Raw genomic sequence first — 103,272 nt, forward strand, 5'->3', positions numbered from 1 at the left:
TAATATAGAAAACAGTATTATGTGATAATGTATATAAACCTGATATTTGTCACATTGCCCAGAAAGTTTGTTTTGTTTGTTTGTTTGTTTTTTAAATTTCGCACAAATCTACTCGAGGGCTATCTGTGGTAGCCGTCCCTAATTTAGCAGTGTAAGACTAGAGGGAAGGCAGCTAGTCATCACCACCCACCGCCAACTCTTGGGCTACTCTTTTACCAACGAATAGTGGGATTGACTGTAACATTATAACGCCCCCACGGCTGGGAGGGCGAGCATGTTTGGCGCGACTCGCCCAGAAAGTGTCAAAGTGTTTAAGGCCACGTAGAAAAAAATAAAAACCTGATTCACCACATGATATCGAAATTAAGTCGAGAAAGTTAAACACGATGTATTGTATGATCTTTAGTTATTACAGATAAAACTTCTGTATGAGTGTACAAAAAACTTTTATTGCAATGAAAGACAACTGTAATAACCTATCGCTATATATTTACAATACACTTAAAATAGGTAGTTCACTGTATGCTTGTGATTTTTATGCACTATTGTGAAATATATTTGCTCATTATAGACGTATGATTTTCTACGTGAGTTGTGATCTATTTTTAAATATATTATTTTAAATATTGTTTTTGATAATGTATCATATCGCTGTAAATCTTTAAATACTTTTTATGATGATTTAATTAACTAATGAATTAGTGTTCAGCGTTATTTTTAGAACGAATTAATTATAAATGATTTAATGAATTAGTATTAAGCGTTTAAGCAAGGATGATTTGATTAACTAATGATTAATTATTAACATGAGAAAACATGTATTGTATGAGTCATGGCTGCCTATCTTGGTAGCCTAGAAATACTTTATCTACATCACTACTATATAATCATCAATTAATGCCACCTGTCATGGCGGTCTCTAGTAAGGCGCTTTTAGCGATTCGTCCTCTGGCGGCAGAACATGAAACATTTTGTCTTTATCTTTGATGACATAATCTTTCATCCTCCCTAAGGCAGCCAGTCAATATGAGGAGGCCTCCTTTGGACGAGGTTGTTCCACCATTAGAACTTTTATGTATAAAATATTGTATAATACCTAATTCAGTATTTTACTGGCTAAGATGTTTATAGTATAGTTTTTATAACAAATATTTTAGTATGCTTGTTATGTCTGTGACTTTATATTGCTGTTTTAAGGTATATTCTACAATGTTAGACTGTAAATGTGTTGGATTTATAAAATGTGAAAAAATTATCACCTGATTTGCAATTAAAGGGATTTTTTTAAAGTTACAACTGACAACTCTTTTTATGTTATAAACTATTTCATATCTTAAAAATATATTTAACATTTTAGTAAAGTAGTAAGTTTAAATGTTACAGTGTACCTAAAGTAAACTTTGGAAAGGTACAGAAGATTCTTTAAATTTTAGTGGAACAAATTAGCTTAAAAAATGAAACATTAAATTATTTTACATTAATTAGGGATTTAAATATACATTATTTTTAGGACAAATAGATGTTATACAATATATTAATTATTTAATTAATGAGCACTAAGTGTTTTTCTTACAAAATTACAGAAAATGCAAAATGTATGTCATGCAAATGATATATATATATATATATATATATAAGTAAATATCATAGACATTGCATTAAAAATATATTAATTCGACTTTAGAAAAGCACAAAAAATACGCCCAGTAAGGCCATTCACTTATTGTAACATCATTGCTCACAGAAGCACTGTCAGTTTTTGTAAAACATATGTCAGTAAAACTATCAAGTAACTGTCAACATATGTGAAAATGAAATATTTCATCAAGAACTCATTTACTATTAAACACTATGAAAATCATAGTTATACGGATGGCGGAATAGCATAAAAATAAAGCCAAACCTGTGAAATAGTAAGATTGGATATTAATTTATTGCGTGATATTTAGAATTGATATAACAAAAATTCGTCCTTTTCAGTAGAGATACGTCCCCCAGTGACACAGCGGTATATCTGCGGAATGACATCGCTAAAAATCGTGTTTCGATACCCGTTGTGTAGCTTTGTGCTTAATTTCAAACATTGAAACAACACAGATGTATATGAGAGTAAAATAAAATATCATAAAATAGGGGAATACGTTCTTTAATGGCATCATCCACCTATAGAAACACTACCTTTCGTAACACAATATTTCTATAGAAAGAACGTCCACCTATGTAAAACGCACACATCATATAAGCAAAAACTATACTTAATAAGATTAAAACAGTAAAACGACAACTATAATCTTGACGTCAAGTAAATTAAATTATTCATTTTAAGACTGGTTGTTACTATAAAGTTGATTTTGATCAACATGACATCAATATAACATGCTCATCATACCAATGCGCCCTATAGTGCCATTTCGTGACATATCAACATGTTCTCTGTTGAGTAATACTCAAACTATGATATCACGTATATCATACAACACTCTCTCTGACAATAAATATCAAAATGTTCACCTAAACTATGCGAGGGCAACTAGTGAAGCGAACTAAAACTACTAGAGCAACACTGTCCTCTATAACTTCATTTTCAAGCAAATACATTGTACATATTTTTAACTCTACTTTGTGCCTGACTCACAATTTATAAGGTTGCTGTGCTACAGGAGTAGTGCTTGTTAATACTATCTTGTGTTTCAATTTGCTTACACAGATATTAAAATTGTCTTCTCTTACAAATGTATAAGTGCATTTTCCTAATGTGCTCACTAGATCCAAATGACCTATCACCTCTCACTCCGTTTGAATGTAAGTTATACAGTTAAAAAGAGATGTACACCTGTTATGTAATCACACATTCAAGAACTTTTCTTGCAGGAAAATGAAATGATTAGTGACTAATACATTTCAAATCCATCATACCCTAATAATTTGCACATGGTGGAAAACTAAATAAGAAAAGAAAATAATTATGCCCCTATATATTCTTCTCTGCAGCAAAAATGAAATGAAGAATAACACTTAAAGAAGTTCACGCAAGTTCATGTTTAGTGATTTTTTTTAATTGAAAAATGTTATTTACTCTTATCTTTTCAGTTGTTCATAACAACAAACGTCTTGGTTTGTTGGGTTTGAGGGTGGCAGGCTCAAATCCCCGTCACACCAAATATGCTCGCCCTTTCAGCCGTGGGGGCGTTATAATGGTACGGTCAATCCAACTATTCATTGGTAGAAGAGTAGCCCACGAGTTGGCGTTGGGAGGTGATGGCTAGTTGCCTTCCCTCTAGTCTTACACTGCTAAATTAGGGACGGCTAGTGCAGATAGCCCCTGTGTAGCTTTGCCCGAAATTCAAAAACAAGAAACACACAAACTACAGTAGATATATTTGTGAAGATACATATTTTAAAAAAAAATAGTTTTATTACAATCTCCAAATGGACATATCCAAAATATCTCTTGATATCCTGTGTTTGGGGTATGATCAAATCAAATTATGTACTTTCCGGATTGACTTTAGACTCTAATCTTCAATCTGCATAATTGAAAATACTCATTCACAATTACGCAAAACAATGCACATACCAGGTTTACCTTTATGATATACAAACAAATGTTTGAAATTTCATTTATTATTCACACACAATAATAAATATTTTCAGTCGAAGGAAGTAATCACAGCCATATTAAAATGTCTTATTACTACACTAATTTTTTTTTTCTATTCATAAGTTGCATTATTAAGTTTAATTTTGCTACATTCATATTATAAAATACTCGTCAATGAGCACACAACTACACACTTATTTATACGTGTAATTCATCACACCACAAGATTTGTCCAGCCAGACCAAATGACTTCTGCACTGTTGGAACACACCCATCATAGCGGTTGATGCAAACTCTTTCAGCAAACTATTATAGACCTTAAACCACTTAACATACTCTTGTGGACACTATGATATATACAGTCATGTGAAAAAATTAGGACACCCTATGAAAGCCTGTGTATTTTTGTAACATTTTTGGGTATATGGCTATTTAATCTCAATTTTAACAATACTGAGAGATTATAGAAATGTAACTAAACAATTAAAACTGAAGAAAAGACTTTTCAAGATCTTCTGTAAATGTAATTCTACAAAAATGCATATTCTAACTGAGGAAAAAGTTAGGACACCCCCACATTTATTCCCACTTAAAATGGCTCAACTGACACACAGGTGTATCATACCAGGTGCACATGATTAGAAGATCGTTACTCAGCATTTTGAATGAGGCTTGCCCTGTTTAAACTTCAGACATTTAGTTTGGTGTGCTCCTGACCGTTGAAGTGAGAGTGAGCATCATGGTGAGAGCAAAAGAGCTGTCTGAGGCCTTCAGAAAGAAAATTGTTGCAGCTTATGTGTCTGGTAAGGGATTTAAAAAGATCCCAAAAGATTTTGAAATCAGCCATTCCACTGTCCGGAAAATAGTCAACAAGTGGAGGGCTTTCAAAACAACTGCCAACATGCCCAGGTCTGGTCGTCTAAGCAAGTTCACCCCGAGAGCAGACTGCAAGATGCTAAAAGAGATCTACAAACATCCTAACATGTCATCACAGGACCTACAGTAGGCTCTGGCTACTGTTGATGTGACAGTGCATGCCTCTACAATCAGAAAGAGACTGCACAAGGTTAACTTGCATAGGAGGTGTGCAAGGAGGAAACCTTTGCTCTCTAAGAGAAACATCAAGGCCAGACTAAAGTTTGCCAGAGAAAATGTAAACAAAGACCAGGACTTCTGGATTAACGTTCTTTGGACAGATGAGTCCAAAATTGAATTATTTGGACACCAGAACCAAGGACATGTTTGGCGTAAACCAAATACAGCATTCCAGGAAAAGAACCTCATACCAACTGTGAAGCATGGAGGTGGAAGTGTCATGGGTTGGGGCTGCTTTGCTGCAGCAGGACCTGGATAGCTTACAATCATAGAATCCAACATGAATTCTACTGTGTATCAGAGAGTGCTTGAGGATCATATGAGACCATCTGTATGAAAATTAAAGCTGAAGCAGAACTGGACCCTGCAACACGACAATGACCCAAAACATACCAGTAAATTTACCAAGGACTGGCTGAAAACTAAGAAATGGAGAGTCCTGGAATGGCCGAGTCAAAGCCCAGATCTTAATCTCATTGAGATTTTGTGGGGTGACTTGAAATGAGCTGTACATGCAAGAAACCCCTCAAACATCTTCCAGCTGAAAGAATTCTGCACTGAGGAGTGGGGCAAACTTTCTTCAGACCGATGTCAGAGACTGGTAGATGGCTACAAGAAGCGTCTCACTGCAGTTATTTTAGCCAAAGGTGGTAACACTAGCTATTAGGGGGTAGGGTGTTCTAACTTTTTCCTCAGTCAGAATATGCATTTTTGTAGAATTACATTTACAGAAGATCTTGAAATGTATTTTCTTCAGTTTTAATTGTTTGGTTATATTCCTATAATCTCTCGGTATTGTTGAAATTGAGATTAAATATCTATATATCCAAAATATGTTACACAAATACACAGGCTTTAATAGGGTGTCCTAACTTTTTCACATGACTGTACACTTTATATCAGGAATTCTCAACCAAGGGTGTTGGTATTCCCTGGGGACACAAATTTATTTTAGTGCCCACGCCTATTTCTCTATAGTTTTCTTTTTTGCATATGATGCATCTTCTCAAAATTTATACGGAATTCTTGAAAGAGTAAAAATCAACAATACTTGTTTGACAGAAGTATGCGAGACTCTCGTGATTTGTATAAAAGTAACGCGCCAAGTAGTAATGTTATTTGACAGCTACAGTCGGTGTGCTATAAGCCAAGGAAGCTATAATTATGATTAGCGTCTGTTAATCGGAAAATATAAAATTTTACCAGGAACGTTACAGATTTCCAAAATTATAAACAAAACCTTTCAACTTCGAACGTTAGAATTTATATGACTACATAAAATATCTTTTTTCGGTAAAAAGTGAACTTCTAACTGGTGTGAGGTTTGTCAAGAAAGACATTGTTCGTTCAAGCGAGATGCAATAATATCAACACAGAATTAATTTGCTCGTTGTGGACTTGGATTATGAATAAAATAATTAGTTTTAAGCCGGATATAAGAATCAGTATTGTCTGTGAGTTTGTAAAACTGTTGTATATAAACCATCATTTGTAAAAGCTATTGGTAATAACCATAATTATATATTCATGTGTTATTGGCATATTTAAATATATTTAGGTGAAAAATAAATTGTGTGTATCAGTCTTGTTGGCAAATAACATAAATTGCAGACATATTAACATTTAATTAACTACTAAGCTTAAATTAAAAATCCGGTTTTTGAAGTAGTAGTATGTAACATAATAAATCAGAGACTCATCCGAACTAAAGTTATAATACATAACATAATAAATTGGAGACTAAGCCGGAATATGAATTAAAGACAAAATTTCTTCTAAATTAAAATTCAAATCTTAATTCAATTTATATTTATCAGTGTCAATAAGATTTGATCATGGCTAATAACCAAAGTTTTCTTGAAACTAGACAAAACATAACAAAACTGAATTAATTGGATTTGCCAAAATTTTAGAATTAGAGGTTAAAAATCAGTAAGAAAAACTGATTTTGTTTGTTTTGGAATTTCGCACAAAGCTACTCGAGGGCTATCTGTGCTAGCCGTCCCTAATTTAGCAGTGTAAGACTAGAGGGAATACAGCTAGTCATCACCACCCACCGCCAACTCTTGGGCTACTCTTTTACCAACGAATAGTGGGATTGACCGTCACATTATAACGCCCCAACCGCTGGGAGGGCGAGCATGTTCGGCACGACTCGGGCGCGACCCCGCGACCCTCAGATTACGAAGCGCACGCCTTAACGCGCAGAAAAACTGAACTAAAAAGCGTATTGTTTCCACTAGTCAATCAGAGTTGAGTGATAAAAGTAACTTAGAAATCCAGCTAAAACTTAAACAAGATCGTATCGAGGCCAAAAGGGAGAAAGAGCAATCCCGTTTTGTAGTGGAGAGGTAAAGTAAACGTCTCGAGGCCGAACAAGCTCATATTGAGCCCGAAAGGAAATTAAGCTGAAAGAAATGGAAATTTAACTCCGATCGATCAAGGCAAAATTGCAACTTTGAACTCATTTGATATATAAATGTACCACCCTTTAACGGAAATGAAGTTGATAAATATTTTTAACATTTTGAAAAACTTTTACAAATAATGGAATGGCCTACTGAAAAATAGTCATATTTGTTTCGATGTATTCTAATTAGTAAAGCTCAAGAAGATAATGTTGCCCTTTTTCTAGAAGATTGTACAGACTACAAGGTTAAAACAGTTCTTCTCAAGTCATACGAATTAATATCAGAGGCTTATCCCTAAAGTATCGAGGTTATTACAAGCTAGATGGCCAAACATATGGAGTTCACTGACAAAAAAAAAAGGTTTATTTGATTAATGGTTTAATTCAATGCATACTGGCAACAGTTTCGATAAATTAAGACAATTATGTCTAATTGAAGAATTTAAACATTAAACAAGTACGTATTTGAATGAAAAGAAAGTTGAAGCACTAGAGGAAGCATTTTTTTTTCTTTCTGATGATTATACTTTAACATATAAAATCACTTTTCATAAAAATAACTTCTTGCCATCTCAGTAAAAACTAATATCTTTCCAATCCTCTAAAATTGATAATTATTTTAAAAATCCGGCTTTTTTCGTTCGAAATCATATTACAGACGGGATAAAATTTCGCCACAGCATGTCTGCCATTTTTGTAAAAAGTCTGGTCATGTTATGCCCAGTTATTAGAGTTTAAAACAAAGAAAAAAAAGGAGGCAACACCAAGTGCGTTTGTGTCCACATACAAACGTAGTTTCATCAGATCACCTGATGTTGTTTTTTGGCCGCTAATAAAAAGGCTGGTGTAGTTAGGGAGGAGTTTGGTCCTTTGGTGTCTGTTAGTTCTGTGTCTTGAACAAACGGCATTGCTAATCTCATACCCATAAGTATTTTACGTGATACTGGGGTGCCTCAGTTATTGTTGTTAGAGATGTATTACTTTTACATTCGAGTTCTGCCGCTGGTGAGTCTCGTATTGCATAGGGTATTGAGGGTGGCTTTGTTAATGTTCCTCTTCATAACATGTACACTGCTGGCCAAAATCTTAAGGCCAATGAACATAAAAAAAAATATGCATTTTGTGTTGTTGTACTCAACCACTTATTTGAGTAGAGCTTCGATAGATGAAAATAAGAAAAGGGAAAATAAAAATAAAAACCTGTTTTAGCATTTAATAGAGAAAATGTGAACACTATGAAATTAGCCTAAATATTAGCTGGTCAAAAGTTTAAGACCATGAAACGCAGCGTTAATCGTTAAACACGTAACGAAATTTAGTCATTTGTGTTTTCAAGCATTAGCGTTACCAACCTCTCCCACTGATATCTCTTGTGTTACATTGGGTAAAAACATTGACAGAGTTTGAACGTGGCAGAATTATTGAGCTGCAAAAGCAAGGCCTCTCTCAACGTGCCATCGCTGGTGAGATTGGGCGTAGTAAAACTAAGGGATACGGAACGAGAATTTCAAGTGGTCGACCCAAGAAAACTTCGCCAGCGTTGAGCAGGAGGATTTGACTGATTGTCCGACAAGACACCAGTCGATCTTCGAACCAGATTAAGGCCCTTACGGACACAGAATGCAGCTCAAGAACAAGACACGAAACAGCTCGGTTAAACTTTGCTGAGAAGCACCAAACATGGGACGTAGAAAAGTGGACGAAGATTTTGTTCTCGGATGAGAAAATATTTAACCTGGATGGTTTAGATAGCTTCCAACATTACTGGCACGATAAGAATGTCCCAACGGAGACATTTTCTACACCACACAGTGGAGGAGGTTCCATCATTATCTGGGGTGCTTTTCCCTTTCATGGAACAATGGAGCTTCAGGTTATACAGGGGCGTCAAACAGCAGCTGACTACATTGGCATGTTGGAGAGAGCATCCTTATTGACAGAAGGCCCTCGCTTGTGTGGAAATGACTGGCTCTTTCAGCAGGACAACGCTGCAATCCACAATGCCCACAGGACAAATGACTTTTTCATGGTGAATAACGTAATTCTTTTGGACCATCCAGCGTGTTCGCCCAAACCGAACCCCATTGAAAATGTTTGAGGGTGGATAGCAAGGGAAGTCTATAGAAATGGACGTCAATTCCAAACAGTGCATAATCTTTGTAAAGCCATCTTCACCACTTGGAATAACATTCTAACACCAGCCTTTTGCAAACGCTTATATCGACCATGTCAAAGCGAATGGTTGAAGTTATTCGCAATGACGGCCGTGCAACTCACTACTGAGATCTCTTGTTGGGTATTTCCTACTCTGTTTAGGACTTCTTTTTGGTATGGTGTTAAACTTTTGACCAACTAGTATTTAGGCTAATTTCATAGTGTTCACATTTTCCCTATTAAATGCTAAAAATGTTTTTTTTTTATTTTCCCTTTTCTTATTTTCATCTTTCGAAGCTCTACTTAAATAGGTGGTTGAGTCTAACAACGCAAAATGCATATTTTCCCTTTTTGTTCATTGGCTTTAAGATTTTGGCCAGCAGTGTATTTAACATCAGATCTAGTTTCTGGACTAGTTGTGATTGGAGTGGACCTACTCTGCCAGTTAAGGGTGTATCATTATTGTTGGGAAACGAATTGATTGGGAGATAAATTGTTACCTAATCCAAAATGGGTAGCGAGCTGATCACTGTTTCACCTAAGGATGATGTTCTTGTTGAGGAGAATCCGGAAATGTTTTCTTTGTCTGTTGTGACTAGAGCTCAGACTAAGAAATTAAGCCACAAAGACATGATAGACATTATAGATTTGTCACAGACATTTTTGGGTTCAACATGAATCTTGTGATTGATTGTCCTACTGACTATATCAACCACGAATTTTATTTCTCTTTCTCATATTAAAATCCACCCAACTATGAAAATAATGTGCCATCTACCACAGTGTTTGTGCAAGTTGTTAATTTCTTCTCCAAAATGGTAGCCGGGTTCAACTTCGATTCCTACATATATATGTAAAAACGGCTGGTATAGATTGAGAAAAAATTTTTATGTAGAGAAGCGAACAACGTTTCGACCTTTTTCGGTCATTGTCAGGTTCACAAAGAAAGAAAGAAAGAGGTAACTGACCGATAGCTCACCACATGTTTGAAGGGGTTGTGTAATTGAGTGTAGGAATGTAGAGGGCGTGCTTAGAAGTTTGATTACTACATTTTTGGAGTTAAAACAGCGGTATTCACCACCTGCTGTTAGTTTTCCTACATCTGCTGAACCATCAATCAAAACTTACAGCTATGTATACCTTACTTCTTGCTAAGGTATGAACAGTTAATTAAATTTATTCAATGTTCCACAGAAAAAGCAAGCACCTTGTTCTTCTAGAATAACATCCAGATGAAGGAATCAGTAACATAGGTTGTACCATGTAGACCATGGGAGGACCACGATACTCTTGCTCATTCTTTGGATTTTATTGTTGTTTATTGTAAAGCTTGATGTGTGGTGGCTAATTAATTCTGAGCTGGACTTCAACGTGGTTTGACGTGGATATCTGGGTAGGATGGTCTATTTGAAATGAAATCACTAAAGCTGCTGTTACAGGTCCTTTCTCTCTTTTGTCACAGGTTCAAAGTTGCTACTTTATACTGTAATACAAATTAAACGCTCTTTGTAAGGTTAAGGAGGTCCAAACATTGGTGATGTTAAATCATTTCACTTGGAAGTACTTTCACCAACTCGTGTGCGAGAATATCTTCACAAAAATGCTAGTGAGTCTCGTGATAGTCGAGTCTTTTCCAGCCACTTAAGAAGAACAATGACCTATTTTTCAATGTGTTTATGAGAGTACGTCATGGAAGTATATAAATCATAACCAAAGCAGTTTTATGAAGGTGTATCCGAAATTTGGATACAGATATTTCTGCTTATTCAACCCGTTCAAGAACGATTTTGGTTTTGGGTTTGTTGTTTTAACCCTAGAACTCCAAGATGCTTACAACAAGTAAAGATGTAGGTAAAAAAGAAATTAGATAGCTATATAGCAATACTGTGTGTTGTATGTCCATGTAACGACTACTTCCCAGGATATGAATTAATTTTTATCAAAATTGGTATAGAGGTTGATTAAGCCCATCTCTGGTTTTTTTATTTTGTATTTTAAGGTTTTTAAAGGTGGTATTACCACTGTTTCATCCATGTTGCTGGATCTTCACCATTTTTTGACATGAAAATTTGTTGGGACCATATAGAGTTAGATGCAAACTTGTGGTTTTACATTTTTTTATGTTTTGCAATTTCTATAGGTGTTTTTGTGTTTTATACAGTTACATATAAGGGAAGCAACTTTTCTCGTCCGAGGATAGGCTTTCATTAATCATGAATTTACATAGCTTCCATCCAGGAGAAAGGCACTTCAACCAGATCATAGGCTAAAATTTCAAATGTCATTCATCTTAAATCTCCCCGTATTGTATTATCCAACAGATACACATACACAAATTTTCAATCAAATTGGTGAAAGTTTAAGATTCTCGCTAGAAATTGAACATTTTACAAGAAAGATGGTTTTAAACCTTATTTATCACAGTTTTCATAATTTTGTTTGTTTTTCAGACAAATCAGTAACAAACGGGGATAAATAACGTTCACAGTCAAGGCTGCATATATAAGATAGAACATTCTGGTCTAAAAAGGGGGTTACAAACGAAACACATATACAATATACTCGCATTATTTCTTTGGTAATATAGAACCTTAGTTATCTAATTGAACTCAATCTTCGTCAAGCAAGTGATTGGAAAAACTTTCTGATGCATTTGAAACGTTTGTTCATGTGGTATAGTGGAAGACAATTTGATCTGTTAATAGTAAGGGCTAAGCCCGTGTGATGTTATTTTATTGCTTAGTACCTAATTAATAGATATTAAGAATGTTCATTTAAATGGATTTCATCATTCTCATTCGTGCCAACACCAAACAAGGAGACTTACTGGTAATTTGATGAATAATGTACTATATATTTAATCACAGTTACCCGAATAAACTAAAAAAGTTAGTATAAAATATTGACTTTTTTATGGGAATTTGTTGCTGATGTTTCTAAAATTTATAAATTGTATTTACTTTTAGCTACAACAGTTTAATTGTATATTTAGTGATTTTGTTACATTTTGAAGGGTAATAATATCTCTTTGTTAGCCATAGAGTGAATAAATAGATCACAAGTCAGACGAAGTTCAAAAATTAACCCAAGAATATATTTTGATGAGTAATTCTGTAAAGCCCTGTATTGTCTTTCTTTTGTTACAGTTACTGATATGGAAGTTCTATGTAAGTTCCTATTTCGTTATAGGGAGAGAAACAAACAATTAACTCTTAATAGACTATTTCTGCTGTTCTTCAAAACTAAAATAAAATAATTCCATTTCAAAGATCCGACAATGCCGAAAGGAAACTAAGAAAGATATTTGAACAGTATTCCACTCCCAAGAAAAATAGAACTGCCTCCTGGGAAAGTAGCATAATGAAGTAGAACTTTCCAAATCCAATCTTGAAGATCTCTCTGATGTCACCAAATTAGATACCGAAAGAAAACAAGGAATTATTCATCGAGCAGAGAGAAGACCCTTCGTGCTACTATCAACGTATCACATCTGTCTCAGTGATATCTATCTGTCGTCCACATTGTCTACAGACTCTAATATTACAGTTTTATTTATCTACATCGACATATGGACCTTCTCCTTCTAAGCACAAAAATAAATTAATATCTGGTATGATAGACACTTGACTGTGTCAATGTAAACAATCACAATGCAGAATTTGTCATTGCAGTGACTACAAAATCTCGGATTGAAATTCGACACAGTGTTGCAACCACAAGAAAATAACCGCTTTTTCGATATTCAGCTCATGTTTCACTGAGACAGGAAGCTACTTCCTGACATAATAGTAGGACAAAAAATTAACTGCATCACATTTGTTTTTCTAGAGGAGGATAAATAAATTTCCTCGATGTTTTTTCGTTCCTCATGGAATGAAGAAAGCACACACTCATTTCTGCTTTAAAATGTTGGGTGATTGATGTTTGTGAAACCAGTTTTAAGACTTGACATAATAATATCAAACACTGGGCTCATGTATGGAGCTTGCACTCTAACCAAAAGACTGTCGGCTACTCTCTGATGTGGATAGCATGCTATCATCATGTGTAAATAGTATTCTTGGGCATTCTAACAGAATAGATGTCCCCATATTTAAACAGTTAATGGTGTTTTGGCCATCTAACAACAAGGAAAACTTCAGTGCAGCAGGAATGGAACTTTATGAAGAAAAACATGAGTAATATTCATCAGGAGAGCATAAAGTTTCTCTCCCACACTCTTCAAAATAGCAGCTTCCTGAGATATGATTGCACGGAGTTTCTTCATCTTTATCTAATTTTCACTGGGGAATGTTTGTCTAGAAAGTACAGGAGCCCTTCATCAGGCTCACTGGATGCCAAAGGCCATCTATACCTTGAAATGTTTTTCTTCTCAGAAAGCAAATGAAATTTACTCCTCATGAAATCATTTGTCGAAATATATTTGCCTCTTTGTTGCCCTCAGCAGATATTGGCATGAAGCACATTTGGCAGAGAGATCTCCTAAAAATGACTTGGCTTTTCTAACAGTCATGCAGATAGCAGGGATATTATCTGTACATTTTGTTTGAAGTAGTTTCATCTTGGGAAATTTTCGAGCATCTCCAGCACAAATCCAATAAAAACACATGAAAATCAATTAAATAAAATATTACTACAAATGAAAAACCAACATAATTTCAGAAAACATTTATTCTTACCTACAAAAGACCGACTCATGAACACCAAAACTATACGGCCCCCCCTAACTTCACAAACCCGATTGTTTTCTACGATCCATAATGTCAACCTATGAATAATTTAACTACAACCTCGGTAAATATCTAGCGTGGGCATTTTCAAAATATTTAACATCAGCCGGTTCCTTTTTGAAAGACTGTTTTTTTAAATATATTCTTAATCAACTAAATCATAAAGTCTTAATGGTCAGTTTGATGTAATCTTCCTCTTCACAAAAGTTCCAACAACTGGAGCCTGCAAGATAGCTTTAGAACTTTATATCCAAGACTCCAACTCATTGATACATATCCCCAGCAACCAGTTAGCAACCCTTATAGAATTCATTACCACCAAAACTAACTTTATGTTCAATAACCAAAACTACCTACAAATAAATGGCCTAAGTATGGGGAATCCCTTGTAACCAGTTCTGTTCAATATTTTTATAACACAGATTGAATCTCAAGCGATCAATTCAGCCTTACACCCACCACTGTACTGATACAAGTATGTTGATGATACAATTGTTGGATTCACATCTACAGAACACACACTTAGCTTTTTCACGTTAACTCGATACACCTCAACATTAAGTTCACCTGCGAACAGGAAAAACTAACCAAATAGCATTTCTTAACCTCAAGATCACTAGAACTGAAACACAATTCAAAATAGATATCCACAAAAAATCACCCATACTGGATTATTTATTCCCTGGGACTGAGCACATGAAACAAAACAAAAACTCAACATATTAAGAAACCAAATAAACACAGCCACAAAACTATGTTCACCAGATAAAATTTAACGATGAAATCAACAAAATAAAACAACACTTCATTAACATTAACAAATTTCCTAAAAACACCGTGGAAAAACTATACACACATACCTAGACCAACAACAAACGAACAACAATAAATCCCAAGATACAACAAACTCTCTCTCTCTCTCTCTGATATTTGGGTATATACAATTTTTATATCCAGGAAGGTCAGGTACACCGAGACCTATTCCTCCTTCCATTGCATTGTTGGAACTGACTGAATTTTATGGATTAATATTAACATTAGACTGGTCCTTTTCAGGAAATGTCCATTTATATATTTTTTTCTTTTTTTTGTTTATGCTTATTACGTAGGTGGCTGTTGTACTTTAGCATATTTTATTAATTAATATTATTTAAATTTGATTTTATCAGATATACAAATTTAAAGGGGAAAGGTGTTGGAAGCAATAGCACTCTGGATATTGATGTGTAACACTGTGAATCTATCCATGTTTAATAGAGTTAATTATGTAAATTAACATATGTGGTAGGTATTTTTCGATGTTTTTCATAATTATTTTAATGATTATATCTGTTAGGTTGTTTTCATTATCAGGATTTGTGTATTCTGTGAATATTTCAGAAAAGGTGGAAGTAATGGCATTGGTTAGTGTGTTTTCAAAATTCATAGGAGTGGTTTTGTGTTTGTTTTAGGTAAATCTTCATTACTTGTTGATGATTTTTCCCGCATGAATGATGTTTTCTTGACTACTGCAGCATTTGAGTTTGTTTGTGTTTTGTGGTATTTGAGTAGTAGTTGATTTTGATTGTTCTTGGATTTTGTTTGTTTGTGTTTTGTTCATGTTTGATTTTTTAAGTTGATATAAGTGTGCCTTAATAGATTTGTATTTTTGGCATTCTTTGTAATTAGCCGTGTGTTCTTCCCCATAATTACAGCATTTAGGTTTGGGGTTTAGTTTGGTGCACTGTGATATGTGGTGATTTTTTCAACAGCCTACACATGGTATGTTGCTGCTACATGTCCAAACCTTTGGCATTAGTAGCACTGTGTTACAACCACTGATGGTGTTTTGGTTTCCTCTAGTGTGCATTTATGATACCATAATGTGATACCATTATTTATTAGCTGGGTTATTTCTTGGGTATTTTTCGTAACTACTTTAATTAGATTAGTTGGTTTTTTGGTTATGTTAGAAATTATTCGTTCAAGTGAAACGTGTTTAATGTTTAGTTCAGTTAGTTCATCCTTTATATCTTCTATGTCAATAGTTTGGTTATCCTCCTGATTACAAAAGATTTGGGTGTTGGTCTAGCTCCAGGTAAGTGTACAATTATGTTCCCTGTTTTAAAAGCGTCTGAAAGCCATTCTTTCAGTAAACTATTAAAGTCAGCGGGTTCCTGTCCTTTAATGAGGACCCCGCCGCGAGACAGACGCTTAATGTTCGTTATGTTAATTTTAGGTTTACACCTGAATATTTCTCTTGCTAGTTGTGGTTGGTTGCAGTTTCCTGGTATGCCTTGCATGATTATGGCGTTTTTTGGTAATTTTGATATATTTTTGTGTGTGTTTCTTAGTGTTTGTTTTTCTTGTTTTTTCTGACTTCTAGTCTTCACTAGTGTGAAGCCTTCGTCGTCAGAATTTGTTTCGTTTGGTTCCGAATTAATGTTAGTTTTAATATCCAGAGTGGGGTTTTCATCATTTTCATTACTAGTTGTTACTTCTTCATTGTCTAACAATGTAGCCTCAGCTTTATTGTCGACAGCAGTAGATTTTACTTTTTCTTCAATTATTTCATATATTTTGTTCTTTTTTTCTCTTAGCTTTAATTGAGAAATATCCACTGGGGAGGCTATAGTTTTTAGTTCTTCTTTAGCCAGTTCAACTAAAGTTTTTAAATTTATATTTTCATCTAGAGTTATGCCACATGCATTAACCTTACTTTTTGTTGAACATTGCCCTTCATTTTCAATTTTCGGAGCCGCTTTTTCAATTTTCGAAGCCTACAACAAACTACAAAACATTTATTTTTGTTTTGAATTTCGTGCAAGGCTACTCCAGGGCTATTGCACTAGCTGTCCCTAATTTAGCAGTGTAAGACTAGAGGGTAGGGAGCCAGTCATCACCACCCACCGTCAACTCTTGGGTTACTCTTTTACCAACGAATAATGGGATTGACCGTAACATTATAACGCCCCAACGGCTGTCTTACACTGCTAAACTGAGACGGCTAGAGCAGATAGCCCTCGCGTAGCTTTGCGCGAAATTAAAAACAAAACAAAACACAAAACATTCAAGCGGATTTCTCGTCATCTAGAATAGTGCTTTGCTTTTCGATTCAAAAATAATTTAAGATAACGCTTTATCTTTCAGGTGGTTGATAAGTCCTTTACAGATATTGGCTAAAAGGTATGAGGGATTTCTCTTACCAGCAATTCCATGTTTTTTAATGTGCTATTTGAGGAATGGATCAAATTCTCTCAGCAACTCTAATGCTCTTAAGTAATTGCCAATAAGCCCTATATTTTCATTAATTCCATGGTATGCCAAGCCTCCTATTGCCAAGAACTTCATAACAGCAACATATTTTTTAGAAAAATTTGGCAGTAAAGTGGCTCTTTGTTAAACTTTTTTAATAACGGTGAGTCTACTTGACCAACCTACTTTTCACTACTGCAGTAAATAAGCATATACTTTCGATTTTAAGGGTCATTTTCACGTTCAGAAATTCGACTGTCTACATGCATCCAATCTTCACAACCCATTATTGAAGAAGTTGAATTTGCAGTATCCCCGCCATCTTCAGTAAAAGCCATTTTATTTGTTTCCTTGTTATAAGCCTGTGCGTTTGGTATAACGACCTCTCAACGAATGAAATGCAGCTTTGGCTTTGCCTTCATTGCCTCGACCTTATATTTTTTGCTATCTTAGGAATGATAATGAGATAGAAACAGGTAAGTTTGAAAATAGGAGAAAAAATAGTCGGAACACATAAATTCAATGATACTGATGTTAGGTATCTTTGTTTATACAGAATTTGAAACAGAATGAAGACTGCCACAGATCTCAACAATTTGGTAAACAACAATGTACCAAATGATAGAAAATGTCCAAATCTACAGTATTAAGATAATTCAACGAGAATGAAATATTTGGTCGTGTAGCAATTCAAAACTTTTCCATTAATCTCAAAATATTGTCAATAGACTGAAACTTGCTTATAACGTATAAAAACTTGACTGGTGACGATGGGAAAAAGAGCGTTATGTACAGATGAGTCCAAGTTTAAAATATTTGGTTTAAAGCGTAGGTTGTAAGTCTAGCTGAAGAAAAATACTTTATGAAGGATATGAGATGCATTATGATAGTTTGAGATGTTTTTCTGCTGAGGCGACAAGAGATATTTGCCAAATATATGGTATAATGAACCAGCGCAAGTACCATCAGATACTGATCCATTGTGGAATACCCAGTGATTTGCATATTATTGGTAAATAATTCTACTACCAAGAAGATAATAACCCCAAACATTCATTCAACCTAGGCAGAAATTACTTATCTATGAAAGAAGCTACTGAAGACATTCAGATGATATAATGGTCCCCACATAGCCCCGATCTCAACCCAATTAGGCAGATACGGGATTTGACAGGCAAAACTTGACAAATCAAAAGTTACTTCCAAATAAACTTTACAGGAATGTATAAGACACATTTGGAGTGAAATCCCAATGGACACAATTACTGAAAGACTGTCTGCAGTTATTAAGGCAAAAGGGGACTCCAAGTATTATTAATTATTTACTTAAGTATTTCTACTCTGTTTCTGTTGTATTAAATGTGAAAATTAATAACATTTTAATGTTTTACTTTTTATTGTTCTTTGTACAGAGCCTAAACTTTTGACTTTGTCCTAACACTTTTGGTAAGTATTTTATATACACACGTATTTCCATTTTCGTATAATTTTAACGCTGTTTTAATCTTCCCTGAGTGGAGAGAAAAAGGATATCCCTGAACACCCTAGTTTGGGGACATTTCTTTCCACTTAAAAACTAAAATTGTGTCACGATTTTTTCGTTATTTTTTTCGAATTTTCACCACAAAATTACCTGTACACGAAGCAGTTAAGTGGACCAGTTAACAGGGAATTATAATATTCTCAACAAACAAATTCACCATGATGCTTGTTTATTTTTTTTTAATTTCGCGCAAAGCTACTCGAGGGCTATCTGCGCTAGTCGTCCGTAATTTAGTAGTGTAAGACTAGAGAAAAGGCAGCTAGTCATCACCACCCACCGTCAACTCTTGGGCTACTCTTTTACCAACGAATAGTGGGATTGACCGTAACATTATAACGTCCCCACGGCTAAAAGGGTGACCATATTTGGCGCGACGGGGATGCGAACCCGCAACCCTCAGATTACGAGTCGCACAACTTGAACCCACTTGGCCATGCCAGGTCTTCATCATGATGTAATGGTCATTTAAAAGCAGAATATGACAAATTTTTTTCTGGGCTTTTTATATGGTTTATAATTCTAGAAATCAGAATCATGATTCTAGTATGAAGAAATATCATTTCTAACCCAAAAAGAACGTGAAATCAGTTCATGGATTTGTTTCAGCAGAAGCACTTTTTGCTATTGTCGACCGTGTTGCTTTTAATATTACATCGTGTTTATAATGATCGACACCTTCAGTAGATGAAGACGAAGTAACATTCTCATTGTTATCTTTTCCACTGGGTATAAAACTTGTTGAGCTCACAGATACGAATGATGATGGTAGGACTGATTATACAGTATTTTCTTCTTCTTTCAACGCTTCTTTTTGTTTTACAGCACCACTTTCATAGAACCACTTATTCTAACACGTCATTGGGGTAATCCAGAAATTGTGATAATTAATAAAAGAAAATTTTACAAGCAAAATGGAATATGGAACAAACTATTACAGAATAGTGGAGAAAATGTCGAATGTGCAGCTGCTAACTATTACTACGTAAGTCAAATAAAAAAAACATACAAAAAATATGCGATTTCAGCCATAGATAAGATGAAGTTTTATTGAGTATACTAAACAAGAATAATAGTTACTTTAAAAATAGCAAACAATAGAAGTCTTCAGAATGATAACTTTCATCTCAGCGTAAATATAAAATGCAGAAATTAATCGTCCTCATGATAATTTGGCTTGGACAGCAAAAACAAACAATTTAGCACACCATTTGCATTAATTATATTTTTGATAGCGGTCCCTCAAAGGTTCAAAATCCTGAGCTAGAGCCCATTCATCCCGTGCCTTAAGATTCCACTGATCATTAAAAATGTAGAAGGTGCATTGTATTATTCAACTAGTAAGAAAACATTGCCTCAATACATTTCCTGCAGTAAAGGCCGTCTTTTGTTTCTTTGTTTTGGTAACTAGTTTGCTGTTCTTGGATGTGAAAAAACCACCCATTGAGCTTAATACCTTGCAATATCCCGTCCGAAATAGATTTGAATTTCATGATTTGTTTTATTCATTGCTTTAGTGATAACATCCTTATTCTTTAGATCCACAAAAGTTCTTCAAGATAATAATCCCACAAGATACAATGAAACGATTAATTCTACTATGCTTCAACCACTAGGTGAAAGTTTATTTTTAATAAGTTTGGGTAGTACAATTACTGGAAATGCAGCATATAATGTTGTTATTATGACACTGCACAGGAATTTCCTGGTCACCAACTTCGAGGGCCCAGCATGGCCAGGTGGTTAAGGTACTTGACTCGTAATCCGAGGGTCCAGGGTTCGAGTCTCAGTAACACTAAACATGCTTGCCCCTTTCAACCGTGGGCGTTATAATGTTACAGTCAATCCCACTACTCGTTGGTAAAAGTAGCCCAAGAATTGGCGGTGATGACTAGCTGCCTTCCCCTAGTTTTACACTGCTAAATTAGGGATGGCTAGCGCAGATAGCCCTTGTGTAGCTTTGCGTGAAATTTAAAATAAACCAAACCACAAACTTTGAAAGTGTTTGAATCAATTCCAACGTCAAATACTTTTTTTCTTGATGAAACATGTTCCCAATAAGAACTATTTGTTGCAAATTACTGACACACTACCTGGTGTAGAGAAACTTCCCATAACGAAGGTGATTTCCAACTTCGCTCTTACTAGAATTTTTATGTTCACTTGCTATTTCCAATAATTTACTTTCTTTCTTTCTGATGGCAATTTACTACCAATTATTACCATACTGCAGTTGTAAAACTGGAATCAATCAATATGTTGCTGGGCTTCCTGTCAACAAATCTATAAACATGTGGAATGGTTTCTTTAAATAATGAGCTTCAGGTACACATTATTTTCAATCGTATTCCACACTATAAGTCACATAATTTATATGGTGTCTGGTTAGTCTTTCAGTATGTTCTGCAAGATTGGCTAAGTTTCATCCTTCTTCTTTCTCTACTCTAAAATTTTACTTTGAGATCTTGCTTATGATTTGTAACTCTGAACCCGCTTGACAAGGCAGCCACAATGACTAACAGAAGTTATTTTAGTTGAAAGGCTAGTACATTTAAAATTGGCAGCAAGATGAATAGCTTCTACTCACCCTTCCACTTACTTAAATTGGAAATGATTTCGAACTGAGCCTAATACACACCTTTCATGTTATTTTTCTTTGTAATCTGTTGATTTTTTCCCGTTGGGTGATGTTGTTGAACTAGTCTATTAAATTCTGGTACTCTGTAAGATTATAATATAGCTGGAATACTTTACGAAATATCTGTAATAGGTATTACAAGTGACAGATGTACATCGGCTAGGTTACATTATTCCATATTTCATCGTTAATTGTGTCTAAGATTGAAATGTTTGAGCAGGGGTGATGTGTTTGGTTGGTTTGATCCTTGCATTTACAAATTCATTTTCCAGACATTTTATACAGTCATTTATGCTCTTTTTATAACTCCTTGAATTTGCTATCATAACCTTTCTGCACATATTCATAAAGCTCGATATCTTTAAAAAAGAAACAATGGTTATAATATAGATTTGTTAAATGTGCAATTGTCTTTGCTTTCCTCAAGACTGTACTTTCAAGTTTACACCCTGTACGGACTTTTTCAAGTTTCAATTCTATAAAAATCTGTATTAAAATTCTCGTTTTTCTTTTAACCCTTCTCTTAAATTCTCACGTCTTATCTCTGGATATCTTAATACTCTGTAATTCTGTTTCTGGTGTTCTGTAATATTCTCTTTCTTCTTAGATGATCTTTTAATGTAATACATCTGCTTATTTTTCGTTCCGTATCTTATCACCTCTATCTAATTTTCTTACTTATCTTAAAATTTATTCTAGATAATATTTTATTTTTTTCAAGATATGTGTGCGTGTTTTCTTATAGCAAAGCTACATCTGGCTATCTTGCCGAATCCACCAAGGGGAATCGAACCCCTTATTTTAGCGTTGTAAATTCGCAAACTTACTGCTGTGCCAGTGGGGAATTATTTTATCAAAATAATCCGGTTTTTGACTATACAGTTGTATCACGTTTTATCATTGTGCAGGTTCGTTTTTTAACTGTTTAGTAAAAATAATGTAAAGTCCAGTCTACTTAATGAAAAGTAAAGCATTTAATTTATTCAAACAAAACCTACAACTTACACAATTTCATGAACTGAAGATAACTGAGCGATAAACCTAAATCTCGAATCAAAATTGACAGTCACTTGAAAAATTTCATCTCCTATCCATGAAGCAAGTTCAAAACTAGTTGATTAACATTCATTAATTATACCAATGTCAAACTGGCTGATATTGGTGTTTTTTTAGTTTATTTTACCAAATCTTGCAATCATTTCAGATATCAAATTCAATTTAGACACTCAGGAAATTTATAGATATTATATGGGATTATTGTGTTATGCCTAATTTTTCTCCAGCAAACACTAAAAAAACATGTAAAATTCAAAATTAAAAACAATTTACAATAATAAAGAGTGGAAGTACTTATACATAAAGCTGTTATTTCCAAAATATACTTTCACACTTTAAGTTTTCTATAGGAAATCTTAAATTATCACACTAGGAACTCAATTATTTTGGAATTTCAACCCAACTGTTTATAGGGACTTAATCAGTTATATATATATATATATATAAAAATATAAATTTTTGTTGATAATGCAAGCAATACAATGTCAGTATCATATCTTTGAGTTAATCAGTTGCTTGCATCATAACTACCATCTATATCCAAATGCCCAAAGCTCAATTTCACAAAAAATGATAATTTCATTAAAAAATTCATACCTATTAACAGCAAAAATACAAAAATTAATAATAATGATTTGAGGTTGAAAAAGATAACACAATGGTTTCATCACCAAAATTAAAGGATAACAAGCATCAGTATCATATCTTTGAGTTAATCAGTTGCTTGCATCATAACTAACATCTATATCCAAATGCCCAAAGCTCAATTTCACAAAAAATGATAGATTTCATTAAAAAATCCATACCTATTAACAGCAAAAATACAAAAATTAATAATAATGATTTGAGGTTGAAAAAGATAACACAATGGTTTCATCACCAAAATTAAAGGATAACAAGCATCATTGATCACTCAATATTAACACAGTCAATATCTCCTAACACTATAATCCAGAAAGTTATGAAGTACAGACAAATTGATTTAAGCTTAATTCTATCAGTGAAGTACAGAAGTTTCAGTTATGAATAAGTTAATGTCAGCACTTATGAGCAATCAGCAAAAATCAAGTTGTCAAGTGTAAAAAGTAGATTTGATGTTGAAAAGTAGAAAGAAAAAGAAAGAGGCTCCTTATGTTTGGTTCTTCTCCTTAATGAATACAGAGTTTTAAGCATCATGGTGGTGATACTGCAGATATAAAATATTGCTTCAAGCATGATATTCAGAATCACTCTTCATTTGTTTTTAATGTCAATGAACAACTTAAAACATTTCATAAATATTATACATAGGTGCAGTTAGCATGATGTTTGTAAAACGTCTTATGCCTATTTTCTATGAAACTTAGTAAAACAGTACATACAGTTTGATGCTCACATAAGTGCATTTACTGATCATTGTGCCATAGAAGCGAGAAGAATAAATAACCAAGAAAAATGTTTGGAAAAACAGGATTCTGACATTCTTAAAAAGGTGGAAATTTGTTTAAAAAAAGCAAATAGGCTATGCTATCTCTATGGGGATAGCCTACAGTAATGATAAAAGCATGCAGGACTTTCATCACTGAAACTGTCGATTCTTTGCAGAGTGAATTACAACAATAATTACATAATGTTGATTTCTGTTTTCTGATGATTAACAGAACTAATGCTGAAAAAGATATTATGATACTATATATACCTGAATAATAAGTGCCACCTCGGCCTGTTCAAGTACACTACATAATCCATATACTTGGAAGTTGCTCTAAATGACATCACACAGAAAAGTAGCAGCTGAAATCTATTAACCTGTTCTACAAAAAACTTCATGAAAGCAGAAAATACTGGATCATTTCTTATACATAGTAGAGGTAAAAAAAGATGAAATGTATAAAACATTTTTTCAATTGTTTTTTCCAAGTTTCAGTAATAAGACCAAGCATAACTGAGCATATGAAAAGCTATTCTCAAAGCAAAAAGAAACATGATAAAAACAAAGCAATGGTGTGTGTTCTCTTTTAAGAACACTCAGAAATAGTTTATTAGATGCTGCTATTTCAAGATATTTTAAGAGCAATCAGTACTGTCTCCTTACTGTTTCAATAAAATGATATAAGTATGATCAGCATACCAAAATGTGCACAGATTGTGGTACTTTCCATGCAAGATGAAGAATACACCATGGAAACTGAGCTCTGGTATACATGTAAGGAATGACAATTAAAGGAGCACTCACTGAACAATGTGAAAACTACAACATATCTGACAGGTAATAAAAGCAAATTGTTGCTATCTATCAAGGACACCTTGAATAAATGCTTTAGAGGTTATAAAACTACTATAATTTTGAAAGAACAAACATGTTTGACTAAAGTACTGGCCTAACCAACATATTCATCCTTGTGGTACAGAGTAAGTTCAACATCTGTTAATTTCAGTACCATTTTATACACAACAGCAGCCTAGGTAAATTGAAAGGAATGAAGATATACATCAGACAAACTGTTGGTATTAGTCATGTGTTATAGTGTAAAAGAGTAAAAATTAAAAATCCTTGTTTGCCATGTTTAAACTGGTTATTTCTTCTACACTGAAAAGCTCATATAACTTAGCAGCAATGAATCTGTCACGTTACAATTTCTACAAAAATTTCAACATCTTACATAAAAATGATTTTAGAAATGCAAATCAGCAAGTCATACAATAGCCACAATCAAATTAAAGTCACTATGGAACAAAATATATAAGAACTATACAATGACATTATTTACTGCTTAGTAGATAATGTCATACCACTAAACATTGATTGCTTCTGAGTAAGATACATAACAGCCCTCTTCAGCACAAAATATTAATTCATTCATACCCTGAAGATGCATTCAGATCAAGGACTAAGAATTTTCGAGAGGGATATCCTCTGTACTGAATGGCATTGTAAAAACAAATATGAATATGGATCATCTTGAAGTACCAACATCAATAAGAAAGAAACCTGCAACAAGTTGTACTCTCGTCATGGTAAGCAATGTACAGCATCTTGTAACACATGAGAATCCATAAACTCAAAAGTCAGCAGAAAAAGCATCCATGTGCCACAGGCAAAAGTATGCATCACAGTAAAAAAATACCTCCATTTCAAAAAGCAGTAAAGTCAGGTGTATGTGCACAAGCTGTTTCCATAACATATACACTCAACTGCTCTTTACCTCAAGCATCTGTAGAATTAAAAGTTCTTTTTCATACCAGAAATGATTGTAAAGGTTCATTCTGCTAAATCCTTTCTCTCAACACATGCTGTCAACCTGGGATTCACTGTAGCAAAACAAAGAGGCATGTTACATTCTCTAAGGTATCATAACAGTATGTAAATTATTTAATCATAATTTCTTGTACATACAACAAATGTTTTGTATTTGGAATTTCACAGAAAAAAAGTAAAATCAGATAAATATTAAACTACAAAAGTGGATTGATTGCAAGTATGACCTCAGTTATATTTATTTAAAAGTTTTGACAGTTTGTCAAGTTTTTGAGATACATACAAAACTATTACAGAAAATAAAATTAGTTAGCTCTTTCAAATTAGTTGATTAATTTATTACACAATACAAAAGCAAAAATAAAACTCAATATTTATACTTTGTAATACCTACATTTAAACAAACAGTTCTGACATAAGTTTCAATGTGTATCACAACTAGAACTGGACAATTGTTGGAATTTGGTAATCAATTAGAATGCATTAATTGATTATTTTTACATGAGACTTTGGTAGTTAGAATAACTAAAAATTGTAATAACCAGAAACACTAATTTTGAATATATGATTATTTTTCTTGAATTGTGACACAGATTATCCTTAAAAAGTTTAAAGTATTGGAAATAATAATGAGAAGTCATAATAGCAATATTTCAATTACTTGGATAGTTGGAATAATCAAAAATAGATATAATTGGAAACAGTCATTTTAATTAGTAGGTTATTTTTGTGACATCAATAGATTTAATTATAAGTTCAATTAATCAATTACTTCATGTGATACTAATTGATCTAATGGATTAATTGCTTAACTTTAATAACAAACAATGTCACACAGTGGCACCAATTAACTTTTTCTTTCAATGATGTTTTCAAAGCAGTCTATCACTCTCTTTATTTCTTTACTGAAAGAACTTAAGGAAAAATTATGTTCAATTACTACAAAATATTCACTTTTTTTTCTTCTGAAAACCTGATGATTTTAACAATATTAAGAATGCTTAAACCAAATACCACTAAAAAATTATAGTAATTAACTGATGTGTTCAAATTATTTTTTTTTAGACAAAAGACGATCAACATACTCCAACTATGAAAGATAAAGTATTGAAGAAATAATATTAATGATCATTACAATTACAAATCTCATTATATTATACAAACAACTAAAACTAAAATTTACATTATTTGAGGTTTTCTTATAAGTTCTTGATGTATCAAAGAAAAAAAAAACTAGTTCTAAAATTTCATATTAGATACTCATTTTCTAATGCCAAACTATAATTACACTACTCAAAGTTATTAAGCAACAAAGAAATATATTTCAATTGCATTTCTAATATAAATACATGTACAGAAACATTTCAAAGTAACCTAATATCCATTTTCAAATAAGCTACAAACTTTACCAGTCATATTTTTTGCTTTTGTTAATAAGTATATTTATAAACAATTTTAACCCATGAATATGGAATTTGCATTTCTCACTAATAGCCACTTTTATTTTTAAACTACAAAAAATAGTGATACTTATCACTTTAAAAATTGATACTGGAGTGTAAAATATGCAGAGAAATGTTTTCTGTTGCTTTTGGAAATACAATAATTAATCATTTTTTTTATTTAGCTAGCTTTAACGTAGTTTTAGCATAATCATAAGGGAAAGAGTTACTGAGATTGCTTTACTTCTTTGTTTTCTAAAGTAGATAATGTTTATTTTGTCTGTGGGGGTATTACAGTATCACATAGCAGTAATGTTTTGTGGTTTGGCAATTGTGGCATCTTTTTTGGCCAAATTGATAGTGTGTGTATGTTTATATAATTAATACTGTGAGAGAACAAGGGTCACAAACTGATTGTTTTACGATAAGGACTGTGTTTATTGTATTTAAGTAATTCATTCTTATTATTTCTTAGATACAAGGAAACTTGGTCAAACTTTCAAACAAACATCACTCCATAAGTTTTGTTGTAATATCTGCTACTTTTAGAAGATCTATCTGATATTCATTGAAAAATTATTTCACCTGACATTCTTACAAGTGGAAAGAAAGGAGAAATTTTGGTGCTATTGAATTACTGGTAGTCACAAAAGTAATGAGAATCCTGCTAAACCTTGCAATCTCTCAAGCCCTCCAAGTTAATATGACCAGAAAATATCAATTACGTTGTAAACAAGACATTAGGGGAAAGTAGACATCTGATGGAGTCTAGGAAATGTTTCCATAGAACAAAATGGTTAATTCTGATCTCCTACAATGATATAAAATTAGCTGCCTCAAAAACTATATATCAATTTGAAAACTGGATTACAAAACAAAAAAAAATTGTTCATTATTGTTTATTTACATATGAATCCTTCCATGCTTTTATCTCCAAAACCATACCAATTCACTACCAGCATAAACACATGTTCCACACTACAATCATTATCATTTGCTCAGTCTCTTGTAGAATTATCTTCATTAGAACACAGCAGTCTTTCATCTGTTAGCATAAACTCCCAAAATGACCAGCAATGCACTTTACGGTATGAAGAAAATAGTTATTTCCTTCTTCTTTAACTCAAATTTAACCATCCTCTATCTCACTGCAACAATGACTTTGTCACACCAATATCTATTAACAACCAAGCAACAAATCCCTCAGTTACAGCACAAAAAACCAAATCAAAAATTTAGAAAACTCACTAAGAAATGCAAAAACATTATTAGCATACCAAGACAAGACACTCGTGCATAACACAAAAAAACTGAAACACACCTCAATCTCACATTAAAGCACTACTAACAACAGGAGCACATTAGAATTTCTGAAAGAAAAGTCAATAAATCATCGAAAACACCTCCTTAGAACTAATGAATATCACTAAAACCTTCTGTCAAAATTCTATTGATATTCTAGATAAAGACTTTTCCCAATATTATCACTTTTACAATCCTTCACTGGAAGAAAGAGGATTACAAAATTTACAAAGAAAATTGACACATTCCTCCTCAAAAAGAATAACAAAATTTAGTTTCTTCCCAATAACATCGATTCAAAAAGTGCTTCTGAAAACACATTTTTGTCATAAAAACTATTATATTGTTAAGCTGTCTACCAAAATCAGTTAAAATCCCCTTATTTCACAAATAACAACCTAAAGAAACATTTAAAAAAAACTTCATACTATTATAATATGCATAAGCTTTCTCCAAATAACAATAACCTTATAAAATGTACAGATAACAATGAACACTTCCAACATATCTATAACACTGTTAATATTTCAAACCTAACTCTTTCTGAAGCAGTACTGTCTCCTTAGTAAAGATCTTAACTTCTGCCCAAATAACAGCTACGTCAATACGCCTGAGCTTCTCTTTGACCTAGAAAACTCAAACTTCAAGAATTTTTTTTCAACAAACCCCACCCAACTGAAAATGAACATACAAACTTAAAAGAAAAGTCTTTATGGACACCTCCAACAAACAGAGAACCATATTTACAGTCATATTAAAGTGATAGAAAATGACAAGCAACAAACCTTAAAATCTTCCATGTTGTGTCATAATATTAACCAAAATGAAATAACTGCTCTAAACAATCTTAAATAAAACACCAATATCATAATAAAGCCAACAAATGAGAGTAGGGCTATTGTTATTCTTAACAAAAATGACTCTATTGCTGACACTACCTGGCAGATAGAGGACTCTAATTTCTACAAAAAACTCTCCCATAATCTAAAAACTTGGTTTATTAAGACCACAACTGATAAACTTGTTTGTTTGTTTGTGAATTTCGCACAAAGCTACTCGAGGGCTATCTGTGCTAGCCGTCCCTAATTTAGCAGTGTAAGACTAGAGGGAAGGCAGCTAGTCATCACCACCCACCGTCAACTCTTGGGCTACTCTTTTACCAACGAATAGTGGGATTGATCGTGACATGTTAACAACCCCACGGCTGAAAGGGCGAGCATGTTTACTGTGACGGTAATTCAAACCCGCAACCCTCAGATGACGAGTCGTACACCTTAACACACTTCTGATAAACTTAAAGAACTCTGAAACAAGAAAAGGTATGTATAATATACTTTCCTTATTTTTTACCATAAAGATCATATTCCACACTTTCTTGAATATCTTAACTTACAACACCCATCTAAAGGAGAGTGAGTACTATTTGAAAAGAGAAGATACTGGAAAGCTAAGTTCTGATAATATTGTGGATTTCTGAATGTTATTTGGTTTCATTATTTTTATCTTTAGAAAATTAGAGTTGAATAGCAAAGGAACAAACTATATTTAGTAAGATTGGGGCCTAAAATTGTTGTACAAGTTTTTAATTTACAGTTACGACAGAAAGTGTTCGTACCCATGCATGGTGAGTAGTGTTTTCCTTATAACTTAAAAAGTATCATGATTAGGATAATGAAAGTATAGTATATTATAAATGTTATACTAACACACATCTACATACATTTTTATGTAAATTGAACGACACTGTTTATAAACAAATAACCAAACATAGGAAGGGCAGAAAGTCTTCGTGCATCTACTTTAATGGTCAGATGTGTAGCCTTTCAGGTGAATTACTTGGTGCAATCTCTCCTCATAGCCTTCCATGATCGTTTGACAGTACTTGAATGGTATTTTCTTCTATTATTCTTTACAGAAAACCTCCAACTCTTGCAAGTTTTTCGGATAATGCTGATGAACCCTGGTCTTCAACTCATGCCACACGTTTTCAATTGGGTTGAGATCAGGTGACTGCGATGGCCACTCCAGAACGCTTATATGGTTCCTCTGCAACCAGGATTACACATATTTCTATGTGTGCTTAGGGTCATTGTCGTGCGAGAAGATCCAACAACACCCAAGCTGCAAGTGCCTAATATATCAACATATTTTTCTTTTTTCATGATTCCGTTGACGCAATGAAGGCTGCCTACACCAGAAGAGCTGTAGGAACCCCATAGCATGATTGAGCCGCTGCCGTGTTTAACTGTAGGGACCATGTTCTCTGGAAGATTTTGTTTCCCCTTCTTACGAAAAATATAGTGAACATCTTTGTAGCCAAAAAGCTCGATTTTAGTCTCGTCTGACCAAAGAATACTCTTCCAATAGGTAAAGGGTTTATCTACATGCTTTTTTGCATACCTCAGTCATGCTTCTAAATGATCAGGCTTTAAATATGGAGTTCTACGAGGACGGCATGCTTTGAACCCAGAAGAAAACTTTATGTAGAGGTGTGTTAGTATAATATTTATAATATACTATACGTCTATTAACCTAATCGTGATAAGTTTTAAGTTATGAGCAAAAAACTACTTGGGAAGCAGGGGTATGAACACTTTCTGTCGTAACTGTAGATCTAAGTAGTGTAATGTGTACTATAATGTTAGATTAGGCTTAATATTCATAATGGTTCTTTAGGCTTAGTTATAATTCTATTTTAGTAACCTATTTTCTCATAACAGTGTGGATTTTTGATTTTGGTTTAATTATTTTTATCTTTAGAAATTAAAGTTGCATAAAAAAGGAAATAGATTTGGTAAGATTGGGGACTAAATAAGTATGAGCTTACAATTTAAATTGTAGTAGTGTACTATATAGTATAATGTCAGATAAGGCTTAGTAAATGTAATGATTCTTTAGGCTCAGTTGTAATTCAACCAACAGTGAGACCATAAGACAAATTAAATGCATTGTTTTATTTAACAAATGCAGTCTAAAAACTAGTTAATTATCAAAAGTAGACTAAACAGTGTTAACAAAAGAGACTATGGGTACTTAGCCATATTATTGAGTGTTTATCTTAATTCTACAAATAATACAAAGTCTAGTTTGGGGGGTCAAGCATTTGCAAACTATTTGGTGTGATAGGTGCAACAAATAGGTTTTTTATGGGAACTCTAGACTACTATGCACTTTTAAGGAAGCTTGTAGTGAGGTGTTCAGGTTATATGTAGTGTAACAGATTTACCATTACATGTTTGTTGTAGTACCTAAATTTATTTCTGTTTTTTTTTTTTTTTATGTAATGTACATTGCATATGTCTATTGCACAAATCCCACATGTTCTCTAAACTAGTAGAGAATTCTTGAAAGTAAGAAGCAACAATATTTATAAAAATGTGTTAGATCATTGTTGCCAAGTAAACGTTCAAGAAACTCCTATGATATTTACAAAAAAGCAGTTTGCTGAAAAATAGAAAAGAATATTACTTGACAGCTACAGTCTGTGTGCTATAGGCCTAGGAAGCTACAATTGTAATTAACACTATTTATTGTAAACAACAGAATTTGACCAGGAATGTTTTTGATTTTGAACCTTACAAAGCATTCAACTTCAGTGAATTACTTGGAATATTAGAATTTCTATGATATGTTAAATAACCTCATTGGTAAGTGGTGTGAGGCAATATCAACTCAGGATTAACTTGCTTGTCATTTACTTAGATTGTTGATAAATTATTCAATTCTAGACTAGATATAAGACTTAGTTTTGCCTGTAAGTTTGTAAAACTGTTATACATAAACCATCATTTGTAATAATTTTTAGTAATTACTGTTATTATAAACTGTATTGATTTTATGTTTGTATATTAAAATACATTTGTGTTAAAATGAAATCTTGTTGGCAAATAAATTTAATATATATTAACATTTAATTAACTACAAAGCTCAAATTCAAAGTTCTGGTTATTTTAAACAGTAAAACAAAGTATGTAACATAATAAATCAGAGACTCATTCAAAATAAATAATATGTAACAGCAGAGTGTACAGGTTGGAGGGAACTCTGAAGGAGCCAACTGCATCAACAGGTTTCAGAAATGTTTCCTGTAAGGAAAGACACTCAGGATATGGAATCAATCAAGGCCTTAATGTCATCCAGGTTAGAATGAAAACCTTGACAGTTTCATTGTATCAATATGGCCATTTTTAGTTAGGTGGAGTACCATTCAGTTTATGATCGTGTCATTTTTTTATTATCAGAAGGAGGTCTTTGACTTACATGAATTCTACCCTGGATCAAGTGGGCAGGTCTCTCTCAGTGGATGTAGATTCCAGCGACTGAGGATGAGAAAGAATAATCATTCGACATCTAGGAACTGAAGAAGATATATTTTGGAATTTGAATGATAATGTGATCAATTCCTAACAATTTAGTGTAGAACATCTTGCCTGTGAAATAAAACTTGGTATCAACATTATTCATGTTTTTCTTCATTTCAAAAATTTATGTTGTGATCTGCATAAATGAGCAGCTTTTCAAACACAGCATGGGAAACAGCCTCAATCAATGGGAGACAGACAGTTCACAATATATAAAAGATAGAGCGGTGGAAAAACTTATTGCATCACCCAATTTTTTCATCCATTTTTTTCAAATCACTGGCTAAAGATGAACTGATATTCATTCAGGAGAAATAAATATTATACCATGTTCCCCCTATTCAGTACATAACTGTTAATAACCCATCACAATACCATTTATTTCTTAAATTCCTTATAAGATCTAATGCACGTAGATGAAAATGTGTTTCATGAATGGTGCAATACTGTCTAAGTATTATATTAGCAGCTCTCTATTTTGTCTTCGTACTGTATTAGCCATTTCATGGTCATAAATAGAGGTTCTTACTGAGAGTCAGTTTGAAAGTCTGTTTGCTACAAGAGTTGTAAGTTTATTCTATGGAAAAAAACAAACAGTCATTGTTTCTTTGAGCTGTGAGGGGAAAAGTAAATTGCTAAGTACAGGGATATAGAAAGACTCAGCTGCAAGAAAACCAAAAGTGAAGTGGTAGGTAAAAAAACTTCCATAACAGCTGATGATCATTTTCCAAAATGGAGGAGCCTGCTGCTGCACGCACCATCAAGTCTTGCCTTTATTCAACCAGTCTCCCAGCAAGATAGCCAAAATGAAACCACCTCCTCACTAATAAGATAAGACAGATGATGCTCAATTAGGCCAAAGAGCATGTTAACTAAACTGAAGCAGAGTTCTTTTTTTCAGACAAATCCAAGTCCAACATGCACAAGTCTGATGGAGAGCACTTTGTATAACGCAAGTTTTGATAAGAGTTCCATCCAGCATGTTTTTGTTCTATGCTACAGGGCTAAGGTTGATAACATTCATGCATTCTATGCAATAGAAGTGAAATAAAGAAGAAAGTTCACTACCTGTAAGAAAAATACATCTAAGTTTCATATTATTACATCAGGTGCAGTCTTCAAAGGGAGAGGATTAAGACACTGCTGGCCAGGCAACAGTCCATACCTCAAGCCTTTCAAAAACTGATGAAAGGTAATGGGTAACAAAGTGCAAGAGAAGAGACATAGAAACACCTTGAAATTGCAGGAAGTAGGAAGTCTTAATGCAAATATACTATCATAAACTCACAGCAGTCCACATTCAATCCACTGTGTACACTATGCCATAGAGATTTCACGCAGTTACGAAGGTCAGAGATTCTGTGACCACTTTTTGTCAATTACTTTAGTATTACTGTTTTTAAAGCTATGTTTCTTTACTCAAAGAATATTTTGTGTATTTCCAATATTCATTGATATCTGTTATAACATGTTTGCCACAGTTGCTTTATTAACAAAAATGGTTTGTACAATGATAACTAAAATATGAGTCAGATGACACCACACAATGTCCCTAACCATTTTACTCTATTTCTGACACTTCCTCAATACACAATTTTATAAAAAGTACAAGAGCCAAGAAAAGTGCAAAACGAAAATAGAATATGCAATAATGTTTTTTCCATCACTGTAATTCTGATATCCTTATACATAAAAGCAGGGACACTGCAGGAATTCCTAACAGCTGTGTGTGTGTGTGTGTGTGTATTTTTTACTGCTCAACAGTTTCACATTAAGCTTGCCACATTATACAATCTACCTTAAAATAACAGAAAATAATAAATATTTTCAAGCATTCAAAACACAAATTCTTACTTAGTATAATGAATACTATATACTAAAAGGTCTGTTAAAGATTACAATGTATCTGAAAGGATACATTTCTTCAGACATTTTGTACACTGGTTTCATGGAATTACTAAGTTCTTCACACTTAGCCATCAACTGGTACATGGCCTGTTAAATACATATATAATAAATAATTATGTCTTAAAACTGCTTTCTAATCTGTTAGAATTAAATTAAAAACTCTTATCAGAATTATCAGTTTACTAAGCAGCACAACAATGTGCTTCACTTGACAAGATTCAGATAACATACTTTTATACCAAAATGGATTGTTCATGAGTTTAAGTGAAACAACCTACCTGCTTAGATCAAATGTACAAAATAAATTAGTCTTAGTATATTTGAAGCTGCTGTTATCAAATCAATTAGTGATCAACTAATCAACTCTACAATGAAATAAAAATAACTGAACTCAAATAAACATATCAGCTCTACTTAAAATTCAAAAATATTAGTTGCAAACACTACTGTTCAATTGTGTTAGCCAGTTATTTGTAATTCAGAACAATATTTGCAAACACATGTACTTCAACTGCAGCAAAAGTTACTATTCATCTCTTATTTACTCAAAATTAACTTGATTCATTCATATAAAAGAATCACACTTTCATTAAAATTATGTTCATAGACAGTAAAGATTTCAATGAAAAAGTTAACTGTTTACTGTGTCATTAATGTCAGGCCCTAGCCAAGCATAAAAAGCAGCACATGGAGAAAGAGAACAATAAAATATAACAGAAAACAATGATTTACATTGCAGCAGAACTATAACTTCAATTGGCACCAAATATTATTCAGGGAGGTTCATGCATTCCTTTTTACTCCTTCTCATCGAGTCATATGTGTTAATGTGCTTATATGAATTAGTTATGATGAAAAGGTACAATGTTGGTTATTTTTTTGCTCAATGCTTGCCTTGCATCTTATCTTGTATTTGTTGTCTTCTCTACTCTGTTTAGATAGAAATAGACATGATAAATAGGTTGGCCTGGAATATTTTCTTATACATTAATGAACAAACCTACTATAAATTTGTCATTTTTATTCCTCCTTGGTTTTTGCATTTGGACCTATCAAATATGGTTTAATCAACTGAGAATAATTTGGGATGTGTCAAGAACTTTTTACACTTTTAAAATGCATACATTTCATAGCTTCAGTGACAGCTAAATAATAGGTGTCAGTAGGAATGGCCAACAAAGTTATTGAAGGGAGTTTTCCAGTTTCCTCTTTCATTATAAGGGGTGTACAAAATGTCTATGTACTTTCAATCATTAGTGGTATATTTAGGACAAAAACAGAAACATTATATATGAACTGTTAATTTTCATAAACCTATGCTCTTGTGTCATATGGGTATATCTGCTAGCATGTCTAATCATGTACATTTCCCCTCAAATATGATGATATAGTTGTTGAGGCATTTTATTTACAATGAGATCAGTGCAACACTAAATTTAATCTTTTATATTAACAATAGCTTTTATTAAAGAAACAATAAATTCTGAAATATATCAAGCACTAAACAGTGAACTGCAAATATTTATCAGATTTGAACTAAGACAATTAACAATTTCTCTGATTCAATTCCGTTCAACAGTTATTGAGTTAAATATAAGACATTTCTTTTGCATTATTGCAGCCTGTGATTTTTTTAATATTCTAATGACTTTGAAGATTACATACTACACAACATATTACTAGACTTTTCAACAATTATAATAAAATTAAGTGACAGTTTAAACACACAAGTCATAATGCATAAATACTGATGACTGATATTTTAACATAATTAAGCACATTACCAGCTTTTCTAACCAACAGCTTGTAGTTATTGTTTTTGAGCCATAAGTTTTGAGTACTTTCTCAAGATATTTCAAAGCAATCTTTAGATATAGTGCAATAATTTACTTTCACACATACGAACAGAAAAAATAATTTTTGATGTGGCAATTTTTATCAATGCTCACTGAATTAATGCAACAGACATGAAAGCACAGGTAAGTGAAATTGGAAAGGGTACAAGAAATCTATCCACATAAAAATAAACATGTAGATCTCAACTTAAAAATAGTGAAAATGGTGCACTGTATGAATATTTTTTCATTAAATTTAACTTCAAATTTTAAGATATTTTGTTTTTGTAATAATTTAAATATATGAATTATTTTTGGACACTCAAATACAAATTCCCTCTCTTTCAAAGCCTGAAACCTAAAAAATAAATTTTATGGGTGGTTGCACCAGTCAACAAAATATAGTGTCTGAGAATAAATGTCATTTTATTAGTTATTGGTGGTAGCACAGAAGTTAAAAAAGAAACAAGAAAAACTTGTGCACTTGTTGAACATTCTCTTACATGAAAATAGTGAATTTTAATTTAGATCTTAAGCAACTATTCAACACAAGAGTAATTTAAGATTAAACAGAGAGTAGTTTGCATCTACATTAACAATACACATATTCAATCACATTGTTCTTGGCCATTCCTAAGACCTGTGACCAAACAAATCAACAGTTCTTTCTCTCTCTTGTTGAGATTCAGTAGGTGTCATGATTCCTAAATGCAGATAGTGTTCTAGGAGGGTAAAGTTATAGAACTTTCATATGATGCTTACAGCATGCAAAGCATACATTTTTAGCATTCCAATGGAAAAGCTATTTTTATTATTTGTACCATATCAATAAAGCAAAATAAAGAATAACTCAAGTAATGCAAAAAAACAATGTTACCAAATAATGGGTTACCACTGTACATCAAATCATGTGAAGAAAGTAAGACAAACTGTTCCTGAAAGAAACTGGAAAACAGGGTGTCCAATACAGCTAAAGTAGAAAGGTCCCAATGAAATAAAAAAAATGACAATTTATGCAAATTTAGATCTACAATAACAATAAAAGAACTGTGTTAACAAGTATAATCAAAACAAATAGTTCAATACAGCTCCAACTGCAGAAAAATGTAGTCATGTTATGCAGCATATGACATACAAATTGATACACTGGGCAGCACTTTTGTCTAGTTAAATGACCACAAAAGTCTATGTAATATGTTACTACCACACCAGTGATAGATTTCTTTTTAAGAGCAGAACTACACAGTAGGCTATTTTTGCTTTGCTGAACTATGGGTATAAAAACCTGATTATTAGCATTATAAGACTTCAGACTTTCCACTCAACCACCTGGGTGGGAGGGTGCAGGAACAAGGCATGTCAAAGGTTTTTTTCCAAGGGTTGGTTGGTTTGGTGTTTTATAGGGTAAAGCAACTAGGTTACCTGCACCAAATATCTGGTAAAAAGTTAAAATTAAAGAAAAAGGATTAAAATCCATAAAAGAAAATTAAGGTAAAACAAACAAAGTTTAATTTTTAAAGTAAAAACATAAATAGCATTAAATCCCATTTTTATATCTAGTCTACAGCAGTAAGAGAAAAATGATAGTAATACAAGTTGTAAAGGGCTTTTTGTAGCATAATTTTAATTATCATGGCTCACCAGGATGACTAACAGATAAGTTCAAAAATAAGCATCAGTCACCTGAAGTTGGCCTTACCAGTCCCAGTTTTGAGTTATTTGGCATCACAGCCATTTTATAATTTCAAATCAAACTAGATGTACTTTGATTCTTTAAAGGGAATCACATTAAAAAAGGTCTAACATAAATTTAAAAAATTTAAATAGCATTAAAAAGAATAATGGCCATTAAAAAACTAAAAACATTTCTAAGGTGGACAGTATCACCATTGCCAATAACACTGTCTAACATTATGAATAAAACTTTGGACAAAACATGTTTAAAATGGTGCCATTGTTGAGAGTCCTAACTATGGCAAGACAATAGAATGTGGCTTAATGTGACCTGAGTGTTACACAGACAACACACTGGTGCATCAGTCTTAGATAAACTACAACAATGAGTTAAAAAACTGGGATCAATGCTTAGTCTAGTAAGAAAAACTTCCTCTTTCTGATCCTCAGGGAAGCAAGATGATCAAAGTTCAATAGAGGGTCTTATTTGGACAAGCTTATTTTCATGTTGCTCACTCCAAGTTGACTGCCAATATAGGATCGTAGTCCATGTATGGAACAGGCACAGCAGTGATAGTGCCAGACAAACAGATTTAGCTGCAGTTTCGGTGAGCTTGTACCTGTAAATACCAACATGGCATGGTGTTTAGAAAAACTAGATGTTAAAGAGAAATGGGCCAGTCAATATTGGTAAGAACGAATGTAAAGAGATTCCAGGGCCAGTATAGAACTAAGCAAGTTAGTATAAATAGAGCAATTTGAGTACAACTTAGCTTCTATGTGATCCAGAGCAAGAGAAATGGCATACAATTCAGCAGTGAACACAGAAGCTGTAGAGGGGATTTTGCATGCAACCACTGAACCACAACAAACCATGGCAGAGCCCACACAATCTCCTGATTTCAAATGATCTGTCACATTTGGGGACTGTAATAAGCCATGGTGGGATAGGCTGCCCAGTGGATACAGCAATGTTATCCAAGGACAGATCTAATTCATCCAACTGCTCCTGGATACAAAGGCAAAGACAAGCAATGACAGATAATCTGTTCTGAAAAAGCATGGCCCACCAACAAAAGAAAACACAACCCCAGGTGGGATGCTTTGGTGAGGCACGAAGTTTCAAAGCATACAATAAAAACAGTTGGAAATAGTGGAGGTGCAAATGAGGTTCATGAGACTCTGTATATAACCTCTGAACTGGAGAAGTGCAGAATGCCCTAGTGCACAGCCAAAGTCCTTGATGATGAATAAAGTCCAGCATCTTTAAGGCTGAGGGTCTGGCAGAGCCATAGACCAGTGATCCATAGTTGAGTTTTGATCAAATAAGAGCACGATATATTTTCAGCATAGAACATCGATCCGCTCCCTTAGTGGTGGAAAAGAGGATATAGAGGATGTTCAGTGCTTTTGCACATTTGATCCATAACTTCTTGATGTGGGGTATTAAGGTCAGCTTACGGTCAAAGACAAGTATCAAAAACTTTGTCTCAGGGACCACACGTAACACAACTTCACCAATACGGAGTTCAGGATAAGGGTGAATACCCTTTTGGCAGCAAAAGTGCATGCAAATGGTTTTTGAGAGAGAGAAGTTAAAACTGTTTGCTGTGGTCCACTTCAGTAAATGATTGAGGGCAGTCTGTAGCTGCCACTCAATGTATCTCATGTTAGATGACTGACATGAGATGTGAAAGTCATCAACATAGAGCCTGTTTACAACAGTTAGAGGGAGTCATTCAGTGATGGCATTAATCTTTATACTGAAAAGTGTGACACTCAAAACACAGCCCTGAGGAACTCAAACTCAATAAGTCGTTGAGAATTGTAAGGATGGCAAGAAAGTAAAACGTGGCTGATAGTGATTTGAGTGTTACACAAACTACACATTGATGCATCAGTTCCAGATAAAAGAAAATGATGAGTTAAAAAACTGTGACCGATGCGTAGCCTAGTGAGAACAACTTCCTCCTTCCGAACTTTACGGAAGCTAGATGGCCAAAGTCCAATTTTGGGTTTGATTTGAAAACGTTTGTTGTCACGTTGCTCACTCCAGGTGGACTGCCAGCTGGCACGGAGCCGAGCCTTGAAGACAACACCATAGTCCATGTACGGGCAGGTTTCAGAAATGTTTCTTGTAAGGAAAGACATACAAGATGGTAGGAAGCAATCAATGCTTTGATGTCATTCAGATTAGAACATAAACCTTAACAGTTCCATGGTATCAAAGTGGCCATTTTTATTTGTGTGTATGCAAATTGAGTGGAGAACCCTTCTGTTTAAAACCATATCTTTTTACTTTATTTTCTTTATTCCTGAGAGGTTTTTCAACCTCCATGGATCCTGCCCTGAGTAGACTGGGCTGGTCTGTTGTTGTTGGAAGAGGATTCCAGCAACTGAGAACATGAATGAATGATTGTTCTACATCTTGGGATGGGAAAAGAAGATGTACCTGAGGAAATGCTTGTACCCAGAGCCAAAGGAAGTGGATCTTGGGATTTATTAGAATGTACGTTAGGAACAGAAATGGTTAGCATTGACTCATCACCTTTTTTAACCATGGAGATCAAAACACTTTTCATATGGTTTGAGAACAATTCTTTTGGAGGCACAGAGATGTCTGCACTCCCACTGTAGTAGTGGAATGAAGTGCAGCAGCATACATTCGAGATGAAGTGGTGTCCAGCAACTTTCGAGCCTCAGGGTCAGTAGTGTTGTGAATCATCTTCAAATGCTGCACCTCTTTTTGCTCCCATTTAGGGCTAGAAAAAAAGTAGGATGGGTGAGAGCCATTGCAACTGATGCAATGAGGGTTCGTTTCACACTCAAATGCATCATGGTTCTTGCCACCGCAATGAGCACACATAAAGGAACCATGACATGACGTGTTTGAGTAACCAAACCACTGACACTGGAAACATCTTAAGAGGGTTTGGAATGTATGATCATACCTTACAATTAAGATAACCTGCCTCGATGGTGGCAGGTGGACTGGTGATTTTAACGTTAGAATGAGGACATTGGTCAGCATCATAATTCCATCTTTGCAGCTTGGTTGGAGAAACCAGCGAGAATCTCTGACTTGAGGATATTTTTCTTTGAAAGGATGCTCTTTAAATTATGCAAATAACTTCCCTCTCTTAGAAGCTCATCAACTTGATGATATTTACAAAATTCTGACTATTTCTGAAATCATAATGATGTGTATTTCCCACAATATCGGAGGGACACTTAAAATATTTGTATAATAACTCTGCATGTTGTAATGTAGCACAGTAAAGTAAAGAGGAAACTCCTTTACACCATAGGTATTTCCTCTTACAAACCAATTTTATACAATATGTACACCATAAACCATAGATCCTGCAAGTGTTCAAAATCTGTTTCATCTAAATGTGATTCATTCTTGATATATTCAGTTTTGTATTGTCCTTAAATAGCTTTAACACCATAAACCATAGATCCTGCAAGTGTTCAAAATCTGTTTCATCTAAATGTGATTCATTCTTGATATATTCAGTTTTGTATTGTCCTTAAATAGCTTTAATGATGTGTATTTCCCACAATATCGGAGGGACACTTAAAATATTTGTATAATAACTCTGCATGTTGTACGTAGCACAGTAAAGTAAAGAGGAAACTCCTTTACACCATAGGTATTTCCCTCTTACAAACCAATTTTATACAATATGTACACCATAAACCATAGATCCTGCAAGTGTTCAAAATCTGTTTCATCTAAATGTGATTCATTCTTGATATATTCAGTTTTGTATTGTCCTTAAATAGCTTTAACTTTAACAAGAATCATACCACAAGTGAAACATTTTTCATGTGACTGGGTGTGTTTTTCACAGCACCTGTATCAATAAACTCTAGGGGTGTTCAAGCATCCACAGTATTCCTAAAGTTGGCCCCTACAAATCAGACTAATGATACTACCATGAGTTGCAGACCTGTGTCTGCTGGTATCTTTACAAGTGTACTGAAAGCCAGCTATTACAAAAAAAGGGTCTGCAGAACTTTAGATTTAGAAAGGCAATCTCACTTTCCAAAGCATTTAATGATGCAATCATAATGTAATGTGATTTTACGTTAAAAATAAAAGAACATTTTTCAACTTAAAAAGTTCTATATTCATTTGCATGACCTCTAAAGCACAAAATCATTAGAATGAAAAATATGAAATATAAGTCAAGAATACATTTTGTTCTAGAATGACTGTAGATTGTAAGGGAGAAAATTACAATTATTTATTGTAACAGTTTCAGACATCTGCATTTTTCATTACTTTCATTTAATTTTAGTGATTTAATTATTTGAACCATGTTTAACTGATATAGGAAAACAATAAATTACATACTGAAAATAAGGTAAAACTTTAGGTAAACAAACCATAAAATTACCCAATATGACAACAGTACACTGTAGCTTATTTAATTTTTTGCACTCAAGTTTTCTTTCCTAACCTAATAAGCTTATAATTTTTACATTTAAATTTGTTTTGTTAATGAATACATAAATAAAAAATACACAAACACCAAGACATTTAACATTTACTTCAGCTTTAAGGATTTTTATAACTGGGTGCCTGATTTTGTAAGTTATTTCTGTCAAACGTTCATCCAAATGACAGTTCACATACTTTTCAAATATGTATTTTAGAACACAAAAATGCATAAGACACTAAACTAAAATATCCTAAACATGCTATAATTCAACTAGCTTTCTAACTAAGCTATAAATAGATTCAATGCACTGAATTCAACCCATACAAATCCAGAATCTACTTGCAAAATAGTGTCTTGAATCAGGAAAAACAGACATTTATCATATCACATAGTTCAAAAATGGCCTTGCTGGATATACAAGACTGATTAATGTAAGCATTATTACTTAATCTATAAGGTGATTTAATATTTAATAATTATTAACTTTTCATAACAAAATATTTAAAAGTAATTATTTTAAAGGCAACAGTTATGATGGGTTTGGTGTGTAACTCTGTACAAAAAGCACATTTTGCTTGCATTTACACTGTTGTCTAGGCTTTACCAATATTGTTGATGTCACACTATTTGAATCTTCTGTGGTTTTTTGTTACATTAAATGAGTATTTTTATATTGTAGCATTGCTTACTCATTTAGTTTATAGAAAGTTCAAAGCCTCAGCAACCATATATGTGGCTCGTGAGTACAAGTTAAGAAGCAGAGAAGTCAAGTGAGAGATAATTAGATCTAGGCTGGGTGATTTGGCAGTTTAGCCATGTTGAGTGATTTATAAAGAAGTGAAGGTAAAAAGTTCAGTCAAAAAATGTTAGAAAACATGAAATTATAAGAGATAAGAAGAAGAATTTTCCTGGTCAAATGGTGTTTGAAAGTTATTAAACCTGTTTGTGTGAACCTTGATGAAAAGGAGACAATTATTTAAAGTTCAGATACAACTGTGATAGCCCACAAAGTAACAAAGTGAAATAAATCCCAATTTTACAAAAGAGACAGTAGAGAAAAATAATTCATCTTGTTAACTGGATTCTAAAAAGTAATTGAATCAGCCTGTGTGGATACTTGACAAAAATAATGATTTAGTTTCAGACACAACTGTGATATCCTATAGTGGAAGAAAGTTCTGTACAAAGGTTTGACTTGTTTTGAATAAAACATTTTAAAACAAGTGGACTGTGTTCTGTCCATTTATTGTTCAAATTCATCAACAAGTCACAAAAATCTACTGTAAAAAAAAAAAAAAAATCCCTTATCTCATACACTTATACATAAAATCTTGACAGGCCTATTGGCTATGAATACAAACCATGAAAACCATAGAAAAGTCTGAATAGTTGAAAAGAGCTTTTGTGGTGAGAGTGATAAATTCACTGATATCTCAGAAGATAAAGATGATGAGAAGTTCTTTGAAACCTATAAAAGGTAACAAGAAAATCTATAAATGAAAAGTAAGAGTGCAGATGTGTCATGAAACACACACAGTTATCAAATTACTATTCAAGCAATAATGTTTACATCTACACATGGCTCACGCCCATACAATAACAACTCTCCTAACTGAGCCATCCATTTCTATAATCACTGTTTGTCTCTCTCATATATTCATTTCATGACTTTGGCTGTAATGACAAGTTATAACCTCTCTCTCTCTCTTCATGTGAATGACCTATGAGTTAACTGTTTCAAACTCTGTACTACGATCTTGAGAGAAAATGATTGAGTTCCCTGAACAGTAGTTGCCTGGCTATAGCCCTATCTCATGTAGTAATACTGCCCAAACTGTAAGGTGTTTGGTTTAACTGCTCCTGTTGCTATTCTCATGATGCATTCAACACTTTCAGTAACTTGGTAATTACTTTGTTGTTAAAGCACAAAAGTGGGTGCTACACTCCATTCTGCTCATTACTTTACTCTCAAACTGATAAGCTTCTTTTGCTGTACTTTCTTGGAATGCAGAATACCTGAGAAAGGTAAGACACTTCATTCTCTCAGAATGTCAAATAAGTGTACACATTTTCATTCTGGAGCCCATCACAACAATCACAAAAGTGATAGAGTTCTTATTTGTATCTCGTCTTTCATCCGTCAACATAAGGAGACAGGTAGTTGTGTAAGATCTGACTGTCTACAAACAGCAGGCTCTACCTGGTTTGATGGATATTTTGGTATCTATAGATCACTTTTGCAAGTTTCGTACAGATCTTCCACTACTTTCATGGGTATTTGTGAAATGCTTGATACAATCATATTGCCATAATATATGGTGTTACTCCAGGGTTTTCCAATACATTGACCAGTTCAACTTTGTAAATACAGAAAAAGGACAGAACTAAGTGAAGATTCTTGCAGCAAGCCAGAACTGATTTCAAAATTTTCATATCTCCACTTGCCAAATATTAAATAACAGTACATTATGTCAAACCTTGTAATAATGCCCAATTTAACTTGACTAGCATATAACTTAAAAGTATTTCTGTGCTCACATTCTTCTGCTGGTTTTTTTTCTGATCATCCAATTTATAAGTGTAGACTCTGTTCCATCTTTTACTACTCTCTCTCAGATCTGAAATACTTAAAATACAGTTTAGAAACAACTTTTCATAATGATCTTTTTTTACAGTATTAAGATTAACCCCAATATTCAAAACTGAATTCTTAATACCATAAATGCATTATAAATGAGGTACTTCTGCATTAATAATGATGTTTAGAATATATGTTTATACGTCAGTGCATAATTCGGGTAAAATGGTAATATTCATATTTCTGAAAACAGATCCTTTCTTAACATTCATTTGTTGTGAACCTCTTAGACATTCTCATTCCAACTTTGGTAGATAGACAATCTCTCATTTAAATTGCAAATAAATCTTTCTTCCTGTTACCTTTTTGCTTAGCTTGAGAAGTACATTATGCATTGTTATTAGTCTATATCCATTTAGTGAGAAATTGTTTTTGATGAGTTTGAACAACGATGAAACTGAGCAGTCTCTCAGGAGCTTTTATACTTTCCTATACATCACTGATAAATTATTTTTTCAAACATTCCTTTTTCTTACATGGAAAGAACCATTATTTTAGAGTATCTCACACTATCTGAGCCTGGTACAAAACTTCTCTTTGTTACTTGAAGAATTCCCTCCTATGGCCTGTCGCTTATTACCATGGCTCAGCTTTTTGTTGAACTCCATTATTTACTTCCTCCTATGTCCATTTTTTTTCATTAAGTGGATGGGACTGCCTAAATAGATGAACATGCTCCTTAGTGCTCTCAATGTTGTTATACTACTTCAATAATAAAGGAATTGTGTGGGCAAAGAAGTTACAACATGCAAAATATCAAACATAGCAATAATTAAAAACACACCAGGTTAAAATAATTTTATAGGTTAACACCATGAGTGACAGTAGGAAGAAGTATTTGCTCCACACCCCTACATTTCTCAAAAACTACACATATGATAATGTTAACATTGTAGTTAAACGTGTTTAGTAATTTTTACTAAAATTGTAAATTTGTGTTTAAACATACATAACATGTTATTTTAATCCTTTGACTTGCATTGTAAAAGCTAATCCCCTACATACTCAAATATTTCTTATATAGTTAACATTTTATTTATTTTTTATTACTTTTTTTAAGACATCTTGAAAGTTTGTTGGCAATTTTAGGTTTGTTTCAAAGTGTTAAATTAATTATGTCAAAAAAAATTACTTTAAAACAGTGATTGTTTCCAAGTAAGAATCGAATTAGGCAAGTAATATGATAATTATAGTTTGTATTTTTCAAGATGAGAAATTACACAATGTTGCAAAAACATTTGCCACTTTGTTGCATAAAATTGGAATCTCATTAGAAAGAAATGGTTCTATTTATATAAGACAATTGTTAAACATTTTTTGGTCAAGTATAAGAGAGTAAAAATTTTCAAAAAATGACTGGAAAATACAAGATACACTTAAACAAAAAAAAATGATGATTAAATTCACGTAAAAACTTGGAACAACTGCCCACAAAGTATGCATCTTATGCTTTACCAAAGTAATGCCAAATATTTGCAACAAAGTACCTGCCATAATGCATCAAATACCTTCTCAATAGTCTTCAGCTCTATGGAATGTTCACGCAGTCACACTAGCTTGGAAACACTGCACAAACAACCTTTGCAAAGCTTGGAATAAGGGTTTCAGAGAACTGGTTGGCTACAAGTATCGATCAGTTTTGAAGGCTACAGAAAGTTTAATAAAAAATGAGCCAGTAGCATCAACCCTATTCTTGATGCCGAGAAACCCACTTGAAATAAAATTGTATCTTAGAATGGCTGATATGGGTATTAACACTTTTATTGATAAGCAGAGAACAACATTTTGACCTTCTTAGATCATCTTCAGGTTAACAAAGACAAAGTTCGCAACTGACCGTTGCCAGGCATGTCTTCAAGATGAGAATATAAACAGGTATGGGATTGTAGGGAGCATTGCAGTTGGATGTTAATTTATTAATTAGTATAAGAATAAAGGTGTTCCTTTATACTGAGTTAATTTTGGTTTTAGTTGTTGTATAAGTAGGGTTTCTTTGATTTTGCATTTGTTCATATGTTTCCCTACTTTGTATCTTGGCGTTTTTTTATATATGTTGTGTTTATTGAATTTGCAGTGTTCAAAAACGTGTGAAGGTGTTTGTGTTCTTTGAATCTAGTTTCCATTTTCTGCTTGTTTCTCCAATACAAAACTTGTGGTGGCAGTTGTTGCACTGTATTTTACAAATTATTTTGGCTTTGTGTTTGTCAGGGTAGTTTTTACATAGTATGGAAATTGAAGTCATAGGTCACAATATAAAACCTAAACCACACTTTTTTCTTGAATCAGTGAGACAAAAAAATATACAGCAACCATCACTAAAGATTCTCCCTTCTTGTCACTTGGGAGAATTTCATCCCCAATAAAACTCTGATAAACATTTCTTTCTGGCATACATTTCTGGATAATTTACCTCAAATTGTTTATATGTGATCATTATTGTTCAGTAGTATATATTTTGGACCATTAATATCATTACAAAAAGGCCTTTGGTGAGTGGCTATCAACAGCAAAAAGCATAAGTACAGATGAGTAAGTAGTGAATTTAATTTATTATGAATATTTGTCATTCACACTTAAACAATTTTAATGCAAACATTAAAAATTTATTAGGATAAGAACATTGAGATATTTAGTACCATAACATGCTACTTCATATGACATTTCTAATTCATTACTGTTAAACTTTCTATATGCTGCTTTGTTCATAAAAAGATATCCAGCTGTGCTAAATGGTTTTTAGTATATCATGAAATAATCTAAATGTAACTGCAAACAATAAAACTAAATGTACCCATATTTGAAATGTACAGGGTGTTTGAAAAGTCACTGTGCACTTATATATTTATTAACAGACAAAACTGCACAGTGACTTTCCGAACACCTTGTACTAGCTTTGGCTATAAAGTTGAATAGTGCATAACTGTGTCTGTTGCAATATGGTCAGTTAAAAACAAACAAAATTTAATTTAAATATTTTATACTTAACTTATTTTATCCTACTTTTCTGATATTTCTATAGTACATACTAGGGTATAGTAAATTAACTGAAAAAAGTATTTATTTAGGAGATTCTAGATGTTATGCAAATGAAATGAAAACTATACTTTGAAAAAGAGAAAGACATGCATTAATTTTAGCATGAAAACCACCTTTTAGTCAGACTGACTCTGTAAAGACTTCATAAATTCTCAAACAAATCTTTATTGAAACACTTCAGAGATATGGTATTTTTCTGTTCCATATATTAATAATTTTCAATAAATGCCAAACACATTTCACGAAAATACATTAAATTCGGAATTACAGTACACGTTAATTCAAATAACTTCATAAAATCTGCACTGATGCAAAGCACAAACACCATTCAAACAGGGTTAATAAGTCACATGTTAAACCCACTTCCAATAACAATAACAGTCAATGCTTATAGAGGTGTTCTGACATTTAAACATAGTTTGAGTGAGTTATATTTGGAAAAGACAAAAGACCTTAATTTCAAATAAAATCTAAAAATGTGTACATGGAAATGCTTTCATGTACTTATCACTATGCTGGTATTAGAAACAGAAATAAACTAGTTTTCTGTTGAATGATGAATAAGCTCTGCAGTTCCAGTTATAAAAGTATTATAACTGCAACACTCATTCTCACTATTCAGTCATATCAATCATGAAAAGTGGTAGGTGCTGCTGACTAGTTCTCTCCCTCCTATCAATAGTTCTACATAAGGGATGGTGACATTTGAACCTCAGGAGTATCTGACCTGCTTATGTGTCAAATAAGGTACCATTTAGGCTGGGAAACCCAAATACAGTGTGTTTAGTAAGCTTCTTATTAAAAACTGAAATATTATCTCTGCCTCTTTGGTTAAAGAATATAATATTTGGCATACCATTAGTATAATAAAACTACAAACATTAACAGTTATGTAGCAAGTTCTTCTGTTAGATTATATACAGTTTTATTATAAATTTTAACTATATGTATAAAAGTTTGTAAAAACAATAACAAAATTTACATCTACATTTCTCAGAGCTTTCTTCAAGAGGAATTTATGATGCAATACAGATTCATTCTTTTGGGAAAGTAAATAAATTTTGTTTCTTATGCATATTTAGTAATCTCCTTTTAGGTATTGCTTGATTAGTATTTTGACTTCTGTATATTTTTATGTTCAACTTTTCTTCTTGATAAATTCCCATACATTGAAATATACTAAAAACTGATTCTCAAAGTCATTTTCCAACATGTTCAACTTCAAGGCCTTGCAAATTATTATGATGGTAAAGGTAAGGAATTTTATTATGAATGTGAGGGTCTTCTATTTGAACAGTCTTTCTGAGCTGAAGAACACTTTAATTTGGGCATTTTCAAAACTAAAATGTGCTGCACATAAAACATGCAGGTTATTAGAGAATTGTAGTCAATGTTTCCAACTTGGCAAAATTTAGTGATGGTACATCAATGTTTCTTTAACAACTAAGAAAATGTAATGGGAAATTTCAGCCAGTGATTATGATTTCTGTTTGCCAGTAATACCTAGCATGGTACATACATATCTAATGTTATTTTATTACTCATCACAAACTCTACCAACCTCCCCTTAAATCTACTGTATCATTTCACCTATTATATATACAGCTATATGGTTGGAAAAACTTTAAAAGCAAAGCTGCTTATCATGGCACAAAACACCATCATTTCATGCAAGTTGCAAGTCAATCATTACCTCAACATTTGAGTATCAACACAATACATGCACAACTTTTCATCTTTATATTGTAGATTTATGTAGTGCATAAACAACATAGACTGAAAAAGACAGATTACATGAACAATGCTTTGACCATGTACTCATTTTAATTTGGTTAAAGAAAATGGTCAAGATAAGAAACAGTGGTATTTCATATCAAATAACAATAACTACTGTTAGGCACATAAAAGAATACAGTAGGCTTATGTTGAATATTCTTAGAATTAAGAATATACAAAACTTAAACATGTTTCTAGGCTAAGCATAGTATGATCTTATCTCCAGATAGATTTTGGCAGAATTTTACAAACCTTTGTATTGGAATCCACAGCATCACACGTTTTGCAAACTGCCTTTTCATAGTTTTCCATACAGTCTACCGTTAAAGAGGATATCTGCAGACAATAAAAACATAAATAATATCACACTTTAAATTAATTGGAAAACCACATAAAACATTACTCAAAAGTTTAACTGATCATAACTGTTTTGTGACCCAAACATTTTACAATTTCTTTTCAAACCATACATACAACAAACATATCCATTCCCATACTTATAGATTTAGTTATGGTTACTACTGTTAACACAATAGCTCAATATTAATCTTTTATTCCAAACTGGATTTCAAACTTCCTAAATTCCAAAAAAAAATTAATTTTAAAATACACAGAGTTCTGTATTACTTAGAGAAGAATACATTCCCTTGTATAACTTTGGGATGTGCTCTCTGATAATATGGTGATGGTTTAATATAACTAGTGTTTGTGAGTTACTTTGTTTTTGTTAAGAATATTGGCCCTATCAGTTTGCATGTCAAAGGTTAACAATTTCCAACATTGAAAATATATTTCAAATAAATACATCTTTTAGTGTATTATTTTTTTAAATTTGTGTTGCCCTCTACATGCACAACTTTTTGTTTGTCACTAGTTCTGAGCTCCCACATAAACTCATATGTTTCTATATGACACTGCCTTGCAGTAGAATGCAACAACCATCCACTTATAGGAATGTGACATACTTTTCTAGTGCTGCTACATTAATTGTTTGGGTTAGTCAAAAATGACATGTTCTGAAAGTGTGGAAGAGGTAAGTATGTATCAGAAATACATTTTCAGTGTTGGAAAATGTTAACTTCCAATATGACATCTTACCTACACTTGCACATTAGGTACATCCCAAACTAAAATGGTGGAAGCAAAAATTACCTAGATGAACTTCTTTCACAAAGAACCCAAAGGGAATGCATGGGCAGTGATATCCTATAACATGGAAAAGTATACAGACACACCTAAGGGAGACTGCATTCCTTTTGTATCAGGGTATACTCATCACCCATACTGAATTGTGTCATCAAGTCAAGTAGAAAATGAGTACAATCCAAAATTTGACTGTGGAAGGTGGATACATCAAAATGTAGTGATGTGGTTAGGACATGTCAGATTGGTCAACTCCAGTCTAAAACCAGGCACCATTGGATATATTTTATACTGTCCACAGTAAGAGGAGGAGCTCTACCAACAACATAAATGACAATTTATGTTCACAGTTCCTGAACCTAATCAACACCAGATAACATAAGAACTGACATCCAAGCAGTGTTAACACATGAGGAAAGCCAGCCTGAGGTGAGACTATACTTGGTGGATCATCTCATGTCAAAAATCAGGTAGCACTGGGAATTGTTTATCTTTTCTACAGTAGGATGAAGGTTTACACCATTTCAACTAATAGAAAACAATCATATTTTGTACTGAGTGAATTAGTCATGCACAGGAGGAAGCTTCTCCGAAATCCACTACCGAAGTAACTAGGAAAAGATAACTGGTAAGGGCTTCTATGCTCCACTAGAAGGAGGAAGGAAATGAAAGAGAATTGGGAAGCCCAGAGGGATGCAACACTAAGACAGTGAAAGGGGTGACTATGAAATCCTACTTTAAAAAGCATACCACTCCCAATTCATTCAAATTGGAATGGAAGGAAGGACAGTTACCCAGAGACTACTTTTCTTATCATAGACAAGTATGAATGATCTGATTCAGACCTTATTTTGCAACTAATATGCTGTGAGGATAGCTCTATCAGTCTTCTGGAACACCCCACCTTACCTATGAGCACTATCAGATCCAAATGGCATAACTTATACACAAGTATACCCTAGCAGGCACCTCATGCCATCTAGTGAAATACTATGATAATGCTATTGGAAAAGCAAGACAGAAAAGAAAAACTTGTCCAATCAGAAACAATAAGATGTATGTAGATTGGCAACAAGAGAAAATGTGCAACCCGAAGAAGATAATGCGAGATGAAATTATGCAGGGTTATATACATGCCAACCTGCATGACCTCCTCCAATGGACAATGAGAATGAGCAGCCAAGAGAGAAATGTGTTGGATTTGGGAAGTTACATGGAAAAAATCTATATGAACCTATATCTAATACAGCATAGGCTAAATACTTAAGCTACCATAGCCTTTCAGTGAGAGTAATGGAAGAAGTATTGTGGTTAGATGAGGAATTTGAAAGAAAAAATAGACAACATCAACCTCAAAAAAGAGCAGTGCAAATCAAATAATGTCAAACTACCAGTAAGGGACAGAGAGAATGATTAGGACCAAAACAAGTATAACAGTAAGAATGGATGAACGGAAAATAAGAGTGAATGTGCCATCCCCTTCACACACCACAAACATTGTAGGTGGAGCAGTATGATCCAGATAAAGAAGAATATTATAGAACAGTTGAAAGAATATGAAAAGCAGCAACTAAATCCACAATGGATTTTTAACAGTCACAAGTAAAGCATAGCAAGAAATAGGTTTAAAATGAAAGGTTATACAAGGAACAATAGGTAAAAGTGTCAAAGGGAGAAAAGGTAAGAGAAAGAAGAACAACATTCAGGTCTCAATCAGGAAGGGCAGCAGGGTAACAAGGAAGAAGTTAGCAAAAAGGAAATAAAAAAGAAAAAAATAGGAAATAAGAATATACGAAGATAACAGGAAATTTGAAAATATCAGAAAATGCTGCCCTGTAGCCTGTAATAGCCAATAGCAATAAACCTTGGATGAATAATGGTAAAAAAAATTCAGAAAAATGGAAGGATGTGAAAGGGAGAAAGTATGATACAGAGATCATTACAGAATATGTGCCATTTTTGTTGGATGACAAGAAGAGAGTGAAAGAAGAACAGAACAAGAAAGAAGGAAGTCTTCCAGATGGAAGAGAGATTAGTGGCACTGAAGGAATAGGGAGCATGCCAGAGGTAGAAGACAATGATGAGAAGATTGGAAAAGATTCAAGAGAGGAAGCCACAACTGTGCTGACCAATATAGAACTACTAGGAAAACTTATCACAGTGTCTTGAATGAGGGAAAGCATAAGAATAAAAGACTAATAAGCAGTTAAACACAGAGAAAGAAAATGGTACAGTACTGACTTAATGCATCAACTATAGCTAAAGCTGATGGATGAAGAACAACAAATCAAAAAAGAAAATGGTGTTGAGATAGGTAGTAAATAATGTACCTATAAACGAAGTGCCCAGACAAGAGCACAGCCACTTGAACACTAGAAGACTGAACAATCATTCTGTAAGAAATATCTTGTTGGACCCAGCGAGACCATTTGTGACAAGATTCAGGACACCCAGAATATGACTAGCTACTAGACATACAGTAAAGAACAGGCTTTGAGTGTGGAAAAAATAGAGAGTGAAACTGATTGCCCCCCTAGCAATTGATATACAGGAAAACTATAAAGTTATAATAAAATCATACAATGCTCGATGTACCATTAAAATTTCTATAAACTTGGTATGAAGGACTGATTCACCATAGACCCGTTAACCTAAAATCTTTTCAAAATGAAGAAAACACTCCTGAACTAACAAGAGCATACCTGTAAATACGTGGAGATACAGACAAGAGATGGTGCAGGTTTTGTTGAGCCATCAGGAGATGTCAATGAACAAGAAAGGAGAAAGGTGAGTGATGGAAGACAAGGGATCCTAAGCAAAGTTCCACTAATCATTCAGAATTCATTGAAGATAATACATATGAGCAGGAACCTAGGAGACAAGGGATTCAAAAGAAGCAGAAGTACTCTAAAGAGAAAGAAACTCCCACACAATGAGAGGAGAGGATATAGGATGGAAAGTTAATTACTCCATGTCCCTCAAATGAAGACAAGGCTGAATTTTGCTAAGATGTGATTTTAAAAATACACCCAAATGAATAAAATACTGAGGATGGGTGAGATGCGACTTTTCCATCTTGATCATCTAGCTCAGACACACTGAATTCTGCTGGAGAAGGAAAGTATAGTCATAGGAGGCTTGTTGGGACAGAGTCAAATCAAGCCAGTTATTTATATAATGGAGAAATGTCAGTCTCAAGAGATGAATATGTCAAGCAAAAGCTTTGACTACCTGGCAAACTTAGCAGGCCAAAAGGGAGAGTGCAGAAATGAGGTGTCAAAAATCTATACTGGATGCCAATCCCATATTTTCTTGGGAACTATAAACAGATATGAATAAAATCTCAAAGAAAAATGAAAAATAAATTCAACAACACTAATACGTCCAACACTGTCCCAGACAGATGCTGACAACAAACAATAACCCTTAGAGAAAAGAAAGATGTGGAAGTGGGACATAAAGGAGAAGGAAAGAAAAAATTGACAAGTGAAGCCCTCTGACAGTACTTAAAGGTTAATTGGTTGGTTTTGCATTTTATGGCACAAAGCAACTAGGCTACCTGTGCCAAACATCTGATAAAAAGTTAAAATTAAAATAATTACAATTCATAAAAAGGAATCAAGGTAAAACAAAATAAAGTTTCATTTTTGAATTAAAACATAAATAGCATTAAATCAAATTTCTATATATCTAGCTTACAGCAGTAAGAGAGAAATTACAGTAATACAAGTTGTAATGGACTTTATGTAGCATAATTGTAATTATCATAACTCGCCAGGAAGACTAACAGGTAAGTCCAAAAACCACCATTGCTCACTTGAAGTTGGCCTTTCCAGTCCTGGTTTTGAGGTATTGACATACAGCCATTTTCTAATTTCATACCAAACTAGTTGTACTTTAATTCTTAAAAAGGCAGCATATAAAAAACTGTCTAATTTATAAATTATAAATTTAAATTGGATTAAAAAGGATAATGGCCTTTAAAAAAACTAAAAAAACATTTGTAAGGTGGACAATGTCTAACGTTATGGATAAACCTTGGGACAAAACATGTTTAAAATGGTGCCATTGTTGAGTCATAACAATGATAAGACAGTGAAATTGGCTTATTGTGACTAAAATGTCACACAGACAACACAGTGATGCATCAGTCCCAGATAAAAGAAAGCAATGAGTTAAAAAACTGTGACCAATGTGTAGGCCAGTTAGTACAACTTCCTCCTTCCAATCCTTGTGGAAGGAAAACGGCCAAAGTCCAACAGAGAATTTTATTTGGAAAAGCTTTATAGATAAGTACATGTGGCTTCATTCTTATTTAAAGGTGTTATATTCATGATCTTATTACACTAAAATGTTCTCTTTATAATGAACTATTTATATATTTTAGAAATTGGTAAACCAGGTAACCACCACTTGATCATACAGTCAACAAAACTATTTTTTTTTTAATTCCAATATTACAAATGTATCAGTTCATTATACACATAAACAGTATTTTATGGTAAAATAACTATTCATCACACTACTGATTAACAAAGGTGTAAAACAATTCAAATACACATGCTCTCTTCAACTCTGAAATACCTTATACATTAAAATCTTGACCAACAGACTTAAACAGAAGGCATATTTCCACAGTGAACTATTACAACAAAATCCTGTATGTTAACTAAATCTATCATACACTATGAAGGGTGCCACTGAGATTTTCCAACATATTGTCTAGACAGGAAGCTACTTTCTGTGCCTGAATTTCCAGATCTGCAAGGGCTCCAGGATCTAGCAGGGGAACTTGAGGGGTCAAAGCCTGCCGATACAAACTTGGAGTTGATGATCTGGACCCTGAAAAAGATGGCATATCTAAAGAGAACAATATATATAGTAAGCTCAGGTTAATTCAGAAGCATTGCTAGGCACTGGCACATAGGGCTTGTACCTGAAACCTACAATTGGTATCTTGAATAATCCAACAGCCATGAATGATATCATCATGAAACACCAAAAATTACAATTTTTATATACTGAAAATATATTTTCAATAGGTACTGCTATAGCCATTCTTGTTCAGTGCTGCCCTCTATGTACAAAATATTTTTTCATGCCACACACCTGTGACTTACACCCACAAAGCCCCACATTTATTATGGTTCAACTACATTTTGCATATAAATTATGATGAAACACATCCTCCTGATGCATGCATTTCCCTCTATTCAATTCTACTGAATTATCACTTCAAGTATAAGCAGTAAAGAAATCACAGGTTTTCAGTGAAGAGGACAGTTGGGAAGCATGAAAGGAGGTAAGTACCTTTCATAATTATATTTTCTGTACAGGAAAATCATAACTTCCAATACAATGCATTACCTCTACTCATATATAAAGCTACTTCACCCAGTGTAAAAAAGAGGTGTCACAGACACTTGCAAAAAATGGAGAAGCACAACAAAAAGGAACAGAAAATGATGAATTGGAATCCACATCATATATCATAATCTCAAACCCACTGAAGAAAATTTAGATAAATCATATACAGACACTAATGTAGGAAAAAGCAAAAATGGATATGCTCCAAGGTGTAGAGTGGTTAGGACATGATGAATCATAAACAACAAGTCAAGTAGACCAAACCAAGCAGTATTAGGAATATAAACATCAATCCATGATAGGAGGAGGGTCCTCAACTTTACTAGAATGGAAGTATATATGGTGCAAACTGATCTATGAAATGAACACGTGTATCCATCTACAACTACCCAGACATACATGAACTTGACATCTAAATCATGATAGAAACAGATGTGCCTCTGTGGGATGTCACATCATATTCAAAATCAATCCAAAAGGCACCCCCCACCACATCACAGCAACCTCAGTCCATAAAAACTCCTTGAGATGGAGCACCAGAGGAAGAACTACTACCTACTTCAGCATTATACCCTTTGTTTTGTATGATCACGAGGCAAATTGAGTGAAGAATAGGAGAAACACAAGCAACTCGTGTGAAAACTTATGCTAATTGGTCCTGCTCTAAATCTAACACCAGTCCGAATCACTGGGAGCTGACATCCATGTGATGATAAGACAAGCAATCCAAGTCAAAGAGCTGAATTGCAGTATCACAGCTCAACTAAAAAAGCAACATAATTTTCTTGCACAGTATCATATAGCACTGGAGTACAATATGAACTTCTGGATACCAATGCACAGAAGTAGACTGCTCCTACAAGTCATATGAAACTACACCCTCCAGATAGTCATAGAGATCAGACAATAACAACCCTCAGAGCCAACCTTACAAAGATGGAACATATTTATTAGTTGACTTGCACATCATCATCTAGGACAGGACCATATAGCATTGGATAGCACTGTGAAGTTATGGGTACCATCACATCTCATCATTATTTTCAACAGTGACTGTTCTTTTAGCATGAAGTCTTCTAAGGCTTTGCCTCAGAAGATTTCCAAGGTACTCAAAAGCTTAAAGCTACTCTTTACAACACTCTTGATGTCTCAGATATTGTAATATGTAAAGTGAAATTCTTTAAAAAAAAAAAAAAGGCCTCTGAAGAACTTATGGTCCTTCAGGGCAGTGGTTGTTCTAAAATTCCAATGCCTAGAATAAAAAGTGAAACAGAAAAGGTGTGCCCAATGCCAAGAAAGCCCACATTCACTGATTAAATACTGTAAAGTCTACCTGACTACCTGACCAGTGCCTGATTCTTGAAAGATTTAACAGCGCGAGAGAAATTTTTCCAACATTGTAACACGGGAATAAAGGAGAGTTCTGCAATGATCTACATGATTTAGAATTGCCATGGGATTTTCATACAAAAAGGTGCATAGCTTTTTAGATGAAATCTGCTAAAGAAAAGTTTTTGGCTTGTGGCAAGTTTGGGTTGATCTCCATTATCACAGAAGAAAGAAGGAGTGACTGATTTGAATATTGTAGGGATAAGTGAGGGGCAATTATGATTCATTGAACGTTCTTGTGGGTAGCAGTGGTGTATGATAGACAGGACAGAAACAGGCATTGGGAGAAATCAGAGGTGAGAGGTCAATAAAGTCAAGTGTAATCTACAGTCTGTTGGTAATTATGAGATGTGAGTGGAACTTTCAGGGTGCCTTTTTTCCTTTGGTAAGGCTTTATCTGTGTGGACTGAGCAACAAAGTGTAAGCTGTAGTAAAAGTTGATAAATCTTTGGTTTTTCATGTTTCAGTTTGGTTTGAGGTTGGGATTATCTAGGTAGGTGGAATTGACTTGCTGGTGGGGAAGGATTAATCATGGCTGCTTATTGTTTTTGAAAGCAGGTAGAGGCTGGCTAGGGTGGGAAAGGGAATTGTTTTTGGTGTGGTTTTCTGCTTTGAAGTAGAAAAGGTGGTATAGGACTATTATCGAGAATATTATTAGTAAATTTTTTGGATGATGTGATAATTTTAACGAGCTGAGTCAGTGATCCTGTGGTTCTTTAACATATTCTGGACAGCATGGAGATTGCAAGTGGATTGCCTATATAAATGATACATGCAACCTCAACCTCTGGATAGTCACAGAAACTAAACATAACATCAATCTTCAAAGCTCACCACCCAGAGAGAGTGCATTTAGTTTTGTGTATGTGCAACCTCATCCCTTCAGACACGACTATACAGCATTGGGGCACATCATTAAACACTGCATGGACGTGAACTGCAGCTTTACATGGTATACAACCACACCCTCAAGACAGTCACAGAAGTTGAATGCAACATCAACCCTTGGAGCCCACCATACAGAGATGGAGGACCAGTGTCATCTACACCAGCAGAACACCACTGCCCTACTCTGTACTTTCACTGAATAGGTGTTGTATATTTAGTTATTAGCAGTTGACCACATTCAAGAGAAAAACTTCATGGTCCACCACCTCAGCAGCTCAGAAATGGAAAGTGGCAAAACCTCCCATATTCCACAAGAACAAGGGGGATAAAATGTGTCAAAGAGCCCAGAGGAAATCCAAGACAAAAACAATGCAACAGATGTTGCAAGAAAAACCCATTTTGAAAAGCAGCATACCCAAACTTTATCCAATCAAAGGAATGGCAGCTATCCCCTTCTGCTTTACCCACATATGTTCATGGATTTGTTAGGTTTAAAAGAGGCATAATAATGAAGTAAACATATCACAAGAGAAAACCTACCAGCAATAATGTAGAACAGCCCATCTCAACAGTGTGTATTAATGGCTATGTAAATACTGTATTTTATGATGGCATCATGGCTGCACAGTGCATATTTGTTATGCATTAAGTAAACCTGGACAGAAAACACACATCACACAGTTATTACATGATGACAAAGAAAGGGATATGCCTCTGAAAGAAATTAAAATGTACATAAAAATGATAATTTACCCAATCATAATGTGAAGTATGGACAGTTCAAAAATGATGCCCTGATGAGGAAGAAAAGCTATCCAATGCAAATAGCAGGAGAGAACTGTATGAGTAGTAGTTACATGCCTGCTTGAAGTTTTCCCAATGGACAACAGAAGCAAAATACTAGAAAAATGGTAAGATGCCTGATCTGATGTGATGCAACCTGGAATAGATTTTAGGGAAAAAAAAGAGACAAGGAGGAATAAGCCAAACCCAATTGCTTAGCAAACAAGAAAGGCCACATACAGAGGGTGCCAGGAAATGAAAAGGCCGAAACAAAAACCATGGAAGGAAACAATGTAAGCAACATAACAAAAAGTACATAAGAACCATAGAAGCCTATCCAGACCTGATACAAAATAAAGGTGAAAGATAGAAATAAGGGAAATCAGCAAGAAGAAAGAATTACCTTCACAAGTTGCCCAAGTATTGGGAATGAAAAATTGAGCTTGATGAAGCAGAATAAGTGGAATGGTATGGAGTGCATGAGATGTTGATGGCAAGTATATCAGATCAATGACACTCACAGGTTACTGCCAGTAAAAAGCAGGTCACAAAGGAAAGTAAGATAAAGGTTCAAACAGAGGTAGAGTAAGGCAGTGAAGTACTTGATACCACTCAACAAGGAAATCTACAAATCTAGAAAGAACACAAGAAAAAGTAGGTGAACACAAAATGGTACCAGGAAAAACAGAAGATACAGCAGATAAAACTACTTGATATCCAGTTATGGACAAGATCAAAGTTCAATGACTGAACATCCAAGTGAATAAATCTGTAACAAGAGGAATGAATGGTGAGTCAAGAAGGGGCAAAAACTGCTACTCAAAGGCCAATAACTTTATGCTGATAAAGTGCCATTAAAGAAGAGTGAAAGCAATGAACTAAAATAAAAGAAATACAATCTCTTTGCCAAGACACTGATAAATACCAGCTGTGAAGACAGAAGGTGGAAAGGATGGGATGAAATACCAGTGACAGAGGTTGACATAGAAGAGATGGAGTGAGAGAAAGAGGCAACTGTCACAGTAGGAAATACTTTAGGAAATCAAGGTTGTGCTGGCCTGTAAGGAGCATTCAGAAGAATCTGACATGGAGTGGCATTGATGATCTATATCACCCACAAGAAAAAAGATAGATGGGAGAATAAATGTACAGATAAATGTAACCAATCCTAGCTGAATGCATCAACAAGAGGAATGGTAATGGTAGAATCCAAGAGATCCCAAGCAAGATTTCATTGGTTGTGCAGTCTTCTTAAAAGACCACACAGGTACTTGGCCTGAGGAGATAAATGATTCTGAAGAAGGACAGATCACCAAAAGCGATAAAATCTTGCAAACGGTAAGAAAGAGAGTAACAAGGGGCTAGAAAACTGAAAGTTCCATCAAATGGAGTCAATGAGAAGATTAAGCTTGGCTGAGGTGGAAGTTGAAAAAGACCCCTCAAGTGAAAAGATATTGGGTAGAGGACTTCTCCAAAATGATAATCAAACCCACTAGAGCAACTTCATGCATAAAAAGAACAAGTGTGACGTGAAGACTCCATTTCTGAGTACACATAACCAGTACATAACCTTGTAGGACAAACTAAAGATAGCATTTGCACCTTAAAGAAATATAAAATATGCAGACAGTAATTCAAAGTGTCTACTTCGATCACCCATAAAGAAATAGAGAAACCACACCTTAGTGTAAGAAAAGAACTCCATTGTGAAACAGTGAAGTTGAATTAGGCAGGACATATTGATCACAGAGAATTGCAAAGACCAAGGGTGAGACAAAAGGGTTGAATGTTGCTTTACAGACTCCACATATAATTCCAAAGTTTCAGGAATATACTCAGAATTGGATAATTGGAGAAAAAAAGCCATCTGCAAGTCCTAAAGATAAGTGGAAAGTAAATGAACATGGAACAGAACTGCATCCCTCTAAAAGATCGTAACAGCAAAAAAAAAAAAAGTTTGAAGAGACAGAGCTAAGGAAGACAATAGTACTAGCACAGACATAAAGAGGGAGAAGGCTTCCCAAAACAATCCCTTAGATCATTGATGGAGTGCTTTAGAAAAAAACGTGCATGGTGTACAAGCACTGATGGAGAGTCTTAAAAGTAAGACAGAGGTGGAAAAACTGTGTCTGGGATAAATAGAGAGGATTGTCAAGATCAAAATTATATGATCTTTTAACTTTATATCATAATACTGAAGAGAAAAATGCACAATCAAGGCAAAGTCAAAACATGTCATGACCATAGAACTACTTAACAAGAGGTGATAATTTGAGAAAATCAAATAGAGGTAGTCACATCTATTAGAAGGGTGAGTTGCACTTCTCTTTGAAGGTTGTAGCATGATGTGGGGTGCATGGGAGTGCAAGGCTTGCGGCATGTGAAAAAATATTTGAATGCAGAGGACAGCATTGAATGAGAATAGCTATATAATTCAGGAAAGGTAACATACCATATTGGAAATTCTCTTGCCTATGAGCCCAAGCTCCAAGACTTTTAGACATCTAGCAATGCCTCTGTGTTACTTCATTTGAACATTTTGTGAAATATAATTTAACTGAGCTAAATGCACTTGATTAATTATATTGTGCTTTTGAAAATAAAATGGGAAGCTAATGCATATTTATGAAAATGAAACTTTGATAATCTTCTCAACATTTCTAAAGATGTATTATTTATATTTGTATGTAAAAAAATTGATAAACAATTTGAATTTCTAAAATCATAAATGCCATTTATATCAGCATAATATTATCTACAGACCTGAGCTAAATTCTTGATCAAGCTGACTGTTTTACATTTATGTGTATAATATCAGTAATAATTTAAAATTAATATTGTACTGGGGATTTTCAACTTCCTGTAATCATCCAGGTAACATGAATAATGAAGCATAAGTAAAGGTCTATGATTTCTATTACTGGTTCAGCTAATGATTCAATCACAAGCAACAAAGTTATAAAACCCACAAGCATTAAGTAGTCACTTAAAAAACTACAAAACATGTTTTAGCATTATTTTGTTTAATGTAGTCATTTAAATTAACACTGATTAAAGCCACATACAGTTATACTAAAAAAAAATTAAATGTGTAATTTCAATTATTATCATCCCTTCCATGATATAGTATTGATGTTTTTACATATTAACCAGAGCTCTTTTCACCAGATTAATCATTACATACCATAAGATTTGATGCAGCATAAACAGCTGGTATAAATATCATTACAACTAAGATCATACATTTATGATATTAAAAGATCTCATTAGCGATGATGTACAAGAAAGTGTGTAATGAAATGCTAATACTTACTGCAAACTCAAACAGTACAAGTAAATACTAACCTCATTTTAATCACTATTGCTCTTATTTCAGATTCTGACTTACTCTTGTGGAGCATAGTCATCTTCTGCTTGAAAGATACAAGAAGCTAGTCTCATTAGTAAACAGTGAGATTGAACCAAACACATTCAATCTCAATTTATTTTTGGTTGAAACTGACTTATTCATATTCTGCATACTAACTTTCTATTCCTCCTTTACTGCAGCCTCAAATAAGATACCAATGGATCAGATTTACCTGAGAATACCAGACTATGTTGAAATTAAATTTTGGTATGATGATAAGGGATTGTTTTTGAAGATTTCAAGTAAAATGGTCTTCTGTTTTCAGCTTTTACTTTCTTTGCACCAAAGAATCTGAACTTTATTGCATAACAGTAAAAACTGTTTTTCAAGATTACAAGTACTTGTAATGTTATGGTCAATTCCACTATTTGTTGGTAAAAAAGTTGTTCAACAGTTGGCAGTGGGTGGTGATGACTAGCTGCCTTCCTCTAGTCTTACACTGCTAAATTAGGGGCAGCTAGTGCACATAGTGCTCATGTAGCTTTGCACGAAATTCACAAACAAACTGTCACTCAGTAAACATAAAAGATCACCACATAAGGGACACTTAGTATTGTAATTTGTACCATTTTGATGAAAATAAAATGTGCACATGCAATTAGTCATCAGAAGAATTATTTACTTTGTAGGCTACAACACATCATAATATATGGACTTGTAAGCAAAAACTTAGTTTTAATCACTCTTGAAACAGAATACTTTTTGGAACCCTGTGGAATACATTCACATATTTAAGTCTAATTTCAATGATCCATAAATAATTCAAAAGTGGTAACCATTAGTGACCTAGTCTGTTGATCACTAGCTCCCATAAACTACAGTTAAGAAAACGAGAAAACTGCTATATCAGAAGCATAGGAGACCTTGACTAACATACAATATTCTTTACCTAAAGCCAGGCTGAGAATGTGGACATAACTTTTATAATCTAAAGTAGAAGGTGTTCATTCAGGATTTTTAACTATATCACATTTTCAGACCTTTGTTTTATTTCAGTTGGTTTTTTTATGTCTCTTTACACTATAACACCCCCATGACTGAAAGAGTAAACATATTTGATGTGATGGGGATTTGAACCTATGACCCTCAGATTACAAGTTGAGTACCCTAACCATCTGGCCAGACAAACAATCAACAAACAAGTGATAAAAACAGATAAACCCTCCAGGAGGCCTTTGGCCACCTTTTGGGGAAACTAAAAGCATGTTACCAAGCAGTAAAAACAAATCCTATATCACTGGATGGAATTGCTAATGGCCAGAGGAGGGCTCAAAGTGTCTCTGCACAATGAAGACCATCAAGGGAAGTGACAAATTTTATTATCAGGAAACCAGTGACCACTGGCATGGATAAAAACCTTCAGAACTTCCAGATCATAAGTACAAAACTGTAACATTTTATTCTGTTTATCAAACATAAAACCTATTCACTTCGTTGAATATTCAAGTTTAAAGGTACAGAATGAACTGATAGGCTTCATCAAATATCATATATGGCTTAAAAGTCAAACGGAGACATGTATTCACTGTCAAGTCCAATGGTCATGACATGAAACAAATTAGTCAACATTCACAAGATACATCCTGAATTAAGTAGGGATGCTACCAAGTGGACATGAAATATATACTAAAGTATTTCAAGTAATTGCTTGGAATGGCTGGACTTGGAAAAAGATGTAATACCTGATGCCAAATTTGTATGGTTCAGCTCCCAATGCTGTACAGTACTTGACCAATTAGCAGTTAAGGTGATTACAGCACAGTCATGGATGAGCTGCCCCACTAATTTAATTCAGGACACAATGAAGCAAGCTATCCATAGAGCCAAAATAAAAGCACAAGAACAGTGAGTTCACAAATAAACACTTGGCTGTTTATGTGAATTACCTGTATTTCCTAATAAGTTAATTCAAATATGACACTAAAAAGCCATAAAAAGATCTTTATTGATATGTTTATTGAGTGAATCTATATGGCTTCAAAGATGTTACAGACATTTTGTCCTTGAAATAAGCTGCTTATTTTATTTAGCAACACAATTTGATATGATCATGCCAAGAAAAAGTTACCAAAAAAAAAGTAGATGATTAACAGAACTTAGTGTCTGAAACTTCTCAAATAAAGTTCTTCAGAAATAGTATTGCTCATTGAGCTTAAAATACCAAACCCTCAGCTTCCCTGTCACAAATGATATCAAAGGCTGTAATCCAGCAGAACTGGCTACCAGTGGGAATTTAGAAGTTCACACAAACTATTACCATGGCAACACCATCACTACAGTAGTTATGTATCAGCAAATGATTTTCTGCACAGGAAAAACATTGCTTCTGTTTTAATTGGAGGATAGTTGAACAATAAAAAGGAAATTGTTTATATGTAATCAAGCAGCAAAAAGGAAAACAGGTTTCTTTATAACTAACTGATAGAGAATAGCAACAACAGAAGTGGCCAAACTATGTTTACCAATTCTTCAGATAAACTAGTGTTGGTCATCAAACCAGATGGGTGCAGCAGTTTGTGAACAAAAGTGTGGTGACCAGTTCTGTCCATCTTGGATTGTGCATACCTTAGTCTTAGCAGTAAAAGTGCATAAAATGCAAAGATGAGCTTCTGGTGGACACTGATGCTACCAAATATTTTTTTTTATGTAATAATGAATCAGTCACTTTAAATGTTATCATTCTGACCAGTGTATACTATTATTACTCTGATAATGAATTGATATATGTGAAGAACACTGCTATTTGTATTATCTCTTATAGAAAAAATGTTACTATAGCTGACCTAATATGGAAATTTGTTAATTTAAGGATGGGTCTGGTGCAGAAGGTATCAGCCATTAAAAAATGGGAAAGTTAACATTTTCATTACCTTAAATTGTATTTCATATAGATACCTACCTCTCTATGCCACAATTACACACAACTGCTAGGGTTTTTACCAAGGAGGCACATAAAAATGTCCTATGATGCATATTATGCAAGATGAATGTGATAGTTATAGTCCACATACCAGTTTATAAAATTTTTATTACAGCTCAGTAACAAGAAGAGACTATAGAGATTGTGATATGCTATGTCTGGTGGGAGGACCAACGAGAGTGTATAGTCAGACTAGCTAAGAAAATAAAATGGGAGATGGATGAGATGGCAACTCCAAATAAGTGGTAAGAAACAAAGCTTGAGAGAAGGTCTGCCATAATAAAAATAGCAATGGCACAGTCCATTAAAGAGAGGCAATCTGAGGAAAAGTAACAGACAGTCTGATGAGAGCACAAAAAATGATCAGAATCAGAGTGATCAGATAATGATGAAATAAAATAGAAAGCTAGAAAGAAATATATGATTACTTACCCAGGTTTTCAGAAGACAGGAATGATCAAGAAATAACACAAGTCAGTCCCTAAGATACAGATGTTCAAGGCAGGAATGTCTAAGTGATAATGACCACAAGCAAGAAAAATAAAAGTTAGTTTGAAAGACAATAATTTAAGAAGCAGGAAATCCAAGGGCATAAGACATATAAGAGCCCATCAAACAACACAAAAGTCCCAACCAGGAAAAAGGACAGGGCAAGGGATGTAATGGATGAAAAAGGCACTCCAGAGGTCTGTGAGAAAAGTTCAAAGGAAAAGAAGCAAAGATAGAAGATCATGAACAATACAGACCAAAATATGCAATGTCTGAGACAGACAGGGTCTTGTTGAAAAGCCAGGTAAAGGAAAGAAGTAAGACATGAAAGAGTATGATGACCTGATTGAAGAGAATGGCAAAAAGACCAATGGTGGTAGATATAGCCCATTTCCACTGGGTAAAAGGTGAGTGCAAAAGGCCCACATTAATGAGAAATAAAATATTACTCTGCAGGAAAATCTCATACATTTTGAAAGGATCCTGACAAATGCCAAAGGTAAGAACAAAGGTGAAACACTCTGACACGAAAAATGTACAACTAGATTTAATTAAGGAAAAACTTCCTATCTGGGAGATGCAAAAGAGAATAAACCTTATGGAAGATCAAAATAGCCAATCAGTGGGAGGGGGATATCCTATCAAAACAAGAGATCTACCACCAGGTTCAAACCTCAGGGACATTATATGTTTTAAGGTGAATACAATGAATTTAGGCCCAAGAAAGGAACTTAAAATCAAGAAAAAAGCATGCTGAAAGTGTATGCCTCCTAAGTGTTTGATTGAAGTAACAGTTGTGGAGTTTTCTGAGTGGATCATCACAAGATGACTGGATACTGTGACCAAATAAGAGGACAAGCCAAAATAATTTCCATTAAGTTGATATGATAAAAACTCATCTGGAGTCCAGTCCCCAGAGATGGTGGTGTAAAGATGCAAGTCACTGATGAAGTGGAGTAGTACTTGGTTGGTTGGTAAGTGTAAAGATGTACATTGTCATTGTATAATGTAACAAAAGACAAATAACAACAGAGCAATCTCATCAGAATGGAATAATGGTTTTTCTAAGATAAAACAGATTAATGTATTGTAAACAAATACAGTGACCAACTTATCTTGTTAGGTCTACATAATACATATGCACATCTTTCAACAACTTGATGTAAACAAGTGTTTGCTAGAATAAGGTGACAAATAATGAATGTAAATTAGACAACAGCAACACACTTAGTGTAACTCACCAATTATTCACTACATTTACAATTGCTACTTTAACACTAACTATTTATAAATAGCAATAGCTATATCAAGTAGTGCTATATGAAGTGGTAATAAATACTGAATAAGCAGTCATGATTTCAGCTCAGTATAAGAGTAGATAGAATAAAGTCATATGTGTAAGAACGTCTACTATAATAATTGTTGACTTGCTGAAATAGTCGAGGAAATCCATGTATAGGCAGCAAATTTGAGTAACAATGAACAACGGTAATGTAAGTAATGATATATAACAGTAAAATTGGAAACCTTTTACATTTATCCTGGTTAATTCTTTCAACACGAGTAGTCCCCTGGGACTGACCTCAACCATTTTGTACTTGTTATAGTGTTCATGAAATATGGCAGATTAGTGGTAAAATTTATAATTCTTTCATATGCAAAATATGAGATGTTTTTATGAAGTCTTAAGGTTTGTTAAGCAGTTTTTCTCATGCCTCTGTGTGTGTTAAATAGGCAGTTGATTTGACTAATTTCATAACTACTATAAAAGATTAGCAAGTATAAATTATGCCTTTATCATTCTAGAATGACAATAAATTAACAGAAAAAAGTAAATGTTTAGACTCAAATCTCATAACATTACAGAGATTTATTATATTTATTATACTGAACTTTCAGTTGTACCTGTCTAATTATACAGAAGTTACACTGATGCAGCACACACTGCACTCATATTACAATAACTTATTATATAAAACTGACTTTTAGTCTTCACAAAGTGATCTGTATTGATTTGCTTTAGTGTAAAATAGTCACATCACAATTATTACACACAGTATATGTATACAGATCATAACTATTTACAAACAAGTCCTTAAACTTAAACATATGTTCTTAAACAGATACTTATGTTGTAAATTTATTAATGTTTGTATCAAATTCTGGCTATTTGTGTTGTTTCTAACAGTAGAAACAAAATGCAGATGAATTACTCTACCTAATAGTCAGAGCTTAACTATCTCTTAAACTTCCTGGTTCTAAACACCATGGAGCTGTAAAAGCTATTTAAGCACCAGCAATGGTGAATTACACAGGCAATGATTTCACTAGCAAATGGAGTACATGTACAGAACATTAAACGCTTCAGAATGGTATGGGTATTACACTTTTATTAATAAGGAGAGAACAATGTTTTGACTTTCCTAGGTCATCTTCAGATTAAGAAAGAGAAAGTTTGAATGTGACTGTTGATGGAGACATCTTACGGACAAGAGTATAAATGGATAAAGGACTGTAGGGGGCATTGCAGGTGGATGTTAAGTTAACTAGTACAGGTATAAGGGTGTTCTTTTATATCAGTTTAATTTTGGTTTTCATTGCTGTGTAAGTAGAGCTTCTTTCATTTTGCATTTGTTTATATTTGTTTCCCTACTTAATATCTGGATGTTATCTGTGGTTGTGTTTATTTGATTTGTAGTGTTCGAAAATGCAAAGGTTATTTTTTGTGTTCTTTGAATATAGTTTCAATTTTTCTGCTTGTTTCTCCAATATAGAAGTCATGCAGTTGTTGCATTGTATTTTATAAATTATGTTGGTGTTTGTCAGTGTAGTTTTTACACAGTGTGGTCTTCAGTTTTGTATACCTGGTTTTTGAATAAATTTGGTGTTTACTGGAATGCTGTGTTTTGTTGCAAGTTTTTCTCCAAATTTTGGCTATTTTTCTCTGATGTCAGGAACATCAGCCATTCTGAGAAATATTTTTATTTCAAGTGGGTTTCTTGTCATCAAGTAATCAAGAACACAAGATAATGCGTCATATTACTCTGTAGACAACACAAATGTGATGTCTATGCAGTTAGTGGTCCCAAATGCTATTAGGCAGGAAATAATTTAGGCTCTCCAAATAATTCAAGATCATCACAAAGCATCCTGCATTGCTGTAAACAATCAAAAGCATTTCTTCATGATGACAAAAAACCCACTTGAAGTAAAAATGTACTCTCAAGACCAAAAAAGGTTAAAATGTTGTTCTGTACTTTATTTTAATTAAAGTTTTAATACCCATACCAACTGTCTTGAGAATACAAAACCATTTCTTCTGGCTGTATTTACACAAAGATGCCAATAAAAAAATGATTTTGAACACTGCAATGTGTGTGTACTGCTTAGAAAAAATTTCCAACCATGCTAGGGAAGGTTCTATTGAGTTTTTGTAGCTTCTCCTTGACAGAAAATAGTCTGGGTATATCTGGTGGTATCCAAGATATGCATTATGATTATCAGTAAGTGGTGGTTATTGTTTATTACTTTTATCAAGCGGACTAAAACTTGTCCACTAGTTGGCACGTCAGTGCAGTCAGTCACTATAAGTTAGTTGCACATATGATAGTGATTTAAAGCATTTTGAGAAATTACCATATTTAAAGAAGCAAAAATCAACATTCAACATGTAAAGTTTTGCTAAGTGCCATGAGTGATGATGATTCAGACTTCACTATATGTTTTTCAACCTGATGGTTTACCTGAATATTTTGACTAGAATGAATACCTGATGCATGTCATGATGTAATATTAAACAATAGTAAACTTTTTTCCATTCTGATAATGTCCAGATATTTAAAATAACTCAGTGGATATATGGTTCACATCTCTAAATGCACCAATTACATGTGTACCAACCAATGGCCACATTCCTGCAGATACCATTACACATATGCATGGGGATGTAAAGTAATAAAAGTTTGAGCATGAAGACAGTGTATGTCTTTGCTATATGCCTTAATTACAGAAACTCAATTCTGGCTGAACCAATTCTGATGTTGTCCTTAAACAACTCTAGAATTTGAATAAAATATTGAAAATATCTTGTCTTTTATCTCTTAGTTTTGGCATCTCTTAGATAGGAGAAAAATCTAGTAAGTTATTATACTATACATTAAATAATCTATATCAATAAACTTGTCTGTATGCAAGTAGCATGTTACTGTTTTTCAAAACAAGGTTATAAAATACGAAGCTCAAAACTACTATCAGACTTCCAAAAAGATATGATTGTAGGTGAACTTGTAGCTGATTTCTATGCCCAAAATACCTAAAATAATAAAGGAAACCACACACTGGAAGTTACCATGGCAGGTCTACTATTCAGGTAGCTCTAATAACATAAAAAAACAAGATCTCAGAATTGTAATTAAACATTTTTGACCCCAAATTAATGGAATATGGTTTGATGAGATGAATCACCTTTTTACACTTTTTCCATCAAACAAACATAGTATGTGTGAAGAAAAACAAAATAAGATTACAACTTTGAGCGTCTTACATCATCAGCCAAGCATGGTGAAGTTCTTGTGAAGGTATGAACATTTTATTTGAACAAATTGGACATATGATATTGCTGTAAAATAAGAAGTCAACCATTGATTACTTAAATCTTAATGTACACCAGTAAACACTTTAATAAAACAAGATATTCTATAATGTCTTAGTGTATATCCATGTCGACCCAAATCCAAATTCATAAATAAAAGTTACAAATTAAAAGATCATTCTACTAGTTTTGTTGAACTTTTATAAATCCATCACACCACAACTTGGAGCAGTCATATGGCATAAAAACTTGTTTAAAATGTTGACAAACTAAAACCTCATGTCAATTATGAGCATTTTGTGTAATGACAAAACTATAAATTGGAGATTTAGGAGAATGTTGAGTTACAGGAAATTAGGAGTATTGTATCATATGACCTTTAGTCCAGCAGTTACAATAAAAAACTTTTGAAAGGTTCATGTTGAAAGTTGAAAACTATCACGCATTTTTATGACCCTTGTGAGCAAACCCAAGGGTACATGTTAACTTTTGAAGTGGTACAGGTTTATTCTAAAGAAAGATTTGTTGAAAGACTTGATTACCCAAAATAGCCACCTATAAAGAATGTTTGTCTCTAACACCATCTATTAGTGAGAAAGAAGAGCAGGAGAGAGTCAGAAGAAATAAATATTATTGGAAATACATTTTCAATTTAGAAAAATGTTAACTTCAAAAACATATTAACTTCTGCTGACACTTACATCTAGAATTTCACATTAATGAAGTAAAAATGCCAGTGATGACATCATCCATAAAGAAAGTATTTAAACAGATCATGGCTATACCAAAAGAAGATTGGTACCCTAGTGAAGAACTACACTACATCCTCAACAGGTATGCTCTTTACTCCAAATTTAATACCTCTATCAAGGTTGGAATTTTACATAAGTGATCACCACTACAGGCCAGATAGCTGGCATTCTACAAGTAGGGGTTGGGATTAAGTGGTCTTGATCCCTATATCCAATGTTGTTGAATAGAACAAATGGACCATAACATTATATATAGACACAGGCATATACATAAGTTGGATCCCAACCTTTAGCCACACAGTGATGTGTTTTCTAAACCACCGGAATGACACCAAAAAAATAAGGAATGCTGGAGCAGACAAATCTTTTTCACCGGAAGAAGCCTGAAAGACAACACCACATAGAACTCATCGAGTCTGAAGTTATAAGCATTTATCTTCACTACCCAATTAAGTGAGCAATAAGCCTTTCATTTGGGGAACAGTGGTGCTCAACCAAGGAGATGGAGGAGGAAGAACTAAGTATTCACCCTCAAATATTTTCACCATTAAAGAAAGAGTAGACTCAAAAGCAGCCAGGGAAAGACTCACAATCTTATAGACTAATTGAAAGAATGAAGTAGAAAGTGACTGCTCCACACTGGCCTCACAAGAGACTAACCCAGTAAATGAAAGTGCTGGAAAAGGCAAGCCATTTGCATAAACATCCTCAGAAACTGCTCCCCTCCTCCAAAATACATCCCAAAAAATACATCTCGAGACCAAATATATATCTCCTTCCCACAACAAATCAGACCATTGACAACCTAAAATGAGAATGACTCTCCCTCCCCAACTGCTGAAGGATGCTAGATAAGAAAGATCCAATTAGCATCTATTCTGGAAACAGTAATCAAGAATTCATGCTTCAAAATCACATGTTGAAACAAATGATTTTTTTTTAAGATTTGTTAAAATACTATTGAAAGGAAATCAACTAGGAAACACAAAAATTGCATCTAAGGACTTTCTATCATGGCAGTTTTTAGAGAAACCCATGTCTAAATACTTTGTTGAGAAGAAGTGATAACATTATATGCTTACATTCAGTGTCAGGATAGAGGATGCATTGATACAAGTAAAGAGTATTAAAATAAAAATATTGCCAAGGGGAATCTAGAGGATATAAAAGACAGGAAGAAGCAAGAAAGAATCAGACCAATGGTTACATGGGCAGCAGAAAAAACCTTGCAGGTTGTGTAATAGCTATAAGTGGAGCTAAGTCCGTGATGATGAAAAAACCCTCTTGTAGAGAAAAATATATGTAAGTAAAGATAAGTATGTTTTGAAAATTTGCATATACATTTGATTTGTTTAAGTATATTATTTTAAAACAAGTAAACAGTGTAGTGTTTCTTTATTGTTGAAATCTATTTCCACAAACACCTACTCTAAAGAATCCTACCCATTCGTCCACATATAAAAACCTGGCAGCATCTCTTGTAAATGACTTGTTGCTGATAATCTCTTGGCAGATATATGTCTTATTTACACCTTAATGCAAAGGGCTTTCATGCATTTACTTCATAAATAATTTGTCTCTGTATAAGGGCCACATTCAACAGCACAATTCTACTGCATTAGTGTTGGGATGCAATTACAATTCTCACTTTGAAATAAACTTAAAGTCAAAAACAATGTCTTGAAATGAGGTAAATATGTAATATATAAATATTATAGCTACAACACTTTCACAACTTAAAAAATAAGCATACCTTAATAATAAGTATTCAATTAATTTTTCAAACCTTTAGTAAAGGATTTACTAAGCTATTAATTATACTAAATCACGGCCTTAAGTTGTCACTGTACTACACAAATCTTTAATTGTTGATAAAGGTTGGCATGCTGAACATTCAAAGTTTTGATTTCCCCCCAGGCCACAGAGTTCTGAAATCATTTCTCAAGTGTTTAGTGCAGTGTATATGTAATACATCATCAATTTTAGCAGAAAAGCAACATCCATTTCTTTTTGCTGACTAGTTCTATACAGACAACCTCCAATAAATAAACCATTAAGAACGAGAAAGAATAATAAATTAGAGTATTTTATTTACACAGAAGACAGAAACGCTTAGAAGAAGAATGAACTTAAACCATTAAGATCTACTGTGATATATCATAATGTTAAAACTGAAATGCTCACCTCTTCTTGAGTTTGGGCTGCTTAGTCTAATCTTCTCCTGAAGATCATCTGCAACAAATGAAACCATGTCACCATCAAAGGTTAACATGCCTTGAAGTTCTGATAACCCACTTGTATCACTTCCTGTCCTACGATGTCCACAAGATGATACAAATTCTTCAGAGCTGATTGATGGTGAATCTTCAAAACTTAAAATCAGTGCTTCAGAAGTCTGTTGAGACCTATTAACTCGATCATATTCTTGATCTTCATCTCCAGTATGTTTGTTCTCATATACATCTGCATTTTCCATATGTAGAACAGGTAACTGAGTGCTTTCCAGTATCAAACTTGTTGGCCTAGATCGAGTTTCTGCAAAGTTACTTTTTGACACATGCTGGTCTTTTGTGACAAAATCCTCTTTCCCAGTATCAGAAACAGATGTATCATGATCAAGTCCTGCCACTATTTTGGTTGTATCACATGTTAGCTCTTGATCAAATGATATTTCCCCATATGAACCTGTCATAACTTCAGGAAATTCCTCATTATCTTCCTGGTCAAGATAGTCATTTATTTGTCTGTCAAGAGGTGAACTAAATGCTGCTTTTACATTACTTGGTGAAGAAGTGAGACTATTAGCTGTTTGCTTACGAGGATTTAAAACATTTGTATTTTGATTTTGGAGAGTTTCTTCACTATTACAAGCCATGGAACTGTTGTATTATGTTGTTTCTAATTTGTTTAGTATTCAATACTGATTCTCAACGTCCTTGAAACTCAAATGAAAATGTCATTCACGTTTAATAAAACAATTTCCTAACTCCTTCCTGTTGTATTAGATTTTTCTTTGTAAAAAAATAACTCAAAATAAATCCTGAAACATGAAAAAGAAAACATTAAGGTATAATGTCCACAACTGCTAGGACAAAATAACAATAACATACCTTAAACAACAGATACAGTCCATTAACACTCACAAAGCTACTATGTTTATTCTGCCTATATTAAAGCTTTTATGCCTTTTTATTTTCTACATTATGATGTAACAAGATAATTTTGCTTTCTGTACTACCAAACAATGCAGTAGATTCTCAGTTGGACTCCCAAGTCCCCTGCTATTTATTTAAAAAAAGAAAAAAGACAAGTAAATAAAGAAAACATTTGTTAAGATCAAAATAGAAGCATTCAAAGTCATAACTGAAATGGAAGATTATGGTATAAAGTGAATTACTGAAACTTGATTAGCTATGGAGAATATTCAAAGATGAAGAAATTTGGAAATTTCAGGACATACGTTTCTTAAGAGTGATAGACTTGTTAATTATCAAAATTTGTAATGCCAACTAGAGGGGCTTGCATATTTTAATAAAAAGAAGAGAAACAAATTACCTTTATACTCCAGAAATTATAAAAGAACCTTTTATTTTAGCTAACATTTCACCTTTACAGCTTCATCAGGGTTGTACAGTTCTATATTAGGGATGAAATACAACCTGTTAGGATTGAAGACATCAAAAATGGAAGTCAAGAGGTAAAACGTATATGGTTTACAAGTCAAGAATTTGAAATAAGTGAGGTTTTTAATTGGCAGTTGTGATAGGTCATCTGATCAGACAGGATGGTTCATTTATAAACCAATTAAAATGAGACCAAGGTTATTGCCACAGCTTGGCAATTAATATGATTAATCAATACAAGTTGCATAAAAGTGTTCCCCCATGAGAAAAATTACTTCTGTTGGTTTGTCCACTTCTCATCTTTCAAGGGATCCTGTTGATGATTTACCCCTATCTCCTCCTCAAATGACATTGCAACCATGACACAGAAATAAGCATCATGTTTATCTGATCTTCAAACATAACATTTTAATTACATTGAACATGTATTTCATGTATTTCTGAACATGTATTACCTTCTTTCCCACAGAGGTATCTTGATCTTCTTTCTACCTTCTGAGCATTATTAACAAATTTTTGTAACCAGCACACTAATCTACATACCCCATTAATTTCATGCCATTTCTGAACATGTATATATCATATGATTACTTTCCACCAATGGTACCGTAGCACTCCTCTGGCTATTCCTTCTCAGTCTTCACTTTTGAGAATTGGCAGGCTCCACAAAAAAGAATGCACACAAGTGTAATTTTATCTGCAAGATGCATTCCATTGTAAAATATAAATAGAATTAGCTATGTATATTCATAACTTCAACCAAACAGACAAGGGTCGATAACATGTCCCCAGCACAAGAAGGTTCAAGATAAAAAAACAGGTATTGTAACACTGTGATATATGGCAATATAAACATAGTAGTTAGAGCAGATGGACCATGTTATATATACTCAAACTCAACCATAAGTAAACATGTCATACATTAACTGAAGCTTGTCCACCTACAAAGGAGGGAAACCAGTTTTGCCCTCTTCTCACTGAGTGTAAAATCCTGAGTATGTAAGATAAAATAAATTTCTAAACTCAATCAGAAGAAACCCTCTATGATCCACCACACCAGCAACTGGGAACTGGAAGAGAAAAGAGGGAATTAAAGGAAGCAAGGAGTCCAAAGAATATTACACTACACAAAATGCAGTGGGTATCTGTCAAGAGCTTTTAAATAGTGTATACAGGAAAATAAATGGGTGTGCTGGGCTTAGGATTTTTCTACAGTAGGTGTCTGATGTGTTGATGATATATTTGATAACAAATGAATAGCACACACTACATGTTTTCAAAATAATATACATACTTTCAAAATAAATTAAATGTATATACAAAAATTATTTCCTTATAGAAATCATGGTAGTATCTTAAACATTATTCAGTTCTCTTCTTCTTGTCAAGTACACTTAGGCCAATTCAATTGCTTTAGATTTCAGTTGACAAGCCACACTTTACGTTCACTATTTCTTCTCGCTATAGCATCCATGAATAGTTAACTTATGTTGTCATTGAGTTACCACAGGTGAATCCTAAACATCTTAAAAAACAGTCTGCATTGCTTTTGTACTCCCAAAATTCATCTGCCTTTTGTCAAAGTCCACTTACATGAATTTAATTACTTTAGAACAATCTTTCACGAGATAACTTATCTTCCTTACCTCTTTCAGAATGGTTAATCTCACTATACATATCAACTGTTAGGCCTTTCACTCCAACAACAGTTAACTTTGTATTTTCTAACTTTTCTCTCATTAAACCTTTCATTTCTGTGACTATGTTTTACTCTATTTTTACTCATCTATTTGCTGTTATTTATCAGGTCATCCCATAAGTAATGTCCAAAAATTTAATACAGAAAGTGCATCACCATTTCTGTCTTTGTAGAAGGCTTTAATGACTAAAATATGCAATAGAACATGTATAAAAATGTTCAGACAAATAAAGGAAACTAACCCAACTCCACCTTTTCAGATCCATAATCAAATAAACCATTAAGAAGATGGATAGGTCTGAGGAGCACAGTAAGCATATAATGCCTAATGAGTTAAAAAAAGGCAAAAGTGGAGCAGAAACTGCATGAAATATTCAAGGTACTAATGTTATGAGGTCTCTCAGTGAAAGAAAATGTTGAAGATTGTTTCAGAAGTTCAGATCAGGTGACTACAGCTTAAGAGATACGCCATGTTCAGGTTGTCCTGTTGAGTTTAGTAATGACTTGCTGCTGGCTGCACTTGATGAAGATTGTGAGATAAAGAACTAGCATAGAAGCTTAATTCAACCCATTCAACAGTTCACTGTCATCTGCAACAGCTTGGAAAGGTGTCAAACCTTGGAAAATGCCCCCCCCCCATATGATTTGACAGAAACCAACCTTAGAGAAAAAGTGGACATTTCACTTCCATGCACTCTCATGAATGTAACTCACCTTTTTTGAACAGGTTAGTGACTGGAGATGAAAAATGGATATTTTATAGAAAATGTTAAACACTACAGACAATGGTTCAGTGCAGGTAAACTGGTTAAAATACAGCCCAAAATGGACCTCCACCCAACAAAAGTCTTGTTAAGCATTTGAAAGATGAAAATAAGAAAAGGGAAAATAAAAAAAAAATTTTAGCATTTAATAGGGAAAATGTGAACACAATGAAATTAGCTCAAATACTAGCTGGTCAAAAGTTTAAGAGCATACCAAAAAGAAGTCCTAAATAGGGTAGGAAATGCCTAACAAGAGGTCTCAGTAGCGAGTTGCACGCCCATCACTGCGAATAACTGCAAACATTTGCTTTGGCATGGTCGACATAACAATTTGCAGAAGGCTGGCTTGAATGTTATTCCAAGTGGTGAAGTTGGCTTCAAAGATCATGCACTGTTTGGAATTGATGTCCATTTCTATAGACTTTCATTGCCATCCACTCCCAAACACTCGGGCGAACACGTTGGATGGTCCAAAAGAATCACGGTATTCACTATGGAAAAGTAATTTGTCCTGCAGGCATTGTGGATTGCAGCATTGTCCTGCTGAAAGATCAAATCATTTCCGCACAAGTGAGGGCCTTCAGTCAATAAGGATGCTCTCTCCAACATGCCGATGTAGACAGCTGCTGTTTGATGCCCCTGTATAACCTGAAGCTCCATTGTTCCATGGAAGGAGAAAGCACCCTAGATCATGATGGAACCTCCTCCACTGTGTTGTGTAGAAATTGTCTCCGGTGGGATATCTTTATCGTGCCAGTAATGTAGGAAACCATCTGGACCATCCAGGTTAAATTTTTTCTCATCAGAGAACAAAACCTTCATCCACATTTCTATGTCCCATGTTTGGTGCTTCCTAGCAAAGTTTAACCGAGCTGTTTCATGGTGTGGAAGGAGGTGTGGTCTTTGAAGACGTTTATGGTTTTTAAAGCCTTTCTCTCACAGATGCTGTCTTATTGTTCTTGAGCTGTATTCTGTGTCCGTAAGGGTCTTTATCTGGTTTGACAATCAACTGGTGTCTTGCCAAACAACCCATCAAATCCTCCTGCTCAACGCCGGCAAAATTTTCTTGGGCCAACCACTTGAAATTCTCGTTCCATATCCCTCAGGGCCTTTTACAAAATTTGCAACAGCAGTTTTATTACACCCAATCTCACCAGCAATGGCAAGTTGAGAGAGACCTTACTTTTGCAGCTCAACAATTCTGCCACGTTCAAACTGTCAACGTTTTAGCCTTTGCCATGTTTTTACCCAATGCAACACAGGAGATGTCAGTGGGAGATGTTGACAACGCTAATGCTTGAAAACAAATGACTAAATTTTGTTATGTATTTACCTATTAACACTTTGTTTCAGTATGGTCTTAAACTTTTGGCCAGCTAGTATTTAGGCTAATTTCATGGTATTCACATTTTTCCTATTAAATGCTACAAAGTTTTTTTATTTTTATTTTCCCTTTTCTTACTGTCATCTTTCGAAGCTCTACTCAAATAAGTGGTTGAGTCTAACAACACAAAATGCATATTTTTTTCTTTATGTTCATTGGGCTTAAGAATTTGGCCAGCAGTGTATCTCTATCACTTAGGTTTCCAAGAAATCGCTACAGCCTCAACATCAGTAAGTTACACAAAATGTATTAATTAATAATTCTACCTACTCTAAACAATCTGTCATATATGACAGTGTCCATAATTCCCTGTTTTGAAAATCAGACTGACCCAATTTATTTAATCAGAAAACTGGCAGAAATGGATGAAAATTCCTTTCTGTATTTCTCACAATGTTTGTGAGTGATGGTTCATAACTGAGTGGAATTTACCGATACTTAGAAACACCAGTGGTCTTTAAAACAATTAATCTCTACAAGAAGTGTTATAGTTCAATCAGTAAATAATGCTGGTTTAAAGTAAAACATATCAATCCAGGCAACAACCACTTGAGAGTGGAATTCCATTATTAGTGGCAAGAGTCTCTGAAGAGAAAAACATTAGTGAAAGAAAGTGATGACATTCCTAAGTCAAAGGCAAACTGATGAGTGTGGAATCACCATAGGAGAAATATGATATTCACTGAAGGAAGATACAGCCAGATCATGCAGATAATGAGTTATGAAGGTAATACTAGTAATCCACAATCTGGCTTGAAAATTTTCCTCCACGGGATGGTGAAGGCAAGCAGCCAAAGGCATGATGATATGATGAGTATGAGAAGGAGAAACACTGTAATGATGGTTATCTTCAACAGATAACTGCAAATGCTCCAACCTAACAAATTAATGAACCCAACCAGTCTTCATAACGTGAGATAGATCGTGAGAAACAGAAGGGTTCCAGGAAATAAAAAGTCACCTGACCTCCAAAGGGAGGCATTACATGCCATATAAAATGGCAAGAAGGAAACCAGAAAAAGAAGCCAACGAAAGTAGGAATGAGAGAATAGGTGAGATACAGAAGGAAAGAAAGTGTGTGAAAGCCAAAGTACCTTCACAAGCAGCATAGGTCTGAGATAGGAAGGACTGGCCAGGATATAGGTTGACATAAAAGGAATGGTAGAGGATGCAGATATGATTAAGGGCATAAACATCTGATCAACAATACCTGCAAGCAAGGATGAGAAAGACGTAGATCTTGAGGGAGAGATGGTACATGAAACACAAAGACAAAGGTTCAAAAGGAAAACAGAAAAGGGCATAAAGGACTCCAATAATATCCCAATCATACACACAAAAAACATGGAGGATGCACAACTCAAAATGTGTAGAAAAGGAGAGGAATGACAAAATTAAATGTGATGAAATGGAAGGTGTTTGATAAGGCTACTAGTAGATAAATATGATTCATGCAGACAGGATATTGGCAAATAATGGTGAAGAATTTGGGAAAATGGAAGGGTGGAAAGCAGGGAAACTATGTTGAATGGACCAAAATAGGAAGGTATACCACAGTCTTTGGACACAAAGTGTTATGGATTGGTGAAGGTGCAACATGTGGAGTTAGTAACTAGACTGTAGCAATGGATCTGACAAATGGCACATGTAAAGACATGGTATGGTGATTTCTGAATAAACAATGCCTGATTGAGATCACAATGTGGTAACTGAGACAATGAAAAGGGTAAAAGAGATTGTTTTGGTAGAGATTGTAATAGGGCACTCAATGTATGTAACCACCACCAAGACTAAATATATAGGGGTTTGGATTAGGGACAGACCACTGGAAAACTGGAGTTAGCCGATGTGAAAAAGGAGACCAAAGAGAAAAAGTCTGGAGTTCCAGTAGGTGGCAAGGCACAAATGAGGTGTCCCCAGCTAAGAACATACTCAATCAAAAAACCTGTGGATCAAAGAAGCCACACTGCTAGAAGAATCCTATTGAGATGAGACAATAAATCAGCAAATAAACTGAGGAAGCCAGGAATATCACAAGCTAAAATCACAATGTGGTGACAGAGTTCAGAAAAGGAAGCCCAGGATCTGAAAACACAGATTTCTGTATTTGGTACTTCCTTGCTGGATGATATAAATGCCCACTGCAGATTTGTAGGAGTGTACCATAACCACCTTTCCTACAGGAGAGGTAGGAAGTCAAACAAAGCTAACCAAATTGCTCAGAAAACTAGAGAATGGCAGGATGAAGAAAAGGTCCAAGGATTAACAGAAACTGGGAATCTTTCAGGAGTTGAGATATGTAACCCAACCCTCTAAAGATGAGACCATTAACTGATGTAACTCCATATGAGGTGGAGGAACCAGCAACCCACAATGGTCTGGCCTCTGTTTAACTACTAAGTCAATTTAGTTCTAATTGGTTAAGGAAGGGTAAAGGGTGGTCCCAAAGGATGCAAGCAGAAGTTCCATTAATCTGTGTCTACTGAAGGAAATGCAAATAAGCCTGAATAATGGGAAAAAGAACTTTCATAGAAGCCTACACACACACAGAAATAGAACACATCAAGCTGAAAAAAAATGTGAGGTAAGAGCCTTGTGAACTGCTTGCTCCAAATCCCAAACACAAAGCTTGACCCAACTATATGTGGCCTGAAGAAAACCCCAAAATGAATGGAGTATTGAGTGAAAGTATGAATGGACATTCTTATTTTCATAAGGATAAGTGTGGGCTCTGAAATGTGAATGGGAGGAAGCAAATAAGAGCTGCTCATTCAAGTAATAAAGAGTCCAGACTTATTGAATGAACATATTAGGCTAGTTTGTATCCCCCAAAAACCACTTAAAGACTTGAGGTGAGTTCAAACAGTGGGACCCTTAACTGGAACACTAGATTTTGAGCAATAAAAACTATCAAAAATGTGTGGACAAACCAGACAGTTTCATATCAATCCTCCACCAGTAAGAGTGCAACATACTTTCATGTTATGTATGACTCCTATCCAACTCTACCAAACCATCACTTCATCTTTAGGCAGAAGATGGAAGCACCAGCATTCAATGTAAAGGAAGGTTGAGAGAAAGTAAGTACTTATCAGAAATATATTTTCAGTGCAGGAAAATTAATATTTCCAATGCAGTAGATTACATCCTCTTCTATATTATAAATAGGCAAAATCCTACAATGAATAGGCAGAGAGACAAAGACAAGGAAAAGAAAGAAAAATCCCATAAAAACAATCCAATGAACACTCCAAAACAGAAGATAGTAAGACTAAGATTTGATGTGGTGAATCACAACACTTCTGAACCATGTATCCTCCTTAACCCATCATATAAATGTCACATATAAAGAAAACTGAGAAGCTCATTCAAATGGAAGATAACTATGGCTAAAAAGTGATGCAAACAATACAATATTTAGGAAACTCATCCTAGAATTTTAGAAGTGGGTAAAATGAATAAAAAATGTGCCCTAGGTGCAGAGTGACTATGGTACAATGGCCCATACACAGCAAGTCAACTACATCCAAAACCCATGCCATCAGGAACTGACATCCATGTGGGGAGTAGATAAAAGGATCATACTACCAGCAACTTAACTACAGTCAAAAACCCAGGCCACCAGGAACCAATATCCACATGGGGGTGGGAAAGAGGAATATTCTTGTGGTAATTCAAGTACAATCCAAAACCCTGCCATCTAGGAGGGGAAGAAAAGAGGATCATAGCTTCTACAGCTCAAGTTCATGAGATCAGATGGAATCTAGTACTCCCGATTCATGAATGAGGCACATGTGAATATGATTAATAGATTGATCTCAAAACCCAATATCCAGTATTGAAAAGATGTCTACATAATGTAAACCATCTTGATCAAAAGTGAAATTGACTGGAACCAAACCAAGCACATTAACATCCTCAGAATACAAAATACTAAAAGAGAGTAGAAGGGAAAGAACTGTAACCAACAACACCAATAAAGTATGAATAAGAGAAGAATATAGACATCTGTAATACATGTATGAGGAATTATGTTGATTGATTCAGCCCTAATTCCAAATTCTCTGGCCACTGGGAACAGATATCCATGTGGAAGTAGGATGAGAGATCTTTATCTAAGGAACCAACTGTAGTTTTGACATCATACTCCCATTTGATTTTATGATTCATATTGAAGGCTACCGTATCATCTACACCAGCAGAACACCATGGTCTTACCCTCAACTGAATAGTTTAATAATCTTTTCAATTTTGTAAAAGCATTTCAGAGGATGGCTTCACAGTCCACTATCCGAACAGCTTGAAAATAAAAAGTAGTTAGGACACTCAAACTCCACGAAAAGGGTTGTAAATCACAGTGGAGAGTCTATAGAAATGGCAACACCAAAGACAGTGCAATGGGTGATAATGAAACCCTATTTTCAAGAGCAGACTATATCAATTTATTTAACACAAAGTATGGCAGAGATGTGCAGCCACCCCTTTCTACTTTATCCATGTACTTTATGGGTGAGTACCATCCAGGACGGACAAACTTATGAATCAATTCTACTGTGAGGATAAACATACAAACAATCTTGGGGAACTCTACATCTCTGCAGTGTATGATGCATGAAATTATAATAAGCAAGTCAAAATAGCTTGACAGCATAGATTCAAACAGTAAAAGAATATCTAGTCAGACACCAACTACCTACAGAGAGGATTTCATACAACAAGCATTAATAAAACAGAAAAAGGTTGGTTGGTTGGTTTGGAGTTTTATGGTGCAAACAATTAGGCACCAAACATCAGATAATAAATTAAAATCAAAGTAAAATTAGTAAAATTCATAAAAGGAAATTAAGGAAAAACAAATAGTTTAATTTTTGAATTAAAAAACAAATAGCTTTAAAATCAATTTTTACATCAAATCTACAGTGGTAAGAGAAAAATTACAGTAATAGAGATTGTAAAGGACTTTCTGTAGCATAACTGTATTTATCCTAACTCGCCAGGAAGACTAACAGGTAAATTCATAAACCACCGTTACTCACTTGAAGTTGGCCTTCCCAGTCCTGGTTTCGAGTTATTTGACATTATAATCATTTTCTAATTTCAAATCAAACTAGATGTACCTTGATTCTTAGAAGGGAATCTCATTAATGTATAAATTAAAAAACTTAAATTGCATTAAATAGATTAATGGCCTTTAAAATAAAAAAAACTAACAACATTTCTAAGGTGGACAGTGTCACCATCGACAATAACACTGTCTAACATTGGAGACAGACCTTAGTACAGAACAAGGCTTAAAATGGTGCCATTGTTTAGAGTCATAATAATGGTAAGACAGTAAAACATGGCTAATCATGACCAGAATATTACATAGACAACATATTGGTGCATCAGTCCCAGATAGAAGAAAATAATGAGTTAAAAAACTGTGACCAATGCATAGTCCAGTTAGAACAACTCTACATGATCCTTATGGAAGCAAGACAGCCAAAATCCAGTACAAGGTTTTGTTTAGAAAAGCTTGTTTTTACATTGCTCACTCCAAGTCATCAGCCAACTGGCATGGAGCCGAGCCTTTAATAGAGAACCATAGTCTATGTACGGAACAGGCACTGCAGTGTTAGTGTCAGAGCAGATAGATTTGGATGCGATATCAGTGAGCTTGTTCCTGCAAATACCAATGTGGCTCAGTATCCAGAAAACTTGGATAGAAGTAGATGTTAAAGAGAAATGGGCAAGTCAGTCTTAAATATCAGTGAGAACAGGGTGTGAACTAACATCAAGCAATTCCAGGGCCAGTAGAGAACTGTCAGTGTATATAACACAATATGAGTATTGCTTACCTTCTATGTGATTCTGGGCAAAAACATGGCATACAGTTCAGTAGTGAATACAGAAGCTGTAGAGGGGATTTTGTGCTCAACCACCGTACCACCAGAAACTATGGCAGAACCAACACAGTCACCTGATTTCAAACAATCTATATAAATGGGAATGAAAGGAAATAACAGACAGTATTTGTAATTAGAAGTGTCTGCTTTTCTCAGATAACTTAAAAATAGGTCTCACTTGGGAACTGTAATAAGCCATGGTGGGATGGGCTGACCAGTGGATAAAGCAATGTTATCTAAAGACAGATTGAATTCATCTAACTACACCTGGATACAAAGGCCAAAAGGAGCAATGGCAGATCATCTGTTCTGAAAAAGTATGGCGCACTGAGGAAAGAAAACACAACCCCAGTTGGGATGTTGTGATAGGAAACAAAGTTTTAAAGCACATAGTAAAGACAGTTATAAATGGCAGAGGTGCATGAGACTTTCTGTATGAGGTCTGAACTGGAGAAGTGTGAAAAGCCCCAGTGCAGTTCTGAAGTCTTTGATGATGAATGGGATCCAGCATCTTCAAGGCCAAGGTCCTGGCAGAGCCATAGGCCAGTGATCCACAGTCAAGTTTTGACTGAATAAGAGCATGATATATCTTTAGCACAGGACATCAATCCACTCCCGAAGTAGTGAATGAGAGGACATGGAGGGTGTTCAGTGCTCTTGTACATTTGACCCATAGCTACATAAGGTCAGCTTATGGTTAAAGATAAGCCCCCAAAAAAATTTGTCTCAAGGACCACAGGCAGCAAAACTTCACTAATACAGAGTTAAGGATCAGAGTGAATACCTCATTGGGGCAAAAGTGCATGCAAAGAAATTTAAAGAGAGAGAAGTTAAGCCATTTGCTGTAGCCATTTCAGTAAACAATTGAGGGCAGTCTGTAGCTGCTGCTCAATATACCTCATGTTTGAGGACTGATACGAGATGCAAAAGTTGTCAATGAAGAGTCCGTTTGCAACAGCAAGAGAGAGTTCTTCAGTGATGGTATTAATCTTTATACTGAAATGTGTGACACTCAAAAGACAGCCCTGATGGACTCCAAATTCCTGTAGAAAAGAACAGGGAAAAGTCGAACCCACACAAACTTGGAATCATCTGTCCATTAAAAAATTAATAAAAATGGGCAAATGGCCACATAACCCATATACTTGGAGGTCTAACAAAATGCCATACCTCCATGTTGTATCATAAGTCTTCTCAATGTCAAGGAATATTGATACAAGATAATGTTGATTGAGAAAAGGTTTCCTGATTGATGTTTCAAGTCGAATCAGGTGACTCATGGTGAAGCGCTGTTATCAGAACCCACACTTGATGAGTGAGAGGAGGTTTCTAATTCAAAGAACCAAACAAGACTAGCATTAACCATCTCCTCTAAGGTCTTACACAAACAGTTCGTCAAAGCAATTGGACTGTAGTTTGAAGGAATCTTCATATTCTTCCCAGGCTTAGAGAAAGGTAGGACAATAGCCTGGTACCAGGCAGTAGGAAAAACATTCTCCTGCCAAATCCAGTTATAAACAATCAGAAGAATGGCACGAGAAGCATGAAATAGATGGTGCAGCATCTCATAGTGCACATCATCAGGTTTGCCAATGTACTGCCAGACCAATGAAGGGCCAGTTCGAGTTCCACCAGTGAAGAAGGATGATTATGGTCGTAGAAAGGAAAGAAGTGATTGCTCTGCCAAAGTTTTGATGGCTAAGAAGGTGGAGGAAGAAGCAGAAGTGCAGGATACCCAGCAAAAGCTTTCACTTAGAATATTGGCAATGCTCCAGGTATCAGCTACTTCCTGGCCATGAAAAAGTAAGATCAAGAGGAGAACAGAATTATATTGCCCACTGACCTTTTAAATCTTGTCTTATATGACTTCAGAGTTGGTGGTAGAAGATATGCTGGTTGTGAACTTAAACCAAGAGTCCTTCTGGCTTTAACACCTTACCCACTAAGCATATGCATGGGCCTGTTGGAAAGTGATGCAGTGTGAGAGTGTGGGATACCTATGAAAAGTATCCCAGGCCCATTTTTTATCCTTCCATGCCATGTGGCAGGCAGGATTCCACCACAGGTGAGGATATCATGGAAAACATGTTGAGGTTTTAGGAATACATCGAACAACTGCCTGTATAATATAATCAGTTATTGCTACCACACAATTGTCTACTGATGGTTTATAGATGATGGCAGGATTAAGTTCTGTGAGAACAGGGAAAGAGGGCCAGTTTGCTTGATCGAGCTTCCACCTGGGCATGCAGGTCAGGTGGCATCGACCATGGCCAATCTTTCTCAAAATTATAGGAAAATGATCACTGCCTCATGGGTTATTATCAACCTCCATGAAAAGTGAGAGAATATTGAAAGAGAGCAAATTGAAAGATCAATAGCAATAAAGGACTGACTAGGTGCAAGAAAATAAGTATAAGAACCATATCAAAAAGAGAAAGGCTGAGATCAAAGAGTACATTCTCTACGGAGCAACCCCTCCCACCAATATCAGCACTTCCCCACAGAAGATGATGCCCATTAAAGTCCTCCAGGATTAAAAAGGGAAATGGCAACTGTTCAATGAGAGCATCAAGGGCTGATTGATCATAGGTCTCTCCAGGTGACAAATAGATAGAACAAACAGTGATGGTAGAACCCAAGGAAACACAGATGGCTACAGTCTCCAAGGGTGTGTCGAGTGGCAAAGACAGGGTGGGCACATGCTGATCAACCAACAGTGCCACCCCTCCATGCACTCATCTATTACACAGCCTGTCATTTCTGTATAAAGAGAACTAAAGAAAGGGAACTGTAACAGCAGGTTTCAGAAATGTTTTCTGTAATTAAAAACATACAAGATGGTAAGAAGCAATCAGTGCATTACTGTCATCCAGATTAGAATGTGAACCTCAACAGTTCCATTGTATCAAGGTGGCCATTTTTATTTATGTATAGGTGAATTGGGTGGAGAGCCCTTCTTTTTACAACCACATCTTATTTCTTTATTGCCTTTATTCGAGGGAGGTCTATCAACCTCCATAGATCCTTCCCTGGGTCAATTAGGCAGGTCTTTGCTGTTGGAGGAGGACTCCAGTGACTGAAGACATGAAATAATGATCATTTTGCATCTTGGGGTTTGCTGGAATGTATGTTAGAGACAGAGATGGGTGTTGAAGTTGATTCATCAACTTTTTTAACCATGAAGGTCAAAAAACCTTTCATTTGTTTTGAGAACGATTCTTTTGGAGGCACAGAGAGATCTGTCTGCACTCCCACTGTAGTAGTAGTAGAGCAAAGTGCAGCAGCATATGTCCAAGACAAAATGGTGGACAGCAACTTTTGAGCCTCAGGGTAAGTAATGTTTTGAATCATTTTTGACCACTGAACCTCTTTTTCCTCCAACCATTTAGGGAAGAACGAAAGCAGGATGGGTGAAAGCCATTGTAATTAACACAATGATGGTCCATTTCACACTCATATTCATCGTGGTCCTTGCAACTGCAATGAGCACACATCAAGGAACCATGACATGATATCTTCAAGTGACCAAACTGCTGGCACTGGAAACATCTGAGAGGGTTTGGAATGTATGGCTGTACCTTGCAATTATGATAACCTGCCATGATGATGGCAGGTGGATGTGGTGATGTAAATGAAAGAATGAAAACATTGGTCAGCATCATAATTCCATCTTTGCGAGTGGAGATACACCTCACTGCAGAAACTCCTTGGGTGGAAAAACCAGTAAGAATCTCTAACTCAGGGATGTTCTTCAAATTCCTCTCAACAATAACTCCTCGTGATGAATTCAAGGTAGCATGAGGTGTAACCTCAATAGGTATATTCCCAATTGCCTTTGAATGCAGGAGGAGTTCACTGTATTGCAACGTGGATGTTTCCACCAGATCTAAGCTTCTTTACTGACTATGGAGAGTCAGTAAGTCTTTCTAGTCCCTTCTGAATAAAAAAGGGAGACATTTGCCCTAAAGGTTTGTCTGAAAGAGAATGCAGTATAAGAAAACGAGGTACAAGTGTTACAGATATTGAAGATTGTTGCTCAGAATCTTCAAGATGTGGTTGTTTACCTATAGACTGTTTTTCACTATTTTATTTAAGGTTTTATTTGGGGGATCCATAACAAAGAAAGAATTTTTTGGTGCCCACTGAACCCACCCACAAGAGGACACACTACAGTGCCAAACAAGGACACTGCAACAATGCCAGGGTTTTGGAAGTACTATATCCAAACATCAGCATCAGATACAATGTCTACAACATCCACTGGGAACATCCAACACTGGTACTTAGTTGATCTTAGCCCAAGTGGACCAATTGGCCCTGGGGTACTCCAAGGCTGCCCATCTACAGGAATTCAAGGCCAAAGTGGTGTGTTAGGGTTGGACTCCTCAACCACCAGGATCCTCTCCACCCCTTCACGGGTCTCCATGCATGACAAACAATTGGGTGGATGATTAGAACCCAGATGAGGTTAACTAAAAGAACAGAACCTTCCTTAGGAGGTTCCCTCACCACATACCAGAATCCACACTGTGGGGAGGGAAAAAGGTCACTGAAAAGGAAAAATTAGAAGAAAAAACAAAACATAAAAAGTCAAAGTTTTACTGAAATCTAATATTCTAGAATGGCTACAGGCAGAAAACAATATCCCAAAGAAGAAGAAAATCATGATACAATGGAAAAAGCAAGAAACAAATTATCATGGGTAGTCCACATGCCATATTGAAAAGTACCTCCAACAGACAATGAAAATAGAACACCAATGAAAAATAAAAGTGTGGAAATGGATAAGAAGAAACATGGACAAAAGTACAGTGAAAAATTATAAGAGGAAGAATCCAGTCAAATGAAGAGTGGAACCCAACTGATGAAGAAGGAAGGAGAAAGAACAAGGAGAGAACAGACACCATAGAAGGTAGCCATTAAAACAACATAACAGAAAAGAGCATGTACAAGACACAAATCTATATGGATCTGGATGAAGATAAAGGTGTAAAACAGAAGGAAAGGAAAGCAGCAAAACAAAGAAGTTATCCTCATGACTCACCACAGTGTTAGGGAAGGAGAATGATAAAGAGAAAGGAGATGATATATAAATGTATAAATTGTACATGAAACACCAATAAGAAATAAACACACCATAGAGATCCAAAAGCAAACAGGAGAAGGAAGCAGAAATAATGAGCATTGTGAGAGTGCTTTGAACATAGGCAAAGTGAGGCAGTGCAGAATCACATTAATATCCCCATCCGGATGGGTAACCTGCTACACCAAATGATAAATTAAGAAGAGACACATCAAGAAAAATTAAAGATTTGAGACAGGACTTCCCAAAAAATCCAACAAACTGATGAAACAGAAAACCCTTGATTCAAAAGTCAAGAGAGAAAATTTAAATGATTAATAACAACAGGTTAATCAGGGGAAAACTCCAAATGCAGAAACCAATTACAAAAAAAAAAATTCCATTTGCATCGAGACACTTCCATATAGGAAGTGTGAATAACAAGCAAAAGAAAAAAAGAGGCTGTTAAAAGTAAAGATAACCTTGCCAATGTGCAGAGGAAAAACCAGTCATGAAGACAAAGGACAAGAAGGTATGGATAATACACCAGTGATGGTGGCAAAGGGGTGGAGACAGAATAAAAAGGAAACAGAGGAGGAAGTTGAAGAAGTCATAGAAACCATAGCCAAGACAACCGAGAAAGAACTGTCAAAAGGATTAAACATGGAGTGTCAAGAATGAACAAAATTACCCAGAGAAAAAGGAGAATGTAAGCATATAAAATCATGTAGGCCCAATCCTGGCTGAAAACCTCAATAGCTAGAGCAAGAAATGATGAGCCGGAGATTAAATCCAGGACAACTTGTGGTTAAGGAATGTGGCAAAAGCCTCAATGTAAGAAGTGCCCCACTGAAATCAAAATCACTGGAAAACAAAAGGATTGAAAGACAACTCCATTTAATAAATGTTGTCTAGACCAATCTACAATAAAGTGCCTGAAATATAACAAGCAATGATAGGAATAAAGTTTGAGGGCCCAAAAAATCCAATGCATGAATACAGAAGAATGGAGAACAAGTCTAGCCCAAATGATTGAGATAAGCAACCATTGATAAAAATTCAGAATGGATCATTACCAGATGATTTTTGGCCAGATGGAGAAAATAAACCAAAACACAACCTACAGTGAAAAGCCCATGAAAGTCGATAGGATAAGACCTCTCAGCCACATCTTCCAGCTAATCAACCCATACACTCCATCCCCAAAGGGCTGTGTCCATGAAATATATACATCTGGATGAGGAAGAGGAAGTGGAATACCTGTTAACTTGCGAGATATATCTAACCATCGACGCTGATTGGCAAAGGAAGGAGGAAAGGTAATAACAGCTGACAAATGATCCTTGCAAAATTGCACTGGTCTTGAAAAGCCCACAAAAAAGCTTGTATACGAGTCTAGCCATAGAATATCACATCCTCACAGCAATAAAACTTTGAGAGCTGTAATCAAGTAGAAAACCCACAATGAAGTAAAAGAGGTAGTGTGTGGGTCTGAATGAAATCTGTATGGAAGATCCATACAGACAAATTACTGGACAGATTTCAGTCAGGACTAGAATTACCTAGAACACAAATGAATAATAAATATGTAACAGTTCACCTAAATGAACTTTAATGACAAAAGACACATAATTAAGTGCAACACTTATGATAGTTAGAATTATGACACATATTTAACAATAACAAAAAAAATTGAGTCAGCCAGGACAATGAAATATATGCTACTAATATTAAAGATACCCAGTTTGCAAATTATCTTAACATACCTAGTGAAAGTACATATAAATAACAAACTGAAAACCCCTTGAAATTTAGTCTACTAAAAACGTACTATTAACAAATGTGCAACATGACAAAAATTTACTACAAACAAAACAAACTAAAATAAAGATTTGTCCATGAACATACTAAGCATTTTAACACTCTGTGTGCAAAGTGATTTTCATGTTATGATTACAAAACTATTCATTGTCCTCAAAAATCTAAAATAATATTTGTGTAATATCTGAATCTTCCTAAATACACATCTAACAATTTTTTTTGTAAACCTTTATATTTTATCTCTTTTTATCTTTCACATTTCTACATGGATCAGTCACTTTCACCAATCTCATAACAACCAAAAAAAAATCTAAATTACTCTTTTCTTTTTCTTTCTAGGATGATTTCAAATTGTAACATTAAATGAAATTTATTTATCCTACATAGATTTAATCCTATTGCAATGGGCCAGGGGTCAAAGACCATGTCATTATGTTTGTTAATTTGCATTCAAAATTTTATAGAAGTACTGTTTATAAATTTTTGTCAATAAGTTTAGTATAAATTATGCATTATAATTCAAAGTTTAGTGTTATATATTAATTAATGTTTAATATAAAAGCAACTATTTAAGTGACACACCTAAATATCAATTTTTGTGCATCACATGGTATTACTTACTGAATGGAACATTGGTTTAAATTATAAGCTTGTGATGTCCAAATATAGTGTCAATACTTTCATAAAAATTAGGAACTCAAATTACCAATAAACTACCTAGAATATAAAATAAGAACATATTATCTACATGCTGAAATATCCCTCATGTTTCAAAACACACAAAATGGCCCTGCCCACCTCTTTCCATTTTCAGAAATACTTATGTACAAGTACTTTTGTCTATCTTGTGTGAATAACCAAATGAAGCTCTGAAATGATTCTCTAGTGACTTTCTCAGACGTTTTAAAATATGTTAACTCGTTCTTCCAATCCAAGAATTCAAGCTCATAACTTGTGTCTTTAGTCTACTAATAATTTTGTATTTTATATACAAAAAATATTGCTTAGTTACTAAGTTTAATAAATGATAGTGGAATTCAATGGTATTGATGTAGTAATTTATGATTTTTGGTTATTTCAAAAAGTATACATATTAAAAAACCTTAAAAAAATTATTTCTTTTCACATCCTCCTTACGTAAAATATATATACCTAGTTCATAACTAGACAAGATAATAGTTTCCTATACTCCATTATTTACTGTTCTATGTTTTAAGAGAAAGAGCTCTAAGAATTTATTTGTAAATAATAATAATGTAAATACATATATATTGTACTACAAATGAAAATGACTCTATTTTACATTAAAACACAATCAAGACAGGACAATTCATAAAGGCTAGTTTTATATACTTGGATATGGTAACATAGGTGAATGTGTACTGCATCAGTGCAGTTTCTGTAATGTTAGACATGCACAACTGAAAAGTCAATATAGTAAAAACAGATATAGATAAACGTATAATATTATGAGATTTAATACATTTAGGCAAGGAATTTGTGTTTTTGTACTGTAACCTGTAGTCATTCTAGAATTAGAAAGTACAATTGACATTTATTTACTAAGTTTTTATCATGGTTACAAGGTCAGTTACATTGCCAGATCCCACACAGTTGAGGCAGAGAAAATAAACAATGAAAACAAACATTTGAAGTGTATTTAAAAGCTCTTAGAGATTTCACAAATAATATTTGAGATTTTTGGGACAAAAAGTAGTTTTGTAATCATAACATGAAAATCACTTTGCACTCAAACTAGTAATGAAAGACATTATTTTCACAAACAAATCTTCAGCAAAAATAAAAATACTTCATTTAAAACTCTGTCATTACATGTACAAATGACTTGAAATCTTTACTAAAAGTTTACCAAACTGTGTGAAGGTATACATATTGCATCAAAAGGTAAAGCACAAATACTTAAAACTCATGTTTATTACACACTGAGCATTGTATACTGGTTTGAGCTTAACCCTTTCACATCTACTTGTGATTAAATCAAAATCAAAGCTGTGTTGCCAAGTGACAGTTTGAAGTTGAATTATATGCTTAAAACTAACAGAAAGAGAGATTTTGCACTAACTAGTTATAAGCTTAAAAAACCTCAACCAGCATATGGATTTGTAGCATGAAATATAAAAGAAGCTTGTAGTTCTCTTGAGGTGTAAGTGTTGCTTGCCAAGTGCTTCTCACCTTATATGTGTTAATTTGCTAAACAGTTACATTACATTTCGATTTATATTTTAATTGGTTATGTATTATTTGTACTTATAAATGTATTTTGAAAGTTTTGTTTTTACTATACACTTAATGAAATTTGATTTGTGATAATGTCTAAGCAAGACTGCATCATTTGTGTATGTGTGTGAGCATTCATGAATATATTTGTGGTCAACCTTTGATCTATAATAACTATAGAATATTGCAGGGTTGGAAGGATCAGATTGGCATGCCTGCATCAAGAATAAGAGACAAAGAATTGGAAAGGAAAATTAAAAATAAACTATAAGTGTAAAGAGAAATATATGATATTAAGCACATGAGAAAAACAAAATTGAAAAGTATTCTACAAAATGTAAAAGATATGTACACATTTCCATTTCTTAAGTTTAAATATTTCATTGTACTGTACACTGATGATAACATCTAGAGGTAATTATATAACAAAAAAATGGGAAATCAAATGCAAATATTTACTTTAAAAAACATTTGATATTCAATTAGGAGGTTCTACAGATTATGCAAATGAAATGCATACTCTATAAGATAATAAATAGTATTTTTATAATCAAAATGAAAATCACATTGCATGTGAACTATTCAGAGTGGGTGAAAATAACAATAAATAATGAGCATTTTATTATAAATAGTAGAAAAAAATCAAAATTCAGTGTTTTATTTTTCTAAGCCTACATAATTTTAAGATTATTCAAGACAAATTTAAAACTATTTCATCAAATGGTTTCATTTCTATAAAGAACATGCATGACAGTTATATACCTACTTACAATGCAAGTAGATTGTAGTAGTGGGGTTAAACTATAAAGCATTCATGATGTCAATATAAGGAGGGAGTTAAAAGTAAGGATTCAAAAGTTAACATTTTCCCAAACTCAAAAAGTATTTCTTATAGATACATGACTCCACTCACAAAATAGCTTTTCTTGATTAATAATGTCTTTGAGCAGTGTAAGGTTTCAATGCTTGCTACTATCCTTCCACTTCCTACTTCTGCACATTTCCATGTTAATAATTATGCAGCAGCTGTCCATGAGAAGCAGCATGATACAACCCTTACTGTATACAGTGTCCTCTTCATATTTACACTCATTAATCACTTTGAGATTGGTCATAAAACCTAAATCATATATCAAAGGAAGTGGAGAAGCTGGGTGAGAAATGTGAAAAGTAACTATCTATCAAAAATACATTTTCAGTTCAAGAAAATGTTATCTTCTGATATCTCACTTTTCCTCACAAAATAACTGTACTGATAAAAATGATCCATCCTTAGGATGCACCAAAGACAAGCCAATAGATGTGGAAATAAAGAAAATATCACACCTCAGTGGGAGACTGCACCACATCTGATTCAAGTATACTCTATACTATTTTATTATTCTATCAGAAATATAAAATGCAAAAAAACATGAATGAATCCCATAATACAACATAATATGCAACAGACAATAGAAGTATTTTGACTTCATCCAACACTTGACAGAATCTGGAACTGTACAATTCTGAAGAAAGTAGAAAACTATCTAACTCTTCATCTAACACAAACTAGTAGGAAAAAAACAATTTCCATCCCAAAATATGTTGCCACTTCCATGCATTTCCAACCCAACCAACACCTGATTTACCATGAAATGAAATCCAGCAGATGGTAGGAAGGAGAATTGCCACAGTTGGAAAAAGCAATTTGTGTGTGGGTGTGTGCACACACACAAACACACACTTTAATACAGCATTGTGCTATAACCAAAACCTGGCAGTATCTGGAATTGTACATCTGGTCAACAACAGTATGACTTCAGAATGTCCCCGTCCTACTCTCAAATAAATGGAATGATGAAATCACTCAAGAATACAGGCCTCCCTGGCCTACCTCCCCAGCAGCTATGAACTGGTATGTAACAAGTACTTCCATGTTCCACTAAAAGAAAAGATGGAAAAATGCATCAGAGACAGTGCTACAGGTAACCATGAAACCCTATTTTGTAAAGCAAAACTGCCATGTTGACAGAGTTCATCCACCAACACCTAGCAGCATCTGAAATTGTAAGCTAGTTCTATGGTAAAAAAAAAAAAGTATAATGTTACAGGGCATCAAAGATTAGCAGGAATTCCTACGTGCTTTACTCATGCATGTCCATGAATGTAAAGTCTAGGAAGAATATATTTATGAAGCAAAAGAACACTAAACAGAACTACTAGCAGTCCTACAGAACATCCCATCTCTACAGTGTGCATAACTTAATCCTGAGTTATAACTGTTTCACCATATACAACAACTGAACTGGGAGACACAAACAACACCGGGCAGCATCTAAAACAGTACATCAGGTTTGCAGCAGGTACATCTACAACATAATTAACATCGCACATGGCCAAAGGACAGATGGTGTAGATTTCCAAAAGAAAAGTATATTTAGGCAGACACCACTCCAACAGTAAATAAATAAATAACAACATAGTAAAGAAACACTAGGTCTTTAGTATAAAGGAAAATTTGTGAGCAAAAGCAAGCACATCTATACAGTACTACTGCCAATTCAAAAGCAATTAACTAGAGTAAATGTAAAGAGAGCACTAGTTATGACATGGGATGTGTTGCATTTCTACTGATGGAGAGCAGCTGTATAATAACTAACATATTGATACTCAGAAGGAAGTGAAAGGCTGGTAGCAAGCACTGAAAATTTGCACCAGTAAAGGGCATTACTAACTGAGAAAAAAATATTTTGTGAAAGAAGGTAAAATATATCAGAAATTGGGTTATTTCATACAAAGTGATTAATTTCATCATTTTGTTTTTCAAAACGGAAGGAGTGCGAGTTTATTTTGAATTAAGCACAAAGCTAGACAATGGGGTGGGATAGGAGTGTGAGAGAACATTATTTTGTGGGGGGCTGTGGTTATCATTCATTTATTATTTCCTTCTCTTGTTTAGATTATTTATGACATTTCACATGAAATAAAATGCTAACTCTTCATCTAGCTAATCATCTGTATTTTGAGTAAATATGTATGTATGATGAAACTGACATCAACTTCTCAAGTGATGACATACAGACACTATTAACATAGTAGAAAATCATGTAAGTTTACAATAACCTTGAGTATATTCTCATGACCTACCAAGTGAATAAATAAATAAATACCTTGCCAGGAGCTTCTCCAAGAAAAAAAAACAACTCATGAGATAGTTAGTGAATTATTGCTGCTTATCATTCAACAGTTATTAATATTGAATCTTTTGCAACTGATCATGGGTTAAAGGCCATGTCATCACATTTGTTGAACTATTTTACAACTTTATGTAATTCAAACTTTAATATTATATATTAATTAATTTCTTAATTTAGAAGTAAACATTAAAAGAACACACCTAAATATCAATTTTTGTGAATTACATGGTATGTTGAATGCAGCACCAGTTAAAATTAGATGCCAATGATGTCAAAATACTAACTATAGTTTTGTACAAATTAGAAACTCAGATTACCAATATTAACAAGCTTGAATATAAAATAAGAATTTCATATCTTTTATTTTGCTGAAATATGGCTTATGTACTGAATCAAACACAATACTGTTCAACTCATTCCAGTTTAAGAAACACTCCCTTATATACAATATATGAAATATGAATAACCAATCAACAGCTCAGAAAGTCCCCTAGTAGCTTTCTCACTCATTTTAATCTTTTAAAAGGCTACCACATTTTTTAGAACCAAGATTTCAAAGAGGTAGGTTATGTCTTTTAGTCTACTCGAAGTTTCTTTTTGTCCTAAATACAGCTTAATTACCAAGCTTAACAAATTATAGTGGAATTCTTTAGTATCAGTATAATTATTCATGACTTTTTGGTTATTCAACTGTTTATACCAATCCTAAAGAAAAAGAAAAAAGTATGTGATATTCTCCACATGCAAAATTTTAAGAAGCTTAACAACCTACATCCATCTAGCAGCAACCAAATTCAAAGGTCATAGATAACTATATTTTACTTTATTTATTGTTCTATATTTTAATAGTAAAACATTTTATAACTTATTTCTAAATAGTAATAATCTATATACATACATGATACATAGTAATTTAAACGTTACTGTATAATACAAAATACTAGTCCACTAAAACATAGCTAAGACTGGGTCAGTTTTATATTACTGGATATGGTAATAAGAGTGTATGAGCACCATGTCAATGTAAGTTATGTAATGTTAGATAGGTACAACTAGCACTCACACTAGTAACAATATTTCATTAAAAAAATTTAATTTTTTACAAAATCTTGTCGCTAAATGGTTAATGATTTAACAAATTACCTAGCTCTAGTCATACGAGAACAAGTTAACATCCTTATAACTATCTACTCTTCTAAAAACAGGTTAAAATCCAACTGAAGTGTTCAATATTATAAATGGAATTAATAAGAATGTTACATAACTTTTTATGTATTTAATGGTTAGAATGAGAGGGCTAGAAGATGCAGAATTAAGAGTTAGCAAAGAAAAATCATTTTCAGGTTTGATAATTTTATTTTTCAGACAGGTTGACCAGACTTTGGAATAGATTATCTTCAGATATAGTAAATATAACAGAAATGTAACAATTCAAAAAGGGCTTGATGAGCACTGGGGCAGTCTGAGCTGGATATACACTACAGAATGTTTGATGAAATGAACAGAATAATCATAAAAGGTGAAAAGACCACTTTTCTCTCAAAATGTTGTTACTGTACAAATCACTGGACTGCTGTTTGGATCAGTGCTATGGTCTTTCCTTTTTTTATTTACATTATGATACTGATAATGACAAACTAGTTGATTGGTAGAGTTTGTGTAAAACATTAAGGTTTAAGCTCTTGGATATTTCTAGCTGCATTGGGGTACTACTGAATGATTCAGATTAAAGGATAAGTTGAGTAAATATCTGGTAAATGATCTTTAATTATATTAGATGCAAGTAATGGATTTGGGTTAACAATTTAGCTCTAATGTCTTGTAGAGAGAGGGATCCATACTATAGTGTAACTGAAAAAAAGGGAATTTGGCATAGCACTGCATAAACCATCAAGGGTGTTGTTTGTTCCTAGTAATAAAGATAATAGAACATTAGGGTGTGTTTCTACATAAATACTGAGTAAAAGAAATAATACAAATCCCTAATTATACCTGATTTTGAATACTGTAGACTACTTGAAAGGATTTAGAAGAGAGTTACTAGAATTATTCCAGAATTGAAAAGGTTATTTTTAAATACTTAAAAGAAAAATGTGTTCTTATATTAAAAAAAAACTTTCATGAAAGGGTGACTGTAAATAAAAACCAAATTATTTCTCTAATATTTAAAGGATAAAACATAAAAAAGAGCATCATTAGTTCAAATTTCCTGTTATGATGAGAGATTTAGAAAGTTATATGTAGAATCAGTAATTAGTTCAACAGGATATCATGCATTCAAAAAGAGAATTTGAAAAAAGATTGCAGAAAATGTAAAAGCTGATAGTATAATTTCTTTAAATATATTAGGGTAAGAAGAAAATAACAGGATAGGAGTAGAACATTTTGAGGGATGATAACAGAGCTTAATTTAGATGATAATCCAATGGCTTCAGTTTTTACATGTACATACATAATAAGTTCTTATTACTTCTGAACTAGTTAAAATTGATTAATTTCACCAGTGGTGTACCTCCATAGCCATAGGTCAGTGTTATGACTTTCCTTTCTTTGATTTATATCACTGACATAGATAAAGTAATGGATATTAAACTGCTTCAATTTCTGGTTTTGGGTGTTGTTGACCATAAGAAAAATGTTGCTTTACACAGGGATTTAGATTATTTGGTAAGTTAGACAAATAATTTACAGATGGCTTTTAATTATTATAAATGCAAAGTAATGTAAGTTATCATAGTTCACATTTAAGTATAATTTTGATGGGAATAATCTTAACTGTTTTTGAGAAAAGGACATCAGTATTTTAGTTGATCAGTCTCTTAAGCCATCTAAGCAGTGAGCCGATGCTAGTGTTAAATTAAATAGGATGTAGGATTGTATTTAGAAAAATATTTAATATAAGTGTAAACAAGTTATTAGTTCATTGTATAGATCAATGGTAAAGTCTCATTTAAGTATTATGTTCAGTCATAAAGAGAACATAAAATTGTTGGAAATGATTCATAAGATGTCTACAAGGTTAATATCTGAAATGGAAAGGATTCCATATGAGGACAGGTTAATACCTCTCAAATTGTTTTCTCTTGAATAAAAAAAGATTTCTCCATGAGGTGTTCAAGGTAAAACACCCAAAACTGAACACAATATTCCAAATGTGGCCTAAACAATGTCCTGTTTGTTTGTATTAGAGAAAGCCACATTGCACTGCTGTATCCACAGTGGAGGATGCTACCCCAGATTCTAGCATTGTAAATCTGCAGACTTAGAGATGCACCATTGGAGGTCAGCAATTACCTAAGCTCAAAATGGCTTCTATCTTACCTAAATCTATGTGTCCCGTAGTACCATAGTTCTTGCTGTTAAGTATGAAAAATGCTGAAGCATGAACATTATCTATTCCTTTTTCAATCTTAAACACTTCAGTCAGGCTCTCTCTAACTGTTAAGTACCATTTTAGTAACCCTTCCCTGAACCCCTTCCAGCAATTCAATATCTTTCTTAAGGTAAGAGGTCCAATCCTGAGCAAAATACTTCAAATATGACCTAACCAGTAACCTGTACAATGAAATTATCACCTATTTTGACTTGCATTAATTATTTATTTAGACACAACCTAAAATCCTATTTGCCCTGCCACTAGCAAAAGCACATTTTTAGGACAGCTTAAGAGATTGATCAACTATAACACCAAGATCTTTTTCTTCCATAACACTGTTACAGATGTTCCCATCAAAATTATACTTAACTGAAATTATGATATTTCATGTGCATTACCTTGCATTTATTACAATAATTTTTAATTCATCCCTCAAAGAACCAACTCCTCCCCTCATATTTTGTTTAACCTTAGTGTTTTCAAAAAATTCTTAATATCAAATTTCACAAACTTTTTTCATGTAATATTGTTTATTTCATATTTTCACATTACACCAGCTCTTTTGAAAACCTGTACTTCTCTAAATCTCCCATCACAGCAGAATTTAAAATACTTTCTTTAATCTTAATCTATATATCCATTATAAATCAAACTGTTTTTTTCTTGCAGCTACCCTTTTGTTTTTATAAGAAACATACTTATCTTGAATATTCCAAAATTTAGTTTCAAGTTGTTCACACCTGATTACTATATCCTATTGCATTAGTTGTCTAATTCATAACAGATGGTTTTTGTTTCATCCCTTCAAATTTTGCTTTTTGGAATTCAAAACCACATTATTCTTTACATACAAACTTCACTGAGCAATGATCACTTGCTCACAGATGTTCCCTTACCTCCACTATATCACCCATTTCTATGTTAGAAGCTAATGTTTAATAATAATAAACATGTTTTATTCCTTGCATTTCCTGATCATTTGGTGAAAGAAAACCAGCCCCAACATTTTCTGAAAAACCTGTCTCCCACATGATTTTAGGTTTCTCAATTTATATATCTCAAGCAAAAATACATAATTACATCCTCATCAATAACCAACTTATATATCTCACTATAAAATTTCACATGAATTTCATCATTTTCATCTTGTGGTCTGCAAAAAGATCTGGACAAACCTATTCTTTTTTTTTAAGTTATAGCCATTAACACTGAAACACAACTAAATTAAAATCAATTATTACTAATTATTAGCTTTAAGTTTCATATCTTCAAGAAGATGCAACTCAAATTTTGTTTTTAAAATTTCATACGCATTATTATTAAATACTCCATAACCATGCATTTCAAAGAAGTTCCTGTCATCAGAATTGTCTGCATTTAACCACATATCACTTTCTCAGTTTTTGCTACTTTCTTTACATGAAAATCCACCAATTCAGACGAGTGCTCTAAAGTTGCCTATTTGAAGTATTTTATTTCTTATATTTCTATCATTACAATAAAAGTTTAGTTTACCATTAGGTTTCTAAAACAATTTTTGTATTTTGTACCTACATTATACTTTCCAGTTTTCTCTATTTTATTCTTCATTACTGTTACATTCCCTGCTATCTAATACTAGTCTAAAATTATAACTGCCCTTACAATAAGTTACATTAATAACGCTACCCTATTTGGTTATAAAACACTCATTCCTTTTCGTTATTCAAATTCGTTTACGAATATTATAAATACTTGCCTGTTAGTGTTAATTTCTTGTTTAATGAAATATATAGCTGATAACACGAAAATAAGAAATAAATAAATGAACAAAGCTAAAGCTACAAAATGAAGTTTATACAGCATAAATCCATTATCAATTGAACAACTTACATTTTCCTCTTCACGACAAACGACAGACATTATCATGTATAAACGAAACTGACAGAAAGCGCCTTCTGTAAATAAAAATAATTTTATGTAACACCCAATTTATTGCATTTTAATTTTTATCAGAGGATGCTGCCTTCCAGAGTGAAAATAATATTTTTAAATTTTAATTTAATTTTAATTAATTTTTTTAATTCTTTCGATCTCTGCTATCACATCATTGAAGCTGTTTCATCATAATACACACCTCGCAATGAAAGAACAGATATGTCAGACTTCTGAAAGACACATACTAGTGCTTGGAGTATTGTGCTGATGACGAAGAACCTGATAAGCGATTATTTTTAGTAGTTCATTTTGATTATTACGATTTATATTAATTTTGTATTTTTTCTTGAAACATTGGATTCCTATTAGGCAATAAATAAATGGAATAGCTAATGAAAGTTAGACTATTGGGGGTCGTGTCCTCTTGATGAGTGAGATATCTGAGAACATCAAAGATTTGCTAGAGATAAG

General features: G+C 34.0%; 1 protein-coding gene across 17 annotated transcripts; it reads right to left on the reverse strand.

Moving 5' to 3' along the window:
- Nucleotides 1-22,361: 22,361 nt before the first annotated feature.
- BORCS6 (BLOC-1 related complex subunit 6) lies at nt 22,362-102,970 on the reverse strand. Of its 17 annotated transcripts, XR_013030751.1 has the most exons (8): nt 102,757-102,970; nt 74,035-74,890; nt 55,947-56,104; nt 50,372-50,455; nt 44,031-44,137; nt 34,720-34,796; nt 26,510-26,601; nt 22,362-25,749 (listed from the first exon to the last, which is right to left on the reverse strand). XR_013030751.1 is itself a non-coding variant. In XM_076511518.1 (7 exons), the coding sequence occupies exons 2-6, from the start codon at nt 74,723-74,725 to the stop codon at nt 26,544-26,546; spliced, it is 1,068 nt and encodes a 355-aa protein (XP_076367633.1). In that variant the 5' UTR covers nt 74,726-74,890; nt 102,757-102,968; the 3' UTR covers nt 22,362-25,749; nt 26,510-26,543. The 17 variants fall into 17 exon arrangements, 12 of the variants coding, with proteins under 12 accessions (XP_076367633.1, XP_076367632.1, XP_076367634.1 ...); XR_013030753.1 differs by lacking the exon at nt 26,510-26,601; XR_013030750.1 differs by having other exon boundaries at nt 22,362-26,601.
- Between the last annotated feature and the right edge of the window lie 302 nt (nt 102,971-103,272).

Source organism: Tachypleus tridentatus, chromosome 7 (assembly GCF_004210375.1).
Source record: "Tachypleus tridentatus isolate NWPU-2018 chromosome 7, ASM421037v1, whole genome shotgun sequence".
Lineage (NCBI taxonomy): Eukaryota > Metazoa > Arthropoda > Merostomata > Xiphosura > Limulidae > Tachypleus > Tachypleus tridentatus.

What these genes read in the sequence shown, in the direction of transcription:
- BORCS6 (XM_076511519.1), bottom strand. Translation starts at nt 74,725, where the DNA reads ATGGCTTGTAATAGTGAAGAAACTCTCCAAAATCAAAATACAAATGTT. An exon ending in CAGCCCAAACTCAAGAAGAG is followed by an intron (nt 56,105 to 74,034) that starts GTGAGCATTTCA and finishes CATCTTTTTCAG; the next exon opens with GGTCCAGATCATCAACTCCA. An exon ending in ACTTTTCTATGGTTTTCATG is followed by an intron (nt 25,750 to 44,030) that starts GTTTGTATTCAT and finishes GTTTTGCTACAG; the next exon opens with TGAATCCCAGGTTGACAGCA.